The 144,179-nt window shown below is 34.9% G+C and overlaps 1 protein-coding gene and 1 long non-coding RNA gene across 3 annotated transcripts; one reads left to right on the top strand and one right to left on the bottom strand.

The window, feature by feature from the left end:
- The first annotated feature begins 33,428 nt into the window (after positions 1 to 33,428).
- On the top strand, positions 33,429 to 70,350 carry TXNDC8 (thioredoxin domain containing 8). Its single transcript, XM_031944081.1, has 7 exons — positions 33,429 to 33,563; positions 36,680 to 36,784; positions 48,774 to 48,833; positions 52,068 to 52,133; positions 66,083 to 66,141; positions 66,228 to 68,987; positions 69,930 to 70,350. Exons 1-6 carry the CDS (start codon positions 33,543 to 33,545, stop codon positions 66,229 to 66,231), a joined length of 315 nt encoding a protein of 104 aa, XP_031799941.1. The 5' UTR covers positions 33,429 to 33,542; the 3' UTR covers positions 66,232 to 68,987; positions 69,930 to 70,350.
- On the bottom strand, positions 41,140 to 112,686 carry LOC116420151. 2 transcript variants are annotated; one of them, XR_004230427.1, is made up of 5 exons: positions 112,549 to 112,686; positions 74,695 to 74,769; positions 72,783 to 72,920; positions 54,571 to 54,661; positions 41,140 to 41,335 (listed from the first exon to the last, which is right to left on the bottom strand). It is a non-coding gene; the product is annotated as an uncharacterized LOC116420151 (long non-coding RNA). The 2 variants fall into 2 exon arrangements; XR_004230426.1 differs by lacking the exons at positions 41,140 to 41,335; positions 54,571 to 54,661 and adding an exon at positions 72,449 to 72,600.
- Positions 112,687 to 144,179: the final 31,493 nt, after the last annotated feature.

Here is a 144,179-nt window from a genome sequence, read left to right as displayed (position 1 = left end):
TATAGAGGAGCCACAATAAGGATCACCCAGGATCTAGCAGCATCTACATTAAAAGATCAAAGGGCCTGGAATATGATATTCCGAAAGGCTAAGGAACTAAGCAACCAAAAATAACTTACCCAGCCAGAATGAGCATCTTTTTCCAGGGAAGAAGATGGTCATTCAACGAAATAAGTGAATTTCACCTATTTTTGTTGAAAAAATCAGAACTTAACAAGAAATTTGATCTACAAATATAGAACTCAAGAGAAACCTAAAAAGGTAAAAAGAAATCTTGGGGACTATATTTCTGCTGTAAAGATGTATAAAGAATACATGTATACCCTGTTCTAGAAATTAGAGGTGGAAAGGACATTGTACCAGAAAAAGGGTAATGTGGGGGTACTACATCTCACAAAGAGGCAAAGGAAACCTATTATGTCTGAGAGAAAGAATGAAGGGGGATGGATATAATAGTGGGTATTTTACTGCCATCAGAATTTGCCTTAAGAGAAAAAATCTTAGACATATTCAATTTATGTTGAAACTTCTCCCATCTCATTGAAAAGTGAGAAGGGAAAAGGGAAAAGGGAAGGAATAAGCTAAGCAGAAGGGAATACGGAAACTGTGAGGGAAAGGAGTAAGATAGGGGGAGGAACTCTAAGGAGGGGAGGAAGGTTACTAAAAAGGGAGGGCTGTGAGAAACAAGTGGTGCTCACAAGTTTAAAACTGGGAAGGGGGCTAAGGGGGAAAGAAGAGAGAAAAGCATAAACAGGGGTCAACAAGATGGCAAGTAATACAGAATTGGTAATTTTAACCATAAATGTGAACGGGGTAAACTCCCCCATAAAGAGGAAGCAGTTAGCAGAATGGATTAAAAGCCAGAATCCTACAATATGTTGTTTACAGGAAACACACCTGAAGCAGGGAGATACATGCAGAATAAAGGTAAAAGGTTGGAGCAAAATATACTATGCTTCAGATGAAGTCAAAAAAGCAAGGGTAGCCATTCTGCTCTCAGATCAAGGAAAAACAAAAATTGATTTAATTAAAAGAGATAAGGAAGGGCACTATATCTTGCTAAAGGGTCGCATAGATAATGAAGCAATATCAATATTAAAAATATATGCACGAAGTGGTGTAGCATCTAAATTCTTAAAAGAGAAATTAAGAGAGTTGCAAGAAGAAATAGACAGCAAAACTATAATAGTGAGAGATCTCAACCTTGCACTCTCAGAATTAGATAAATCAAATGACAACATAAATAAGAAAGAAGTCAAAGAGGTAAATAGAATACTAGAAAAGTTAGATATGATAGATCTCTGGAGAAAATGAAATGGAGTCAGAAAAGAGTACACTTTCTTTTCAGCAGTTCATGGAACCTATACAAAAACAGACCATATATTAGGACATAAAAACCTCAAACTCAAATGCAGTAAGGCAGAAATAGTAAATGCATCCTTTTCAGACTACAATGCAATAAAAATTACACTCAATAAAAAGCCAGGGGAAAGTAGAACAAAAAATAATTGGAAACTAAATAATCTCATACTAAAGAATGATTGGGTGAAACAGCAAATCATAGACATAATTAATAACTTCACCCAAGAAAATGACAATAATGAGAAATCATACCAAAATGTGTGGGATGCAGCCAAAGCGGTAATAAGGGGAAATTTCATATCTCTAGAGGCCTACTTGCAGAAAATAGAGAAAGAGAAGGTCAACAAATTGGGCTTGCAACTAAAAATGCTAGAAAAGGAACAAATTAAAAACCCCCAGTCAAACACTAAACTTGAAATTCTAAAAATAAAAGGAGAGATCAATAAAATTGAAAGTAAAAAAACTATTGAATTAATTAATAAACTAAGAGTTGGTTCTATGAAAAAACCAACAAAATAGACAAACCCTTAGTAAATGTGATTAAAAAAAGGAAAGAGGAAAATCAAATTGTTAATCTTAAAAATGGAAAGGGAGAACTCGCCACTAACGAAGAGGAAATTAGAGCAATAATTAGGAATTATTTTGCCCAACTTTAGGGCAATAAATTTGACAACCTAAATGAAATGGAAGAATACCTTCAAAAATATAGCTTGCCCAGACTAACAGAGGAAGAAGTAAATATCCTAAACAGTCCCATCTTAGAAAAAGAAATAGAACAAACTATTAACCAACTCCCTAAGAAAAAATCCCCAGGACCAGATGGATTTACATGTGAATTCTACCAAACATTTAAAGAACAATTAACTCCAATGCTATGTAAACTATTTGAAAAAACAGGGATTGAAGGAGTCCTACCAAACTCCTTTTACGACACAGACATGGTACTGATACCTAAACCAGGTAGGCTGAAAACAGAGAAAGAAAATTATAGAACAATCTCCCTAATGAATTTCGATGCTAAAATCTTAAATAAAATATTAGCAAAAAGAATACAGAAAATCATCCCCAGGATAATACACTATGACCAAGTAGGATTTATACTAGGAATGCAGGGCTGGTTCAATATTAGGAAAACTAGCATAATTGACTATATCAATAACCAAACTAACAAAAACCATACGATCATCTCAATAGATGTAGAAAAAGCATTTGACAAAATCCAACATCCATTCCTAATAAAAACACTTGATAGTATAGGAATAAATGGACTTTTTCTTAAAATAGTCAGGAGCATATATTTAAAACCATCAGTAAGCATCATATGCAATGGGGAAAAATTCCAGTAAGATCTGGAGTGAAGCAAGGCTGCCCACTGTCACCATTATTATTCAATATTGTATTAGAAACACTTGCCTTGGCAATAAGGTGAAAAGATTAAAGGAATCAGAATAGGCAATGAGGAAACCAAACTATCACTCTTTGCAGATGATATGATGGTATACTTAGAGAACCCCAGAGATTCTACTAAAAAGCTATTAGAAATAATTCATAACTTTAGCAAAGTTGCAGGTTATAAAATAAATCCCCATAAATCCTCAGCATTTTTATACATCACCAACAAAATCCAACAGCAAGAGATACAAAGAGAAATTCCATTCAAAATAACTGTCAACAGCATAAAATATTTGGGGATCTATCTACCAAAGGAAAGTCAGGAATTATATGAGCAAAATTACAAAAAACTTTCCATACAAATAAAATCAGACTTAAATAATTGGAAAAATATTAAATGCTCCTGGATAGGCCGAGCAAATATAATAAAGACAACAATACTCCCTAAACTAATCTATTTAGTTAGTGCTATACCAATCAGACTTCCAAGAAAATATTTTAATGATCTAGAAAAAATAACAACAAAATTCATATGGAATAATAAAAGGTCGAGAATCTCAAAAGAATTAATGAAAAAAAAATCAAATGAATGTGGCCTAGCTGTACCTGATCTAAAACTATATTATAAAGTAGCAGTCACCAAAACCATTTGGTATTGGCTAAGAAATAGATTAGTTGATCAGTGGAACAGGTTAGGTTCACAAGACAGAATAGTCAACTATAGCAATCTAGTGTTTGACAAACACAAAGATCCTAACTTTTGGCATAAGAATTCATTATTTGACAAAAACTGCTGGGATAACTGGAAATTAGTATGGCAGAAGTTAGGCATGGACCCACACTTAACACTGAATGATTTAGACATAAAGAACGAGATTATAAAAAATTTGGAGGAACATAGGATAGTTTATCTCTCAGACTTGTGGAGGGGGAAGAAATTTGTGACCAAAGGCGAACTAGAGACCATTATTGATCACAAAATGGAAAATTTTGATTACATCAAATTAAAAAGCTTCTGTACGAACAAAACTAATGCAAACAAGATTAGAAGGGAAGCAACAAACTGGGAAAACATCTTCACAGTTAAAGGTTCTGATAAAGGCCTCATTTCCAAAATACATAGAGAACTGACTCTAATTTATAAGAAACCAAACCATTCTCCAATTGACAAATGGTCAAAGGATATGAACAGACAATTTTCAGATGACGAAATTGAAACTATTACAATTCCTATGAAAGAGTGTTCCAAATCATTATTAATCAGAGAAATGCAAATTAAGACAACTCGGAGATACCACTACACACCTGTCAGATTGGCTAAGATGACAGGAAAAAATAATGATGATTGTAGGAGGGGATGCGGGAAAACTGGGACACTGATACATTGTTGGTGGAGTTGTGAATGAATCCAACCATTCTGGAGAGCAATCTGGAATTATGCCCAGTTATCATAACTGTGCATACCCTTTGACCCAGCAGTGTTTCTACTGGGCTTATACCCCAAGGAGATACTAAAGAAGGGAAAGGGACCTGTATGTGCCAAAATGTTTGTGGCAGCCCTGTTTGTAGTGGCTAGAAACTGGAAAATGAATGGATGCCCATCAATTGGAGAATGGTTGGGTAAATTGTTGTATATGAATGTTATCGAATATTATTGTTCTGTAAGAAATGACCAGCAGGATGAATACAGAGAGGCTTGGAGAGACTTACATGAACTGATGCTAAGTGAAATGAGCAGAACCAAGAGATAATTATATACGTTCACAATGATACTGTATGAAGATGTAATCTGATGGAAGTGGATTTCTTTGACAAAGAGACCTAATTCAGTTTCAGTTGATCAGTGATGGACAGAAGCAGCTACACCCAAAGAAAAAACACTGGGAAATGAATGTAAACTGTTTGCATTTTTGATTTTCTTCCTGGGTTATTTTTACCTTCTGAATCCAATTCTCCCTGTGCAACAAGAGAACTGTTTGGTTCTGCACACGTACATTGTATCTAGGATATACTACAATATATTCAACATATATAGGACTGCTTGCTATCTAGGGGAGGGGGTGGAGGGAAAAATCGGAACAGAAGTGAGTGCAAGAGATAATGTTGTAAAAAAATTACCCTGGCATGGGTTCTGTCAATAAAAAGTTATTATAATAAAAAAAAAAAAAAAACAGAAGGTAGAAAATTTTTAATAAAACAGTGGTTACTTTCATAAAATGGAATGGTGAGAAGTAAGTAACCAGAAAGTTACTAGATAATAGTGACACAGACTGAAAGAGGATGATGTAATGATACTTTGGTTAACAATATGCTCAATATATCTGTGGGAACTTAAAACAAATTCAGGTAATATAGAGAACCTGTTACAAAACATCCCTTGCAAATATATGCAAAGTAAATATGAGGCAACATGTTTCTGTTTGTTCAATCTAAGTTAGGTTCTCATGTTGATTCCATATCATTAAATTGTCATCCACCCACCTCTGATCATGCTACATGTAATTGTTTGGGTTTGACTTGCTTGTTACCCTTATGTTACAGATATAGCAGGGTGAAAAGAGAATGCAAAAGAAATAATATAGCATAATGTAAAGAACATCAGCTCTAGGCTTTGGATAAGTTATTTAATTCCTTGAGCCATAATTTCTTCCTACATAAAAGGAGAGAATTGGACTAGATGATTCTAAGATCCACTTTGGTTTTAAATCTGTAAATTCTATAAGTAAGTAGACTATAAGTAAGTGAGCGAGGAAATAAATTTGGCAAGAGCTGGTTTCCACCGAGAACATATAAAAGAAGCTTTAGGTCAGACCTCTAACAGCAGTATGACATACTGAAAAAAAGTACTATACTTAAAACTGAGTGCCTGGATCAGAGTCCTAACTGTGTCACTTCCTAGTCTTTAGTCTTTGCCAAGGGAATACAAAGATGGCACATAACTTGGTACTACTATCCCCATTCCCACTTGAACTGAAGGTCCTCAGTGCATGACTATTGCATCTCTTATGCCTCTGAGCTTATCCTTTGAGAAGGAAAGAGTTGCCTAATTGTTCACAAGTTTCCATCAGTGGGGCAGCTAGCTGATACAGTAGATTCAGCAAGTAGAGTGAAATCAAGTTCAAATTCAGTCTCAGACACTTATTAGCCATATGATCTTGAATAAATTACTTAACCTCTGTCTGCCTCAGTACCTCATCTATAAAATGGAGATAATAATATCACCTATTTCACAGTATTGTGAGGATCAAATGAGAGAGAAAGCCCTAGCACATAGTGGTTAATAAAAGCTTATTCTGTTTGCATCCAGTGTACTTCCCATTATGATTTTCAACTGATACCAATTAGTTATTATTTTTAACTTTTTATCTTTTTATTATCTTTTAGATAATCTCCATTATTATTATTTTTTAGATTTTTTTGTCTTTTAGAAAAGCATAATGATTAAGATGGTATAGCTATTTTAATTGATATAAACATTTCCCGTCTCATCCCACCCCCAAAAGGTCTATTGATATACTCTCCCTCCAGTTTATTCAAAGTTCAGGTTTACAGAATATTATAGTTTTTATGCTTTTGTAAATTGGATGCCTTAAAGCTAAGTGTAGTTTAGAAGATCCTTTCTAATTCCAGGAAAATACTGCTTTCTCAACATTGTCATCTGATCTGTGACAAATCTGTACTATATACTTTGTAAGTAATTAACAAGTCAATTACAAACAAACTGAAGGTGTAAATCAAAGAATACTGAAGACTCATAATCAGTATCACAGAAGACTTATCAACTATGCTTTGCAAAAATAGAAAAAAATGGAATAAGACATTCCAAAAAGCAAAGTTCTACACCAAGAGTAATTTATCCAGCAAAATAGAGTTTTCTTATGTTTGCCAAAGTTCCCTTTTGATGTCCTGACCTAGTTTCCCCATTGTCCTATTTAGTTATTCTGCCTCAGGTTATAACCTTTCCCTCTTAATGTTTGATAAAGGTCTACCTCAGTTGCTCTGCCCCAAAACCCCAGGCTATAAAAATTCCTTCTTAAATGGTTGATGAGATAAAGGTTTTATGTCTTTAGGTTATAGACTTTCCTTCTTAATGTTTGACAGGATAAAGGTTTATCCATTTTAGATGTTATTAGAATATCAGTAGCCTCTCCAGTACCTCCTTCCATTGTATCATCCCAGGTACCTCCCCCATTATGTCATTGTTCTTGTTATCCTATAAAAAAGCTTGTTCTGTGATACTTAGTGCTGGACTCTGAGTTGATAGTCTCATCCAACCCTGGGACCAAACATGGATCCATTGGTTCCAGTATCTCTCACCATTTAATAAACTATTGAATTGGTCTCTATTCTCTGTCTTGCTCAGTTTCTCTGGCATTACAATACAAAAGAGTGAAAAAATAGAAAACTATGTGAAATATCTCATTTGTAACTATGTTCTTATAGTTCTTGTGTGTGTCTTGAAAGACTTTCAAGTTTTTTGTAGTTTTAATTACTTTAAATGTTTTGGTTTTTTTTCTATCTTTTTTGAATGGGTTAGATGTTTCCCCAATTCATTGATCTGTTTTTTTTCTTTTTTTGTTAATAAAGAGATTTAGATATACATTTTACCCAAAGAATTGCTTTAGCTATATTCCCAAAATTTTATATTATTTCATTATCTTTAATGAAACTATATATATTCTTTTTTTATTTCCATTCAGTACTTCCTGGATGCAGTTCATCATATCTAATTTTTCCAAACTTCTATTTATGTCTTTAGCTTTTTTCTTATTTTGGGGTTAGATTTATCTAAGACTGATAAAAGCAAACCACTGTCTCCCCATTATTATAGTTTTATTGTCTATTTCTTCTTTATTTAATTTTTCCTTTAAATGTTTGTGAGGTATATGCCTTTAAGTGCATATATGTTAAGTATGAAAATCATTTCATGTCAAATGTTATCATATAGCAAAATCTAGTTTTTTCTTTTTATTTCTTTTAATTATTTTTTGTTATTTCTCTCCCTCCCTCTCCCTCTCCCCCCCCCCCCCCCCCCCCCCCCCCCCCCCCCCCCCCCCCCCCCCCCCCCCCCCCCCCCCCCCCCTGAAATTGTAATTGCTACTTCTGCTTTTTTGTTTGTGTTCAGCTATGGCATAAGAGATTTTGCTCAAATTTCTTATTTTAAGAATCTGAACCTTCAGGTATCAAGTATGTTTCTTGTAAACAACATCTTTGGATTTTACTTTCTATTTTATTTTACCAACTGTTTTATAGGCGAGTTCTTATTCACATTCACAATTATGATGATGATTATTTGATTCTCTTATATTTTTCCTCTCTATATTCCCTCCTCTGTTTATATTAAATTATTATTTTTTTCTTTTAACATTTTCTCATTATCCCCTCTCCAAGTTAAAGACCCTCCTTGTTCTGTGGTATACCTGTTGAGTAAAATATATTTCTATGCTAAACTCTTCTGTGTATTTTTCCTTCCTTTGACTGTATTAGATAAAAAAGAGGTTTATGTGTTGCTTGCTCCTCCCATTTCTTCCATGTTGACATATAGTTCTATTTGCATAATGCAATGTTTTAAGAAATCCCCCCTTCAATTCTTCCATTTTCTCTTCATATATCCAATTTGTTCTCCTTTTTGTTTTTCCTTATTGTGTCTTCAAAACATTATAAAACCTTTATAGGCCTTTGTTCTTAACCTTGTGTGATATTAAGATTCTAGAAGACTCTTTTTGATATCTACCCTCTCTGTTAGAATGTAAATAGTTAATCTTTATAATTTTCCTTATGATTATTTATCATATATGTTTTTCCTTGACTTCTCTATATTTCAGAATTTCTTTTCAGCTCCATTTTTTAAAAATCAGAAATATTCAAAAATCTTCTAATTTATTGAAGACCCCTATTTTTTCCTTGTAAGTGCAATGCCAGAGAAACTGAGCAAGACAGAGATTAGAGACCAATTCAATAGTTTATTAAATGTAGAGATATACTGGGACCAATGGACCCATGTTTGGTCCCAGGGCTGCAGGAGACTATTGTCTCCAAGAGTCCAGTCCTTAAGTATCAGAGGGCAAGCTTTTTATAGGATAACAAGAACAATGAAATAATGGGGGAGGTACCTGGATGAGGATAACCTAATGGGAGAAGAGGCCCCTAGGATAACACAATGGAGGGAAGTTACTGTATTCTAATGACATCTAAAATGGATAAACCTTTATCCTGTTAAACATTAAGAAGGAATGTCTATAATCTAAAGATATAAAACCTTTATCTCATCAACCATTTAAGAGGGAATGATTATAGCCTGGGGTTTTGGGGCAGAGCAACTGAGGTAGACCTTTATCTCATCAAATATTAAGAGGGAAAGGTTGTAACCTGAAGCAGAATAACTAAATAGGACAATGGGGAAACTAGGTCAGGACATCAAAAGGGAACTTTGGCACAACATTCCATACTCTCTCTTTGAACTATTCAAATCTTTGAATTACCTTCCTCTAGAAGGTCTTAGCACCATAATTTTGAACAACCCTATGGGAAGTAAATAAACCAAATAAAAATCAAAATAAAGCTAGCACAATGCAAGGACTTATGGCAAGGTCAAGTCTCTCCCTGATAACCCCAGAATTAATCAGTAATACACAAAGTTACTTATTTCAATCATGTCAGATCCTCTAAAGTTGGGGAGTATATGGATAATTCACTGTGAGTTAGGTCTGTGGTCATTTGTGCATGACTAGGCCTCTGCTTACAGAGCAGCAGGCTCAAGACAGTTGTGCTGCCCTTTTAGAGGGCCAACCTGCTCCAGGGGAGAAGGGTGAGGCTTGGAGTAGCTCCACCTACCCCCCCCCCCCCCCCCCCCCCAGAGGAACAAACAAGGCTGCAGAAAGCATCAGATTTCTGAGCAGATTATGCACAGTTTTCACTAAGGCAGACAAACCCCAAACTTTTAGAGGCCCAATATCAACTACAAGGTCTTTTTAAGTATGCTGAAATACTAATTAAGGACTTGGGGTAACAGGAGTGGAGAAGCAGATCAGAGAGACTTCCAGTTCCAACACAGGTATCTAATTTCTGGTTGTTTCTAAAAAATAATCCCCCAAACTGAGTCTGCCAGGGCAATTCCAACAGAATAAGGGATTTCAAAGTTAAAGCACAACCAGGAAATCATAGTCTAGTAAATTTAAGCAAGGAGTAAAAAATGAAAAGGACTTTTTAAAGGACTTCCAATCAAATCTGAACTAGTAAGATAGGGGGTAGGGCAGAAGTGGCTAAGAAAATACACCAGTTTCCCCAATTTCCTATTTCTTTCTCTCTCTCTCTCTTTTTTTTTTTTTTTTTTTTTGAAAGGAATTATCAAATAACCATCCCACGTATAAATCATATATATATATATATATATATATATATATATATATATATATATACATACATATACATAACAGACTAAAAGTCCCTCAAACATAACAGCATAGTTACACAAGTTTAACAATTCCCATCCCAAGTCTTAAATACACAGTAATACAGTTAAAATTCTAACAAGTCAACTACTTTCCCACTCCCCCATATCAGTGCAAATTACATCAGGAAAAGGGGCGATGGTTCTCAAAAGCTGCTTCCTGCCAAAAATGGGTGAAAAATGTTCAGTCCAGGGAGAGGGATGGGTGTATGTAGTGTGGCATGCTGACAATCAAAGCTTGATCTAAGTCCCAGAAGCAAGTCAATATATCCCAAATATAGAAATAAAAACAAATCTAATGAAGATAATCTGAGATAGAAAGACTGGTCCACAAGGACTGCTACAAGATGTGGCCTCTCATTAGTTATAAACTTTAAAAAATTTGAATATCCAGACACAATATATAGTAACCAACAGATGACCAGACCAAATACTTATTTGCTTAATTTAGGATATAATGATTACAGATAACGAGATTGAAAACAGCAGCGTATGACATAATTGCATTAACAATTTCTTATAGACCATTGCTCTGATTATAGAAATCAGTTACAGGAGGAAAAAAAAATGCATAGACATATTAACTACAAACCCAAGAAATTTTACCTACAATAACAAATCCTAAGTAGGTATTTACCATTACCTAATAATTATACAAATCAGTTTGCTGCTTTTAGCCAAGAACCAGGTAGCTACAACTTGATTAAAAAATGTCTGGAACAGTTTAGAGGGAGTCGAACTAAACTTCACTCTAGCCTAACTAAATACTCCAATAGCAGAAGTAACATTGGGGGGGGGGGGGGGGGGGGGGGGGGGGGGGGAGAAAGAGGAGTTTAAATCTTTAGAAAAGATCCCTACCCCACCCAACATTTAAAGTAGCAGAAATCAGTGGGTGGGTGGGTGGGGAAATTCCATAAAACCCACATGTCCAGCAGAGCTGGATTTAAAGCATAATTTACAATGTTATAATATATGTAACAAACAGCTTTAAATTCCCAATAATATAAAACTGCTTTTCCTATCTCATTTCAAATAATGAAACAGCATAGTTTCTTTCTCTCCTTCTGGCCCCATGTGGCCATTATTCCCAATGGACTCCTCCTAAGCGCCAACTTGGCCAAAGTTGAAGCTTTCAGAAAAGTCAGATCCTTTTTTTTACATATTTTACCTAAGTAGAGGCACATGACTCCTTTCAGGCAAGTTAACAGAAATTCTTTAACAAGTTATTGTTCTTTTAAGATCTTATACTTAAAGATAACTAATTCTAGCCTGCATAGGCAACAGTAAAATTCCCCAAATTTAGAATCATCTTTAAATTCTTAATCAAATGTTTTCTCCAATGGGAGTTCAGTATTTAAATAATCAATTCCCAAATTTGATCATTGTTTTTAAATTTAACAGAGCTCTTAACAAAACAGACAAACAAATCACACAGAACACAAAACACAACTAGACTATCTAGCAGTCATTTAACATTTAACACAGACCAGGGGCTATCTGGAAAGAATAGCCCTTAGGGAAGTTGTCTGCTTCAGTGTTCCCTCCCATAATCCAAACCTTAAGCCACAAAACAGGCAATAACATACAAGACATACAGAACACTGATCACAATTAGACTGCACAATTACAACATTTAGTAGGACACTAACATTAAAACCAAGACAATGGTGTCTTGAAAGGACACGGTGACAACCGCATCCAATTAGACACTAATCAAGAATCAAGCCAAATGGTGCTTTAAAAAGGACATCCCAATAGTGACAACCATGTCCGGTTAGACACTTAATCAAGGCTAAGCCAAATGGTGTCTTTAAAAGACACCCAGATTTATTCTCTGGAATGCGCAGTTGTGCTAACTGGCACACCAGATGTGTCTTAGGAGACTCGCAGGTAGGGTCCCCTGCTTCTAGAAGACCCTACTCCCAGAATCTATGACTGTCAGCATTTCATAATTCTGGGAATCCAGATGCTAACATACCAAACAAAACAGGTCTTAAGACATAACCAGATGGTACCCCAAAAGATACCTGAACAGACTTAATCTCCTGTGGCCAAAATGGGGATGTCTACAATCAGGCTGTTGTGGCTGGAAACTTCTCTCTTTCCCGGAGGCTCTGGAAAAAAAATCCAGGAGGGCCCGACCTCTCTAGGCCAAGAATTCAGATTCGCAGCCCCCCAAGGCAGAGACTGGAAAGTCCCTTATCTCTAATCCTGCTCATTTTCTAAATATCTCACTGGGGAGCCTCCAAAATGTAATGCCGGAGAAACTGAGCAAGACAGAGATTAGAGACCAATTCAATAGTTTATTAAATGGGGAGATATACTGGGACCAATGGATCCATGTTTGGTCCCAGGGCTGGAAGAGACTATCAACTCAAAGAGTCCAGCACTAAGTATCACAGAGCAAGCTTTTTTATAGGATAACAAGAAAAATGACATAATGGGGGAGATACCTGGGATGATACAATGGAAGGAGGTACTGGAGAGGCTACTGATATTCTAATGACATCTAAAATGGATAAACCTTTATCCTGTCAAACATTAAGAAGGAAAGTCTATAATCTAAAGATATAAAACCTTTATCTCATCAACCATTTAAGAAGGAATTTTTATAGCCTGGGGTTTTAGGGCAGAGCAACTGAGGTAGACCTTTATCTCACCAAACATTAAGAGGGAAAGGTTATATAACCTGAGGCAGAATAACTAAATAGGACAATGGGGAAACTAGGTCAAGACATCAAAAGGGACCTTTGGCACAAAAGTATCATTTTGTTTCTTGATTTATCATAAAGTCATTAGTTTCCATTTGTGCAATTCTTTTTTTCCCCTGAGGCAATTGAGGTTAAGTGACTGCCCAGGATCACACAGCTAGGAAGTGTTAAGTGTCTGAGACCAGATTTAAACTCAGGTCTTCCTGACCTCAGGACTGGTGCTCCACTTCACCACCTAGCTGCCCCACCATTTGCTCAATTCTAATTTTCAACAAGTCATTTTTCTCATTGAACTTTTGAACAACAACAACAACATTTAGATAGTTTTGCTTTTTAAGGCATCTTTCTCCTCAATACCTTTTTGGATTTCCTTTTGTACCACTCTCAATTCTCTTCTCAATTTTTTCTCTCTCTCTAATTTGATTTTCAAAAGTTCCCATTGAACTCTTCCAGAATCTGAGATCAATTCTTATTCTTTTCAAAAGCTTTGGATGTAGGAGCTTTGACTTGGTTATTTTCTGTGTGTTTTGATCTTCCTTGTCAACATAACTTTCTATGGTCAGAATCTTTTTCTGTTGTCTGCTCATTTCCCAGCCTGTTACTCAGCTTTCAACATTTCATTAAAGTTGGGCTCTAAACAATTTTATATAAAACAAGCTATATATAGAATAAATAAGAAATATTTAATGATAGAAAGGCACTAGAATTAAGGGGGAATTGAAAATGGCTTCAAGTAAAAGGTGATATTTTAGTTGGGACTCAAAGGAAGTAGGGAGGTCAGTAAACAAAGTAGAGAAGGGAGAGCATTCTAAGCCTGAGGAACAACTCACAAAGATACCATTTTCCAGAAATAAAGTGTCTTATTTAAGGAATATTCAGAAGCAAGTGTCACTGGATCCAAGAGTGTGTATTGGAAGTAAAGATAAGACTGGCATCAAAGAAGGGGCCTAAGTTATGAAGTGCCTTAATTGGCAAACAGAATATTTGATTCTAGAGATAATAGTGAACCAATGAATTTTGTTAAATAGGAGGGGTGACATGATTGGACCCATGTTTTAGCCATTTTAGTGGATGAATAGAAGGATGGATTGGAATGAGGAGAGACATGAAACAGTGAGACCTATCAGCAGGTTAATGTAATAATTCAGATGTGAAGTGATAATGGCTACACTAGAGTAGTGGCAGTGTTGAAAAAGAGAAGATGGCATATTTGGAAATGTTACAAAAGTGAAATCAACAGGTTTTGCATATGGGGAAAAGGAAATCAATGAAAAGAAATGGGAAGGAATTGAGCCTAGAAGTAGCAGATCTCAAACCAAAGATGTAATCATCAAAACAATTTAAGATGGATAATAAATAGCGTAGTTGAACAATGAAATGGATTAGTTATACAATATATAGAATCAAATGGGCACAATAACAGTGTTTGGCACACCAATAGATCCTAGATTTTTTAGAAAATGAGTAGAGGAAGGAAGAAATTACCTATCAGATATATAGATGGGGAAAAATTCATGGTCAAACAAGACACAGAGAGGTTCATTGGTGTTAAAATGGATAATTTTACTTACATAAAAAATTTAAAAAGTTTTGACACAAACAAAACTAAAATTAGAAGAAAAGCAGTAAACTGGGGGAAATACAGCATTCAGTTTTTCTTTAAAATATCTCATCTCTTAAACATATAGAGAACTGAACCAAATTTATGAGAATAAGAGCCATGGTTCTAAATGGATAAATGGTTGAGAAATATGAATGAACAATTTTCAGAAGAAATAAAAAAGCTCCCAATAGTCATATGAAAAAATGATCTACATCACTAATAACAAGAGAAATTTTAAATAAGATAACTCTGGGATGCCATCTCATACCCCTTAGACTGACTAAAAAAAGAGAGAAGGAAAATGATAACTATTGGTGGATATGTGGGAAAATAGGTATATTTTCAACTGATTGTGGAGCTAAGAAGTACTTCAACCATTATGTAAAGTAATTTGAAACTATACCTCCAAACTATTAAATTGTCATTTTGATTCAGCAATTTTGCTATTAGGTTAATACCTTAAATAGATGAAAGGAAAAGGAAAAGGATCTATACATACAAAAAATATTTATGGCAGCTCTTTTTGTGGCAATAAAAAATAAGAAACTTGGGGGATGCCATTAGTTGGGGAATGGTTAAACAAATTATAGCTTATGAATGCAATAGAATATTGTTATACTATAAGAAATGTTGGAGACATTTCAGAAAAACTGGGAAAATTTATTGAATTCATGCAAAATGAAGTGAACCTAACTAGGAAAATATAACAAAAAAATACTTGAAAATATAGTAACAACAATGCTATAAAACCATGTAAGACTTAGTAACTCTAATCAGCACAATGATCTATCACATTTCCAAAGTTTTCTTGATGAAAAGTCCTATCTATTTGAGCCAAAGAACTGATGGACACAGAATAAAAATTGAAGTATATTTTCCCCTCTTTCTTTTCTTTTTTTTTTTCAGAACAAGGGAAATACAAATTTGTTTTATGTGATTTTGCATTTGTAAAGAATTTTGTATTTCTTGTCTTTTAAATGGGTGAGGGAGGAAGGAAAGAATCTGGAACTAAAAATAAAACAAAATTGAATGGGAATGCAACTAAAATATTAGAAAATTAATAAATTTTAAAAAATTTAAATATCAAAATAGTAATCTTGAAAACTAAAGAAAAATTAATAAAACTGAAAAAATCATTGAATGATAAACAAAACTAGCAGCTTGTTAATGAGAAAAAACCAAAATGAACTATTAGCTTGTTTGATTAAAAAGATAAAAAAGAAAACTAAATAACCAGCAGCAAAAATAAAAAAGGAGAGTTAACAACAAATGAAGAAGCATCATTAGAAACTATTTTACCTCACTAATATGCCAATGAAACAAATAACTTAAATAAAATAAATGAATTTTTATAAAAATGTAAATTATTCTAATTATCAGAACCAGAAGTAGAGAATTTAAACAACTCAATTTTGGAAGAAGAAATTAAACCACTCATAAATGAATTTAAAAATGAAAAATCTCCAACACCAGTGGATTCATAAATGAATTCTATCAAACATTCAAAGAACAATTAATTCCAATATTACATAATTTGTTTGCAAAAAGAAAAATAAATGACTATACTAATATTCCTTCTAAGACATGCGTGTGCGCGCGCACACACACACACACAGAGTCTTCATATATAAACCAGGTAGAATCAAAATGGAAAAAGAAAGCCATAAACTAATATCCCTATTGGACATTTATAAAAAACAAAATATTAGTAAAGAGGCTAAAATAACATATCACAAAAATTATACATTGTGATGAAATTGGATTTATTATACCAAGAATATAAAACATCTTCGGAATGTATAAACTATGTGGGAGTGTACCTTCCATAATACATACAAGAACTATATAACAAACAATTGCAAGCAAGTAAATAAGTAATGTCAGATCTTAATAATTGATTAAATATTAATTTTTCCTAGATAAGGAAAACTAATATCACAAGACTGATAATACTATAGAAATTAATTTACTTATTCAATATCTTAGCAAATCCCCAAGGAAATTACTTTATTGAGAAAGAAAAATTAATGACAAAATTCACATGGATGAAAAGTTCAAGAATCTTAAGAGAAATAATGAAAGGATATAGGAATGAAGGGAACTTAGCAGGGCCACATCTGAACTATTCTACAAAGTAGTAATTATTAAAACAGTTTGGTATTAAGAAACAGAAATATCAGTCAGAGGAACAGATTAAAAATATAACATATGGAAGAAATTCATCCAATATCCTAGTATTCAATAAACACAAGTCCTACATAGTGTACATAATGTACATAATATTCTATTGTGTATCATTGAGGGATTTTGTTTTGCTTCACTTTGTATTTGTTAAATGAATGTTTTATTTCCTTTTTTACCCCAGTAATGAAAGATACAAGGGGAAGAGGTGAGAAAAATAGATATCTGTTCTTTTTGTTAAATGGAGGGGGAGTTGTGGGAGAAGGATGGGGGGGTAAGGAACTGTTAGATGTGAAATGCTAATAAACTGGGAAAATATTTTTACAGTCAAAGGTTCTGATAAAGGCCTCATTTCCAAAATATATGGAGAATTGACTCTAATTTATAAGAAATCAAGCCATTCTCCAATTGATAAATGGTCAAAGGATATGAACAGACAATTCTCAGATGAAGAAATTAAAACTATTTATAGCTATATGAAAAGATGCTCCAAGTCATTATTAATAAGAGAAATGCAAATTAAGACAACTCTGAGATACCACTACACACCTGTCAGATTGGCTAGAATGACAGGGAAAGATAATGTGGAATGTTGGAGGGGATGTGGGAAAACAGGAACACTAATACATTGTTGGTGGAATTGTGAACGAATCCAACCATTCTGGAGAGCAATTTGGAACTATGCTTAAAAAGTTATCAAACTGTTTATACCCTTTGATCCAGCAGTGTTTCTACTGGGCTTATTATACCTCAAAGAAATACTAAAGAAGGGAAAGGGACCTGTATGTGCCAAAATGTTTGTGGCAGCCCTGTTTGTAGTGGCTAGAAGCTGGAAAATGAATGGATGCCCATCAATTAGAGAATGGTTGAGTAAATTGTGGTATATGAATGTTATGGAATATTATTGTTCTGTAAGAAACGACCAGCAGGATGAATACAGAGAGGATTGGCAAGACTTACATGAACTGATGCGGAGTGAAATGAGCAGGACCAGGAGATCATTATATACTTCAACAACAATACTATATGATGATCAATTCTGATGGATGTGGCCATCTTCAGCAATGAGATGAACCAAATCAGTTCCAATAGAGCAGTAATGAATTGAACCAGCTACACCCAGAGAAAGAACTCTGGGAGATGACTATGAATAATTACATAGAATTCCCAATCCCTATATGTTTTTCTGCCTGCATTTTTGATTTCCTTCACATACTATTGTACTAGTGTACTAGTGCACTATTTCAAAGTCCAATTCTTTTTGTACAGCAAAATAACTGTTAGGACATGTGTACTTATATTGCATTTAATTTATACTTTAACATATTTAACATGTATTGGTCAACCTGCCATCTAGGGGAGGGGATGGGGGGAAGAAGGGGAAAAATTGGAACAAAAGGTTTGGCAATTATCAAAGCTGTAAAATTACCCATACATATAACTTATAAATAAAAAGGTATTAAAAAAAAAAAAAAGATGTGAAATGCTATCTGCACTTTCAGATGAGGTTACTGTACTAATACTTTTACCTATTTGTATTTTGTTCCAAGAGACTTTTCACAAAATGGGAGTAATCTATAAAAGTTTGTAACATAAAAACAAAACATCAATAAAATTAAAAGTATAAAAGTAAAAATAAAAAAGAAACGGAGGAGTAGGAGGAGAAAAATTTAATGATTATACTTTTGCAAGCCATCTGCCCTAAAAGCCAATTTTTCTGAGCATGATTTCCCACCAAAGAAGTAATGAATTTTAAAATCTGAAGTTGGAGAACATTAATAGCTTCAATGACCCTTTTAAAGGATCACAGTACAGTATTTTGATAAGATCCATCCTGATATACAAAAGCATCAAATCTCTGAATTGGCAGAATCCTAGGAAACCATAAATCTAAAATAAGAAGAGGTCATCCAATTCAGATCCCTCACTTTGGAGAGGAGGAAGTTAAGGTCCAGCAAGGCTAAGTTTAAGTCACTGTGACCCTGTCAAAGGTCAGATGTGAAACCAAGTGTCCTAGTTCTTCAACCAATGCATTACACTCTATGACTCACTCTATACTATTGCCCATTATATTTGTACAGAAATCTATGAAGAATGGCTATCTGACATTTACATAAAGACCTCTAATGAGGAGGAACTCACTACCTCCACAATGAGCAATTCTAAAAATTAGCTTGAGTAACCTTAATAATATAGTTGGAATACATTTGTCAACTTAACATAATTGATAAAGTAATGAGAATAATTTCTATTATGTTAATAAGATAGTTCATCTATACCCAAAGGGCTATCAAACTGCATATCCTTTGATCCAGCAGTTTCTCTACTGGGTCTGTATCCCAAGGAAATCATAAAGAAGGAAAAAGGACCCACAAGTGCAAAAATGTTTGTAACAGTCCTTTTTGTTGTGGCAGGGAACTGGAAACTGAGTTGATGCCCATCACTTGAAGAATGGCTAAGTAAATTATGCTATATGAATGTTATGGAATATTATTGTTCTATAAGAAATGATCAGCAGGTTGATTTCAGAAAGTCCTGGAGAGACTTACATGAACTGATGCTAAGTGAAGTGAATAGAACCAAGAGAACATTGTACATAGCAACACAAGATTATGCGATCATCAGTTCTGAAGGATTTGGATCTTTTTTTAAACAATGATATGATTCAAATCAATTCCAATAATTGTGATTTGTGATGGAGAGAGTCATCTGCATCCAAAAAAAGGACTATGGAGACTGAATGTGGATCATAACATAGTATTTCCATCTTTTTTTGTTGCTGTTTTCTTTTTTTTCTTTGTTTTTTTTCTTTTCTTTCTTATTTTTTCCCCTTTGATATGATTTTTCTTGTGCAGCATGATAATCATCGAAATATGTATTAAAAATTGCACGTCTAAAAAAAAATAGTTCATTGCTCTACAATAATGGATTCTGATTTTAAGTCTCCATTTTGGCAGAGAACAATTTTGAATACGTTGTTTATAAATAATAAAAAAAGGTAGGTGGAGCAAAGATGGCAGAGTGGACACAGATTTCTTTCTGAGCTCTTCTACTACCCTCACATTAATTATGAAATTCAGCCTCTGAAATAGTGCTTGACTGGTAGAATCCATGAATATTGGGAGTGCAGGAAAATACCAGCAGAAGATAATTTAGAAGAAAGCCAGAAAAGGTCTGTTTTGATTGGGCGCGAGTACAGGAGGAGGTCAGGCACAGAAAGGGAGGCAGAGCATGGGGGCCAGCACACGCTGAGCAAACCTGGAGTGGGGGTGCAATCTCTGTAGGGTGCAGAGTCTATGGGGAGGACTCTGCCACAGTGTTGGCTACCCTGCCCTGTTTGGAAGCCAGTAGATCATCAGAGAAGTTATAAAATATCCAACACAAATGCAAAAGGTAAAGAGTGCACCCCAAAACGCTAGAGTCTCACAGGACCTGGCTACACACATCTAGCACTGGGACTGATTCAGCCCAATCCCAGCACAGCCACTGTTACTTCCTTGTCTGTAGAGGAAGCTTGGAACCTCTTTGCCCTAAAAACAGATCTCATTTAAAAAAAAAAAAAATAAGTAAAAAGGCAAAGCAAGCTTTAACTATAGACAACTCCTATAGTGAAAGAGAATAGATTTCAAACCCTGAGGAGACTAAAACCAGTTTTTCTTCAGATGAAGCCCCAAATGATGATATAATCTGGTCCTCACCACACAAAGCTCTCCTAGAAGAAATTAAAAGGGATCTTAAAAGAGAGCTAGGAATATACTAGGAATATACCAAATCATTTCCAATGGAGCAGTAATGAACTGAACCAGCTACGCCCAGAGAAAGAACTCTGGGTGATGACTAAAAACCATTACATTGAATTCCTAATCCCTATATTTATGCCCACCTGCATTTTTGATTTCCTTCACAAGCTAATTGTACAGTATTTCAGAGTCTGATTCTTTTTGTACAGCAAAATAACGGTTTGATCATTTATACTTATTGTGTATCTAATTTATATTTCAATATATTTAACATCTACTGGTCATCCTGACATCTGGGGGAGGGGGTGGGGGGTAAGAGGTGAAAAATTGGAACAAGAGGTTTGGCAATTGTTAATGCTGTAAAGTTACCCATACATATAAAATGTAAATAAAAGGCTATTAAATAAAAAAAATAATAAGCATGAGTATATAAAGTATACTACAAAGCTATTAGAAATAATCCACAACTTTAGCAAAATTTCAGAATACAAAATAAATCCGCATAAATCTTCAGCATTTTCATACATCACTAACAAAATTCAACAGAAGAGATACAAAGAGAAATTCCATTTAAAATATCAATATATTTTAATCGTATAAAATATCAATATTATAAAATACTTGGGACTCTATCTACCAAGGGAAAGTCAGGAACTATATGAGCAAAACTACAAAACACTTTCCACACAAATAAAGTCAGATCTAATCAGTTAGAAAAATATCAAATGCTCATGGGTAGGCCAAGCAAATATTATAAAGATGACAATACTACCTAAATTAATCTATTTATTTAATGCTATACCAATCAAACTCCTAGGAAACTATCTTACTGACCTAGAAAAAATAACAAAATTCATCTGGAAGAACAAAAAGTCAAGAATTTCAAGGGAACTAATGAAAAAAAAATCAAAGTTAGGTGGCCTAGCTGTACTTGATCTAAAGCTATATTATAAAGCAGTGGTCACCAAAACCATTTGGTACTGGCTAAGAAATAGACTAGTTGATCAGTGAAATAGATTAGGTTCACAGGGCAAAATAGTCAATAACTCTAGCAATCTATTATTTGACAAACTCAAAGACCCCAGGTTTTGGGATAAGAATTCAAAATTTGACAAAAACTGCTGGGAAAATTCGAAACTAGTATGGCAGAAACTAAGCACTGACCCACACTTAACACCATATACCAAGATAAGGTCGAAATGGGTTTATGCTCTAGACATAAAAAATGAGAGTATAAATAAATTAGAAAAACACAGGATAGTTTATCTCTCATACCTGTGGAGGAGGAAGGAATTTGTGACCAAAGAAGAACTAGAAATCATTATTGATCACAAAACAGAAAATTTTGATTATATTAAGTTAAAAAGTTTTTGTACAAACAAAACTAATGCAGACAAGATTTGAATCAATGAACTGGGAAAACATTTTTATAGTTAAAAGTTCTGATAAAGGCTTCATTTCCAAAATATATAGAGAACTGACTCAAATTTATAAGAAATCAAGCCATTCTTTTTTTTTTTTTTTTTTTTTTGTGTTGCAATTATTTAAAAAATTTTTTTTTTTCTAATTTTTTTTTTTTTTTATTTAATAGCCTTTTATTTACAGGATATATACATGGGTAACTTTACAGGATTAACAATTGCCAAACCTCTTGTTCCAATTTTTCACCTTCTTACTCCCCCACCCTCCCCTAGATGGCAGGATGACTAGTAGATGTTAAATATATTAAAATATAACTTAGATACACAATAAGTATACATGACTAAAACATTATTTTTGCTGTACAAAAAGAATCAGACTCTGAATTATTGTACAATTAGCTTGTGAAGGAAATCAAAAATGCAGTGTGATAAATATAGGGATTGGGAATTCAATGTAATGGTTTTAGTCATTTCCCAGAGTTCTTTGCTGGACGGCTGGTTCAGTTCATTACTGCTCCATTGGAAATGATTTGTTGATCTCATGCTGAGGATGGCTCTGGTCCATCAGAACCGGTCATCATATAGCATTGTTGTTGAAGAGTACGATCTCCTGGTCCTGCTCATTTCATTCAGCATCAGCTCGTAAGTCTCTCCAGGCCTTCTGAAATCCTTCCTGCTGGTCATTTCACAGAACAGAATATTCCTGATACCTATATATTACTACCAGCCATTTCTTCATCTGATGGACATCCATTCAGTTTCCAGTTTCTACTAAGCTGCCACAAACATTCGGCATTATAGGAACCTTTCCTTTCTTTATATTCTTTGGGATATAAGCCGTAGTAACACTGCTGGATCAAAGGTATGACAAGCTTGATAACTTTTGAGCATAGTTCCAAACTACTCTCCAAAATGGTTGGATTGTTCAAACTCCATCAACAATGCATCAATGTCCTAGTTTTCCTCAAGATCCCTCCAACAATCATCATTATTTTTCCTGTCATCTTAGTTAATCTGACAGGGTGTGTAGTGGTATCTTAGAGAACTTTAGCATTCTCTGATTAATACGACTTGAGCATCTTTCATATGACTAGAAATAGTTTCAATTTCTTCATCTGAGAATTGTCTGTTCATATCCTTTGATCATTTTTCAATTGGAGAATAATCAAGCCATTCTTCAATTGATAAATGGTCAAAGGATATGAACAGATAATTTTCAGATGAAGAAACTGAAACTATTTCTTTTCATATGAAGAGGTGCTCCAAATAATTATTGATCAGAGAAATGCAAATTAAGACAATTCTGAGATACCACTATACACCTGTCAGATTGGCTAGAATGACAGGGAAAGATAACGCCGAATGTTGGAGGAAATGTGGGAAAACCAGAACACTGATACGTTGTTGGTGGAATTGTAAATGAATCCAACTACTCTGGAGAGCAATTTGGCAGTATGCTCAAAAAGTTATCAAACTATGCATACTCTTTGATCCAGTAGTGTTACTACTGGGCTTATATCCCAAAGAGATACTAAAGAAGGGAAAGGGACCCACATATGCAAAAAAATGTTTGTGGCAGCCCTTTTTGTAGTGGCTAGAAACTGGAAATTAAATGGATGCCCATCAATTGGAGAATGATTGAATAAATTGTGGTATATGAACGTTAAGGAATATTATTATTCTATAAAAAACGACCAGCAGGATGATTTCAGAGAGGCCTAGAGAGACTTACATGAACTGATACTAAGTGAAATAAACAGAACCAGGAGATCATTATATATGACAACAACAAGATTATACAATGATCAACTCTGATGCATGTGGCTCTCTTCAACAATGAACCAGTTTCTATTATTCAGTAAAGAAGAGAATCAATTACTTCTAGAGAAAGAGCTATGGGAAATGAATGTGGACCACAATATAGTATTTCCACTCTTTCTGTTATTGTTTGCTTGCATTTTTGTTTACCTTTTCAGGTTTTTTTCTTTCTTTCTAGATCTGATTTTTCTTGTGAAGCAAGATAACTATATAAATATATATACATATATTGGATTTGATATATACTTTAACATATTTAATATGTATTGGACTACCTGCCATCTAGGAGAGGGGGTGAGAGGAAGGAGAGGAAAAGTTGGAACAGAAGGTTTTGCAAGGGTCAACATTGAAAAATTACCCATGCAGGGGCAGCTAGGTGGATAGTGTGCCAGCCCTGAAGTCAGGAGGACCCGAATTCAAATCTGGTCTCAGACACTTAACACTTCCTAGCTTTGTGACCCTGGGCAAGTCACTTAACCCCAATGGCCTCAGCAAATTAAAAAAAAAATTTACCCATGCATATGTTTTATATATAAGAAGTTATAATAACAAAAACAATTTTTAAAAATAACAAAATAAGCACTTTGTGGTATGAAATTCTAATCTCCATGTGCATGTTCTTACACAACTGATAACACATGTTAAACTTATGACAAAACTACCATTGAAATAATATTATAAATAATTTTATCAGTGATTTTGAGAAAAGTTTAGGAATATCCATAGCAAAAATAGAAAAATCTACCTGAGAGACAAGCTAGCCATCTGTTCCTACGCATGATGAGGGCTGGCTCCTGTATTCCATACACTTGAATGTTGATGTAACCTCAAGGGCATTGATGATTGATTGACTGAAATTTACCAGTGGGCCATTCCAAAAGGACAACATTGATCTCTGACATCTAGCTGGGAAAACTTGTCTAGATCCATATGAAGTATATTTAAAAGGAGTTCTAAGGGAACAGGTTTTTTCTTATCTGGTATTTGCATGCTTTGATTTACCAAGTTTTTTTGCATACATTGAGAAGTTCAATTATAAAGTGGTTTTGTCAATATATTGTATAATTGGCTATAACCCTGTAGCAGTTTAAATTAAAGCATCCCATTTCTAGTCTTGTTATTTTTGTGGTCATTCAGACATTTCAGTCATATACCCCATTTCATGACCCCATTTTGGGTTTTCTTGGTAAAGATACTGGAATAGTTTGCTATTTTCTTCTCTAGCTCATTTTACAGTTATAAAACTAAGGCAAATAGGGTTAAGTGACCTAGAGAACTCTAATGACTAGAGGGGTTTTCCTTATTCTGAATTTGAAGCTGCCTCTTTTCTATTTCTATGCATTTGTTTCTAGTTTCTTGATTAGCTACCAAGCTGAATATATTTCTTCTGAAGTTAACTTTGCCTTTGGGTCTGCCTGTTCTCCTTCCTGTTGATTCTTTGACTGAATGCCCAGCTGAGGATCTCATTTTGTTCTGCAAGTCTTGGAACCTACATCATTTTGATCCTAGGAACATTTTTCATCTTTCCTAAACTTGCCAAGATAACCTAATCTCCCTTCAAGATCAAATGTTCTCTGTTCCAACCCTCCCTTATTTCTTCCAAGCCTGAGTAAATCCTGTTATTAATCACCAACTTCACTTAAAGCCTATCATTGTTTCAGGTCTGTTGCTAACAAGTGGATCTGGCTTAACTGGGACTTGGTTAAGGCCTAGCTGGTACCTACCCTGGCCTACCTAAAGCAACAACACTTAGAAAATCGTCATTGAAACAACTACAGGATAGGTAAGTTTGGCAGCCAAGGGAAGAAAATATCACATGGGCTTACTAGAAGTATGAGCTAATCATCCTATGGTCAAATGAATCTGAATGCTCAAAATACTAGCTTTCAACCAAATGTAATAATGATAAAGCCCAAAATACACTGTGAATCATTATGAGCAATAGTGGAATATATAATTCTGAGTCCTGGATTCATGTATCAGCATCAAAAAAAAAAAAAAAAAAAAAAAAAAAAAAGAAGCAGAAGCAGAAGCAGAAGCAGAAGCAGAAGAACAACAACAACCACAACCACAACCACCACCACCACAACAACAGCAACAGCAACAGCAACAGCAACAGCAACAACAAACAAACAACAACCACAACCACAACCACAACCACAATAACAAGCAGCAAAAAATCTACTTAAGGTTCCCTCATAGTTGAACTATAAATTAACTTTTCTTCTGACTTACTATAATACATAAGCTTCTTAAGAGTTTTTGGTGAGTATATTTTTTAAAAATTATAACTTTTTATTGACAGAACATATGCATGGGTAATTTTTACAACATTGTCCCTTGCACTCATTTCTGTTCCGACTTTTCCCTTCCCTCCCTCCACTCTCTCCTCTAGATATCAGGCACTCTTATACATGTTAAACATGTTAAAGTATATCCTAGATACAATATATGTGTGCAGATCTGTACAGTTCTCTTGTTGCACAAGAAAAATTGGATTCAGAAGGTAAAAATAACTTGGGAAGTAAAACAAAAATTCAAGTAGTCCATATTCATTTCCCAGTGTTCCTTCTCTGGGTGTAGCTGATTCTGCTCATCATTGATCAATTGGAACTGAATTAGATCTTCTCTTTGTCAAAGATATCCACTTCCATCAGCATACATGATCACTTTGTTGAGTAGTATTGTTGAAGTGTATAATGATCTCCTGGTTCTGCTCATTTCACTTAGCATCAGTTAATGTAAGTCTCTCCAAGCCTCTTTGTATTCATCTTGCTGGTCATTTTTTACAGAACAATAATATTTCATAACATTTATATACCATAATTTACCCAACCATTCTCCAATTGATGGACATCCATTCATTTTCCAGTTTCTAGACACTACAAAAAGGTCTGCCACAAACATTTTGACATATACACGTCCCTTTCCTTTCTTTAATATCTCTTTGGGTTATTACTACTGGGGATATACGCCCAATAGCAACACTGCTAGATTAAAGGGTATGCACAGTTTGATAACTTTTTGAGCATAATTCCAAATTGCTCTCCAGAATGGCTGGATCCATTCACAACTTCACTAAGAATGCATCAGTGTCCCAGTTTTCCCACATCCCCTCCAACATTCGTCACTCTTTTTTCCTGTCATCTTAGCCAATTTGACAGGTGTGTAGTGATATCTCAGAGTTGTCTTAATTTGCATTTCTCTGATCAATAGTGATGTGGAACACCCTTTCATATGAATAGAAATAGTTTCAATTTCATCATCTGAAAATTGTCTGTTCATATCCTTTGACCATTTATCAATTGGAGAATGGCTTGGTTTCTTATAAATTAGAGTCAATTCTCTATATATTTTGTAAATGAGGCCTTTATCAGAACCTTTAACTGTGAAAATGGTTTCCCAGTTCATTGCTTCCCTTTTAATCTTCTTTGCATTAGTTTTGTTTGTATAAAAGCCTTTTAATTTGATATAATCAAAATTTTCTATTTTGTGATCAATAATGATCTCTAGTTCTTCTTTGGTAACAAATTCCTTCCTCCTCCACAAGTCTGAGAGGTAAATTATCCTATGTTCCTCTAATTTATTTATAATCTCATTCTTTATGTCTAAATTATGAACCCATTTTGATCTTATCTTGATGTACAGTGTTAAGTGTGGGTCCATGCCTAGTTTCTGCCATACTAATTTCCAGTTTTCCCAATAGTTTTTGTCAAATAGTAAATTCTTATCCCAAAAGTTGGGATCTTTGGGTTTGTCAAACACTTGATTGCTATAGTTACTGATTATTTTGTCCTGTGGACCTAACTTATTCCACTCATCAACTAGTCTATTTCTTAGCCAATATCAAATGGTTTTGTTGACCGCTGCTTTATAATATAGTTTTCGATCTGGTACAGTGAGGCTGCCTTCATTTGATTTTTTTTTTCATTAGTTCCCTTGAAATTCTTAACCTTTTGTTCTTCCAGATGAATTTTGTTGTTATTTTTTTCTAGGTCATTAAAATAGTTTTTTGGGAGTCTGATTGGTATAGCATTAAACAAATAGATTAGGTAGTATTTTCATCTTTATTATATTCCCTCGGCCTATCCAAAAGTACTTAATATTTTTCCAGTTGTTTAAATCTGACTTTATTTGTGTGGAAAGTGTTTTGTAATTTTGCGCATATAATTCCTGACTTTCCTTTGGTAGATAGATACCCAAATATTTTATATTATCAACAGTTATTCTGAATGGAATTTCTCTTTGTATCTCTTGCTGTTGGAGGTGATATATAAAAATGCTGAGGATTTATGTGGATTTATTTTGTATTCTGCAACTTTGCTAAAGTTATGAATTATTTCTAATAGCTTTTTAGTAGAATTTCTGGGATTCTCTAAGCATATCATCATATCATCTCCAAAGAGTGATAATTTGATTTCCTCATTACCTACTCTAATTCCTTTCATCTTTTTTTCAACTCTTATTGCCAAAGCTGGCATTTCTAATACAATATTGAATAGTAATGGTGATAGTGGACAATCTTGTTTCACTCCTGATCTTACTGGGAATGGTTCCAGTTTATCCCCATTACATATGATGCTTACTGACAGTTTTAAATATATGCTACTGACTATTTTAAGGAAAAGTCCATTTATTCCTATACTCTCAAGTGTTTTTATTAGGAATGGATGTTGGATTTTATCAAAAGCTTTTTCTGCATCTATTGAGATGATCATATGGCTTTTGTTAATTTGGTTATTGATGTAATCAATTATGCTAATAGTTTTCCTAATATTGAACCAGCCCTACATTCCTGGTATAAATCCTCCTTGATTGTGGAGTATTATCCTGGAGATGATTTTGTGTAATCTCTTTGCTAATATTTAATTTAAGTTTTTGCATCAATATTCAGTAGAGAGATTGGTCTATAATTTTCTTTCTCTGTTTTCAACCTACCTGGTTTAGGTATCAATACCATGTCTGTGTTATAAAAGGAATTTGGTACAACTCCTTCAATATCTATTTTTTCAAATAGTTTATATAGCATTGGAGTTAATTGTTCTTGAAATGTTTGGTAAAATTCACATGTAAATCCATCTATGCCTGGGGATTTTTTTCTTAGAGAGTTGATTAATAGCTTTTTCTATTTCTTTTTCTAAGATGGGACTGTGTAGCCAATTTACTTCTTACTCTGTTAATCTGGGCAAGCTATATTTTGAAGGTATTCTACCATTTCATTTAAGTTATAAAATTTATTTGCATAAAGTTGTGCAAAGTGACTCCTAATTATTGTTCTAATTTCTTCTTTATTAGTGGACAGTTCTCCCTCTCCCTTTTCATTTTTAATAATAACACTTTGATTCTCCTCTTTCTTTTTTCTAAACAGATTTACCAAAGGCTTATCTATTTTGTTGTTTTTTCCATAAAACCAACTCTTAGTTATATTCATTAATTCAAAAGTTTTTTTTTTTACTTTCAATTTTATTAATCTCTTCTTTTATTTTTAAAATTTCAAGTTTAGTGTTTGACTGGGGGTTTTTAATTTATTCCTTTTCTAGCTTTTTTAGTTGCAAGCCCAATTCAATATCCTTCCCTTTCTCTATTTTATGCAAGTAGACCTCTGGAGATATAAAATTTCCCTTTATTACCACTTTGGCTACATCCCACACATTTTGGTATGATATCTCATTATTGTCTTTTTCTTGGGTGAAGTTATTAATTATGTGTATGATTTGATGTTTCATCCAATCATTCTTTAGCATGAGATTATTTACTTTCCAATTATTTTTTGGTCTATTTTCCCCTGGCTTTTTGTTGAATGTAATTTTCATTGCATCGTGGTCTGAAAAGGATGAATTTACTATTTCTGCCTTATTGCATTTGAGTTTGAGGTTTTTATGTACTAATATATGGTCAATTTTTGTATAGGTTCCATGAACTGATGAGAAGAAAGTGTACTCCTTTCTATCTCCATTTAATTTTCTCCAAAGATCTATTATACTTAACTTTTCTCATATTCTGTTTACCTCTTTGACTTTTTTTTTTTTTTTAACTTATTTTGTGGTTTGATTTATCTAATTCTGAGAGTGCAAGGTTGAGGTCTCCCACTATTATAGTTTTGCTGTCTGTTTCTTCTTGCAGCTCTCTTAATTTCTCTTTTAAGAATTTAGATGCTATACCACTTGTATATATGTTTAAAATTGATATTGCTTCATTGTCTATGAAGCATTGTCTATGCTACCCTTTAGCATGATATAGTGTTCTTTCTTATCTCTTTTAATTAGATCAATTTTTTCTTTTGCTTGATCTGAGATCAAGATGGTTACTCCTGCTTTTTTTCTTCACCTGAAGCATAGTAGATTCTGCTCCAACCTTTTACCTTTACTCTGTATGTATCTCCCTGCTTCAAGTATATTCCCTGTAAACCATATAATGTAGGATTCTGGCCTTTAATCCGGTCTGCTATCTGCTTCTGCTTTATGGGGGAGTTTGCCCCTTGATGAGTATTTTTCAATGGGTATTTATCGAGTGCCTACTATGTGCCAGGCACTATGTTAGGTGCTAGTACGGAGTATTAAGTACAAAGATTGAATCAATCCCTATTTGCAATAACTTTTATTTTAGGTAAATATAAAAAAATTATTAGCATAAACATAAAATGAATAAATGCTAATCTACAAAAAATCATAAAATACAATGTGGCTTGAGAGGAAGAGTATTAGTATGTGGGATAATCTCATGCAAAAAAAAAAAAAAATCTTAAAGGAAGAGAAAGGCTCTGTGAGGTTAGGATTTCAAGCATGGCAAAATTAATTCCAAAGTATAGCGATGATTATCCTGTATAGAGAATGGAGAAAAGGCCAGTTTGTTTCATAAGTTGCCAGAAGAAATGTAATAAGGCTGGGAAGATCATTTGGAACTAGGTTGTCTAATATATAAAAACTAAACAGAAGAGTTTATAATTTATCTTATTGGTTATTTTCTGTTCTTTTTGACAAGGCAATTGGGGTAAAGTGACTTACTTGCCTAGAGTCACACAGCTAGTAATTATTGTGTCTGAAATTCAGATTTAAACTCAGGTCTTCCTGACCTCAGGGCTAGTGCTTTATCTCTGTGCTATAGAACATATAGATATCTACCCCATTTATAATTCATCCTAAAGGCAAAAGAATGACCATGGAATTGACTGAATGGGGAATTACATGGTCAAATACATCCTTGAGGAAAATTTCTGTAGTAGCATTATGTAGGATGGATTGAAATGAGAGGCTTCAGACAAAGAGATAAATTAGAAAAGTGTTGCAATGATCTAGGAAAAAAGGTGATGAAAGTTTAAATAAAGTTAGTAGTTATGTGAGTGGAGAGAAGAGAAGGGGTCTTCTGTGACTAGTAGTCTGAAGCTGCAAAGGGTGAACTACTGTTTAGAAATATGTGAACAATAGAAAACTAATTATTTTCCCTCAAGAGAACCAATTATTTTCCCTCAAAACTCATCCACTTTCAAAGTTCCCTATTTCTGTTGAGGGTACACCATTTTCCCCATTACTAAGATCTGCAGCCTCATCTCATTCACAACTTCTCACTTTCCCTCATTTACATCTAAGATTGATTGCCAAGACCTATCAATTCTACATGAACAATATCTTTCACATTCCTTCCCCTTCTCTGCATTTACAGGGCACTACCCTAATTCAACCCATCACCACCCCTCATTGGGTCCATTGCAACAGTTTTTTAATTGGCCTCTCTGCTTTAAATCTCTGTCCTTTCTAATGTGTTCTCCACCCAGAGGACAAAGAGTCTTAAAATCCAGATCACTCCCTTGCTCCATGTTTCCTAGCATCCAATACAAACTCCTCTTTGGCATTTAAAGCCCTTTACAATTTGGCTAAAGAGTTTGGGGATTCTGTTTGATTTCCAAAAACAACAACAACAACAACAAAAAAAAACAACTGATGTTCAATAATGAGGGAAGAGGGCACAACTTTGAAGTCATTTAGTTGACAGGTACTGTCCCAGAAGTAGGAAGAACCTCCTATATTGTAAATCAGTGGCATCAAAGCCAAATAGAAATAAAGGCCACTAAATTACATAAGGATCCCTAAGGGTCATCTATTGACTTAGAAAACCATATAGTTAACTATGTTTTGTTGTATTGATATTTATTTTGTCAAATATTTCCCAATTACATTTTAATCCCAATATAACAGACTGGAGTATTCTGGGTCAGGTGTTTGATACCTTTGCTCTAAAAATATGTTTTATATATATTTTACATGGCTGTACATATATAACTTCTATCAGGTTGCTATCCATCTTGGAGAGTGGGAACAGGAAGGAGAGGAAAAAAATTGAAACTCGAAATCTTTTTTAAAATGAATGTCAAAAATGTAATCGAAAAAGTAAAACATTTTTTAAAAGAAGAAAAGAAATCTGCTTCATCTGAGAACTAATCTTGACCAGTCTCAGTTGATTTGGAAGTATCAAGATTCATTTCTTAGTATCTCCTAAACAGAAACAGGTGTCAGAGAAGGCCAGGCTGAATAGGGAAGGATGATTTTGGAGTTATGGCTACATTTTAGGTTAAAAGTAGCTTGATATAGTTTCTCAGGGGAGAAAATCTCCAGTCGTGGAAATGAAAATAGGAGGTTTTAGTTTGAATAGAAAAGGCTATTCTCTCAAGGTTATGAACAAAGTGTGAGGGATAGAAATCCTATCCAAAAATGATTACTCAGAGACCTCTCAAAGTAAAAAGCAGAAAAGTTGTTTATTTAATTAATTCTCATGAGAATGAGCAGTTCCACCACGAGGAGGGAAAGAGAGCTCACGGTAGAAGGGCTAAAGAAGGGGATAAGGTATACAGTCTTTATAGGGTCTTTTAGATTACATCATATGTTTGAGGAACATTAAGAGGTAGGTGCCCCCCCCCCCCTTTTTTATGGGATGTTATTCATACCAAAAACATCAGACTCTTAGTTCCGGGAGGAACCACACATCAAGCAACCATTTGTTTAAACATCAATGGTTTGAACAGCAATAAACGCCATCATTCTAGGTTGGATACATCCTTTGAAATTCTTCACTTATCTTTACTGCAGGAAGCTGCTGGAAATTCTTTACCTTATCTTTACTATAGGCTGCTGCTGGAAGTTCTTCAATTATACACACACACAAAAGCATTCAAAAGACATTACTAAAATTGTCATCAAGGGCAAAGAAGTTCCTTCTGGGCATTCACATCTTTTAAAAATACTTTCAAATTCAGAAGAAGGTTTACATTTTAATAATTTTGAGCCAGATTTCAACTACATTGTCTAATGTCTGTGGAAATAATAATAAGGTTCACTTCCTTTCATGTTTTTCTAACATTCAATGGCTTCTGAGAAATTAAAAGCTCTATCAGAGCAGTTCTCTTTTTAGTTAAGCAACTGAGTAAAATAATGAGATTTCTTCTACAGAAGATCTATGTTTGAGTCATAATACCATGGAAATCGTATTACATACTATAATTATGACTTTGGGTGTATTTCTCAATTGCACAAAGAATCCCTTGACATATGAACCACTTTCTCACTTTTATTTATTCACTTCCCCAGGATATAGAAAGGTTTTAGGAAAATTGGTCAGGCAAATTAGTTAGGCTCCCCCTGGGGGCCTTTAGAAAGCCTAAAATAGAAAGACCCTCTTTGAGCCCCTATTAGCTAAGTCACAACAAAACAGTAAAATGGATCCAAAGTCCGCTGAAGTTCTAGATTCTAAGATGACGTATGTGGTGATGTCACAGAAACCTCAAGCCTGACTATTTAACAAGGAGCATACAATTGCCAGTGTTGGAAGCAGTGAGCAAACTTAGCCTGCAGTTTATTTCCCTTAGCAATCATTATGCAGAGTATTAAGAACATGGTAAGTATTTGGTTTGAGCAGCTGTTTCTTAAAGACCTTTACTTTGGGTGCCTTGCAGAAGAGAAAAGAGAAAGACAATTTGATAGACTTAAAGATGGTTTCCTACTGCAGCAGTTGGTGATTCTCATGGAAAAATATGACACAGAGCCTTTCACATAATAGACTCTCAAATAATTTTTATATTGAATTAAATGTTTTTTCAAAGTTATTGGTTATGTAGCAGACATCATAGAATTATAGAAATTAGAGCAGGCAGGAACCTTGGAAATCATGCAGTCCAGTAGTCTCCTTTAGTCTATAAGGAAACTGAGGCAGGGGATATTTAAAGGATTTACCCAAGGATCACATAGGTAGAATCAAAGGCAGCATTCAAATAGGGGTCCTAATCCCAGAGCCTATATTTTTTCCACTATATGTTTATTTTTGAAAGATTGTACAGAAGAAATGGTTCCTCCAAAAAGTATCCAAAAGGGAAGTTATCAGATAGTAATTTTCTATTTTCTAATTTTTCTACTTTCTAATTTTTACCCAGGTTCCTTCTGTGTGAAATATATAACCCACTGACCATTAGCTCAAGGGTTAAGCAATCATATATATATATATATATATATATATATATATATATATATAAACAATCTCAATAAATTAAATCTTGCTTTTGTTTCCCCCAGCTAAAAGTGATTCCTTTATCTTCAAATTTCTCAAAGCACTTTTCCTGGATTAGTCTTTCATATTATAGTTATTGGTGTATATCTTTTTTCCTTCATCACCACAATCACAACCACTACCCTCAACTTCCCAATTCCTATCTCTAATTAATTGTAAACACTTTGTGACAGTATGTATTTAATAGCTAATTTTTTGTTTGTGATTTCAGTGCCTAGAACATTAAAAAAATTTTTTTTTTAATCTGGATTTGTGATTTTATTGGTCTATGAGAACTCCTAGTTTGGAAAATCCATTTATTTGTGCAGATTAGAATTCATCTGTATACTATGGTCTTAGAGAGTTGCCTGAACCACTGAGAGGTTACATGACTAGCTTTTGCCTACAGAGCTAGTATTTATTATGTTATTTTAAGTATGATAGTAGACTTGGTGTCAAAAAAACCTGAGTTCAAATATAGACTAAAGTACTTAATTAACTGTATGACACTTGAAAAGTCAATTACTTTTCTTAGTCTCAGTTTCAAATGGCAACAATAATATGTATTGTACTTACTTGGAAGGGCTGTTGTGAGAACCAGCTGAGATAATGCATATAAAGTGCTTTATAATTAGTCACATAGGTCTTCACAACTCCAAGGTTGGTCCTTTAGCCATTATTATAAATTATCTCTCCTAATCACCCATAATAAATAAATTTTTTTTTCAAATTTAATTGACAGAACTCAACAACTTTTGTTGCAAATATTAAAGATCTATTTTCAAAATCCTAGTCCCAATTGTTGATTAGTCTTGGAACTCTAAAAATTATCTTCTTATGGTAACGTTGAATACAACTATTTTGCCACTGACCTCTACCTCTTCCACTTCAAGGGATACTTGCTGTTATTTTTCAGTTGTTTCATTCATGTTAAACTCTTCATAATCCCATCTTAGTTTTTCTTAGGAAAAAAAATGCTAAAGTGGTTGGCCATTTCTTTCTCTAGTTCATTTTACAGATGAAGAATTTGAGGCAAAAATGGTTAAGTGACTTGCCTAAACCAGTAAGTGTCTGAGTTCAGATTTGAAATCAGAGAAATGAGTCTTTCTGACTTTAGGCCTTGTACACTGTCTACCCACTGTGCCACCAATTTGCCAGTAACTATCATGTTCCATTCCTTTGCAAAAGTGAATCATGAACATTTTGAATACTATCTCTGAAAGATCACTGGCTTCTGTCCTAGGAAATAAGAAATAGAGGGTCAATGCTTCTATTTTTTTTTTTAACTTCTGTTTCTTCAGTTTCACATTTTACTGATTTCCTTGGGAAATTGCATAGATGATTTAACTTATTATAAGTCTAGGAACCATTGTTAGGCTGGGTCAGCATCCAAAAGACCAGATCCAAAAGATATATGGATCTATGCAAATAGATCTTTTGGATCTGGATCTATGCAAAACTTATCAAAGTTAAAGAAACCTGATTAATACTGTAGCAAAGGGCATTTATTTAGTAGGAATGCCAGTCAGGAGAAGTTCATTAGGCTTTAGTAAATGTTTTTTAAAATGCCTCTTCTCCAAGTTCATATATTCAGTTAAAACATATATGATTCCTGGGAAAATGCTCAAGTCCATGGTTTTTATCAACTTCCATTTATATGATAATACATAAATAACTTAAAGCATTAGCTCTGTTCTTTTTTTTTCTTTTTTCTTTTTTTGCTGAGGCCATTTGGGTTAAGTGACTTGCCCAGGGTCACACAGCTAGGAAGTGTTAAGTGTCTGAGACTAGATTTGAACTCAGGTCCTCCTGACTTCAGGGCTGATGCTCTATCCATTGCACCACCTAGCTCCCCCACCTCTGTTCTTTTTTAGACTTTGTTGGTACATTTGACAAGCATGGGGAAATCGGTGAAAATTTTAGAAAGGAAGAATTTTGTTATTAATTCTCTCTTGCAAAATTATGGCAGAGTTATACATTTGATAGAAATTAGGAGGCAGCTTTTAAGCCCTGTTCTGCTACCAAAAAGCATTTATTAAGCATCCACTATGTGCCAGACACAACATCCTATTGAAGTAGACAACAGGTACAAAAATAATGAGTTTATTACCTGTGTGATGTTAGGCAAGTCATATTATCTTGTTGCCCTCACAAAATGATGATCTCTAAGATTCTTTCCCTAGTGGCACCTGGGTAGTACAGTGATTAGAGCACCTACTTCAAATCTGGCCTCAAAACATTTATTTACTAATTCTATGACCCTGGGCAAATCACCTAATACTGTTTGCCTCAGTTTCCTCATCTCCCAAATGAGCAATAGAAAAAAACCACAAACTATTCCAGTGTCTTTGCTAAGAGAAAGCCAAATGGGCACTACAAAGAGTCTTAGGCAACTGAAACTGCTGAGAACAACAAAGTTCCCTTCCTCTGGACTTACTAAACACATTTTCTCATTTGTATGCTTGTTTCAGCATGAATTTGAGAACTTTCTGAAGAGTGCTGGTTCCAAACTTGTTGTCGTTGATTTTTCAGCAAAATGGTGTGGTCCATGCAAAAGAATTGGCCCTGTTGTTCATGTAAGTATCATAAATCTCTCTCCTAAATTCTTAGAGTATTTAAAGACTTTTGATATATTTCCTTGCCACACAAATTTGAAAAATTCATATTATTGTTATGAACTTGGTTTCCTATATTAATTGAAATATAAGGTGCTCAAGGGCAGAGACTTTCATTTTTGTCTTTGCATACTCAGCATCTAGCACTGTATCTGTCACTTAGAACAATGCTTGACAAACACTTGTTACTTTTCTGATTGATTAATTAGAACTGAATAAAATATACCATGTTCCAAATTAAAATATGAAATCATTAACCTTTTTAAAAATCTTTATTTCTTTTAAAAAAACTATTATTTGTATTGATGTTTTTTGTTTTTATTTCACATTTCCTTACAAATATATCTCTCTTACTCAACAAATCATCTCTTAAAAAAATGAAAGAGGAAAAGAAAACCAACAAAATTTTTATCAATGTAAGTTTTTGCTTTTACTTTTGTTTTTTTTTTTAAAAACCAGCTGAATCTGATAGCAAAGCCAATATTCCATAGTCATGGTTGCCCATTTCTGCAAAGAAGGAAAAGAGATGTATTTTGTAAATTATACTGTGCGGTAAAGTTTGATTGTAACTACACAGCATTTAATTTTTTTGTTTTTCTTTTCTATTATTTTGTTATAGCCTTTGTGTATATTGTTTTCATGGGTCTACTTACTTTACATTAATTCATATGTCTTCCTATATACCTTTGAATTAATTTTTGATATTATTATGGATTTCCAATATATTAATGAGCCACAATTTGTTTAGCCATTCCCCAATACAGAGGCATATATTTTGTTTCCAGGTCTTTATTATCACAAAAAGAGCTGCTAGAAATATTTTGAGGTTTGGGATTTTTTTCTTGGCTTGAACTCCTTCAGAGAGCAAGTTAGATAGCTGGGTCAAAGGCCATGTCACTTTGAAGTATCTTAGCCATTTTGATGATGGGCAGGGGCAAATAATTCCAAATTTAATGTTTTTTAATGAAAACTTCTGCAAAGAAATCTAAGACGTAAAGGTACTACATGAACTTCCCTTCAGATTAGAACAACAAGCCTTTAGCAAAGCCACAAAAGAAATGCTATAAAATAACAAATTAGACTGTAGAGAAAGGTTGTAAAGAATATAATTTATTTCCCTGGAGATTGTTAAAACTTCAGCTTCATATCCTTCTCTTGAGAAAAATATGAGTAATCTTCCCTGAATATATCAGAATAGACCAGATAAGTTTTTTTTTTAATTATTGAAATCTTTAATTTTTTTATGCCCTTCATCTCCAAATATATCCCTCCACACCATCGCCACTCAAAAGCCATCCCTTATAACAAAGATTACAACTGAAAAAAGTAGAGTGAAATTCAGCAACACATTGAACAAGCTGGATATTAAAGTGGTGGGGTCTCACATTTATGATATTGAAAGCCCAACCAATCCTAAAACCTTACCCTAGCAAAGAAAAGTGGGAGGTAAATCCTCATATTTCTTTTTATGAGCCAGTCTTTAACTCCAAAGTAGGGTGCATGTTTACCAGGGAGTAATAAATGGGTGTGTGGAGGCATCTAGGTCACCCAGTGAATAGAGCACCAGCCCTGACACTTAACACTTCCTAGCTGTGTAACCTTGAGCAAGTCACTTAACCCCAATTGCCTCAGCAGGAAAAAAAAAAAAAAGAAAAGAAAAAAAAGAAGTGGGTGTGAAAGAAGAAAATATTAGAACTGAGGAGAGCAACATAGCTGTTTCAGTCAGCTTACAACTGATACTTGCCTGTTGCTCTCCTTTACAAAGCTGCCTGTCTGATGAAAGGTCAGCAAGTTATGGGCATTTCTCCCCAAGACAAGAGGCAGAAAGAAAAGCACTTAGAAAAATCCTCATCTATATCCTCCCTTTCTGCCTCCACTGAATTAGCCACACAGACCTTGTATGCTCCCTGGCCAGAGTTCTGCACACCATCCTCATCCCAGTAACCATGAAATGTAACAGACACAGATGGGCCCTGCTTCTCTTGGAATTGAATTCCTTCTAGGGCCTCACCCTCAGGAGAAGACAAGGTATAACATCTCCCCTACCCTTGGACAGCTGGGAAACAAACTGCTAGAATTTCTGGTAAGGCCTAGAGAGTAAAGGAAATTGTGAAATACTGTTTTCCTGGGAGAAATTAGCTGGGACAGTCAGGAGTTAAAAGTTATTTTCCATTTTTTGTTTGCTTTTTTCCTTCTTTTCCTATGCCTCACACTCAGGGAAGGATGAAGGTGCTTCACCTTATGGTATAAAATGGGAAAAGAGCCCTTAATGGGCTTCCAAAGCCAGGGTGGATCAGAAGAGGACATGCTTCCTGATAATACAAATTCCTTGCTGCACCTCCCCCACCTACAGAGTAAGGGAGCCTGCTGGCAGCTGACCACACCAGGAGAGGTTGAACAGAACAGATACTGATAACAGCAGGCCACCAGAGCTGGAGCATCTAGCATTTTGAGAGGAATAAGTGTAGCTACTGCTACTGCTGCTGTTGCCACTGCCACTACCAACAGTGCCACTGGAGAACTTGTGGCTTATGTAATCAACCACAGAACTCTCTCAAAGCTACAATCCTGCTTCCAAGATCCAAAAAATACATCACACAGTTTGGAGAGAAACAAAGCCTATCCACCTTCAGGAAACTAGGGCATCCAGCCATCTCCCTGAGGGGATCTCCCTTCTCTGTACCTGAAAAAGTCACCCTCCAGACCAGCCTCAATCCTTCCATATCTCTTCCCCATAAATACATACACAGACACACACACACACACACACACAGAAGATGGAAATTCACAAGTAGGATATCAACAAAAATCTTTATAAATTGAGTGGGTGGAATTGAAAAATGACTATCATGATTTAGTAAACGCTCTTTAATGATAGACTTCTTCCAGCTGGATCTTCATTTTATATGGTTCCTGGAACAGCCATTAAAACCAAGCATCAAAATAAAATGCTTTTAAAACCACATCTTTGGGAATCAGTGTATCACAAAGTATTAAATCATGATACAAAAAAAAAAACAACAATGAAGTATATTCATTCACAGAGCTTTTTTTTTTACTCTTTTTTTTAAACACACATTTTTAGTGAGAACAAAATATTGTATAACAATATTTTAAAATTTTAAATGTTTATGTTCTCTTTATCTCATCCTTTTAAATATCTACTTTGTGTTGTATGTTTTTTTAGGGATAGAGGTTAGATTTATAATTTCACTGCAAACTCCCAAGTGAGGAAATTCCCTCAACAATGTATATTTGCACTCTCTTTGAAACATATAATCTTAAGAGAATTACTTAGAGTACTGAGAGGTTGTGACTTGTGAAAGGTCACACAACAACTACCTAAAAATGTCAGAGGCAGGAACTGAACCTAAATCTTTTTTGGCTCTCTCTATCCAAACCATTTTGTATTTTTAATATAATGTACATAACATATTGGCATAATTGTTCATATATATATATTATAGCTTATAAATACATATGTATATTGGGGAGTGCATGCCCCCAATTTTTTTTGCTGATAAAGGTACAGAATATTTTTAAATATATAATTTCTTAAATGATTTTTCAAGAGGCTTACTTGTCCTAAAATTCTGTCATATCAGGGAGATATACTAATGTACTGATTGCCACAGGCAGTTATTCTCTACTTTCATCTATGGGTTATTTGGTTACAGAACCAGCTTATAAGAGGCAGCTGCAAGGTAACTTGCTTCCTAGAACACAAAGTATCTCCAAAGGGCCAGGTGCACTGCAACTTCAGTGAAAAAACCAAGCTCTGAAATATTTCCCTACAGAGTATTCAGATTGCTAAAAGAACTGCTCCTCCCCATTAGGAACCAATCAATGTGCTTTGTGGTATGTTAATTGGGAAAGCTGATACAGATAGACAAGTTCCTGTCTCTGGGGAAATTTGTGTTTCACAGTCCCTCTTTGGACAGGATGCCATTTTAGAGAAATGGTCCATATGGTCCACACGTCTCTGTACTTCTTCATTAAAAAGACCACCCTTGATCTTTATAAATAGAGTAATGAAAAAGAAGCTAGGCCTGGGAGGACAAGGAAAAGAGTAATTGATTTGGAATGCAACAGTATCAACAGTATTCTTCCCAATAGTCCCAGGAGAAAGCTTTGGAGTAAGAGTTCTTAACCATTTTTGTCTCATAGGACCCTTTCAGCAGTCTGATGAAACCTGCGAACTCCTCAGAGTAATGTTTTTAAATATATAAAATGGAATATAGTCTGTTACAAAGGGAACTGATTATACTGAAATAGTTATCAAAATACATTTTTTTTTAAAAGATTAAAAGGTGTTGATTTGGAGAAAAGAATGTAAAAACTTAGGATCCACACGCTATAAAGAATTATAAGAATTTAGAAGAAAAAAGAATTATAAACTAATCTGTGCTAGGATAGATTTGGAATTGAGAAGAACTCAAATGCAAACTCTGTACTTACTGGTTATATGGCCCTAGCCAATCACTTAATGTTTCCTGACTTCGGTTTCTTCACCTGTAAAGTAAGGATATTTTTAGCACCCACTTCACAAGATTATTTTTAATAGCTTTTTATTTTTCCAAATAAATGAAAAGAAAATATTCAACATTCACCTTTGCAAAACCATGTGTTTCAAATTTTTCATCCCCCCCCCATAGCAAGTAATCTGATATAGGTTAAACATGTGCAATTCTTCTAAACATACTTCCATATTCATGCTATGCAAGAAAAATCTGATCAAAAGGAAAAAAAAGTATGAGAAAGAAAAAAAACCATAACAACAAAAGGTGAAAATACTATGTTTTGATCCACATTCATTCTCCATAAGTTTTTCTTTCTGGATGCATATAGTACTTTCCATCATAAGTCTATTGGAATTGCCTTGAATCACCTCATTGTTGAAAAGAACAAAGTCCATCACAGTTGATCATTACATAATCTCATAAGATTATTGTAAGAGTTAAATGAGATAGCATAGATAAAGTGTTTTGCAAACTTGAAAATGTAATATAAATGTATATGACTTTTTTTTTGGCTGAGGTAATTGGGGTCAAGTGACTTGCTCAAGGTCATACGGCTAGAAGTGTTAAGTGTCTAATACAGATTTGAACTCAGGTCCTCCTGACTTCAGGGCTAGTGCTCTATCCACTTCACCATCTAACTGTCTCTGTATATGATTTTTATAGGACCATAGATTTAAAGATAAAGGGACCTTGGAGTCATATAGTTGAGACCCCTCATTTTACAAATGAGAAACCTGAGTCCCAGAGAGAATTTATCCATGTATTAGAGGGAGTATATATGAACCTAGGTTTTTTTGCATTTTAATGATAGCATTTGATCATGACTACCTTACTGCTTTTTTATTGACCACCTGTTTCAAATTACTCTTCATAATGGTTGGATTAATTCACAACTCTTCCAAGACTGCATTGTCTCAATTTTTCCACATCCCTTCCAACATTTGTTGTTTCCAATGATCTTTTAATTGCCAAATTGAATAATATCATTTTATTCTTATTGTCTTGTCTGCTGATCACCTTTCCTTCTCTATACATTCTCCTCTCCAGATTGTAGTGCCACTTACTCTCTTCTGATTTCCCTCTTAGCTACCTGACTATATCTTCTAAGTCTTCTTTTCTGAGCACTATCATCCAGATCACACCCATTAACTGTAAGCATACCCTAAATCTTGTCCTAGGTTCTGTTCTCTTCAATTAAAATCTCTATGTAGAATAGTCACAGATTGATATAACTAGCCTTGCCTAGTCCTTTTTTCCCCCAAGCTCTAGTTCTAATCTAATTGCCTACTGAATATTTCACATTGATTGTGTCATAGGTAATTTGGGGTCATGTGATCATAAAGATAGGGTAGTATATATTTTCTCCTGTCTTCATGACCCTTTAAATCTCTCCAATATAAAAAATTATGTATGAGACAAATCTCAGCTGTCTTCAGAGATTAGCATACCAAGAATTGCAATGTGATAAAAATCCAGTGAACTAACAGAGAAGACTAATTCCTTACTTCTAACATGCTCACTTAGCAGCATCTCGCCCACTGCCCAACAAAAAGTTACAGCTACCAGAGCCAATTTAAGCAGTCTACTCTCTCTCCTAATCCCAGAAAATCAAAAGGTAAAAGCTTGGTCTGAATGAGAAACTAACATGGCACCACTGTGAACTCAATATAGCTCTGCCCGAGAACTAAACAAGAGAGAGATAAGTGGGGCAAGAAATGTTTGTGGCTGTGTGACATTTCATTAATCCTTAAGGGGAAAATCTAGCACTCATCTGGAGATAATTGTGTCATTCTAGAAGTAACCTGGGGCAGACTGAAGCTGGTGAAATGTAAATTTCACAGCAAAGGAAGAAAATACAATGGTTTTGATGTCAAGCCCCCAGGGAAATCTTAATCAAAGAGGAAGGAATTAGAAAGTGAGAAACAGGAGAAAAACAAGTTTAAAAAGACTGAAACTACCTACAATAGAAATGAATGAGCCAGTTCAGTTAACCTTTGCATTTCAATACCTACATTTCTTTACCAAAGCCACTCTACTTTCTTTTACAGTAACGCTTAGTATGTCTGCAGATATACCACTTGTTGTAGAGTATAAAATTGCAGATATGGGACACCTAAAATATTACCTGGCTCCCAATGAGGCTCTTAGGATGAATGAAGGAGGATCTTAAACATCCTTCATTTTTAAGAAGATAAGGGAGAAAAAGATCTTTTAAAGAGAATTACTTTTGAGATATTCAGCAAATATGTTTAATTGTTAAGTCTTTTCAGTCTTAACTTTTCTGTTTGTACTTCTAGGTACATAAATATGTGGATAACTTTCTGTAAATATAGTACTTCTCTTCACATAATTTGTTTAAAAAAATCCAAAGTTGAATCTTAATACTATTATCATATTTAAAATTCTATTTTAGATGTTTTTAAACCAAACGACTCTTTTTGTAATTTTAACAAATAAAGGAGATGTACTCAATTTAAATAAAGTTGTATGGGAATTGAACTCTTCACAGAGAAGTGTCTTCAAACAGGAAGACACTTCATACTGCAAAAATCTTCATGAATTCTCAACTATAGCTATTGTAAAAATTACTTGCCAATATTTTTATTTTTCACCCTGAAACTGTTGAATATGAAGCATTGTGGAAATAGCAATAAAAGGACATGATTTCAAAAATAATTTCAGAAAATTCTGGAAAAACTTACATGAACTGATGCTGAGTGAAATGAGCAGAATCAGGAGAACATTGTACACAGTAACAACAGTATTGTGTAATGACCAACTTTAATAGACTTGTTTCTTTTCAGCAATTCAGTGATCCAGGACAATTCCAATAGACTTGGAATAGAAAATACCATAAATATCCAAAAAGAGAACTATAGAAACCAAATCCATACCATTTTACTTTGCTTTTTGTTTTTTTTTCTTGTGTTTTTTTCCCTTTTGTTCTGATTTTTCTTTCCTAACATGATTAATATGGAAATATGTTAAAAAGGATTGTGCATGTATAACTTATATCAGATTGCTTGCTGTCATAGGGAGGGGAGAGATAAGGAAAAGAGGAAGAAAAAAGTTTGGAACTAAAAATCTTATAAAAATAAATTTTGAAAACTCTCCTTAATTGGAAAAATAAATTACTATTGAAATTTTTTTAAATTTAAAAGAAAAAAAATAAATTGTGATTTGTGACCCCATATGGAGTCTCATAACTGAAGGTGGGAGTTACCAAATTATAATTTCTTATCAATAAATGTTTGATTTATGTACTTATTTTATATACCTATTTATCACGAGAAGCATAAAAATTTCTTGGGCAAAAAGGGATCACAAATGGGAAATGTTTAAAAAGTCTTAGTCTAGACCAGTCTCTGCTCTATAGATTCTTGCTAAGCCTTCATGATACCTTTCCCTAACCAGACTAACACTCTACTGGAAGTAGAGTATGTAAACATATAATTAGATTCAAACTATATGCAAATAAATAATAATTTAGAAGGGAGACACTAACATCAGGTAAAATTAGGAAAGACTTCTTATAGGTCCTATTTTCAGGGCTTCTTAAACTTTAAGACAATTTGACTGGAATATATGGAATGGAAGAGAAATGTGTTGATCTGCCTGAAAGGATAGGCTGGAGCTTAACTGTGAAGAGCTTTAAATGCCAAAGAGAAACAATAAATAAGAAACCACTTGAAAGACCGATTAAAAGAATATTGTTCCTATGCTCAAAGGGCTGTCAAAATGTGCATTACCCTTGATCCAGCAGTGTTTCTATTGGGCTTATATCCCAAAGAGATTTTAAAAGGAGGGAAAGGAACCCACATGAGCAAAAATGTTTGTGGCAGCCCTTTCTGTAGTGGAAACTGAGTGGATGCCCATCAGTTGGAGAATGGCTGAATAAGTTATGGTATATGAATATACTGGAATATTATTGCTCTCTAAGAAATGATCAGCAGGATGATTTCAGAGAAACCTGGAAAGACTTACATGAACTGATGCTAAGAGAAATGAGCAGAACAAGATCATTGTACATAGCAACAAGATTATACAATGATGAATTCGGATGGACATGGCTCTTTTCAACAATGAGATGATACAGGCTAGTTTCAATGATCTTGTGATGAAGAAAGTCATTTATACCCAGAGAGAAGACTGTGGGAACTGAGGGTGGATCACAACATGGAATTTTTACTCTTTTCCTCATTGTTTGCTTTTCTTTCTCATTTTTTCCCTTTTTGATCTGATTTTTCTTATATAGCAAGATGATTGTATAAATATGTATGCATATATTGGATTTAATATCTATTTTAACATGTTTAACATATATTGGATTGTTTACTATCTAGGGGAGGCTGGAGGGGGGAAGGGGAGAAAATTTGGAACACAAGGTTTTGCAAGGATCAATGTTGAAAAATTATCCATGCATATGTTTTGAAAATAAAAAGCTTTAATAATAATAATAAAAAATATTGTTCTTAACCTACCCTTTAATGAAAGTGGGAAGTCTGTAGTTGTTATGCGTTGTACATTTTCAGGTTTTTTCAATGTATCAATCAACTGACTTTTTTCCCCTCTAAAACATTATTATGTGAGATGATCTTCCAGGAGGGAAAGGAATAATTGTGATAATTATGGTAATATAAGAAACAAAAAATATCAATTAACTTCAGTCTAATATTCAGTTCAGCCTGAATTAGGCTGGTGGTGGCCAGAAAAAACTGAAGGGAGATAAAGTGGTTTATATGAATGTATAAAGCAGGACATTGTAAAACAATTATGATTTTTAAAAACAAAACACAATATCCTCTGATCTACTTTGGACTCTGTAGACAGGTGCCACAGCTGTCCTTACTAGGTTGCTGGGCAACCATCCATTTTAAATAGAAGACACTCCTGAGGCTCTTGCTGTGACTACTAAGAGACTGAAAAAGAGCAATGCTACAAGCCTTGATGTTGGTCAAAAGAAGAAAAGTTTAATGGACAATATTTCCTTTATGACACATGAATTTTCTAGATGATTTGTCAAGGGGGAAAAAATCTATGTTGGCTAGGTCCCAGGCCCTTAAGTGCTTGCTGATTCAATTTGACTTTTTTTAATTGAACTTAGTAGGAGCTAAATGTTCCCTTTCAGAAAGCCAGCCTCCTCTGTTTAATTTTTTAAAAAGCTTTTCCCATCCATCTCATTGACCATGAAGTAAAATCTATTCCCCTAAATATGATGCAACCCTATTATTCAAGATCCTTAAGGCATGGGAGATTGGATGGTGCAATTTCCCTGATTTTCTGTGAATTTTTTAACAGATGATGTCAACCTTAATATTGTATTTGCTTTCTCAGTAGTAATTTGTCAACAATGGAATTATTTTAAAGTATTTTTAAGGATAATACCATTTATAGTATAATTAACATGGTATTTGACAAGGAAGAGAAAGTTAATATTTGGGAAAGCTAACACCATTAAATTGGAATTTTAACCCATATTGATCACATGGGATAATTCTTATCTTATTATTTCAGATTCTCCCTCCCCATAGTATTCTCTACCCATCAGCAGCCACTTAGAGATCTGTTTTCGAGAATTGCTTCAGAAGATCAGAACCTCATTACAAGCACAGTTCTCATTAAGTTGGGAGAGGCTTGTTTTTGCTTTTGTTTTTAAATTACAAGGTCAATGTATATACTAAAATCTATCATAAACCAAAAAACCTATTATCCCTGAGACTTGAAAATCTTTGAACAACGTGAGATGTTTTTGTGTTAGCAAAAAAGCTATTAGCACATCAGCTATCCATTGATTGGGGACTGATTGAAATAAATGTGTATGAATAGAATATCATTGTACCCTAAGAAATAATGAATATGAGTAGTTCATATAAATTTGGAAATATTTGTATAAACTAATGCAAACTGAAGTAAATCAAACTTAGAGAATCATATATGAAATATATGGAATGCACAATTCAGATTCATGATAGAATTCATTGTTTTAGAGGACTAACAATGAAATATAGTCCCCTTCCCTCAATAGAGAGGTGGTAGGCTCTAGAAGTAGAGCACGATTAATATGGTCATGGTCTGTTTTATTTAACTTTGTTACAAGGTTAGCTTCTGGGTCTGTGTGTTGGAAGAAGGAGGGGAGAATATTGGGAAGTAACAACAGTGTGGGAAAAGACAATATTAAAACATAAAAAGAAGAAAATACATGTCAATATTATACCAATTTATTTATCAAGGAAACAGGACTCCATCATTCAATTCAACACACATTGATTTAGCACCTACTGTGCCTAGTGGAGAGAAGGGGTGGGCAAGAAATTAGGGTTTTGTCCTACTGATTAGGGCAGTTGTTGAGGTCTTAGAAATCCTCTACTAGAAAAAGAAGTACAGCGTCTGAAACTTAACCAGTATAAATCAAAAGTCAAGCTGTGTCAGAATCAAAGCTTCTCAAATGCACCAAAATCCAAGGGGCTAAATGGCAAATATAAAAGTGGGTACAAAAATGGCTATTTAAACTGAAGGAATTAATATAAGATAGGAAATGTGTGGATAAGCTGACTACTTCCTGATTAAGTCTATCTGTCTCTTTCTTCTCAGTGGTAAGGGTGGGGTTCCCTCCTTGGCATGCTGCACTAGAGCAGCTGTAGGATTGGACACCTAGTGCTACAACAGATACCACAAGATATACAAAATCTCTCTAACATATAGTATGGCAAATGCAACCTTATAATCTCATTAGAGAAGCAAGACATCCTAATATATCACAATGCAAGATTTATGGCAAAAATTTTTAATATGACAAATGGTTTTATATGGCAAATCATCAAAAGGAATAGTAGAGACAATAGTGTCAAAGGACACTATTATACCTTTTCCCCTCTGAGGCAATTGGGGTTCAGTGACTTGCCCAGGGTCACACAGCTAGGAAGTGTTAAGACCAGATTTGAACTCAGGTCCTCCTTACTTCAGGGATGACACTCTATAGGATACCATTTGTAAAGAGAGATTCATGTAGGTTCAAGTTAGCTAACTGGTAGTGCTGTCAGAACTTTTATCCAGATTCCTTGATATCCACTCTAGACCTTGAGCACATACTTGAATGACACTTTGGTTTAGAAGTTCAGTGTATCTTAATAGTGCCCTGTGAGAGCTATGTTATTCCTAGGAAATCTGTCCAACTAGATAGCACTAAAATATCAGTTATGCATAGTAGATTGTAAGCTCTTTAAGGGCAAGAACCATCTTTTGCCTGTTTTTATATCTCTAGAGCTTGGTACAGTACATGGCATATATAGGGACTTAATAAATGCTTATTGACTATTGATTAAATCTAAGATCATTTGATTGATGCTAAAAAGTTCCTCTTAACACCTCTGATATTTGTTACTATAAATATACAGTGTACTAATTATGGATTCTTCCATTTCATTTTTAAGGAAATGGCTATGAGATATGAAAATGTAATATTTGCCAATGTGGATGTGGATGCTGCAGCGGTAAGACATTTAATCCCTGCCCCTCTTCTAAAATAAGGTCCATTTATAAAGTATGCTGAATGCCTTGCCTTATATATTATAAATCCACAGAATTTTAGAATTGGGAGGATCACAGGTGTGGTCCAATCCAAAGGTAAAAAAGCATCTCTTCTATATACCCATCCAGTAGTCATTCATCTTTTTCTTAAAGACCTCCACTGGGGGAAAAGATCAATTATACTTCGGGATTTTTAAAAAGTTTTGTTAAGAAATGATTTCCCTTGCTAAGCCTGAATTGCATCTTTGCAACTTGTACTTTTTCCTCACAGTTCTGCCCAATAACCCTTCAGATACTTGAAGACAGTTCTTATGTTTTACCACCTCCGCCTATTCATTTTCTCCTAAACACCTAACTGCTTGTTATAGTCTAACTAGATTAAACACATTTACCTGTAAGAAGTGAGTTCAGTTAGTAATTTAATTGCAAGGAAATGTTTTAGTTCATTCTTTATCAAACTATAATGAAAACTTCTTATAGTGCTTGCATATATGCTATACTATATAAGGATAACCGCCTTCCTTACCAATGTGATTTCATAGATGAGGATCCTCCCTCTATCAAGGAAGATTGGCATCTTCTCCAAAACATCTAGTCCTACTGAGTTGCTTGGAGCATTAAGTTATTTGCCCAGAGTTACATAGTTGGCTTTATGTATCAGAGGCAGGTCTTTAAATCTGATCTTCTGGATTCTAATACTAGCTCTCTATCTGCAAGACTATGCTGCCTCATATTTTACTATATATTATATACTTCTATACATCCTAAGACATTTCAACAAAGACAAAAATTTTTTTTACTACTTCCTGCCCTATGGGGAACAGTGAAATGGAAGGAAAGAAAGGGAAAGGGACATTTGCTAATTGTATTTTATACAATTTTGAAGATTTTTTCAAAATTCCTTAACTCTTTTTTTAATTCTTGTCCATGAAAAAAAGCTACTGTTATCTTCTCACCAAAAATATAATATTAGAGAACCATGGGAAAATCTCAATGTTATACAATTTCTTTACAAAATATCCTACTTAATATTCATTAATTTTAGCTAGAAAAAAATTTTGATCAGTTATTTACAGTAGATTATTCTCTCAAAACAAAAGAATCAAGTACGTTTTGTGAAAGTATGTTGACTCATCATCTGTGATTCATTAATTGAGATTGTGAAACAATTTGAAGTCTCTCAAAGTCACTAACATAAGATGCAGAAAGATGACCATATTTCAAGCTTCTTCCAACAATGCCAACAATTCATTGGAAATATCTTATTTCTCTTCAAGTCAGCCAAATCAAATACTATCAGTCAGACTGAGGTTCTAGCAGCATTCTCTCTTAGCCATTTGAAATGAAATATAAAATATTCTCTTCTGATGACTTTATTTGGTTTAATGTCTCCAGTTGCTAACATGATGAAATTTCAGTTCATTTCAACAATATTTTGTATTAGGCACAAAAGTTACAAATACAAACCAAAAAAAGCATCCCTGCCCTCAAGGATCATTTTGCTGTAATATCCTACAATCTATAAGAAGCCTTTCTTAATCTAATTTTAGTGCCTTTCCTCTGTTTATAATTCCCAATTTATCCTTCACATAATTTGTTCTTTGGTTGTCTTCATATTGTCTTACTAGTTAGAGTCCAGGAGAACATGAAACATGTTTTTTTGTACTTTGCTTTTTAGTTTAGTTTTTTTTTTTTGGGGGGGGGGGGGGGGTTGCCCTTTTTCTATCCCTAAAGCTTAGAATAGTGTTTGGCATTTGTTAAGTATTAATATTTATATTTCCTCTAGGATAGAATACCTGAATTTAAAGCCCTACACAATCTGGGTCCCACTTAACATTTCAGTTTCATTTTATGACCCCCCCTACTTCATATACTCTCATTCCAGTCAAAGCTTCCTGATAGCTGTGATGGGTATTCCATCTTCTGCATCAAGCCTGTCCTGCAACCTTGGATTATACTCCCATCTCTTTATCTTTTCCACTTCTTAAAATCCCTGGCTTCTTTCCAAGTCTCAGGTCAAGAGTTGTCTTTTAATACCTACAATTGTTAGTATCCAGTTCTTTCTCTTCAAATTCTCATGCATGTACATGTCAATTTGGATGTTATACCATATATCCCCATACACCACAAGTAGACTATCTTCTTGCCTTTGAGGCCAATTTTCTCTTTTACCTCACTGAGCATTCCTGATAATTTTCCATTATTTATTTATTTACTTACTTATTTTTGTTTTGTTTTGTTTTGTTTTTTGGAGGCTTGCCCAGGGTTACAGTTAGTAAATATCTGAGCTGGCATTAGAACTCAAGTTCTCCTGACTCTATCTACAATGATCTATCTGCTGTACCACCTCAATGCCCGTTTTTTGTGATTTTTTTAAAAACTCTGCTGAACATAAACTTAGGTTTGTTTTTTGTAGAAGAGAATTAAGTTTGTAATTAGAGTAAGATATAATTTTTTTAAATGTCCCACATTCCAAATTCAATTTTTGAACCAACATAAATCCACAAATTTGAATGGGATTTGTCTTGCTTTTTTGAAGTAAACAAGTTTGTCATTCTTATATAAAATGTTGAATCTGTTTTTCACCCATCAAAACTGCTCAGTGTTGGCTCAATAGAAACTCTGAGTCTCAATTTCGTATAACTATAAAATGGGAAGGAACAATAACAGTTGTGCTACCTACTTCAGAGAGGGGCTGTAAAGATCAAATGAGAAAAAATATATATCTTCTATGAATTTTTACTATTATCAAATTTGAATGCACTCTAGAGCTATCTTAATTGTTTCTTATCTCTTACTAATTTCAAGGCTATGTGAGGTATATCCCAGAAAACAAGGTTGGATAGAATGGAACTCTCTGTCTCTCCTCCTAATTGCTTCTCCCATTATTAACCCTATCATGTGGAAAGAGTTTGCTGAATGCCTGAAGCATTCATATGGGACTGGCACAATTTCTTGGTTGTCAAGCTGCAAGGAATTATTGGAGGGTAGGAAAATTTGTCACAGGGCCCTGCTTCTTGTCAAAAGAAATAAGTTTAAGCCCACCAATAGAATACACTCCTATAGGCAGTAATTCATGATTACTTCAGGGCATTCAGTATGATATAGTAAAGAGTAATCTGAAAGATAGGATACTCTGTTATAGAGGAGATATACATTATTGATTGACATCCACCATTTTTTTTTCTCTTTCGTAGGAGGTGGCCACTTCTTGTCAAGTCAAATCCATGCCCACGTTTCAGATGTATAAAGAATCCCAAAAGGTATCAGCAGTAACTGATAGTAATTATATTATGATCATGGCAGGATAATAAGTAAGCCAATCATTTTTCTTTAATAACAGTCTAAAAATGATTTAGTGTATGCTGGTTGTTGATGAAACAATCTTCACTATTTTGATAAATTAACTGATCAGTAGAGAAAAGTCATTCAAATATGGAGTGGTTTATTCTGACACTTGGGAATTACTTGAATTTATATTGTCATGGGACTTCTCTAAGTCTCAGTTTTCTTAATTGTAAACCTGGAATAATAGTGATTATACTACTATTTTTCAGAGTTATTATGAGGTTGTTTAAACTTTGCAAAGCTTAAAACACCATGTAAATGTGAACTGTTAAGTGGTAATTGGTAACTTACTGAACAAAACTTAGTTTAACCTTATTGTATTACAGAAGTGTTATTCAAACCTGCAAATGACACAAAACTGAATTCATTATTGATATAACCTGCCAATCACTTTGCATAGATTGTACATTTGCTTATCAGAATACCAGTTGCTTTCCTAAAATAGGATGTAAACTCAAGGGAAGGGAATGCTTACTTTCCTACTTCAGTGTCATCAGCCACCTAGCATATTGCTGAGAAGGTTTTGCTTTTGTTTTTTGACTGGACCTGAAGTAGAGATAGGGAGCTCCCTATTAAAAAATACCTTCTACCAATGAAAATTCTCAAATTTTTTGCAATTTATACCATGCCATTGTATATTACTATTTTCTTTTCTAGCTTACTTATAAGTGAGGAAATTGAGGCAAAAAAAGTTAAGTGATCTGCCCAGGGCCACACATACAACAGATTTTAGAGACAAGATTTGAATGTAAATTCTTCTGGTAACAATGCCAGTTCTCTATACCCCAGGCTATGCTTTTTAGTATTTAGTAGATGGTTAATAACAATTTGTTGAACTGATTTGAAATTGATTCACTACTAACAGGTGAATTAAATACTTCTCTTATCAATCTGAATATCTTCCATAATTTCTACATCATTTCACAGTTTCACTCTTAAGTGACATTATGGAAAATCAAGAAATAGATGGGATAATTGTACCTGCTGAAGAAATAGAAATTAGAAGATGCCTAGTTTCAGTGGTTATAGTAGAAGACGTTACAAGCTGATTTGGGGGGTAGAAGGCATAGTGCCCAAAGGGTGTTTTGGCCCTGGTTTACTATAGCAAAGGGATAGTTTTAGTCATGTTTACTTTTCAGGATACAATTCTCCTCTTTGCAAGACCAGTCTTGTGGATATATTTAGTTGGGTAGGCTGCCACTGCCTAAGTATTCACTGCCTAGCTCAAATATAACTCTACCCAAAAATATTTCCTTATATTGCCTGCTACTTTGTCCTAGAAGCAATAAGGAAACATTTGGGTTGTTTTGTTTTGTTTTTTTTTAAGCAGAGTTTGGCCTCTGTCTCGAAGATAGACTAGGATGGAATGGAACAGAGTACAGAGAGACTAATTACAACAATAATCCAAGTAAGAGATTATGAAAGCCCTATCTCAATAGGACACTGTGGGTGTAAAGAGAGTTCTGATATTCAAAAGCCCAGATATTCATTATCCTCCAGATGTTCTGGAGGAAAAACATTTACAGGTGGCAATTAATTGAATATAGGTCAGGGAAGTGAGGGAATATGAGGCTGTAGGATTGGATGACCAGAAATTAGTATGGTAGCACCATAAAGAGGGAAAGTGGAAGGAAAGACAAGCCATAGGAAGATAACAAGTTTGATTTCACACATACTTATTTTGAAATGTCAGCAGTACATCTTGGTAGCACTTTACTATAGAAGACATTAGGGTCAAAGATGTAGACTTTAGAATCAATCACAGGGAGGTCATCAGTGAGCAGATAGGAAGATCTCTAAAGGGCAGCAAGCATGGCATTATGACACCTAAGTGACAACAATGGAGAGAGTGCTAATCTTGGAATCTGGGGGACCTGGGTTCTAGTATTCATATGACCCTGCGTAAGCCACAACTACTCTGAGTCACAATTTCCTCTTCTGCAAAAAAGGTACAGGACTACTGGCCTTGAAAGCCCAATCCAGTTCTAAATATGAAACATAGCAAGAAAAGAGAAGAGAGCTGGGTACACAACCCAGAGTGGTTTAAAGGACTAGGAGAAGAATTACACTAGGAGAAGAATCTTAAGTAGTTTTGTGTTTGTACTTCTTACAGAGAGATTTGTTTTATGTATCATACTATGAGAACAACTCTTCATTCATCCAACAAACATTTAATGACTGCCTCTGCTATGTATAAAACACTGTGCTACATGTCATAAGAGATATAAAATGGTGGCATGGGGAACTTGGGTTCCAAGGGAGAATTTAGGAATAACCTAGGAAAATATGGGTCACAGATGCTTAATAACAAAATTATTCAAAATTTTCCTTTTCTCCTCACAATCCACTTACCAATAGCTATCTTCCTCCTCTCCATATCTGTTCTCACATGTGTTCTCATAACTTGGTGCTCCTAGGAGCCAATTTAGGTTTGGGGATCTTCCTGAGTATAAATAAGAAGAGAGGAAAAGATTAGATGGGGATGTATCACAGACCAAGCATATTTCCACAAACCATTGGTATGAGGAATCAGTGACTGGAGATAATGTCATGGTGAACTGAAAATGTAGTAGTGCAGTAATGGAATCCATATGTTCAATTTCAATGGTATTGGGGAAAATTTCCTATCAATACAGATAAGCAATTCTTACTCATTTATGGTTTTAGAGCTTTGACTGAAGTTAAGTGACTTGCCTAATATCACATATTCAATATGTGTCACAAGTTAGACCTAAACTTAGGTCTTTCTGACTCCAAAGCTAACCATGCTATCTTGTCTACTATTGATAATCATGTGAAATTATTAGTACTTCTGAAGAAATCAGGAAATAGTTCTAAGTCCTCCAGATGGTTGTTTCTCCCTTCAACTTAGACCTCATACTCCCTGCCTTTGTGGTGTGGTGCCTATAAACCCCTATAGTGGGATGTTTAAATCCTACTTCAGACACTTTGTGAAATCTGTAGTAGTGGACATATCCTTTATTCTCTGGGCTTCAGAGACTTCTCATCTGTAAATATGAGGATTGGATTTCATGGTTCTAAGAACACTTCCAACTCTAAATCTAGGATCATGAGATTCCTCGCAATCTCTGTATTATTTTAGTGTTAAGAGGAATGGAAAATAGACCCAGCTCTATGCCCATCTTCTTCCCATGTGCATCATGATAGTAATGGGTTTCTTCCTATCTTTTGCCCAAGTAGGAAAAAAAAATTGGGAAGCTTTCTTCACAACCCAAGGATAGTTTTGATGAGCAGAATTTAGGAAAAATGAGAAACAATGATAGTTCCAGCATCTCTTCCATATTGCTGGGCAAAATAATCCCACAAAAAGTGATAGGTTTTTATTTATTTTTGAGGTTGTAGTTAAGTCAAAAGAATCTAGTTTAACTTAATCTTCTGAGAGTGTAATAGCCATGCTTTTTATAAGCCTATTGTCCAATTTCTCAAGAATAGTTTCCTGGTTGGGGCAACAAGAATGCAGCTCATTGTCAAAATAAAAAGTGAAATATAATCAAGATGGCATTATAATTATGGGACTGACTTACAAGACACTCAAAGGATGAAACTGAGAGTGGAAGATGAGGTATTCAGAATGGCTCTCTATATTGCCCATGCAGTTGGTCTTTGTAGAAGGTGGCTATAGTGCTTAGTTATTCAGTATTTTCACAGACACATATTTATATAATAAAAGCAAATATGTTCATAGAACTTTTAAGGCTTGCAATATGCTTTACAAATATTTCATTTAATCTTCACAACAATCTGGGAGCAAGGTACTATTATGATCTTCATTTTACAAATGAGGGAACTGACAGAGGTTAAATGATTTACCTACAGTGAAACTGCTAGTGTCTGAGGCAACATTTGAACTTAGGTCTTCCTGACTCCACCTAGCACTTTATCCAAGATACCACCCAGCTTCCCAAGATGCATAGCATCATATATTTAGAGTTGGTAAGAACTTAAAGGATATGTAATCCAACCTCTGCATTGAACAAACAGAGAATCTAAGACTTAGAGCACATAATTTATCCAAGCTCAAGATAATACACAAGTCCTAAGGGACAGAGTTGAGATTTAAACTCAAATCTTCTGATTCCAAATAAAGCACTCATTTTTTTTTCTTCTCCCCTCCCCCCCCCCCCCCACTGTATCACATTGTTTTTCTAAGGTAGTTAAGTGGCTAATCTGAATTTCCCCCTATCCCATCATTTGGCCCAGATGGATAAAGTTCATCTTCTAGCTTCCTAGATCATCATTCAACAAAACAGTTTCCTCCAAAGCTATCAATGATCTCACATTGCCAAATCTAATGGTGTTTTATCAGTCCTCATCCTTCTTGACCTCTTTGTGGCTTTTGAAGCTTTCAATCACCCTTGGCTTTGCTCCTCTCTGGTTATCCTGACCACTTATTTACAGTTTCTTTTGTTGGATCTTCATCTAGGTTGTGCCTACTAACTATGCATGCCCCTCAATGCTCTGTTCCTTCTCTTCTCTTCTACCTCAACTATTTTACTTAGTAATTTCATCAAGATTCATTGATTTAATTATCTCTATGTTTATTATTCTCAAATGTACCTGTTGAACTCTAACTTCTCTCTTAAACCTCAGTATGAAATTTCCAACTGTCTATTTGACATCTTAAGCTGGATGTCCTATATCTATATGTAGATAGATAGATAGATATAGATATAGATATTGATAGACATAGATATCTTAAATTAAACACATTAAAACAACTCATTTTCTTTTACCTGAAATACTTCCCTGTGGGTGGAGCCAAGATGGCAGAGAGTAGGCAGGACATTGCCTACACTATCCCAAGATTCCCTCAGAATTAACATTAGATCAAGCATCTGAACAGATTTTTGGATCGACAGAAGCCACAAATATTCGGAGTGCAATAATTTTTCAGCTTAAGATATCTTGGAAGGACTTCAGGAAAGCTCTGTCTTAAATGGTCAGGGGAGAAATATAGCCCAGCACAGACACAGAGTGGAGAGGTCTAGCAAAGGGAGATGGGGAATCTAACTGAAAGCTCTTAGCCAAAATACAGCAGCATTGGCTATTCTGTCTTGATTAAAAAGGCCCATAGTTAGAAGGCCAGCTGTGAGAACTCCAAGACAAATATAGAAGGCAAATTGTGAGTCCCTGAACCTTAGCATAATTGGCAGGACTTGGCCAAGCTCACCCAGGGCAAAGTGAAAGCCTACAACATGACCAGCCCTAGTGCAGTCAGTGAGAAGCCCCTGTCCTTCTGTAAAAGAAGCTTGGGACAATCTCCCCTGTGTCCTAGGAGCAAAGCTCAACTTTTAAAAATGAGCAAAAAGCAAAAAGAGCTCTAACACAAAGCTACTATGGAAACAGGGAGGATCAGAACACAAACCCAGAAGAGGACAGAAAAGGCAAAATACTTTCAGATGAAGCCACATAGGGAGATATGAACTAGTCTTTAGCTCAAAAGCCTCTCTTGAAAGAGTTCAAAAGTGATCCTAAAAGAGAGATAGAAGAAAAATGGGGAAAAGAAATGAGAGCTATATTATATAGGAAAATTATGAAAGTTTGGTGGGGGTGGGGTGTAAGCCAACAGTTTGGAAAAAGAAGCACAGAAATTGACTGAAGAAAACAACTTTTTAAAAAATAAAATTGGTGAAATGGAAAAAGAAAACAATTCCTTAAAAAATAGAATTGGTGAAATAGAAAAAAAAAATCCTCTGAACAAAACAACTCCTTTGAAAGTATAATTGGCCATGGATGCCCATTAATTGGAGAATGGCTGAATAAATTGTGGTATATGAATATTATGGAATATTATTGTTTGGTAAGAAATAACCAGCTGGATGATTTCAGAAAGGCCTGGAGAGACTTAGATGAACTGATGCTGAGTGAAATGAACAGGACCAGGAGATCATTATATACTTGAACAACAATACTATATGATGATCAATTCTGATGGGCATGGCCCTCTTCAACAATGAGATGAGAACCAAATCAGTTCCAATAGAGCAGTAATGAATTGAACCAGCTACACCCAGAGAAAGAACTCTGGGAGATGACTATGAACCATTATATAGAATTCCCAATCCTTATATTTTTGTCCACCTGCATTTTGGATTTCCTTCACAGGCTAATAGTACACTATTTAAAAGTCCAATTCTTTTTGTACAGCAAAATAATTGTTTGGACATGTATACTTATATTGTATTTAATTTGTACTTTAACATATTTAACATGTATTGGTCAACCTGTCATCTGGGGGAGGGGATGGGGAGAAGGAGGGGAAAAATTGAAACAAAAGGTTTGGCAATTGTCAATGCTGTAAAATTATCCATGCATATAACTTGTAAATAAAAAGCTATAATAAAAAAAGAAAGAAAGTATAATTGGCCAAATGGAAAAGAAGTAAAAAAAAAAAAAAAAAACTAATTGAAGAAAATAATTCACTAATAATTAGCATTGGACAAATGAGAGTGAATGACTCAATGAGACATCAAGAGTCAGTCAAACAAAGCCCAAAAATGAAAAAAAGAAGAGAAAATATAAAATACCTTATTGGAAAAGCAATTTACCTGGAAAATAGATCCAGGGGAGTCAATCTAAGAATAATTGGACTACCTGAAAGATCCTGGACAACATCTTTCAAGAAATCATCAAGGAAAATTCCCTTGTTAATCTAGAATCAAAGGATAAAATACTCATTGAAAGAATCTATCAATCACTTCCTGAAAGAGATCCCAAAATGAAAACTCCAAGGAATATTGTAGTTAGATTCCAGAATTATCAAATCAAAGAGAAAATTCTGTAAGCATCCACAAAGAAACAATTCAAATATCAAGAAGTCACAATCAAAATTATCCAGGACGTAGCAGCTTTCACATTAATGGATTGGAGGGCTTGGGATATGATATTCCAGAGGGCAGAGGAACTTGGACCTCAACCAAGAATCATCTACTCAGCAAAATTAAACATTATCTTTTAGGGGAAAATATGGACATTCAATGAAATAGGGAGTTTTTCAATCATTTCTAATGAAAAAACCAGAGCTGAACAGAAAATCTGGTCTTCAAATATAAGACTTAAGAGTGTTAAAGAATATTATTGTTTTATAAAGACATGATCAGCAGGATGATTTAGAAAGGCCTGAAGAGACTTAACATGAATTGATAAGTAAAAATGAGCAGAACCAGGAGATCATTGTACACAACAAGATTATACAATGATCAATTCTGATGAATATGACTCTGCAACAATGAGATGATTGAGGCCAGTTCCAATGATCTTGTGCTGAAGAGAGCCATCTACACCCAGAGAGAGGACTGTCGGAACTGAGTATAGATGACAACACAGCATTTTCACTCTTTTTGTTGTTGTTGCATTTTGTTTTCTTTCTCATTTTTTCCCTTTTGATATGATTTTTATTATGCAGCAAAATTATTGTATAAATATGGATTTAACATATATTTTGGATTTAACATATATTTTAACATGTTTAACATATTGGATTACTTGCCATCTCTAGGGGAGGGAGAAGGGGAAGGAGGGGAAAATTTGGAACACAAGGTTTTGTAAGAGCCAACATTGAAAAAATTATCCATGCATATGTTTTAGAAATAAAAAGCTTTAATAAAAAAAAGAAACACATTTAAAGCAGAGAGATGCATACAGAATAAAAGAGTAAAAGTCTGAAGCAAAATCTATTCTTCAGCTGAAGTTAAAAAAAAAAAATCAGCGGTAATGATGCTAATCTCTGATCAACCAAAAGCAAAAATTAAAAGAGATAAGGAGGGAAACTACATCTTGATAAAGAATACCATAGATAATGAAGTAATATCAATATTAAACATATATGCACGAAGTGGTATAATATTCAAATTTTTAGAGAAGTGAAGTGAGTTGAAAGAAAAAATAAACAGCAACCTTGATCTTAGATAAATGTAACTGTAAAATAAACAAAAAAAAAGTTAAGGAGGTGAATAGAATTTTAGAAAAGTATAGACCTTTGGAGAAAATTGAAAGGGCATAGAAAGGAATATACCTTTTTTCTCGGCAGTACATGGCATAGACTCAAAAATTGACCATTTAGTAGAGCATAAAAACCTCACAATCAAATGCAAAAAGGCAGGAATAGTAAATGCATCCTTTTCAGATCATGATGCATTAAAATTACATGTAATAAAAGGCCATGGAAAAATAGATCAAAAATTAATTGGAAACTAAATAATTAAATCCTAAAGAACGAGTGAGTCAAACAACAACTCATTGAAACAATAATTTCATCCAAGAGAGTGACAATAATGAAAAATATACCAAAACTTAGGGGATGCAGACAAAGCAGTTCTTAGGGGAAATTTTATATCTTTCAATGCTTACATAAATAAAATAAGAATGAGAAGATCAGTGAACTGAACATGCAACTAAAAAGCTAGGAAAAGAACAAAATAACCCTCTCTAATGAAATATCAGATTAGAAATTTTGAAAATAAAAGGAGAGATTAATAAAATTGAAAGTAGAAAAATTATTGAACTAATAAAAAAAACTTAGTTGTCTTTATGAAAAAAATAGATTAAAATTTGGTTAATTTGTTAGAAAAAGAAAAAAAGAAAATCAAATTACTGGTATCAAAAATGAAAAGGATGAACTTGTTACCAGTGAAGAAGAAATTAAAGCTCATTTGGAGCTATTTTGCCCAATTGTGTACCAATAAATCTGATTATCTAAGTGAAATGGATGAATACTTACAAAAATATAGATTGCTCAGATTAATAGATGAGGAAACAAAATGCTTGAATAGTTCCATTTTAGAAAAAAGAAATTGAATAAGCCATTAATGACCTCCCTAAGAAAAAATATTTAGGGCTAGAAGGATTTATGTGTGAATTCTACCAAACATTAAAAAAACAATTAATTCCAATACTATATAAAATATTAGCCTATGAAGAAGGAAGGAATTTATGGCCAAAGAAGAACTTTTATACATTCTGAAATGCAAAATGGATAATTTTGATTACATTGAATTAAAAAGGTGTGGCATAAACAAAACCAAAATTAGAAGGCAAGTAGAAAGCTGAAAAAAAAATTATAGCCAGTATTTCTGATAAAGATCTCATTTCTAAAATACACAGAGAATTCACTCATATTTATAAGAATTCAAGACATTCCCCAATTGATTAAAGGATATGTGCAGACAAATTTTCAGACAAAGAAATTAAAACCATTTCTAGTCATATAAAAAAAATGCTCTAAACCACTGTTGATTAGAAAAATAAAAATTAAGACATCTCTGAGATGCCATGTCATATTTCTCAGATTGGCTAAGATGAAAGAAAAAGATAATGATAAATTTTGGAGGGGATGTGGTAAAAGTGGTGCAATGTTGCTGGAGTTATGAGTTGATCCAGCTATTCTGAAGAACAATTAGGAACTATACCCAAAAGGCTATCAAATTCTGCATACCCTTTGATCTAGCAGTATCATTTCTGAGTCTGTATCCCAAAGAGATCATAAAATAGGGGAAAGAACCCATATGTGCAAAAAATTTGTAATAGCTCTTTTTTGTAGTGACAAATGACTGAATAAGTTATGGTATGTGAACATAATGGAATATGATTGTTCTGTAAGAAATGTTGAGTAGGCCGATTTTAGAAAAGCTGAGAAAGACTTACATAAACTGATGCTAAATGAAGTGAGTAAAACCAATAGAACATTGTACACAGCAACAAGATTATGTAAGAATCAACTGTAATAGACTTGGCTCTTTTTAACAATGAGGTGATTCAAGGCAATTACAGTGGTGTGATAGAAAGTGCCATCTACATCTAGAGAGAAAACTATGAAGACTGAGTATGGATCAAAGCATAGTATTTTCATTTGTGTTGTTTGTTTGCTTGGTTTTTTTTTCTTGTGTTTTTTTCCCCTTTGATCTTATTTTTCTTGCACAGCATGATGAATATGGAAATATGTTTAGAAGAATTACACATATTTAACCTATATCGGATTGCTTGCTGTCTTGGGAAAGGAGGATGGAGAGGGAGAAAAATTTGGAACACAAGGTTTTGCAAAACTGAATATTGAAAACCATCTTTGCATGTATTTGGAAAAATAAAATACTATTTTAAAAAATACTCTCCTCTTATGAATTTCTTTACTGCTGAGCAACTACTACCCACATACCAAGTCACCTGGGTGTCATTCTCAACTCTTCTCTCTCTCTCTCTCTCTCTCTCTCTCTCTCTCTCTCTATATATATATATATATATATATATATATATCCCTTTCTTTCTCCCTCCTCCTGACTCTCCCTCTTTCTGTCTTTCCTGTCTTTGCCTCTCCTTCTGTCTGTCTCTCTCTTTTTCTCTCTCTCATCTTTGCCACCCCTCTCAAAATATCCAATCAAGTTGCCAAGTTACATTATTTCTGATTTTATAACATGGCTTCTATACCCTGGTTCAGGCTCTCAATCCCTGAGACCTGTAATCCTGCAATAACCTTAAATCTTTCTCCAATTTAGTCCATCCTTCTCTTAGCCATCAAATAGATGATACTAAAATGCAGAACTGACCATGTCACTTTTTTCTTCTCCCCACACCCTACTTCAATAAAACTACAGCAACTATATCACTTCCAGAATCAAATATATATTCCTATATTTGGTTTTAAGTGACTTTAAATTTGAATTTTATTGAATTTTAAATTAATGTTCTAGTCTTCTTCCATCTTATACCCCTTCCCATATTTCATGATCTATCAATACTGACTGACCTGTTTGGTGTTCTCACACAAAATGCTCCATTTTCTGACTGTATTTATCCATGTGCAGAACTCTCACCTTTCTTAGCACTGTCTCCAGGCTTCCCTGACTTATTCAAATCTCATCTAAAACTCCACCTTCTCCAAGAAACTTTTCCTAGACATCTTTAATCTTAATGTCTTCATTTAAAATTTTTTTTCTCTAATTTATCCTGTATATATCTTGTTTGTACCTAATTATTTATAAGCTGTCTCAGTCTAATGACCGTGAGCTTCTTGAGAAAATGGACTGGTTTTAGTCTTTCTTGTAGTCCCAACACTTACCATAGTTCCTGACACCTAGTAAGCACTTAATGAATGCTTCTTAACTTGATTTGACTTGTGGTCCAGAAGACCCTGAGGCAAGAGCAAGGAAACCAGAGTCTTTCCTTACAACTTAAAACACCATGAAAAGACAACTAACCATTATAGGCTTATAGAGTAGACTTAAGAGGGGTAGATAAAATCTCCATGATGCTCACAAAATCCAGGGCTAGAAGAGAAATGATACAGAAGTTCAGTCAGTAACATTTTTCTTTGTTTTCCATGAAACATTTCTGGTAACTTCCTAAGAATGAGGGAGAATGTTACCTTACTAGTCCTACAAAGTACTTGATTAAGTTTTGAAGAGGAACAAAAAAGGGGGGAGGAAATAGATTCTTGATGATTATAGGGCCAAAGAAGGCTCACTGGCTGCTCTTGAATGATATCTGTCCAAAATATAGCATTTTTACTTTAACTTTTTTACTTTTTCCTTAAACACAAACAATTTTTTAAATGGAGAATTTTTAAATTAAAGCTTTTTATTTTCAAAACATATGCATGGATAATTTTTCAACATTAACCCTTGCAAAACCTTGTGTTTCAAATATTCCCCCTTCTCCCCACCCCTTCCTCTAGATGGCAAGTAATCCTATATGTGTTAAACATGTTAAAAGTATATGCTAAATATACATATTTATACAATTATCTTGCTGCCCAAGAAAAATCAGAAATGAGAAGGAAAATAAAATGCAAGCAAACAACAACAAAAAGAGTGAAAATGCTATGTTGTGATACACACTCAGTTCCCACAGTCCTCTCTCTTCATCATAAGACTATTGGAATTGACCTGAATCATCTCATTATTAAAGTCATGTCCAGAATTGATCATCATATAATCTTATTGTGGCCATGTACAATGTTTTCTTGGTTCTGTTCATTTCACTTAGCATTAGTTCATGTCTCCAGGCCTCTCTGAAATCATCCTGTTTATCGTTTCTTTCAGAACAATAATATTCCATAACATTCATATACCATAAGTTATTCAGCATATACCATAAATTATTCTCCAAATGATGGACATTCACTCAGTTTCCAGTTTCTTGCCACTGCAAAAAGGGCTGCCACAAACATTTTTGCACTTGTGGATCCCTTTCTCTCCTTTATTGTCTCTTTGGGATATAGACTCAGTAATGATACTGCTGGATCAAAGGATATGTAATACTAAATATATACATTTTGCACATTTTGATAGCCTTTTAGGCATAGTTCCAAATTGCTCTCTAGAATGGTTGGATCACTTTACAACTCCACCAACAATGTATTAGTGTTCCAGTTTTCCCACATCCCCTTCAACATTCATCCTTATTTTTCCTGTCATCTTAGCCAATCTGAGACATGTATAGTGGTATCTCAGAGTTGTCTTAATTTGCATTTCTCTGATCAGTAATAATTTAGAGCACTTTTTCACATGACTAGAAATGGTTTCAATTTCTTCATCTAAAAATTGTCTGTTCATATCCTTTGATCACTTATCAACTGAAGAAAGCTTTAATTAAATGGAGAATTTTTTAAATGATAAAAGTCAGTCAAGCCTATACCTTCTCCTAGGAATCCCTCCACCTCTGATGAGGCAGCTCAATAGTATGGTGATTGGATAGAGTGTGGACTTGGAGTCACAAAGGCCTGAGTTTTATTTCAGCTGTGGATACTTTGTGTAACCCTGGGCAAGTTATTTAACCTGTGTCAGTTTGTTTTGTTATATGTAAATTAGGAATAAAAACTCTCAATTCTCAGGGTTATACATAAAATGAGGTCGTATTTTAATGCTCTTTACAAATCTTATATAGATGCTGGGTTGCTATTAATTAATGTTATTTTTTTTAAATGTTTTTATTATTTCTGCTGCTGCTGCTGCTGCTCTTCCTCTTCCTCTTCTTCTCATATATCCTGACAAGGTTCTTCATTGATCTATGCTATTGGGTTAGGGGCCTTTCCTTCAGTATTTTTGCCTGCATTCTATTCAAAATGGTCTTCTAATTTTCCTCTTCACCTGGAATGCATTTCCTCTTCACTTCAACCTCTGAGAATTCTATGATCATAGATTTAGAGCTGGAAGGAACCTCAAAGGTGATCTGAGCCAACCCTTTCATTAATATATGAAGAAACTGAGTCCCAGGTAAATAGTGATTTACACAAGCAGTAAACAGCAGAAGTAGGATTAAAATCCAAATCCCATGATTCCAAATCCAGAACTCTCCCTTATCTTTCTAAGACTCAGAGAAATTGCCCTCTCCTTTGGGAAACACTTCCTATTATTACCTCATATTTGTTTATACAGGTGGTTCTCCTAGGTCTACATTCTCCCATATTAAATAGAAGGTAAGTTCCTTGAGAGTAGGGTATATTTCATTTTTATATCCCTCAGAATAGCATAGTACCTAGCACACCGTAGGCATTTTAAAAATTTTATTCAATTAGAGTTCATTTATTTCCAAATACTTTATACATAGTTCTTATTAGATTAGAGAAGCATTATGGGAAAATACTCAAATACAGGAAAAATGAGAAGAGATAAGTATTCTTTAAAAAGCTATCAACTGAACATTATATTCTAGATCATCTTTTATCATTTTCAGTTATTAAAATTCAATTTGTGAGATGGTGAGGAAAAAGAGAACATCATTGGGATCTATCAATCAATTATACAATTTAGAAGGAAACTGGTAACACCAAATAGAGCCTGAAAAAGACCTTACATTATATATCATGCAAAAATTGAACTTTTTTTTCCATTTTTAAAAAATTTGTGAACAGATATTTGAATTCAGTGGTGCCGACGCCAAAAAACTGGAAGAAAAGATTCAGGAACTAATGTAAGTTGATCTACAAGTAAAATTACAACTTCTTAGTTTAAAAAAAAAATAATTAAAAATTTTGATTATGTTTTATTTCCTTGCAGATAACTGAATGCTCCATTAATTACATCTTCATCATCACTTAGAGCTTTACTTGTATGTTATCAGCTCATTTAAAAATATTCCAAAACTGCTCAGAAATACTGACTCACTTTCATTTTCTAATCTGATTATACCATTCCCCTTCAGTGCTTTCATCAAGAAATAGTAAGATGATTTCCACAACAAAAATTATAAGTGCATATTTATATAATGCTTTACTATTACAAAATACTTTCACATATATCATTTCATCTGAACCGCAAAATACTCCAGGGCATAACTAGCATTGTTACCTCCATTTTATAGATAAGGAAACTGAGATTTAAATCAGTAAAGACTTGTTTAAAGACATATGATTAAGAAGTGACACAACTAGAATTTAAATCTATAATTATTGATTACCAGTCCAATGTCTTTTCCACTATTGGACATTGCTTCCATAACATTAGCCTATTTTATTCCCATTATTCTAAGTAGGATTCTATTGAACCTGAAGCCATGTTATTTTCCATCAATCCATCAACAAACAATTATTAAGATCCTACTGTATACTAAGAATTCTGTTAAACTTTTAATATACAAAGACAAAAATGAAACAATCCCTGATCTAAACAAATTAAAATTCTAGCAGAGGAAGAAATAAAACAAATCTATAGAAGTTCTATAACAGAATATGTGCAATGTTAACACAAAGTAATTTTGAAGTTCTGGTAACTCAAAGCTAAGGGGATCAAGAAAGATTTAAAATAAAAGGTAGAGTCTAACTTTAGTCTCTTTGGAAATCAAGGAGCCTAATAAACAGAGGTAAGAACAAAATATATTTTTCCCTTGAGAGAAGCAATGAAATACATGAGAGAAATATCAACTATATTAGTATGGCTGATCCAGTGAACAAATGTAAATAAATAAAAAAGGGAACTGGAAAGATAGGAAAGGTCCAGATTGTTAAGAGCTTTAGATATAAAACAGAAGGGTTTATATTTGACCTTTGAGGTAATAGGGAGTCATTGGAGTTTATTGACTAGGAAATAGACATGACCAGACCTGCAATTTAGGAAAATCTTTTTGACAGCTATGTGGATTAAAGTGAGCAAAGTCTCAAGGCAAAAAGACAAATTAAGTTGCTATTGCAATAGTCCAGCAAGAGATTATGAGATCCAAATCAGGACAGCTGTTATGTGATTGGAGAGAAGGAAATGCATGTCAGAAACACTACTGAGAGAAAAATAAGACTAGAGAACTGACTAGATACATAGAGAGAAGGAGAAAGAGAAGTCAAGAATATTTTGTCCTAGGAACATGTAAAGAGTATATGTCTTGAAGTCAGGAGATCTGAAATTGGGCTCTATTTTTATATATGGCCATCAGCAAATCACTTCATTTTTGTTATTTTATTTCCTCATTTGTAAAATGAGCATAATAATACTTGCACTATGGACCTCACAGGATTGTTGTGAAGATAGTGTTTTGTCAACTTTTAAACATTATATGAGCATCTTGTTGTGATAATTATGATCATTCTTACTACTATCATTTATCCCTTCACAGGCTAAGGAGCAAATCTTGTGGTACAAGATCTTTTCCCATAATCAAGTCTCTACTGATCAGGTTTTTTCCAGTGCAGTAATAGTATATATAGCAATATTGTATAAATTCAACTAATTTTCTTCAATCTTTTAAAAATAATTCCTGGAAAAAGAAGGATCTTAGTGACCATGATGTTAGTCATCATCAAAGAAACTGTATTGGCATAGGTTACAGTTTAAAGGATGGTTCCCCTCCTGAGCCAAGTAATGGAAATGATTGGCTTTATTCATCAGATGTTTTAAGTTAAGGCATATTGCTTTCATGGTTCAGGTATGTCCCAAGCACCAAAGACTGAGAAAAATAATAAAAGCTCTTGATCCAGGGATTTTATCACATTAGTTTTGCTTTTTCATTTAAAAATTTACCATCATAAATCATTAAAATACTGAAGGGATAAATTAACTATATTTGATGCTTTGCTTTGGTAGATGTGCAATGTTACATTTAGTTACTTTCCTTATCATGAGATCAACATTTAAAGCCTGGAAGAACCTTAAAAACTATATGATCTATTTCACATATGAGGATCCAACCTCATTATTTCACAGATAAGGCAATCAAGACCCAGAGAGACCATACAGATAGTTAAAAGATAAAGATAAGATTTAAACCCAGGTCTCCATATTCCTAAATCAGTGTCCTTAATGAACAATAGTGAATATTTATTATGAACTGACTGTACAGGCACACTAAAATACTGTTGGTAGGATTATAAACTGGTCTAGATATTCTAGAAAGGAATTAAGAACTATTAAAAAAATTTTTACTATACCTTTGACCCAGCAATCTTTGACCATCATTAGGAAGGAATATACCTAAAGATAGCAAAGAAGAGAAGAATCCAAAACAAAAAAAATGTACAGCAGCACTTTATTGTAAGTAAGAATTGGAAATGAAGGGGTACCTATCAGATAATGACTGAGTATTAGTATGTGAGTAAAATGGAATATTATTGTAGTATAAGAAATAATGAAAAAATGGATTCAGAGAAACCTGGGAAGATGTGAATTAATACAGAGTAAAGTCAACAGAACCAGGAAAACAATAGATAATACTACAAAATTATAACTTTGAAAGATGTAAGAACTCCAATCAATATAATGACCAACCACAACTCCAGAGGATAGATGATGAAGCATGTTACTCAAGTCTGACAGAGAAGTCTGGGAGTCAAGGTCAGTTAAGATACACATTTTCAGGCATTGTCAATATTTAATTGGATTTATTCTTCTTGATTATACTTATTTGTTATAGTAGTGGTTTCTTTTTGTTGTTGTTTTTGTTCTTAAAGGGAGAAAGGAGATTTGGAAGGGAGAGAAGACTATCAATATTGATGCCAAAATTTTTTAAAAAAGGAATAGAGATCAATGTAACACTTAAAAATGCATAACAAGGAACAATAAAGGATTCAGAAGGAGATAAACAAACCCCTTGTTTGATAGCTTTGAAACTAATAGTGGATTTTTTAAAACAAGTGTTATGTAATATTCATGGTTCATGTATAGTCAACCCCTCTTTTCCTGCTTATTCTATTTATGTAGAAATAATTATGTATCAAGTTCAGAATGACAAAAAATTTAAGATATATTAAGTATCTATGTTTAGAATATCATGCCAAATGTATAAGATAAAAAGTATAGATAAGATATAGTACTTACCAAAATCAATAACTATGATGCACAGATTATGAAAGTGCATTACAAATGTATAGAATTCTAAGTCCTTAGAACATATACTATATATTTTGCCTGATTTGAATCCATATGGAAGCTTTGTGAGTCTATTTTTGGGCAGGCTCATTCTCTAATGAAGTCTACTACTTCAGACCATGGATATCTTTTTGACTATTCCCTATTCACATACTGCATAGTGATTAAGCCCTTTAATTGGTTGTTGTGCTAGAATTAAGCATACATACAAAAACCTGGAGAGATGATTTCTCACTGTCTTCTCTGGTAACTTCCTGGTAAGGAGGTTTGCTAAGTGCCACTGGGCAGATTACAGACAGACTGTTCAACCTCTGCCCCTCAATCTTACCTTACCCATTGCTAAACATCTAAGAATACAACCTGTTTGTTTCTTTTGTCTGTTTTATATTTATCCTTTCATATTCACAGGTAAATGAATGTATTGAGATGGGAGTAGTCAAGTGGTTACTAGAAGACTGATCAAAATTAATCAAGACTACTCCAATAATTGAAATCCTAGATCCAGCAGCAGAAGTAGCTGTGCCTGTTCAGGAGTTATGTAGGATTCCATTCCTTGAAGAATGTTCCTGCTTGATCCAACCTGGCAGTGAATCAATCTAATAACTAATAACTAAACAAAGGAATGATTTACCGATTGGTTATGCCAATTTAATTTAAAAGTGAACTTGATAGGTACTCAGAGACGGGGAAAAAAGTTTATAGGGCCAGGAAGTAGAAGATGTTTTGTAATCACTATCTTGAGTATGAACCCACATTCCCCAGTGTCTTCTAGTACCAGATCATGCTTTTTAACCTCTGTTTTTGTTATACTTTCTCAATAAATACACTTTTAAAAAAGTTAATTGATGTCAATTGGTTAATTGTGAGTTTTGAGAAACTCACAAAATGGGGATTTACAAACAAATGTCCTAAAAAAATTTGAAAACCCCTAAACTCATAGCCCTAGTATCCAACCCAGGAGAAAGTGACTTAAGAGAACATGTTAACCAAATTGAACTGAAAATCATTGGAGTTAATGAATTTTAGGAATTATGTGGTGATGTTGCTGAAAAGGTAATCAATATGAATATTCCAATCCCTAAGGGAGGATGGATTCAGAAAAAGATTCCCTAAGACTCTATTTTTGACCCTCTTCCTATGGTTGATTTTTCTTGATCCTTTACATTCTCTCCCTTGAAATCCTATCCTCTCACTCTAGAAGGAAATCTAAAGCATCAAATACACATATAGGAAAAATCTTTTCTGCAGTTGATTTGAGGCAAGTCCAACTTTCTGCCCAATTCATCAAAGATCAGTGGAAGGAAAATCTATTATTGCCTTTGAGGGAAAGCAAGATTTGTATATCTTCACATCAAATTTCTCAGAGGTTCCACTACTGGTGGTACTACTCACTTGTACTAGCTAGCCCATTGTCATAGCTAGAGATCAAAAAATGGACTCCTTACCATTAAGGGGAACTGGAGAACCATTCTGGAGAGCAATCTGGCACTATGCCCAAATAGTTATAAAACTGTGCATGCCCTTTAATCCAACAATGTCATTACTGAGTCTGTATCCCAAAGAGATCATAAAAGAGTAAAAAGGGTCCACACATGCAAAAAAAAAAAATAAATTAAAAAAAAAAAAAGAGTCACCTGTGGTGTTCTTTTTCCAAAACACAGCCAGGTGATAAAAGTTCAGATCTTTTATTGTGTCCTTCAATATAGAGACCTATCTCTCTGCTTGGTTCCAAGAGCTCCCTCCAAATGTCTCAAAATCCAAAGGTTTGTCCTTCAGCCTCCAGCCAGCACCAAGGTGGAAGATGCAATGAATCTCTCTTGCCTTTGAGAGAAGGCTTGTAGGCTTCCTCCCAGAGTGCTCCTCTCCGACCCCTGGGAATGTTCCCAAGTAACTCTCTGGAGTGGTTCACTGGAGCTGTATTTATGCTGCTTCTCCGAGAGTGGGATTGTGGGATATCTCCCAGCATGCTCTCTGGCCCTAAGAGCTTCAAGGGAAGTGTGAATTCAGATATCTCTTTCTAAACCCTGAAATCTCCCAAACATGTGAACTCCAATGAGTACTTAAATATTTCTTGCTTCTATGAGCTCTCTAAAGGTGTGAACACAAGCATCGTTTCTATCAGTTGTACTTAGTACCTTGTTTCAAGTTCTGGCCCAAAATATCTCCTTCTAAGATCAAATCAATCATATTGAACCATGCTAAATTAGATAATTATTGTCTCTATCAACTCTAATGGCTTAACAGTTTGTAAAGATTCCAACAGTCACCTTTTTTTGTTATTATTGTTTGTTTTCTTAGGTTTTTTTTTTTCTTCTTTTTTGTGCTTTTCCCCCCTTTTTTATCTGGTATGTGTGTGTGTGTGTGTGTGTGTGTGTGTGTGCAGCATGATGAATATGGGAATGTGTTTAGATGAATTCCATATGTTTAATCTGTATCAGATTGCTTTCTGTCTTGGGTGCAGGGAAAGGAAGAGAGAGGGAAAAAAAAATTTGAAACACAAGGTTTTGCAAAGATGAATGTTGAAAACTATCTTTGCATGTACTTGGAAAAATAATGTACTAATTAAATAAAAAATAAAATATCATGTTTCATAATCTCATCTAGATAGATATTAACTGCTATTTACTAATCCTTCTACTTCTGTTCTAATGGAGTATCTCACTTTCCACAATTCCCATTCTCTTGTCTCCTCTCCTTTGTGAGCTTCTTTGAGAGCAAGAACCAGTTTGCTTTTTATTTGGATCATCAGCATTTACTTAGCTCAGTAATTATTTATATAATAAGTATTTAATAGATAGTTTTTTTCATTCATTCATTCTTTTACTCTCCTTATGCAAAAAAATCTGGCCTCCTACTTCACAGAAAAGTGTTGTGACTGACTTAAGAACTCAAAGTATATAAGCCCTTTGATCTCAGAGGTGAGATGAATGAGGCAGGAGACTCATAGAGTATGAAAAGAGCTCCACTTTATTATGCCATACAATATACATTTTTGCAAGTGTAATTAGCACGTGAATAGTAGGCAATTCCCAATCACCATTCAGAGAAGCAGCTTGTGGGCTTTGTATATGTATGGTATCTGCAATGGAAGGAGAACAAAATCAGCAATTTAGCAATTCACTCACCAATGAGAGGTCCTTTTAAGGCATTCCTGCTCACAAGCAACAACACTGTGACCATTAGGCTGAAACCTGTTCCCATGACACGCATCACTGCTCCTTGCTCAATAAGGGCATTTCTGTAACATGGCAGAAAACTTACTGTGCACCAAAGGTTGAGGTGGCCTTGGTACTCTCTCTCAACTGGGTCCCATACTCTAGCAGAAAAGGTGGCCATCCAATGATCTCCTCTTTCATGTTTTGAACCTTCACAACACCAAACCATTATCTCTTCCTTCACCTTAAATGTAAGGGGAAAAAAAATCACTACTCCTCATTAAGGCAAATCATTCTACCTCAATCTTTCTATCTACTTTTTTTTTGATCTTGCTTCAGCATTCAACTCCTATCTTTCATGTAACTTCAATCTCTTCATTTCCATTTTCCTACAAATATCCTCTCTATGATATTAAAAAAAAAAATCCTTCCTTGATCCATCTAAGTTCATTTCTCTCTTCTCTTTCTCTATTCAACTTCTTGAAAACATTGACTGAACCTGGTGCCTCCACTTCCCTATTACTCACTGTTTCCTCAGTCTTCGCAATCCAGCTTCTACCTCAACAATTCTAGTGAATTTTTTTTTACCCCAAAGGTCACCAGTGAACTCATAATAATCAAACTTAATGACTGTTTTTCAGATGTAAATTTCAAGTTGAAAAATGTTGTTTGATATCTGTTCAGTTTTTGACACTACTGGCACCTACTTCCTACTCAGTATTCTTTTCTTCCTTTTCTCCTTGTTTTTCTATAACATATCTGACCACTCCTTTTTCAGTGCTATCTTCTTTCTAACCTTTCGACATCTATTTCTCAACATGTATTGTTGGTCTTTTTTATCTCTGTACCCTCTTTGTCATCAGGCTCATTTCTCATAGGATTTCATTTAACATCTCTATGAAGATGATTTACCTTCTTTTTTCCCCTCTAGGTCTAACTTTCTTTTCTAGGATCCAGATAGGTAACTACAACTGTCTGGTGCATCATGATGTCCCAGTAGTACTTCAAACTCATTTTATCCAAAGCCAAATTCATTAGTCTTTCCCTAAACTTAATATATTTTCTAACTGCAATATTTCTTTATTCACCCAATTTCCCATGTTTGCAATCTTGGGGTTATTTTAACTCTTCCTTTTGTGCTCCAGTTTAAATAAGTTAATTCTACTAACACATCTCTCTTATCTGTAACTTCTTTTTTTTCACTACCATCTAATATCAATCACATTTTAATTATCACCTTCTTGGACTACTGCAATAGATTCTTAATATGTTTTCTGTTCCACTTTTTTCTGCTTCCCTTCCACTCTTTATATTACAGACAGAATCATCTTTCTTAGGCATATCTCTGGCCAAGTCATTCAGTTTTGTTTCCAAAGTGAAGTTCAATTCTTTTTCCTGGCTTTCAAGGCTCTCCATAATGTTGATCCATCCCAACTTTTCAGCCTTACGTCACATTACTTACACTTTCATTTCAAGATAAACAGATATAGGCCTTTCCCCTTCTGTTTCCCAGGTACAGGCCTTTCCCCTTCTGTTTCTTACAAGTATAGGCCTTTCCCCTTCTATTTCTTCTGTCATATGATTCTCTATGATTGGAAAGTTCATTTTCTAGTGAATTCTTTCACATCTTTCACATCACATCATTTTCACATCATTTAAAAAACCTAACTCTAATGTTAACTCCTCCACAAAACCATCCATAATCCCCCCAAATCTAGGTCCCTTCTTCTTAGACCTCAGAAATCACTGTTTTTGAAGAAAAATAATATGGCCTAGTAGATATAGAAAAGCCTTGGAAGTCTTTCAGGTTTCCTGAAAGACCTAAATTCAAAAACTATTTCTGACACAATTGACGAATTATATAACCTCTCAGTATTCTAGCAACTCTCTAAGACTTTAAGTGACACAGAGAGTGTAGAATTGCATTAATCTAAAGAGTTTCATAGGACAAAGTTAGAAGAGATTTTAGGGGCCTTACAGAGGAAGAAATTGAGGCTTATTTAAGCTTAGTGTCTTACCTGCCCAAGGTGATACCAGTAAAAAGATTGGAAGTTGGAATCCCCATTTCCTTAGGAGTTCCTTGTGGTCCAGCCCTAGTAGCACCATGAAGAGAGTGTTGCAATTAGAGGCTGGAGGACCTGGCTTCAATCCTGCCTAAAGTCATTTAACTTCTCTCACTTTCTTCATCTATGGAATCCAGATAATGGTAGCACCAGCCTCACAGGGTTAGAGTGGTGATTAAATGTAATTTGTATAAAGTGTTTTGAAAACTCTTTACACCTTACAAATGCCAGCTACACTAAAATCACTATTACCCTCTTCATAGGATGAACTTTTGTGTCCTTGGCACTGATTTTATCAGTGATGTTATCAAGGATATTCATCCTCAGCTGGCCAGTGCCATTGAGGATGAGATGTGGCTGAATTTGTCCTCCCAATTACAGACATTTCAGCATTCTGGGATCTAATTCTCCTGAATTCATATACTGGCGCCAATACAAAATACAAATGATGCAAAGCAGAGCAGTGCCAAGACTGGCTCGGTCTCCAGGGATGTTTATATCTGAAGTCCCCACCTCTGCTCCTTCTGAGATTGTGAAGCATTATCTCTATTTCTTAAATACATGATCTATACCTCAGGTTTGTTTAGATGTTTTGGAACCAACATTGAATATAGGAATATAAGGAGACTGGCTTGACATATAGTTACTCTTACAAGTTATGACATACAGCACACATTTGTGACTTTTGTGAGGGTTTTTCAGGTTTTGATCATACACTCACATGAAGTAGTAAGAGTGGGCAAAATTTATGTGTCTACACATATACAATAAATAATATATGCAAATTAAGTGTTACAATATAACTACTATTCTTCATACTACAAATCCCTTCCCTCTCCATTCCTTCATCCACACAATTGTCAGTGATATTTCTAAAGCAGAGGTCTGATCATGTCATTCCAATCTAACAGTTCCAATCTACCTTCTCAGCTAACAGAAAATTCTATCTCCCACCTCCACATATTTGCATAGAATGTCACCTAGGCCTGGGATGTACTCCCTCCTCATCTCCCTCTCTTGGAATCATTAGTTTTCTTCAGTATTCAGCTGGCCTCTCCTGATCCTTCCAGCTTCTAGCCTTCCTTCTCCTATATCCTAACTTACATCATATTAATAGCATACATGTTTTTAGGCACATGTATGCTCATGAGGACCGGGTCCATTTTGTGTTTTGTCTTCAATGCTTGGTATAGTATGTAATGGTTGTTTGTTTAATATGGAATGATTGTTTTGTAATGTTACTCGATGCTCAGTCCCCTTCAAGGGTCTTCTGGAAGAAAGTTCTCATGCTATGTGAGCATGAGAGTTCTGTAAAGTCCACAAGATTTTTTTCATTCTTATTTCCAGATCATGAACTACATTTTCTAGTAGTTCTTTTAAAATCTTATTTGCCTTTAAGTTTCAGTGTATTATGGTCAAATTGAATTACTTTGGAGGATTCCACCAAGTTCTTTATAGAATCTCTGTTTTCTTCATGCTCTGTTACAGATGTTGGCTCAGAAGCTATTATTCTCTTCCTGGTGGTTTTCTTCCTTATGTTCATGATCAGTATTGTGAAGAGAAATGACCAAGTGATCCAGACTAGTTAAATTAAGTCCCTTTCTCCAGAAGGATATGTAGACATATAGACAAAAAGAGCTTGACTGATTTAGGAGCTTACAAGTATAGCCTCTGAACCAAAAAAAAAAATTTATACCTTGCCTTGTGTTCATACTTATCTAGCTAATTCATAATTGATGAATTCATAAGGACCTGGGGCCCATTTATCTTAGATTTGTATTTGTATAAGGGGCTCCATCTCCCTTTGTCCTCCTAGGTAGCGACAGGACTAACCCAAACTGATGACCACCACTGATGCAATATCCAGTTGTGAGAATTAGTTTTTTCTGAAGTTTATGTTATATCATCTCTTAAAACCAAAATCCAACGAACTGAAATCTGGGAAGATGCCAAGAAAGTCAAGGACCATAAATTCTTTTTCTGTCAGTTCTAGCAACTTCAGGAGAGGATGGAACAGAGATCTGGAAAGGTCTCATAGAAAGCAACACTTGAGCTGAACTTTGAAGAAAATGAGATAGAAAAGAGTCTATGATTATGGGAGGAAGGAACAGCCTATGCAAATGCACAGAGACAACACATGTAATGTGTGAAGAAGAGCAAAAAGGCCAGTTTGATTGACCTGAAGACCCTATAGGCAAGAGTATTATATAATAAGACTGGAAAAATGAGTCAGAAGCAATCAATGAACAAATATTTGTTAAGTACCTCATATGTGCCAAGTATTGTGCTAAGTTCTAAGATATAAAAAGAGATGAAAGACAGTTCCTCAAAGAGTTCACAATCTAATAATGCCCTAAATGCCAACAGAGGATTTTGTATTTTATCCTAGAAAGAATAGAGATCTATTGGACTTTTAAGCAAGGACGTGAAATGATCAGATTATAATTAGGAATATCACTTTGGTGCTATGTGGATAATACACTAGAAAGAAGAGAGACTTGAAAAGATAAAATGAATTAGTAGATTCATGGAAAGATGGCTCACAAGTTCTACTTGGAGAACAAATAAAGGCATTTTGTTATTAGTTTTATCATGCCTCCAAAGGCAATAAGAAGCATCATTTCATGGAACATTTGGTCATCTGTATCACAGAGATTCATTAAAAGAATTTTAAAAAGACTCCATGAAAATTGTTACAGCTCATCTATTACCATCTGTTACAGAGGACAAAAAGATAGAGAAATTGTCAAAAAGACTTGATAACATTCCCTAAACTAAAGAATTATCTATTTTAATATTCAATGACTTCAAAGTTGGAAAGTTGGAAATATGTAAACACAATTAAAATAACACATGTTGGAAATAAGGAAAAAAAGAATCTAAAAATTTATATGCTACACAGAAAACTCATACTCATATTCATTCTATTAATTCTCTTCAAGAAAAGAAGGACAAAGCACTAAATGTATTGGGTATTTAATAGCATCCCCTCCTCAAATGAAATCTATTATATTTTAATAGATGGAATATGACAAAGCCATTCCCAAATCAGGTGTTTGTGTCTTGTCAAAGATTATTGTTATAATAATAACAAAGATTACAATTAATTCAAAGGAAAAAAAGACTATAAATTAGAAAAGACATGTTATTAAGTTAAAATTAAAACAACTCCAACCAAACATATTTAAAAGAGTTGCTGATGTAAAAAAAAAAAAAAGTGAGAAAATGAGTGGAAGAAAATACATTACACTGATTACAATCATTTCATTCAAAAATAGGACTGATATAAATCAGTTGTTCTAATGTGCACACTTAAAGAATCTAAAAAGAATCAGTCATCAAACAACTGACTTCCTTGTCAAACAGAGTAATGTTGCAGCCAAAGGCTGATAATTTTAGAATGTAAACATGGAATTTTACATGTGGAGAAGTATAGTGGAATACTGTGAGCACTATTGCCTCATAAAACAGAGAGAAGCTATGGAGGGTAAAACCAGTTTAAAGAAAGCTTGTTGAGAGTCCCAGCAGAGCAAAATCATTCCAAGAGCATTTAAGAACAAAAATGAAACAAGTATAACAAACAGATCAAACATGGGAAATACTTATTATGATCTTTACAACAAACTTCTTCATAACAAGCTCCCTTTACTATCGAAGACAGTTGAACTATTGCATTTGGACTCTAACATCACAGTCCCAGGTATACTTAAAAAGGAAATAGAAATGGGACTGAAAAAAAACAAAGATGGGAAATTTAGTTGGACTGAACCAAGCATACATATACTAAGAATGTACATTTTAGAGGTAAAACAGTTGTGAAAGTATTGAGGTATTAATTCTCAAAGCCTTTGGTATAAAAAATTTCAGACTGAGAAAAATTACTATTTCTCTCTTGTATTAATAATTAATTATTGAACCAAGATCAAGATTTTTTCCCCTTTTTTACTATCTCATCCAGAAATCAACCAATGTGGAAAACTTTCTCAAAGATAGTAAAAGAAATTCTAAGATCAGGTTAATAGATGGATTCCTGCTCATTGTGCTTACTCAAGACGTTTGGGAAAATGTTGATTCTCTCCTCTGTCAGACAGTTGATATAAAAATTGATAAATTTTTTTGATCAAGACTTGGGTGACTGGGCAGGGTGGAGCCAAATGGTGGAGAGGACACACACACGGTTTTCTGAGCTCTCCTCTACCCTCAAACTATTTTTACAAAACTCAGCCTCTGAGTTACTACTTGACTGTCAGAATGCACGAATATTGGGAGTACAACACATTACCAACATAAGATAATCTCGAAACTTGCTAGAAAAGGTCTGTTTTTGCCCACTGTGGGGACAGAAAGGGACTAGGCTGTTTCGGGCTAGAACTTCGAACTTAAAACAAGGTGTTAAGTCAATGGAATTGATAAAGACAATAGTAGTTCAGTACATGTTCTTAGTACTTAATATAGTTCTACAAGATTCACACTTATAATAAGAGAGCATATAAGCTTGGCCAAAATCAACCAGAATCAGAACTAAGGAAGATAGAGACCTTGGTGGTGGTCCTCCTGCCTCCCCTACAGAAACCAAGACACATTCAGGAGGACCTCAAGAAAGCTGGCCTGGGCCCCAGGAAAGAAGAAGACAAGACTTTGAAGAAGACAATAAAGGATTTGGACTTTAAACACTGACTTGTGGTGATTACTGAACTGAAACAAAGGCTGCTCCCAGAAAACCAAAACAAAGAACATTACACTAGGCCAGGCATAGACTCAGGCAGATAGGCAATGAGAGCACATAAAACAGCTCACACTGAGCAGACTAGAATGGGGCAGGGTGTGGTCTCCATGGAAAATCTGTGGAGAGAACTCTACCAATAGTGTCAAGCTACTCTGCCTTGGGAGCAAGTCAGTAGATTAGCAGCGAAGCTATAAACACAGACGATAAAGACTATAACCCCAAAGCGCTAGAGCCTCTCAGGACCTGACTACACCCACTCAGCATGCTCTCAGAGTAACCATTAATCCCAGTGCAACCACTGCTATCCCACTGCTGCTTCACTGCTACTTCCTGTTGTCTATAGAGGCAGCTTGGAAATACCCCATTACTCCAAAAGCAGACTGCAGAGGTTTTTGTTGTTGTTGTTGTTTTAATGAGTAAAAAGGCAAAGCAGGCTCTAACTATAGATAGCTTCTATACTGAAAGAGAGCAGATTTCAAGCGCTGAGGAGACTAAAAACAGTCTGTCTCTAGATGAAAACCCAAAGATGGATATGATTTAGTGCCCACCACATAAGGCTCTCATAGAAGAAATTAAAAAGGATCTTAAAAGAGAGCTAGAAGAAAAATAGGAAAAGGAAAGGGAAGCTTTGCAAGAAGATGTGGATAAGGCATATAACTCATTAAAAGATAGAGAGGTAAAAGAAAACAACTCCCTAAAAAAACAGAATTTGTGAATGGGAAAAAGAAATAACTTCTTTAAAACAATTTGTGAAATGGAAAAAAATTCCATAAAACAAAACAACTCATTTAAAAACTCAATTGGACAATTACAAAAAGAAATAAAAAAATAAGTGAAGAAAATAATTCATTAAAAATCAGGATTGAATAAATGGAAATGAATGATTCAATGAGACACCAAGAATAAGTTAAGGAAAAACAAAAACAAAAACAAACAAAAAAAAATAGAAAAAATGTTAAATACCTACTTGAGAAAACAACAGAACTGGAAAATAGATCTAGTCTAAGGATTACTGGACTCCTTGAAAATCATAATGAAAAAAAGAGCCTAGACACTATTTTTGAGGAAATCATCAAAGAGAACTGCCCAGATGTCATAGAATCAGAAGGTAAAATAGACATTGAAAGAATTCATCAATCACCTACTGAAAGAAATCCCAAAATTAAAACTCCAAGAAATATTGTGGCTCAATTCCAGAATTATCAGATTTTTTCCTAAAAAATACTACAAGCAGCCAGAAAAAAAATTCAAATACCGAGGAGCCACAATAAAGATTATTCAGGATCTAGCAGCATCCACATTAAAGGATCAAAGGGCCTGGAATCTGGTATTCCAAAGGGCAAAGGAACTTGGTATGCAGCCAAAAATACTTACCCAGCCAAACTGAGCATTTTCTTCCAGAGAAGAAGATGGATATTAGATGAAATAGGTGAAATCCATTTATTTCTGATGAAAAAACCAGAGCTAAACAAAAAGTTTGACCTCCAAATATAGGACTCAAGAGAAGCATATAAAGGTAAAAAGAACTCTTGAGATCTGTATTTCTGTTATGGATATACATAAAGAGTACATGTATAATTTGGTTTTATTGTTATAATATAAAAAAGGATCTAGAGGTGGAAAGGAAATTGTACCAGAAAAAGGGAAAAGTGAAGATACTACATCTCATGAAGAGGCAAAGGAAATCTATTATATCTGAGGGAAAGAAGGGAGGGGGATGAACACTCTCATCAGAATTGGCTCAGAGAAAATATTAGACATTCGATTTACAAAGAAACTTCTTCCACCTCATTGAAAGGTGAGAGGGGAAAAGTGAAAAGGGAAGGGGTAGGATAAATAGAAGGGAATATAGAAATTGTAAGGGAAATAATTTGAGAAAAGGGAGAAACTCTAAGGAGTGGGAGGGATTCTAAAGAGGGAGGATTGTGTGAGGCAAGTGATGCTCATAAATTTAATACTGGGAAGGGGAGTAAGAGGGAAAGGAAAGAGAAAAGCATGATCTGGGGAAAACAAGATGGCAGGAAATACAGAATTAGTAGTTTTAACCATAAATGTGAATGGGGTAAACTCCCCCATAAAGCAGAAGGAGATAGCAGACAGGATTAAAAGCCAGAATCCAACAATATGTTATTTACACACTTGAAGCAGGGTGATATATACAGAGTAAAAGTAAAAGACTGGAGTAGAATCTACTATGTTTCAGATGAAATAAAAAAAAAAGCAGGGGTAGCCATCCTGATCTCAGATAAAGGAAAAGCAAAAACTGATATAATTAAAAGAGATAAGGAAGGGCACTATATCTTGCTAAAGGGTACCATAGATAATGAAGCAATATTAATACTAAACATATATGCACCAAATAGTATAGCATCTAAATTTCTAAAGGAGAAATTAAGAGAGCTGCAAGAAGAAATAGACAGAAAAACTATAATAGTGGGAGATCGTAACCTTGCACTCTCAGAATTAGGTAAATCAAACCACAAAATAAATTAAAAAGCAGTTAAAGGGGTTAACACAACACTAGAAAAGTTAGGTTTGAGAGATGTTTAGAGAAAATTAAATGGAGGCAGAAAGGAGTATACTTTCTTCTCAGCAGTTCATGGAACCTATATAAAAATTGATCATATATTAAGACATAAACACCTCAAATGCAAATGCAGAAAGGCAGAAATAGTAAGTGCATCCTTTTCACATCATGATTCAATAAAACTTATATTCAATAAAGACCAGGGGAAAAAAGATCAAAAGGTAATTGAAAATTAAATAATCTCATCCTAAAGAATGAATGGGTGAAATAGCAAATCCTAGACACAAGAATTTCACCCAAGAGAATGACAATAACGAGACTACATACCAAATTTGTGGGATGTAGTCAAAGTGGTAATAAGGGGAAATTTTATCTTTTTAGAGGTCTACTTGCATAAAAGAGAGAAAGAGAAAATCAATGAATTTGGCTTGCAACTAAAAAACCTAGAAAAAGAGCAAATTAAAATCCCCTAATAAAACACTAAGCCTGAAATTCTAAAAATAAAAGGAGAGGTTAATAAAATTGAAAGGAAAAAAATTGAATTAATAAACAAAACTAAGAGTTGTTTCTATGAAAAAAAAAAACAACAAAATAGATAAACCCTTGGTAAATTTAATTAGAAAAAGGAAAGAGGAAAATCAAATTGTTAATCTTAAAAATGAAGAGGAAGAACTTTCCACTAATGAAGAGGAAATTAGAGAGATAATTAGGAGTTACTTTGCCCAACTTTATGCCAATAAATTTGATAACTTAAATGAAATGGATGAATACCTTCAAAAATATAGGGAAACATAACAAGCTATTAATCAACTCCTTAAGAAAAAATCCCCAGGACCAGATGGATTTATATGTGAATTCTACTAAACATTTAAAGAACAATTAACTCCAATGCTATATAAACTATTTGAAAAAATAGAGATTGAGGGAGTCCTTTCCAATTCCTTTTGTGACACATTCATGGTACCGATACCTAAACCAGGTAGGATGAAAACAGAGAAAAAAAATTATAGACTAATCTCCTTAATGAATATTGATGCAAAAATCTTAAATAAAATATTAGCAAAGACATTACAGAAAATCATCCCCAGGATAATACACTATGACCAAGTAGGATTTATACCAGGAATGCAGGGCTAGTTCAATATTAGGAAAACTATTAGCATAATTGATTATATTAATAACCAAATTAACAAAAACCAAATGATCATCTCAATAGATGCAGAAAAAGCATTTGATAAAATCCAACATCCATTCCTATTAAAAAAACACTAGAAGGTATAGGAATAAATGGACTTTTCCTAAAAATAGTAGCATCTATTTAAAACCATCTGTAAGCATCATATGTAATGGGGATAAACTAGAACCATTCCCAATGAAATCAGGAGTGAAACAAGGTTGCCCACTATCACCATTACTATATACTATATTGTATTATATATTGTATTAAAAATGCTAGTTTTGGCAATAAGAGATGAAAAAGCTATTAAAGGAATTAGAGTAGGTAATGAGGAAACCACCACTCTCTGCAGATGATATGATGGTATACTTAGAGAACTCCAGAGATTCTATTAAAAAGCTATTTTTATTATATTTATTAATCCACAAATTTAGCAAAGTTGCAGAATACGAAATAAATCCACATAAATCATCAGCATTTTTATACATCACTAACAAAATCCAACAGCAAGAGATACAAAGAGAAATTCCATTTAAAATAACTGTTGATAGCATAAAATATTTGGGAATCTATCTGCCAAAGGAAAGTCAGGAACTATATTAGCAAAACTACAAAACACTTTCCACACAAATAAAGTCAGATCTAAACAATTGGAAAAATATTAAGTGCTCTTGGATAGGCTGAGTGAATATAATAAAGATGAGAATACTCCCTAAACTAATCTATTTATTTAGTGCTATACCAATCAGACACCCAAGAAACTATTTTAATGACCTAGAAAAAATAACAACAAAATTTATCTGGAAGAACAAAAGGTCAAGAATTTCAAGGGAACTAATAAAATAAAAATCAAATGAAGGTGGCCTCGCTGTACCTGATCTAAAATTATATTATAAAGAGTGGTCACCAAAACCATTTGTGACTGGCTAAGAAATAGACTAGTTGATCAGTGGAATAGGTTAGGTTCACAAGACAAAATAGTCAATAACTATAGCAATCTAGTGTTTGACAAACCCAAAGACCCCCAACTTTTGGGATAAAAATTCACTATTTGATCAAAACTGCTGCAAAAATTGGAAATTAGTATGGCAGAAACTAGGCATAGACCCATATTTAACACCATACACCAAGATAAGATCAAAATGGGTTCATTATCTAGGCATAAAGAATGAGATTATAAATAAATTAGAAAAACATAAGATAATTTACCTCTCAGACCAAAAAAAAGTTTACCTTTGTGACCAAAGAAGAATTAGAGATCATTATTGATCACAAAATAGAAAATTTTGATTATATCAAGTTATAAAGCTTTTGTACAAACAAAACTAATGCAAACCAGATTAGAAGGGAAGCAATAAACTGGGGAAATATTTTTTAAATTAAAGGTTCTGATAAAGGTCTCATTTTCAAAATATATAGAGAATTAACTCTAATTTATAAGAAATCAAACCATTCTCCAAGTGATAAATGGTCAAAGGATATGAACAGACAATTTTCAGATGATGAAATTGAAACTATTTCTACTCATATGAAAATGTGTTCCAAATCATTATTGATCAGAGAAATGCAAATTAAGACAACTCTGATATATCACTACATACCTCTCAGATTGGCTAAGATGACAGGAAAAGATAATGACAAATGTTGGAGGGGATGTGGAAAAACTGGGACACTGATACATTGGTGGTGGTGTTGTGAATGGATCCAACCATTCTGAAAAGCAATTTGGAACTATACTCAAAATGTTATCAAATTGTACATAGCCTTTGATACAACAATGTTACTACTGGGCTTATATCCCAAAGAGATATTAAAGAAGGGAAAGGGACCTGTATGTGCAAAAATGTTTGTGGCAACCCTCTTTGTAGTGGCTAGAAACTAGAAATTGAATGGATGCCCATCAATTGGAGAATGGCTGAGTAAATTATGGTATATGAATGCTATGGAATATTATTGTTCTGTAAGAAATGACCGGCAGGATGAATACAGAGAGGCTTGCAGAGACTTACATGAACTGATGCTAAGTGAAATAAGCAGAATCAGGAGATCATTATACACTTCAACAACAATAATATATGAGGATCAATTCTGATGGAAGTGGCTATCTTCAACAATGAGAAGATCCAAATCAGTTCCAGTTGATTAGTAATGAATGAACCAGCTACACCCAGTGAAAGAACACTGGGAAATGAGTGTGGACCACAACACAGCATTTCCGTTCTTTCTGTTATTGTTTGCTTGCATTTTTGTTTTACTTCTCAGGTTATTTTTACCTTCTTTCTAAATCTGATTTTTCTTGTGCAGCAAGACAATTGTATAAGTATGTATATTTATATTGTATTTAACATATACTTTAACATATTTAACCTGCTATCTAGTGGAGGGATGGAGGGAAGGTGGGGAAAAATTGGTGGGGAACAGAAGTTTTTACAAGGGTCAATGTGGAAAAATTACCCATGCATATGTTTTGTCAATAAAAATCTATTAAAAAAAAAAAAAAAAGACTTGGGTGATCCAAGTTGTATACCCCCAGACCCTTCATTTGAATGAGCCTCTCATTCATTTTCTTATTAATTGTTAACCAATCAGAGTTGATTGTCACTCTCAGGAATACTTTCTTACAAGGGTAATATCAAGTGGGTTTTAGGCATTCAAGAGTGCCACTGACTTATTTTTATTAAAAAACATGCTAGCTTTTTCAATAAAATTATTTATATTCCAGAAATTATGTCTCTCAAACTTTTAAAATATCATAAGATGTGGTTATTACCAGGAAAAGAAAGAGAAAATCCTAAGTATTCTATGTTATTGTGTGTTTGTTTGTTTGTATATATGTGTATGTGTGTGTGAAAGAAAGAGAGAAATCTGGACACAGAGAGCATTCTTATGAATATATTAACAGACGTTCACAAATGATATTCCACAATACATAATATCTTTTCTCTCATAAAACTGACAGAATACAAGATTCATATTTGTACTACAGTATAATTTCAAATTTCAAAAATAAAGGACGGGGGAGGCATGGATAGCAGTTGTCTTTAAAAGAATTTTAGGGTTTTAGTGGACTCTGTACAAGCTCAATAAAAGTCAGAGGTGTAATTTGGCTGCCCCCCCCCAAAAAAAATCTATCTTTGTAATATTAATATTTAATGATGGTGATTTTGGTAAGCTAAATTTTGACTATTGCTCTGACTATTCTGTCCACAGATATATTGCTTTCATATTTTGTATTAATTTCCAAGCTTAAGAATTTTATCATTATCTTGTCCCAAAATTCCTTTGCTGCACTCAACTTATTTTCTCTCATTTTTTCAGACTTCATTTCTTTTTGCCATAATGTGAACAGCCCTACTATATATCTGTGGGTGTTCTTTTTCCAAAACACAGCCAGGTGATAAAAAAGTTCAGATCTTTTATTGTGTTCTTTAATATAGCCCGGTTAACTCAGAGGCCTATCTCTCTGCTTGGGTCTAAGAGCTCTGCCCAAATGTCTCCAAATCCAAAGGTTTGTCCTTCTGACTCCAGCCAGCACCAAGGTAGAAGATACAATGAATCTCTCTTGCCTGGAAAATAGAGCTTGTAGGCTTTCTTCCAGAGTACTCCTCTCCAACTCCTGGGAATGCTCCCAAGAAAAACTCTCTCAAGCTCTAAGAGCTTCCTGTATATATATGATCTCCCAAAGGTTAACTGTGCCTTCTGGAGAAAGAGGGATTCTGGGTTTTCTCCCAGAGTACTCTCTGGCCCTAAGGGAGGTGTGAATTCGGATATCTCTTTGTAAACCCTGAACTCTCCCAAACATGTGAACTCCATTGAGTACTTAGATACTTATGAGCTCTCTAAAGGTGTGAACACAAGCATTATTTCCATCAGTTGTACTTAGTACCTTGTTTCAAGTTCTGGCCCAAAATATCTCCTTCAAATCAATCATATTGAATCATGCCAAATTAGATAATTATTGTCTCTATCAACTCCAATGGCTTAACACTTTGTAAAGATTCCAACATATATCTAAGAATTGTTTCTCATTTATTTTTGTTGCTATTTTAGAATCTTTTTGTCTGATGTTCTTACCTTTGTGTGTTCTATTATGAATGAATGAATAAATGAATGGCATTTATTAGACACTTATGAGTCAAGCACTATATTAAGGGTTGAGGATATATATATGTATATATGTATGTGTGTGTGTACAAATACACATACACACTCACACACTTCTAGATATGACCCCTGGTAACCTGATTTGACCAGTGGATGAAAAGCAGAAACTAGATCAGTAGAGACAAAAATAGCAGGATAAAGATGGGACTGATGAGGGGAACCCTGAAGCTATCCTCTGCCTTGGGGGGGAAAGCTTGAGAAACTCTCCTTAAACTCTGGAGAAACTCTCCTGGGAGAGGCCTGTCTCAGGGAATGAAGATAAAGTGGTTTCATTCTGTTATATTGGTACTAGCTACATCCTCTAGTGAGTTGAGTCCATGACCGCTGCTACTTAGCTCAAATTTAAGTGGTCTCATTTAGCTGGAGATCTAGATTTCTATTGACCTCTATTGAGCTGAAAATTGGCTCCTCAAGACCACTCCCAGTAAATGTTCTAGTTCAACTGGAAATTTACACCTGGGAGCAGTAATCTCATTCAATTGAAACTTCAGTCTCAAATCTCTTTTAAAAGAGCAACTTTATGGCTCCTTTCTTTGCCGAGGCCCAAAGCAGAAACATGTGGGCCAAGAGACCTCCCTTTGGCATAGCTGCTTACAAAGACCCCCTGCCCACTGAGAAGACACCCTTTTCTCAGCATTAAGCTTTCTTTATCTTTCTGCCAGGACTCCTCTGCTAGACCTTTACTTTTCTGTGGGGACCTTGCCACTGAGGAAGTTAGCCTCCTAGCAAAAGCTGACTTCTCAGTGCCAATAAACTTTTTGCCAGTCTAACTTTTTGGGTTTGCATATTCTTTTATGAAAGACCTGCACCGACCAGAAGGAGTTCCCACAACTCTTTGCACTTTGCCAAACCTCATCAGGATCACAGATCTTCCAGAAATCCAGAGTCATTATTACACTAACTAGCACTTTAAAGTTTATGAAGCACTTTCCACGTGTCATATTTTTTGATCCTTACAATTCTGGGAAATAGATGCTATTATTATCTCTATTTTACAGATGAAGAAAAAGAAGATGAAAAAGATTTGCCAATTTTCATACACCTGATGAGAGTACAAGAATAAGTTAATGAAAAGATAATGGAAAGAACAATAGTGGGTGTAATTAGGGTGTAACATATTATTAACACAACTTAGATGCAGAAAGTAGTAGAAAATACATTCATGACCAGAAAAAGAAATGAATTATGCATGAAGTGAACATGGGAATGAAAGCATGGAGAGTCCATATACTGTACTAGGGGTTATATAATGTTGAAATACCTATATGAAGGTTCTGGAATGGTGCGTGGATAGTTCATGGAGGATATTTGGGGAAAAAATAGCTAAGAATCCCACAGAATAATAAAATGGGTTTATGGTCTGCTCCTATAGAAGTGGTATTTCTATAGATGTCATCACAGATAGCTTGAAGTAGGGAGGAGGTAGGTGCCCTTCTGGCTTTTCCATTCCATGGAACTGCAGATTCTTAAGTTTAAATGCCCACTAAATAAACAATACTTTTAGATTAAAGTCAGAGTTCTCAGGCTCTCAGCTCATACTCTTCAGAAAAGGACTTTTTAGTCACTCCCCCCACCCCCCAAAAAAAGAACTGTTCTCAGCACTTCACAGTTCCCAGACTCAGCTGCCACTCTTTAGCAGATTAAGAAATTAAAATGATTTAAAGAGAAAGTAGATTTTTCTAAAGAAATTTATTTCTCAAAGATGATTAAAGTAAAATTGGGAGAATTTCTTTAACCTCAGATCACTCAAACTGTTTTTGTGTTGAGGCTGATTTTTTAAATTAATTTGTTGTTGTTTTAGAGGTCTTCTGTGGCATTTTTGTTTTCTTCTATGTTTCTTGAGAATAACTGGACTTCTTTTCCACAGGCACTGTTTTGCTAGGTGTCAGTAAGTCAGTCTCAATTGAGACATTCCTGAGGAAAAAATTACTACATGAAACTAGTGAAAGGACAGATTCAAATCTCAAACAAGACAGCTGACATTTTTTAGTTAAAAATATGATGATAGGTTTCTGAAGATTTCTAAAAGAATGAAAGGTGGTGGGAAACCTCTGAATTTCCCATACACTGAAACATATGAGTCATTTTGGTTTATTCAAGCTTCTACTTTCTATAAGTGTTTTGCATGTTGGGACAGATTTATTGTATTTTTCTTCATTGCTAATTGAGTCATGGATTTCTGAACTAACTAAACAAAACACAGCAAAACAGCTAGGAGCTGAGATACAATTCTAGTACTACTATAAATCACCTGACTTGGGTGTGGCCATTCTCTGAAGAGCAGAAATGTGTCTTCAAATTCTTACAAAGAAAAAATGTTTCTTCAAAAGAAAGATGTTTCTCTATTGACCCTAAAAGTGTATCTGTGGCCTGATGAGGCCACAAATAATAATAAATAATTAACTAATAATGGCATTAGCTACAAGGTTGTGAGAAAAGCTCTTTGTCAACCTTAAGTACCTTATCAATGTAAAATAATAATAATAAATTCCTCCTTTATAGCAATCTAGTGTCTATTTCATTAGGAGGTATTAGTCTTTTGTAAGAGGATGTCAGCCTAGCAAGGAGAATGATTAAAGAATTATGTGGAACTCTGTTTAAAAAAAGAAGAACAAAAACAACAAGAAGAAAAAAATGTTGACAATATGCTTTTAACCAGAAATGGTCGCTCACTGGAGAATGGTCTAGTCAGGAATTCACTCTTTTTAAAGTCATGAACCCCTTTGGCAATCTTGTGAAGACTACTAGCCCCTTCTAAAAATAATGGTTTTAAAATAGAATTTTAAAGGAAACCAATTATACTATAGGTTAATTGTCAAAATATTTTTTAAAACTTCATGAATCTGATGATATCAATCCATGATTATCTGGAGAGGGTGGAGCAAGGAAAAAAGAATATCTATGAATCTATGAGTTAGTTGTTAGAGTTGACCTCAAGAATCAGATTCTACTTCTGACATATATTAACTGTAATAAATCTGGGGAAGTAATTTAGCTTTCTAAGACTATAGGTTGTAAAGAAAGTCCTGGATTGCTTTGGTACAGGGAGTTCCCCATAACAATGAAACCACTACTCTGCTTTAAAAAAAATTACTCAAAAGAATTAACCTAAATATCCACAACAACAACAAAAAAACGAGAAATTGATGAATGCTGATTTGCAGTCTCTGCTATACAGTCAGATGAAGAAATCATACATACCACATAGTCCATAACTTCATACAACTAGTACAGACACAAGATGGATAACAAACTTAGCCCAGAACAGAAAAGAAGAAGTGGGCTAGAATACCTTTGGGAAATTTGATAGGAAATTTAATGGCTTTAAATTCTCTCTCTTTAACAACAATATTCTTCTAGCAATGGTGAATTAAATGATAAACATGAGTAGACTGAAGAATTATGCAGAAGATGCACAAGGATGTCATCAAAAAAATATCTCACTAGAAAAGAGGATAGGCCAACTCATATACTTCATTGGTGTCCACATAATGTCAAGAAATCTAGAAGAAGGCTCTCAGAATAGTTAGTCACTAAACATTAAACTCCTACTTTGTTCTTGGTACTATACTAACAGTTAGGCATACAAATAATGTTAAAAGCCAGTTTCTGCCCTTGAGGAGCTCATAATTAATAAGGGAGAAAATATGTTTAAAAAAACTATTTCCAAGCAAATTGTATAAAAATGATACCAGAATTAAGAGGGATCAGAAAAAAGGTTCTTTTAAGAGTTGGAGTTTTAAGTGGAACTTAAAGGAAACCAGAAGACAGAGATGAAGGAAAATCTTCCAGGCATGAGGGACAGACAATAAAAATGCCGACTATCAGAACACAGAAGTGGCTGGGTGGTCCTGTGAATAGACTTCTGGGTCTAGCCTCAGGAAGAGCTACGTTCTAATTAGGTCTCAGACATTTATTAGCTGTATGATTCTGGGCAAGTCACTTACCCTCTGTTTACTTTAATTTCTTCATCTGCAAAATGAGAATAATCATAGCACCTACTTCTAGGATAGTTGTGAGGTTAAAATGAGATACTTGTAAAGCACTTTGCAAACCTTTTGTCTTCTCTTTCTCCTGACATCCTTGACTTCCTTCAAGTCCCAGGGCATGGAGGTATGACCTGAGAGAGAGTTAAGAAGGTCATAATATGGACAAAGAACAGGGTTTGGTTTTGGGAGATATGATAAAGACAATAGTTGTCCCAAAATGAGATTGTGGAGAAGAGCAGTACATGATAGGTTTGGATAGTTGCAAGCAATAATAAAAAATAATGAATAGCTCAATGGCTCTCAGCTGTTAGCAATGGGCCTCTGGAGGTTGGACTATTATATGGATTCATTTCTCCTCATAAAAACAAGGGGATCATGGATCCATATGCTAATCTAAAAATAATCAAACATAGCTTCCATATATGGAATAATTACATCTCAAAAGTATATGTAACTGTTTCAAATATATGTAGATGTCATGTAGAATTACATGAAATATAAATTAATTTTGAGGCATTACTGAATTCATAGTACCTTTTTGTCACCATATATTTTCTCAATTGCCTATGATCTATGATCTTATTGGTATATGAAACTTCCAGTGAGGGAGTTTGCCAAAGAAGGTTGGCACTTTCTCTGCAGTTTAAAATCTTAGTCGAGCTGTCTGGACTATGGAAAAATTCAGTGATTACTGAGAGTCCCACAGCCAGTGAGTATCAGAGCGTAGGCCTTTCTATTCTAAGGGCAACCCTCCATGCACTATACTACATCATACTCTCTGTTAATTTCCTTGATTAACAAATAGTAATATTACAGATATTATGATGAAGATGCTTGTAAAGCTTATCAGTTTTTTTATACACAAAAGGTGTCCTCATCCTCAAAAAGGTTAGAAATCCCTGGAGTAGATAACCTCTATGGTCCCTTTCAGGGTTAAAATTCTTTCATTCATATAAAACTTTATCAAAGTATCTTTTGTCCTCACACTTCTCATATAATCAAAGGTGAATATTTCTGAAAATCATTTAATTATAAACATTAATAATAGTTTTATTTATGTAACTCATTATGGCATGGAAATTATTTCCCTCCCACAATAATCCCATAAAAAATAAAAAAGTACACTCATTCAATAAATGAAGAAAATTAAGTTAGAAGAGATTAAGTGACTTTCTCTTGGTCCTGTACTAGTGTGCACATTACACAAACCATTAAATTCATCTTTCTACCAAAGCAATAGAAATTAATTAGATTGAGACCTTACCTCCTTCCTTCATAGCCTCAGCTTTCTTGTCCCAAAATCAGACTGAAAGTACTTGCAGTACCAATTTTCACATGCTTACAAAATGAAATTTTGCAAATTCTAAAGTGCTAGAAAAATGTCCATTGTCATCATCATTACAGGTAAATATTTAAACCTGATAAGAGATGAGCTTGATTGTTGGCTTTTATTCCAAAGAATATACATTCCCACAAGATAAATATGAGTATCATTCCAGAGATGGAGCCCAAATGGAAGAGTAAAGCCAAGAAGTTCTTGAGCTCTTCCAGTGTCCCTCAAAAACCACATGAAACCAATCCTCTGCTCAGAAGCTGATGGAATGAAATCACTCTCAAGCTCAAGCTAGATTGGAAGGTCTTCAAGCAAAGTTCATCTCATTGAGTGAATTCAGCCCAGCTTAGATAGATTGTGGGAAAGCCAATGAGAGGGTTATTACAGCAAATCAACAACTAAGACCCTCAATTCTGGCTCAGTAGAGAAGCAAATCACTGGGGCAGCTTCCAGTCGCAGCTCAGAAGTCAAACTCTGGGAAACCAAACTGTTTCCTGAAAAGAGCAGACAAAAGCTGCCCCCTAAAAACACAAGGGCCCCTGTGCTCAAAGCCAAGGCTCAAAGCTTCATAGAAAGCTTGGGACAACATCCCCTTTACCCCAGGAGCAGAACCATAAAAGTAAAAAAAGAGGAAATGCCAAAAGAAAAGGAAAAAAAAATGAGCAAGAAACAGAAAAGTACCTTGACCATAGAAAGCTATTATGGTGACAGGACAGAACAAAATACAAACTCAGACAAAGATAAAATATCCACAGAAGACATCTCAAAGAATGAAATGAATTGGTCTCAAGCCCAAAGAAGCTTCTTGGAAGTGCTCATAAAGATTTTAAAAGGCAAATAAGAGAGGTACAAAAAAAATGAGAAAGGTAATCAGAGATATGCATAAGAGAGTCAGCAGCTTGGAAAAGGAAGGGGAAAAATATCTCAAGAAAACAAGTCCATAAAAAGTAGAATTAACCAAATGGAAAAAGAGATACAAAAGCTAACTGAAGAAAATCACACAGTAAAAACTAGAACAGGATAAATGGAAGCTAATGATTCTGTGAGATAGCAAGAATCATTCGATCAAAATAAAAAGAATGAAAAAATGGAAGAAAATGTGAAATACCTCATTGGCAAAATAGCTGACCTGGAAAAAAGATCCATGACCAAAAGAAGGGCCTGTTTAGCATTCTACAAGACATCATTAAGGAAAATTGCCCCGACATTTTAGAAACAGAGGGAGAAATTCTCACTGAAAGAATTCATTGATCACCTTTGAAAAGAAATTGTACAAGAAATAGCCCAAGAAACATTGTTGCAAAACTCCAAAACTACAACCTCAAGGAAAAAATACTGTAAGCTGCCAGACAAAAACAATTCAAATATCAAGGTGCAATAGTCAGGATTACCCAGAATCTACAATAAAATCAGAAGGGATGGAATACCATATTCTGAAAGGCAAAGGACTTAAGATTACATCGAGAATTAACTATTCAGCAAAACTCAGTATCATCTTTCAGGGGAGGCAATGGAATTTCAATGAAGTAAAATACTTTCAATCACTTCTATTGAAAAAAATCAGAACTAAATATAAAATTTAATCTACACAGGACTCAAAAGAAGCAGAGAAAGATAAACAGGGGCAAAATATTTATTAAAGGTTAAACTGTTTACATTTCTAGCTGGGAAAATGATCTGTATAATTCTTGAGAACTGTATCTGTCACTGGGACAGACAGAGGGGGGCATCACATAGACAAAGATATAATTGTGAATAGTCTCTGATATGATGAGACCAAAGAAAAAGGCACTGATAAATGAGAAAAGGTCTATACTGGAAAAAGAGAAAAGGGGAGGCATAATGGGACAATTAGTTCACATGAAAAGGTGTAATAGAGGGAAAGAAGGGAGGGGGACGATGAGCATTGTCTGAAGCTTGAGCTCATCAGTTTTGGCTCTAAGAGAGAATAACTTAATCATTCAGTTGGATATAGAAAATTTTCTAACCCTATAAAGAAGTAGGAGAAGAAAGAAGAAAAGAAAAAGGGAGGGATATTATAGAAAGGAAGGCAGAAACACTAGGGGAAAAAGTAAGAGAAAGGGGGAGGGTTACAGGACATAAGATATTGACAGGAGATAAAGTAGTAGTGGGATGCGTGAAAAAAAAAAGAGGACAAAAGGGAAAGAGAGAACCTAAGTATATATAGGAGAGAAAATAGGGTGGAGGGAAATACAGAACTGGCAGTCATAACTGTAAATGTGAATGGGATGACCTCTCCTATAAAATGGAAGCAAATACAGAGTAGATTTTAAAATAGAATCCTACAATATGTTGTTTACAAGAAACACATTTGACATAAAGAGACACATACAGAGTAAAAGTAAAGGGCAGGGACAGAATTTACTATGCTTCAGTTGAAGTACAAAAAAAAAAAAAAAAGCAAGGGTAGCAAATCTAATCTCAGATAAAGCAAAATAAAAATAGATATTAAAAGAGATAAGGAAGAAATGTACATGTTAATAAAGTAGTAATGATACTAAATGTGTATGCACCAAGTGGTAGACCAGGCAAATTCCTAAAGAAGATTTTAAGCTAGTTACAGGAAAAAATAGACAGCAAAATTATTCTAGTGGGGGACCTCAACCTTCCACTCTCAGAATCAGATAAATTAACCTTAAAATAAACAAGAAAGAAACTAGGTAAGTTATTAGGATCTTAGAAAACCTAGATAGGATAGAGCTCTGGAGAAAACTGAATAGGGACAGAAAGGAATACACCTTTTCCTTAGCAGTACATGACACCTACACAAAAATTGACCATATATTAAGGCATAAAAACCTCATCAATGCAGAACCAGATCAAATGCAGAAAAGCAGGAATAGTAAATGTTTCCTTTTCAGACCATAATGCAATAAAAATTATATTCAATAAAGGGCCAGGGAAAGATAGAAGAAAAAAAACAACTGGAAATTAAATAATATAATTCTAAAGAATGAGTTGGTCAAACAACAACAAATCACAGAGACATTCCATAATTTCATTCAAGAGAATGACAATAATGAGACAACATACTAAAACCTATGGAATGCAGCCAAAGCAGTTCTTAGAGGAAATTTTATATCTCTAAATACCTACATGAATAAAATAAAGAAGAGATCAATGAATTAGGCATGCAACTTAAAAAACTAGAAAAAGAACACATTTAAAACTCCCGATTAAATATCAGATTAGAAATTCTAAAGCTCAAGGGAGAGATTAGTAAAAGAGAAACTAAGAAAACTATTGAATAAATAATACTGAGTTGGTTTTATGAAAAAACCAACAAAATAGATAAAAAGGAAAGAAAAAAACCAAATCACCAATATTAAAAATGAAACAGTGAACTTACTGAAAATTAAAAAGAAATTAAGGGGGACTTCCGGCCAAGATAGCAGAGAGGACATACACATCTACTTAATCTCCGTCTTTGCTCTCAGAATTTATTTCATGACAAGGCCTCAGAATTAGTGCTTGATTGAAAAAAAAAACACACACACAAATAATTACCAACAGAAGACATGCTTGAAATTCACCAGGAAAGGTCTGTTTTTGTTTGTGGGTGGGGGCAATTAGACTGGATGCAGACCAAAGGGAGCTGCAGCACAGCAGACAGAATATGGAGCTGACTAAAGCGGGTGTAGGATGATCTCAGCTGTGTCTGCAGGGAGATGTTTAACACAGTGTTAGCTACTTTGCCCTCGCAGCAAGCCAATAGACCAGCAAAGGATCTGTAAACACAGGAGATAAAGACTATAATCCTGGAAAGCTATGATCTCTCAGGATCTGGCCATACCCACCCTGAGTGTCTCAGCATGCTCTCAGAGTCTTAGTATCAAAACCCTGAGGAGACTAAAAAGACTGTCTCCAGATGAATCCCAAAAAGGGGATATGATTTGGTCCTCAATACACAAGACTCTCATAGAAGAAATTAAAAAGGCTCTTACATGAGAGCTAGAAGAAAAATAAGAAAAGGAAAGAGAAACTTGGCAAGAGAGTCTAGATAAGTCATCCCACTCATTTAAAAATGGAGTGGATAAAGAAATCAAATCCTTGAAAAATAGAATTAGTGAATTGGAAAAAGAAAATAGCTCTCTAAAAAATAAAACTGACAAAATGGAAAAAATTCCATAGAACAAAACAACTCACTTAAAAGCTCAAGTGGACAACTAGAAAATGATTTAAAAAGTGAGTGAAGAAAATAATTAATTGAAAATCAGAATTGAACAAATGGAATTGAATGACTCAAGGAGACACCAAGAATCAGTCAAGCAAAACCAAAAAGAAAAAAGAAAAAAGAAACAATGGGAAAAAAATGTCAAATACCTTCTTGGTAAAACAACAGATCTGGAAAATAGATCTAGGAGAGACAATCTGAGAATTATTGGACTCCCTGAAAAATATGATGAAAAAAAAAGCCTGGGCACTATTTTCCAAAAAATTATCAAAGAGAACTGCCCAGAAATTATAGAAACAGAGGATAAAAGAGACAATGAAAGAATTCATCAATCACCTACTGAAAGGGACCCTAAAATCAAAACTCCAAGAAATATAGTGGCCCAATGCCAGAATTATCAGGTAAGGGAAAAAATACTGCAAGCTGCTAGAAAAAAATCAATTCAAATATAGAGGAGCCACAATAAGGATTACTAAGCTAGCAGCGTCCACATTAAAGGATTAAAGAGCCTGGAATATGATAGTCCAAAAGGCTAAGGAACTTGGTATGCAGTCAAAAATAACTTACACAGTCAAAATGAGCATTTTCTAGGGAAGAAGATGGACATTCAACAAAATAAGTGTATTTCATCTATTTCTGATGAAGAAACCAGAACTAAACAAAAAGTTTGATCTCCAAATATAGAACTCAAGAGTAATCGAAAAAGATAAAAAGAAATCTTGGGAACTATATTTCTGTTATAAAGATATATAAAGAACACATGTATAATTTGTTCTTGAAACTAGAGGTAGAAAGGAAATTGTACCACAAAAAGGCTAAGGTGGGGGTACTACATCTCATGAAGAGGCAAAGGAAACCCATTACATCTGAAAGAAAGAATGGAGGGGGATGAACATAGTGTGTATCATACTCTCATCAGAATTGGCTTAAAGAGAAAAATATTAGACATATTTGATTTATGGTGAAACTTCTTCCACCTCATTGAAAAGTGGGAGGGGAAAAGTGAAAAGGGAAGGAGTAAGCTAAGCAAAAGGGAATACAGAAATTGTGAGGAAAGGGGGGAAACATACTTGAAGCAGGGTGATACATACAGAGTAAAGGTAAAAGGTTGGTGCAGAATCTACTATGCTTCAGGTGAAGTCAAAAAAGCAGGAGTAGCCATCCTGATCTCAGATCAAGCAAAAGCAAAAACTGATCTAATTAAAAGAGATAAGGAAAGGTACTATATCTTGCTAAAGGGTAGCATAGACAATGAAGCAATATCAATATTAAACATATATACAACAAGTGGTGTGGCATCTAAATTCTTAAAAGAGAAATTAAGAGAGCTACAAGAAGAAATAGACAGCAAAACTATAATAGTGAGAGATCTCAACCTTGCACTCTCAGAATTAGAGAAATCAAACCACAAAATAAATAAGAAAGAAGTCAGAGGTAAATAGAACACTAGAAAAGTTAGATATGATAGATCTTTGGAGAAAATGAAATGGAGACAGAAAGGAGTACACTTTCTTCTCAGTAGTTCATGGAATCTATACAAAAATTGACCATATATTAGGACATAAAAACCTCAAACTCAAATGCAGTAAGGCAGAAATCGTAAATGCATCATTTTCAGACCGCGATGCAATGAAAATCATATTCAATAAAAGGTCAGGGGGAAATAGACAAAAAAGTAATTGGAAACTAAATAATCTCATATTAAAGCATGATTGGGTGAAACAGCAAATCATACACATAATTAATAACTTCACCCAAGAAAATGACAATAATGAGATATCATACCAAAATGTGTGGGATGCAAAGTGGTAAGAAGGGGAAAATTTATATCTCTAGAGGTCTAAAAATAAAATAGAGAAAGAGAAGGACATTGAATTAGGTTTGCAACTAAAAAAGCTAGAAAAGGAACAAATTAAAAAACCCCTAGTCAAACATTGAACTTGAAACACTAAAATAAAAGGAGACATTAATAAAATTGAAAGTAAAAAAACTATTGAATTAATTAATAAGACTAAGAGTTGGTTCTATGAAAAAAACAACAAAATAGACAAACCCTTAGTAAATCTGATTTAAAAAAAGAAAGAGGAAAATCAAATTGTTAGTCTTAAAAATGAAAAGGGAGAACTTGCCACTAATGAAGAGGAAATTAGAGCAATAATTAGGAGTTACTTTGCCCAATTTTATGCAAACAAATTTGATAACTTAAATGAAATGGAAGAATACCTTCAAAAATATAGCTTGCCCAGATTAACAGAGCAAGAAGTAAATTGGTTAAACAGTCCCATCTTAGAAAAAGAAATAGAACAAGCTATTAATCAACTCCCTAAGAAAAAATCCTCAGGACCTAATAGATTTACATGTGAATTCTACCAAACATTTAAAGAACAATTAATTCCAATGCTATATAAACTATTTGAAAAAATAGGGATTGAAGAAGTCCTACCAAATTCCTTTTATGACACAGACATGGTACTGATATCTAAACCAGGTAGATTGAAAACAGAGAAAGAAAATTATAGACCAATCTCCCTAATGAATATTGATGCTAAAATCTTAAATAAAATATTAGCAAAAAGATTACAGAAAATCATCCCCAGAATAATACACTATGACCAAGTAGGATTTATTCCAGGAATGCAAGGCTGGTTCAATATTGGGAAAACTATTAGCATAATTGACTATATTAATAAACAAATGAACAAAACCTATATGATCATCTCAATCAATGCAGAAAAAGCATTTGATAAAACCCAACATCCATTCATAATAAAAACACTTGAGAGGATAAGAATAAATGAACTTTTTCTTAAAATAGTCAGAAGCATGTATTTAAAACCATCAGTGAAAATCATATGTAAAGGGGATAAGCTGGAACCTTACCCAAGGTTGCCCACTATCACCATTATTATTCAATATTGTATTAGAAATGCTAGCCTCAGCAATAAAAGTCAAGAAAGAGATTAAAGGAATTAGAGTAGATAATGAGGAAACCAAGTTATCACTCTTTGCAGATGATAGGATACTTAGAGAACCCCAGAGATTCTACTAAAAAGCTATTAGAAATAATTCATAACTTTAGCAAAGTTACAGGATACAAAATAAATCCACATAAATCCTCAGCATTTTAATACATCACCAACAAAATCTAACGGCAAGAGATACAAAGAGAAATTCCATTCAAAATAACTGTTGATAGCATAAAATATTTGGGAATCTATCTATCAAAGGAAAGTCAGGAATTACATGAGCAAAATTACAAAACATTTTCCACATAAAGTCAGATTTAAATAACTGGAAAAATATTAAGTGCTGTTGGATAGGCTGAGTGAATATAATAAAGATGACAATACTCCCTAATCTATTTATTTTGTGCTATACCAGACTCCCAAGAAACTATTTTAATGATCTAGAAAAAATAACAACAAAATTCATATGGAAGAACAAAAGGTCGAGAATTTCAAGGGAATTAATGAAAAAAAAATCAAATGAAGGTGGCCTAGCTGTACCTGATTTAAAACTATATTATAAAGCAGCAGTCACCAAAATTATTTGGTATTGGCTAAGAAATAGATTAGTTGATCAGTGGAATAGGTTAGGTTCACAGGACAAAGTAGTCAATAACTATAGCAATCTAGTGTTTGACAAACTCAAAGATCCCACCTTTTGGGATAAGAATTCATTATTTGACAAAAATTGCTGGGAAAAATGGAAATTAGTATGGCAGAAATTACATGGACCCACACTTAACATTATATACCAAGATAAGGTCAAAATAGGTCCATGATTTAGGCATAAAGAACAAGATCATAAATAAATTAGAGGAACATAGGATATTTTACCTCTCAGACTTGTGGAGGAGGAAGGAATTCGTAACCAAAGAAGAACTGGAGATCATTATTAATCACAAAATAGAAAATTTTGATTACATCAAATTAAAAAGTTTTTGTACAAACAAAACTAATAAACAAAATCAGAAGGGAAGCAAAAAACTGGGAAAATATTTTTATAGTTAAAGGTTCTGATAAAGGCCTCATTTCCAAAATATATAATTGACTCTAATTTATGAGAAATCAAGCCATTCTCCAGTTGATAAATAGTCAAAGGACATGAACAGATGATGAAATTGAAACTATTTCCACTCATATAAAAAAGTGTTCCAAATCACTATTGATCAGAGAAATGCAAATTAAGACAATTCTGAGATACTTGTCAGATTGGCTAAGATGACAGCAAAAAATAATGATGAATGTTGGAGGGCATGTGGGAAAACAGGGACACTGATACATTGTTGGTGGAGTTGTGAAGATTGAATTCCTAGGAATATTACTGTTAGGCATTAAAATAACAACATGACAATACCTGGATTGATTTTCAGATCCACTCTAGTCCTTTGAAAGTCTACCTACCAAATATCCACACTGCTCTTGTAATACTTTTTTTTTTAACTACTCACAGGAAAGTGAATAAAACCTGTTGCAAATAAGCCCTAAATCAAGGTCAGACCATAAAAGCAAAAGCCACCTAGTTTTTACAGAAGAAAAAGTGAACCCATACAAAAGCTTTCATTTGCTTTAGATTGATTTCTTTATTATATGTGATAGTTGGTTCTATGAAACACCTACCTATATTCAATGAGTTATGAATTTAATGGATTGCTACAATGGCTTTTTTACAATTCCTAGAGATCACTTAATTCAAGAGGAGAAAACCAGATGTGTTGTGACTTGCCATCCGTAGTCACAGTTAGTCCGTAGCAGAGCCAAGATCAAAATCTGTCTTTTGCCACTTTCCACTATGCTACACAGTCCTTGGGCTTGGTTAGGATTGTGAGGCTGCTTTGTTCTTTGAGATTAAGATAGACCTAAACTTTATGGGTGGGACAAGTTATTTAGCCTCTTGGCTCTACTTCCTTGCTCAATGTTAGGAGGGAAACCTGGGAATAATAATGATGGCAACACAGAGCTTAGATTTCCCCTTAAAATGACCTCTTCTAATTTTCCCATTTCTTTCCCAGTATTCTTTCCTAGCATCTAATAGGTGGTGCAGGAGATAGATTTCTGGACTTAAAGTCTTAAATACAAATCCTCCCTTAGGTACTTAGACTAGTTATGATTCTGGGCAAGTCACAAAGTTCTGTTCGCCTCAATCCCCACATCAGTAAAAGGACATAAATCCTTCCCCATAGAATTGTTATGAGAATTAAATGAGTTAATGTGTGAAAAGTGCTTTGCAAACTTTAAAATACTAAAGAAATACTTGTTTCTCCATTTATCTGGTGGTATAATCCAGGCAACCCCTTTATGTCTTGGAAGACAATTTCCATTTCATACATTTTATGATCTGGTCAAACTGGTCTACTTGCTGTACTTCATGTGTGACATTTCATCTCCCATAACCATGCCTTCACAAAGGCTGTCCTAAACTGATTTTTGCTCCTTCTTTCTTAAAAATTCCTGATTTTCTTTCAAAGCTCAGCTCAAACACCATCTACCACCTGAGGACTTTACTGCTCTCCCCTCTCCTCATTTGAGAGGGTCTTTCTTTATCCAAATTAGTATATATTTTCTTTATATAAGATTATGTGTCTATTTATATATTCACATGTTGTTTCCTCAGATGGAATGTGAACTCCTTGAGGGAAGGGACTGATTCTCTCTCTCTTTTTTTTTTTTATGTATCCAGCATCTAGCACAGTGTCTGAAATATAAGGATTTATTAAGTGCTCACTATAATCCCTGTGTGGGTTTATAATAATGTATACATTTGGTAGTGAAAGGAAGAGGGATGTTCTTTCAATACTCTTCTTCCTTATGTTATTTCACTTCATCCCTTTTCTTTTAACTAATTATGTTCTGTGGCTGACTAGTAAAAAATAGCACGAGAGAGACTCCCGGATTGTGGTTTTATGAAAACTGCAGACTCATGGAATTTTGTCAAACTAGGGTAACTTACCTGGGGGACTCACACCCTGTCCCTAGGTGTTACATTAAAAAAACAAACAAATAAACAAACAAACAAACTTCACAAAGGATTCTACTCTAGCCAACTATCTTCACTTCTCCCCAGACAAATGACCTTTTAAAACTCAAAGATTCCCCTTCTTTCCTGTCCTATAGACACTACCTTCCTTTTGATGATCATCTCTAATTTATCCTGTTGATATCGTGTTTGTTTGCTTGTGGTTTCCCCATTAGACCATGAGATCTCAGAAACCAAAGACTATCTTTTGCCTTTCTTGTTTCTCCAATGCTTAGCATGGTGCCTGACACATTATAAGCCCTTAATGGATGTTGGGTGCTTGACTGCTGGTATTGCTTCAGCAAAAGCAGCACCTATCTCTGAAACTGACCTTTCTTTTTCCTTCTTCTTCTTCAAGCACCACAAACTTATCATGCCAATACTTTCACATTTCCTTGAGCTTCTAAGTAAATTCCCTATTGTGGTTTCCTCTAGCTTATAACTCTTTTGTTTGCTTTTCTCTGGTTAATCAAGGGAAGTTCTCTAGTGTCAGTCATTCTTGTTGTTAACAATGAAAATAAATCATGACAAGGAGGATCTCCTTGGATAAGTAAGCTCCATTCTAATTTAACTAATGTTTATGGGTTATGGAGAGTCAGGAAAGATATCTGTCCAGTTCCAAGCAGTATCTCAGCTCTCTATAAGGGCTTTAAAAAGCCCTTTCATTTTAGATGGTTAACAAAAATATCATATTTCTCTTTAAATGTTACACTGACTTAATGTCTAACTTCCCAGGTTAAGCTATAAACTCTTTAAAAGGATGGCTACATGTTTAGTTTTAGAATCAGATTTAGAATGTTAGAGTTTAAAAAATTAAGCTGGTACAGTTTTTTACTCATATGCAGAGAAAATAAATATTCCTGATTGCCAGGCTAGTGCTTTTTTTTTTTTTTTAATCTTCCCAAAAAGCCTAATAAAGGACTATGCACATAGTATGGATTCAATAATACTTTTAAAAGGAAGATTGTTTTTAATCTGGGGTTTTAACATTCTTCAAAAACTTTATAATATTGAATTAAAAAATACATGTAAAGAAGACATTCCCTGGAAGCTAGTAATTAAATTGATTCAATTTCACAAGGATTCAGTAAGCATCTACTATGTATGATTAATAATAATGATAAGCTAACACACATATAGCTCTTTAAAGTTTATAAAGCACTTTATAAAATTTCATTCAAGCCTCACAATAATCCTATCAGTTTTGTGATATTATTTTTCTTCATGGGGAAAAGTAAATACAAGATGCTGAGATTTAACACAGAGACTATTTTTTAAAGAAGACCACAAAAGCCAGGAATAAAGATAGCATGTGAACACTGTCAAACTTTTTCCAGAGTTTGGTCTAAGAAAGACAGAGTTAGGTTGTATCTATGGGTTTATTCCTTCTAAGAAGGAATACATGGAATATGTATATATGGATACATGGAAGGTCCGGGAGGGTTTGGCAGCAGAGCTTATAATGAGGTAGAATCACATATTGGTCTTCTCAGGTTATCTCTGGGCTGGGCTATTTTTCAGAAGGCATATCCATAACCAGATCAAGTGTCCATGAGTCAGTCTGTATTACTTCTATAGCATAACAGCAAGAGTTCCAGGTTCAGCAAAAGAATACTGTAAGGAATTTCTGGTATGCCCCACTTAAGGAATGCTCAATTTGTCTCTTGCTTGACTGATTCTGAGTCCCAGGGTAGTTTGCTCTCCTCTGGATAATGGGGGAGTTTGAACAAATCAAAGTGTTAATAAAAATTATTAACTGCTTCAGTTTCAGAACACCAAACTATTATCAAGAATTTTAGTAACTATGGCAATATAAAAGAAGAAAGCCCCCAAACCCGAGGTCCATGAACTTGCTAACTGCATTTTAATATAATGGATTTCCTTTACAAGTCTAAATGTTTTATTTTATGTATTTAAAAGCTTTATTCTAAGATGTCAATAGACTTCACCAGAAAATCAGAGGGGCCTATGATTCATAAAAAGATTAGAAACCATGCTTTAAACTTTGTACATAATGAATGAATTACTCATTACCACTTATGAATTATTCTGACTACACTAAATTCTGTAGATAAAGAAAGAAGAGGAAGTCACATCTATCTTCAAAAAGAAAGCTATTAAAGTAATCTTGGACTATAAGTGACCCTTATAGTTGGAAATCCTTCTATTAACATGGCTTTCTTACTCAAGGTTTCTTCTGAAATGTCCTACCAGGTTTAGTTTCCCTAAACTCCCTGTCCTTCTATTGTTATGGGCCAGAACTTGAAACAAGGTGATAACTCAAGGGAGATGTTAGAATCCTAGTGTTAACTCAATGGAATTGATACAATGCTTATTGGTTCACACCTTAGAGCGAATCCTTACAAAGTGATAAGTCAGTTGCCTAATTTAGCATGGTATTTAGCAAATCCTCTAGCTCACTAATGTATTTAAGTACTCATTGGAGTTCACACTTTTGGGAGATTCACAAAGTTAACTTTGTAACTTTGTGAATTCATACCTCCCTTAATCCCTCCCTCAGAGGAGGAGTCAACATTTAAGAGATCATATATAAGAAGCTGACAGAGGCTCAGTCAGAAGTCAGTTCGGAACATTGCCAGGAGTTGGAGAGGAACACTCTGGGACAGACACAGAGGCACTCTCTCAGAGGCAAGACAGATTCATTCCATCTTCTACCTTTGTGCTGGCTGGAGGCTGAAGAAAGCAGAGACAGAAGCAAAGGACAAAGCTGCAAGAGCTTTTAGAGCCAAAGAGAGAGAGAGGTCTCTAAGAAAGCTAACCGGGCTTGGGAAGAGATAAGAAATAAACATTTGGATTTTATCAGCTGGCTATATTTGAAGTGATTATTACTCAGAACTGAAACTAAGGCTGCCTCCAGAAAACCTTCCCGAGAAACCTGCTCCCAGAGAGAACCATTATATTATAAAAAAGAAGAGAACACCACATTCTGTGATCATCCATCTAGAGTAAGGATTCTTAGGAGAGCAGGATCTGGTTTTTTGCCTTTCTTTGTATCTCCAATACATTGTACAATACATAGCACAGAGTAGGCCCTTGTAAGTGCTTACAGATTGACTGACTTAATCTGGGGACCACAAATGTGAGACTATGACTTTGGATAGGGGGAAAAAAAATGATATATATATATATATATATATATATATATATATATATATTTTTTTTTTTCACTCATCTCTACCTGAAATTGTATTTTTTTTTTCAAATACAAACATAAATCACAAACATTTTTCTGAGATGGATTTATGATTCTGATGGATCTATGTAAATCTGAGATTTACAAAAGGATCTATGTCACAAAAAAAGGTTAAGAACTCTGGGTGGAGAGTTCTTTATTAATTAGTTACTCTTTATTAATCAGAACCAGAAGATAACAGATTTAGAAACTGAAGAAACATCAAAGATCATATGTCCCAATCTTCTCATGATTTACACAATAGAAAACTGAAGCTGAGAGAGGTCACATAACTTCTTCAGGATCACACAACTACTAAGTGTCAAAGACAGGATTTGAACCCAGGTCTTTCTGACTTTCCAAGTACAGTATTACTCTATCCACTATATCACATTGCCTTTAATCCCCCATCCAGGTTCCATTTGCTTTTGGTTTAAGGAATCTTTCACCTTTTACTGATTTCTAAACTTGTATGATTACAGAACTTCAATTCAAGGCAGTAAGCCTTTTGAACCTTGCTAGTGACTGAGGCTACCTAACACTGAGTTCAGACCAGAAGTACATTGCATCCACTTCTAATTACTTTCCCCCATATCTTGCCATTGCCAACATAACTGAATGCCCCTCTGCTCTTTCTTTCCCTTCTTCCCTTTACTATTAGATCTATGAGTATACTGCTGTAGTTCAGTAAGTGACTCCCTGGGTGATCTCATTCTGAAATAGAAATTAAGAAGGATTCAGAGATACTGTCCTAGATCTTGCAACTTTTCATCATCAGTCTTGCAACCTATTGCAGTATGTTGTATTAGAAGAATTGGGAAAAGGGAATATAAATGATATGCTCATACCATAGCCCCCAAGTATAATGTCAATTTCTCATTCCATTCATCTGGCTCAGACTGAAAATGTATCTCAAATACTCTAGCTCTTAGACACACTCTCATCCTCAGGAACTCTTAAAGAGTTATATTATATTATTATATAGTTATATAGAAGTTATATTAATATAACCACCAATTTTCCATACATGCCACAGTGATAACTGCTCTCAAGTTAGCCTCCAAGTTTAGATACATTAACCCTGAGGCATTTCTAAATATTCCTCCCAGCCCCCATCAACTTTCCAGTGGCAGGAAAATGGGCAGGGAATCTTCCCATAAAAAGTTGGTCTACTTCTCTCTTTTCCATCAGTTCTGTAGCATCCCCAGCTCCTGAAAATTGGAGAACAAACTTATTCTAGATAATAACTATATTTGTAAGAGAAAAAGCATGTACAAAAATGTTGTGGCTGTCTTTTAAGAGCTCAAAGCATATGAGCCCTTTGATGAGGCAAGATGAGTGAGGCAGGAGATTCATAGAGTGTGAAAAGAGCTCCAGTTTATTATGTTGTACAGCCTTGTTGATATACATTTTTGCAAGCGTGAGCAGTACGTGAACAGTGGGCAATCCACAATCACCATTCAGAGAAGCAGCTTGTGGGCTTTGAGTATGCATGGTATCTGCCAATGGGAGAAGAGCCAATCCAGCAATTCAGCAACTCGCTCACAGGCAAGGGGCCCTATTCAGGCATCCCTGTTTATGTAGCCACTGGTTGTGACCCCCAGCTTACTCATTCCCATGATCACAAGTCATTGCTCTTTGCTCAACAAGGGCGTTTAGTGGCAGAAAACTTATTGTACACCAAAGGTCGAGGTGGGTTCAGTACTTCCTCTTGGGAGGGTCCCATAACTCAGCAATTCACCCTTTTTATCTTTTTGATAAAAGTCCTTTCTTGAGCTGCAACTTCTGAAAGGATGGTGGAGAAAGATCTATAAAATCATTCTATATTACATGACAACAACAAAGCAGTATCAACATAACAACACAAAGTGATTCTAGTTTTAACCATCATGAAACCGATGTTTGATTTTTTCAGCAGTTTTACCTGGATTCAAATCTTTATGGGAAGCTTTCTCTATATCAGATGCTAATTTATATATACTTTCTGTCACCTTCAATTGTGTTATTGAGAAATAAGGCATTCAAATGCCTTTTGAAATTGTCCCAATCATAATCTTGAGCTGTACAATTATACAGAAAAAGGGTTATACAAACCTTTGTACATCTGTAATCACATTGTAATTAAGCCTGGTGTTTAAGTATCTCTACTTCTGCTCTTATTTCCAATGATACTTCCCTTAAATGTTTTATCCTCTGATACAATTGTTCATCTATCTTAGACTGTTGGGCAAAACCCACTAAGACAGTCCTAACTAGTTCCTCTATACATCTAGCTTGTACTATACTGTTTTGTCCCCTGCATATGCCATAGTATGTGTCACATGATACCTCATTCCCATAAGCCATGGTAGGTCCATCGTGATAGCCCACCTTTTGGGCTCTGTTGCCAATCCTGAGTGTATGTAACACAAACCCATATATTTAGAAAGCATCTTGGGGACACATCTTCTCCTCCTTTTTGGATGGTCACCTTTTCTTCCTTCTTTTTCTTTTCTGTTTTATGGACAACTCTGAGATGTCCAGTGGGAATCCACTGCTGAAGCATATCTTGCTCTCACATTAGAACCCTATAGGGTCCCTCCCATCCTTCAGGGCCCTTTTTCATTACCATAGTCTCGTTCTTTGGGGGTCTTCTTAATGAAAATGGGATATTATCTTTTAATGATTCTCTGTCTATGTTCACCAAAGAATATTTCATAGCTGGACTTAAATCATTTGAATCAAATTTTAAGTAATTTATTGTGTACACTGTTTTATCTATATCTTTCTGAGTGACCCTACCTCCACCTCCCTCATTTTGTTTTTTGATAAATCTCTTGAGGATCTGATAAGTCCTGTCTACCATGGCCTCTCCTGTAGGGTTGTAAGGAATCCCCAAAATATGATGTATGGAGAATTTCTGTAAGAACTGTTTTAATATTTTTGAGGTATATGAGAGTCCACTATCAGTCTTAATCATAGAGGCAAACAGTGAAATAGGTGATTTATAACATGTGAAGCAGCTTCCCCTCGTTGAGAGGATGCAGATACAAAGCCTGAGTAAGTGTCAACTGTTAACATGAATGCATGTTTTTCCCATATGTGTAACATCAATTTGCCATATATCATTTGGCCTGTCACCTCTGGGGTTAGTCCAGCCCTACAGGTCTTTGAGAATATGGTACACAAGCTACACATCTTTTTACTATGCTTGCTGCTTCTTGCTGGGACACCCCATACAATCTCTGAAGATATCTGGCAGACAGATGCAAATGTTCATGAACTTTTATTGCTTGTTCTAGAAAGCAGAGAAGAATACATTGAGTAAGCAGACCATCCACTATTTTATTCCCTTCAAATATAGGTCTCAGCCCATCCATATGAGAGCATTATATGAAAAGGGTGCATTATATGACTCTCATTAAAATCACCTCTTGTACCTCCTGAAACAATAAAAAGATGGCCTTTATATATGTCGTTTCTATTCTCTGGATCACCCAAACTGCATAGTGACTATCTGAAATAATATTGATGGGTTTGTCTATTTTCAATGCTTGTATAATGGCATACAACTCATTTTGCTGTGTAGAGGTGTAAGGTGTAGTAAATACATTAGAAATGCCCAATTGTGGGAATATATGGCTGGTTTATTTTGCTTGGTGGAATCAGTGAACACATTAGGGCCTTTAAGTGGATGTATTTTTGTTTTTATGGGAAATATCCATTGCCACTGTTCATCTCCTAATCCTAACAAAATAGTCAAGGTTTCCTGAGTAGCTATTAAACAATCTAACCTATCCTTGTCTATGTTAATCCATATAATTCCTTTTTCTCCTGTTAATTGGATCATTCTGAGCAATGTTTTCCTTGCTATTTCAATTGTCATGTCTTTTCTGTAAAACAAATACAGGAGCATTCCATGGGCTATTTGTTTCCTCATTATTTCCTAATTCTAATTGTTCTTATACTAACTGATGTAAAGCTACTGTTTTTCCTTCAGTCAGGGGCCATTACTTCACCCATACTGGTGTGTCAATAGTCCAAGTCATTTTTAGAGTGGTGGAAGCCGCAGCAGCAATGACCCCTCCTAAAAATCTGTGGTGTTTTCCACCCCTAATTGGTGTAATATATCCCTAGCCCATAAGTTAATATGTAAGCCTTCCATTATTAAAGGAAAAATAGTTCCTGTCTTTCCTGTCTTTTTGCCAATTTACTGATTCAGTGGACATCAAAGCCTCCTTATTGCCTCCTATCCCTGTCACTCTATTGTTAGCTAAAGTCATAGGACACCAAAAGGGCCATTGAGAAGCAGCCACCACAGTTCTGTGAGCTCCAGTGTCTATTAATTCTTTAAACTGTTGGTTATTCAAACTAAGGGTCAGTATCAGCCAAGTGAGTTTAATAGCCTTTGTAAAATATGTTTGTATAATGGCCTCTGAATTTGGACCCATCTGTGGGGCTAATACACATTTATTATCTTCTGTTTTCACTATAAGTTCAGATGGAATGACTATTCCTTGAGCTATATACATTGTCCCTTGTTAAGATATGTTTCAATATGGTCAGTGTTAATCATAGTTACAGACACAGGCATTTCTTCATATATTTGTATGACTGGGGTAGCTAATGAATACTGGGATAGTGGAGGATTTATAACAAGGATTTTAAATTGTTTTCCTCTTTGATACTGTTGAATGGGCACTTCACAAACAGCATGAGGGGGTAGGTGGTAAATAATCATTGCTCTGCAACAATCTGCATTACAATTCTAACATAACAAAGCCTTTAATGTCCTATTTACACCTCCTACATTTCCCAGGGCCTTAGCTACAGCATCCTGTAATTGAGCAACAAAACCAGTGAAGGGCTCCACAGTTTTTTGTCTTATTTGGGTAAAGCTTTCCTTTTTACCCTTTTCTACAGGAAAAAACTCCATGTTGTTCTGGCACATTGGGATATTGAATTTGATCTCCATTGTCTGCATGAGCCCCAGTGCTGCTAAATTGTTCAAAGTATAACTTCATGCTTGCTTCTGGAGCAACCTGAGTGACAGTCAATCAAGTCTGTTCTAAAAATTCCGTCATCCAGAAGCCTGGCCTGGAGTCAACACTGCACATGTGAGTGCTTTCCAATCATTGGGGGACAAAATTGCCCATGACGTTGTTTCAAATTGTAACATAACAAAAGGTGCTATGGGTTCATATTTATGAACTAAGTCCTTAAGTGGGGTTAGAACTTTAAAGGGAAGTGGTTCATGTCTGCTCTAACCCTGTTCAGGCATCCCTGTTTATGTAGCCACTGGCTGTGAACCTCCAGCTTACCGTTCTCATGATCACAAATCATTGCTTCTTGCTCAACAAGGGCATTTCTGCAATGTGACAGAAAACTTATTGTGCGCCAAAGGTCGAAGTGGCTTCGGTAGGGTCTTGGCAGGGTCCCATAACTCAGCACAAAAGAGCAAATTAATTTTATATCTATCTACATCACTCATTTACTTAAAAATCTCTTTACTCTTTCTCCAAAGGAGGGCAATAGGTCAAAGAAAAAGAAAATCAACAAATTCATTTAGCTTTTCTTATCACCTCAAAAAAGTAGAACATACCATCAGGGGTCCAGGATCATTTTGGTCAGAGGCAAATGGTAGCAAAGGGAGGAATACTTGAAAACTACTCTAGTGCCATTAGAGAAGTGCCCAACAAGAAGATGAGCCTTGAACCTGGACCATTTTGCCAAAAGACAAGGATTTTCAGAGACAGTGCAGAGCTTAAATGAAATAAGTAGAGAATATTTCTTCAGCAGCCCTGAAAACTGCTTCAGGTTTATATAGTTTTAAATATCCACCTTGTGGTAGAATATAAACAGTTGTTAGTACTTCCTTTGTTTGTTTTTCTCAAATGAATGTTTTGGGGTGTTCAGCTATTAACATTCCTTTTGGAAGTAAGAAATAAAGGTCTGTACCATATCTAATTCATGCTGTATAATATGTACTCTTTATTTTTCCCTCGCCAATCACTTTTGGGGAAAACCAAAATATGAAGCTAATGAACAGAAAAATTCAGTAGAGGTCAAATAACTAGACTGAACCCAATTTGGACCAGAAGCCTGAAACCAGAACAAATGAGGCCCTCAGTGATGCCTTAACATTAGATTACCTCATCATATCTCAGAGCTATCTATATTCTCTGAATTAGGAACAGATTCATTTCTTTTTTTTTTTTTCCCTGTAAAATTCAATTCTGCAGTCCTTTTCCCAAGATCTACTCCCTTCCTGTTCTTCACCATATACAGACTGAACAGTCTTGACAAAGCAAATTTGGAACCAGATTCCCTTCCTACTAAGACAAATTCCCTTTCCTCCCACTCACTCTCCAAAATAGATATGCATTTCCCTTTCCTCAATGGCACATATTTCTACAGAAGACTGAGTGAAAACTGCCTTTGAGTTCACAGATAGAAGTTTTCTCAATTTCTCAGACAGGTAATTTCTGCAGTGAATAATATGACTTACAGTCAACAGATTTCCCATTTGCCAGATGTCCCATTCACAGATGCAAATTTAAAAGATTAATTGGGCTACCATGTTCTGAAAGCTGTAGCACTCATTTCTTTCAACTTTCAGGTGTATTTTTAGGTCCTTGAAGCATCTGTTTTAAAACAAGAAAGATATAAAATAATTAATTCATCGAATTTGAATCCTATGAGGTATGGCTACCATAGAGATTCATTACTTTCAAGCTTCTACAAAATAGGCTGACAGGTCACTGTCCTTCCAGAGTAAACTATACTTATTTAAGGGTGTACCAGTTTGGGTTGTCCAAAACATTAGTTAGTACCAGGTTATATGACTTTCACCACAGAACTCTACAATTCCTGTGCCTAGTAAACTGCTCAAATGAAAAATGACTGCAAAATCAAACAATAACTTTTTCAAAGGTGACACACTGAAGTGATCACTAGGTTAATTAATTGCTTCCTCATATATGGTAATCTACTTCCCTATCCCTATGCCTTTCCTTTGGTTGACCCACATCCTTACATGTCTCTTGAAATGCCTAATCTCCAGGATTTAGGCCAAATGTCACCTTCTACATGATTCCTTTCCTAATCCCCCTAACTATTAGTGCTCCCCATCTCCCTTCCCCAAAAGCCAACTTGGTATGCATGTGTGCATAAAATCATCTATATAAAGATAGAAAATAACATACAAAATATATAATAGCTAATTTTATATATTCACAATTATGATCTCATTTGAACCGCACAACAATCCTTGAGGATAGATTCTGTTATTATCACTATTTTACAGATGAGAAAACTGAGGCAAAGAAATTAAGTGATTTATCCAGGGTCTGAGGCTGGATTTGAACTCAGGTCTTCCTGACTTTAGATCCAAAACTCTATCCTCTGTGCTACCTAGCTGCCAATATGTATAATATATATATGTATACATACATACATATATACATAGTTTCCTCAACAGAATGCGCGCTGTTAGAGGACAGATCCTATTTTGTTCATTTAGCTCCTAGCTGGACACATATGAAAACAATTAATGTTAATAAGTTGCTTGATTAACTGATAAGTGGTTAACTGTGGTTCATTTTTCAAGCAACTCACCACTTGACCAGAATTAATATAATATTAATTATAATTAATATAATTAATATTAATTGCTTCCTTTTATTAATTAATATATTTAATTAATATAAAGAACCCTTTTTAATATAAAAATGTTCATGGCTCCCTGTATCAATAAGTTGTAAAATTAATAATTTTTGATTAAGAAACTATCTGATGAAGAAATCCATTATGAGTTCTATAACATTTAAAATTAATTTATATATTTTAAAATTATACCGACATATACATATGTTTTAGCTCTTTTAGTTTTGGACTCAAAGGTAAACTTTCTTTCTTTACTATGGTTTATTATATGATAAGACATTACACTATTAAAATCTTCTTTTCATAGAATTATAGGTTTGGAGTTAAAAGGATCCAAGTTGGACCACAGTCATTAATTCAATCTCTCTTGTTTTATAAGTGAAAAAACTGAAACTCAGAGGGGTTAAGGAGTTTGAGCAGTTACAATAGGAGTAGAGGATAGAGATGGTGTTTGAACCTACATTTTCAGAGTCTAAATTTATTGTTCCTTCCAGTATTTTACACTGGGTCCTCTATGGGATAAGATGAGTGAAGACAGTCTCATGGGACTATAACCTTAATTGTGACTTGAGAATTTATAATAACAAGTAGAGCTATAGCTAAAAAAAAAAAAAGTTACAGTTGTTCCTTCCCCCTATTTCCCACCACTTTTTAATTAGCATTTAGGTACCTCTTTTTTTTTTTTTCAAAACATATGCAAGGATAATTTTTCACCACTGATCCTTGCAAAATGTTATGTTCTAATTTCCCTCCCTTCCTCCCACTCCCTCTCCTAGATGGCAAGTAATCCAATATATGTTAAACATGGTAAATATATATGTAAATCCAACATAGACATATGTATTTCTATAATTATTTTGCTGTACAAAAAGAAAAAAAATGAGAAAGAAAATAAAATTCAAGCATACAACAACAAAAGAAGTGAAAATGCTATGTTGTGAGCCATACTCAGTTCCCATAGTCCTCTCTCTGGGTGTAAATAGTTCTCATCATCACAAGATTATTAGAACTGCTCTGACTCATCTCATTGTTGAGAAGAGCCATATCCATCAGAATTGATCATTGTATAATCTTATTATTGCTGTATACAATGAAATCCTGATTCTGTTCATTTCACTTAACATCAGTTCATGTAACTATCCAGGCCTCTCTAAAATCATCCTCCTGATTGTTTCTTATAGAACAATAGCATACCATAACATTTATATACCATAATTTATTCAGCCATTCTCCAAGTGATGGGCATCCACTCAGTTTCCAGTTTCTTGATGCTACAAAAAGGGCTGCCTTAAGTACCTCTTTTAAAGGCAATTTATTCTTTCATTTCTGAGATAGATTTCCTAGATTAGAATGTAAGTGTAACCTTTCTCAAACAAAGGGAGAAAAGGCCAGATGAGAGGAAAGGAGGTTTCTGTGTTCAGGTTATGTAATCTTATGTTTTATAGTTTTTACTTTGCACTCCTTTTACACAGACACCTTGTCAGATGGGAGATGCCCTTTCTCTCAAGATTGTAATAACCACCCTTTTGTTTTATCTTATTCTCAAAGTCTCTGATTGTTTTTTTGGTCACTACTGTCCCACATATTTTGGGGGTTCATCTGGGATATTTCTTGTTTGTGAGGGGTCTCTCCTATACCAAATCCTTGGGCAGAGTTCTCTGGTGGTCCTTGGACATGGCTCAGGAATTTACACTCCAAAGAGAGAAACTTGAAGAATGCAAAAGTGGAAGTAGGCTAGTAAAGATAGAGGATTAATTCAGCCCAGTAGATAAGCCAGCTGAGAAAAGTATGAAATCCGTCAGGAAAGTTTTGCAGCACAGCCCGGATGAGCAAGAACTGATGAGGAGATGAGAAACTATCTTTAAAAGGTCTTTCCTTTGCCAAGCAACTGGTGAACCATCTAGGTGCTGGTGCCCCAACATCTTTGACAATCCCCCTCCCAATTTCTGTCATGAACAGTGGGCTAGTCTTTGGGCCACAGATCTGCAGCCATACACCTGAGTCCAAATTTCTTTGATCCTTTTGTCCCATGGTCTTAAAGCCCACAAATTTCTTAAAACTCAATGGATGGACGTGAAAGGACAGTTTTCTACCACCTTAAATTTTAGGGCTGTGTGTGTTTAAATTGGAATTCTGATTCTGAAATTTTATGAGATTGTTACTATTAACTAGTGTGTGCCAAATTGTGAACTTGTTTATTCTGGTATAAGATTTTAGAAATATGCGTGCATTAATACTGAAGCATTGTTACTAGAAATTTAAATCTGTATTTGATTTGATTTTAAGTTAAAAACTTTGGGTTCTCTGGTAACTTACCTAAAGAGGTCACATATTTACATCTCCTAATTAGATGAAATATATTTAAGCTACTATGTTGCTTGCTAAATTGTATATTGGGCAATTTGTAAAAACTGTATGAACTATCTTTACCATTTTGTCAGCCCAACTGGATATGTGGTATAAATTTTGTGAAATTTAACTATTTAGAATATTAATCATAAAGTTTGTCTTGCTATCTCCCTTTTACAAAGAAGTAAAAGCAAGGAAACTTGGTGTATAGGGATGTGTGTAATTGCGGAACAAATTTTATCTGAAAGGCGTGTACTATGTTTAAAGACACATAAAAAGGTATTGAGGAAGTACTCCTCCAGAGGGAGGAAGCCTGGCTCCAAAATGACACCAATAGGGAAAAAGTAAAAGCTTTCCCCTGGGCTCTGTTGCATTAAGAGGGGTTAGTGGAATAACGATGGAACAATTTATACCTAAGTAAGGACTATTGATTATGATAATAGAACATATTTTACTTCTAAGGTTATTTAAGAAATAATGGGGAGGGATTGCAAATTAAATGGCAATTCCATACACCTGGACATGTGCCCTCATCAGAGAATGTGGAAAGAATGAATTGCAATCGTAAGAAATGAATTAGTAAATTAACGGTAGAGACGAAATTGCCTTGGACCAAATGTTTGCCTATTGCTTAGTTAGAAGAATTAAGACTTTTCCCAGAAGTGATCAGGGACTTTCCCTGTATGAGATTCTGTTTGGTTCATTTTTATTTTGAAGGGGAAAAAAAAAAGGAAAGACCTTCTTTTGACACAAAAGATAAATTTTTTATATAAAGAATTGACTCTAATTTATAAATCAAACCATTCTCCAGTTGATAAATGGTCAAAGGATACGAACAGACAATTCTCAGATGAAGAAATGGAAACTATTTCTAGCCATATGAAAAGATGCTCCAAGTCATTATTAAACAGAGAAATGCAAATTAAGACAACTCTGAGATACCACTACACACCTGTCAGATTGGTTAAAATGACAGGGAAAGATAATGTGCAATGTTGGAGGGGATGTGGGAAAATAGGGACACTGATACATTGATGGTGGAAATGTGAATACATCCAGCCATTCTGGAGAGCAATTTGGAACTATGCTCAAAAAGTTATCAAACTGTGCATACCCTTTGATCCAGCAGTGTTTCTACTGGGCTTATATCCCAAAGAAATCTTAAAGAAGGGAAAGGGACCTGTATGTTTACAAATGTTTGTGGCAGGTCTCTTTGTAGTAGGCAGAAACTGGAAAATGAGTAGAAGCCCATCAATTGGAGAATGGCTGAATAAATTGTGGTATGTGAATATTATGAAATATTATTGTTCGGTAAGAAATGACCAGCAGGATAATTTCAGAAAGGCCTGGAGAGATTTGCATGAACTGATGCTGAGTGAAATGAGCAGGACCAGGAGATCATTATATACTTCAACAACAATTCTATATGATAAGTTCTGATGGACGTGGCCCTTCTCAACAATATGATGAACCAAATCCATTCCAACAGAGCAGTAATGAATTGAACCAGCTACACTGAGCAAAAGAACTCTGGGAGATGACTATGAACCACTACATAGAATTCCCAATCCCTCTATTTTTGTCTGCCTGCATTTTTTATTTCCTTCACAGGCTAATTGTACACTATTTCAAAGTCTGATTCTTTTTGTACAGCAAAATAACTGTATGGACATGTATACATATATTGTATTTAATTTATACTTTAACATATTTAACATGTATTGATCAACCTGCCATCTATGGGAAGGGGTGGGGGGAAGGAGGGGAAAAACTGGAACAAATGGTTTGGCAATTTCAACGCTGTAAAATTACCCATGAATATAACTTGTAAATAAAAAGCTACAAAAAATTTTTTTAAAAAAAGATAAATTTTTAAGAAATTATATAGTTCAGCCCTGAAGTCAGGAGGACCTGAGTTCAAATCTGATCTCTCAGACATTTAACACTTCCTAGCTGTGTGACCCTGGGCAAATCACTTAATTTGCCCCCAGTTGCCTCAGCAAAAAAATAAAAAATTATATAGTGGAAGTGTCCTCATTCCTTTTTAACCCTTAGGAAACAAAGATTGCTGATCCAGACAATATCTTTGGAGTTTGCAGTTTATAGGAGAGTAGGTGTTTACTAAGTCCTGGAAGAAGCAGAATGGAAGGACCTTACCAGACATTACAGAAGAATGAGACTGCAGTCTGGAGGCTGAGAACATCAGGCATAAATGACCTATGGAGGAGCCTCAGGAATGGATTGTTAAGGACAATTTATAACCTCTAAAATTGACTTTGAACTTAGGAATGTTTTGGTGGGAGGGGTGATTAATTGTGCTTAGAGGAATTTTAACAATATTGATGTTGTACCTGTTACTTATATTTTCAGAAAATATAGGGTCTCCTCAATTGGAGGAAGTTGAATTAAATTTTTTTTGGCTGAGGTAATTGGGGTTAAGTGACTTGCCCAGGGTCACATAGCTAGGACATTTAAGTGTCTGAGACCATATTTGAATGCAGCTCCTCCTGACTTCAGGGCTAGTGCTGTATCCACTATGCCATCTAGCTGCCCCTGAATTAATATTTTTTAGGATGAAGAAATTATTGTTTTTTTATTATAGCTTTTTATTGACAGAACATATGCATGGGTAATTTTTACAATATTGTTCCTTGCACTCACTTCTGTTCCAACTTTTCACTTCCCTCCCTCTACCCTCTCCCCTAAATGGCAGATAGTTTCATACATGTTAGACATGTTAAAGTATATTTTAGATACAATATATGTGTGCAGATCCATAGAGTTCTCTTGCTTCACAAGAAAAATTGGCTACAGAAGATCAAAATAACCTGGGAAGAAAAACAAAAATGCAAGTAGTCCACATTCATTTCCCAGTGTTCTTTCTCTGGGTGTAGCTGATTCTGTCCATCATTGATCAATTGGAACTGAATTGGATCTTCTCTTTGTCAAAGATACCCACTTCCAACAGAATACATCCTCATACAGTATTGTTGTTAAAGTGTATAATGATCTCCTGGTTCTGCTCATTTCACTCAGCATCAGTTCATGTAAGTCTCTCCAAGCCTCTCTGTATTCATCCTGCTGGTCATTTCTTACAGAGCAATAATATTCCATAACATTCATGTGCCACAATTTACCCAATCATTCTTCAATTGATAGGCATCCATTCAATTTCCATTTTTCTAATCACTACAAAAAGGGCTGCCACAAACATTTTGGCACATACAGGTCCCTTTCCCTTCTTTAATATCTGTTTGAGTTATAAACCCAGTAGTAACATGGCTGGATCAAAGGGTATGCACAGTTTGATAACTTTTTGAGCATAGTTCCAAATTGCTCTCCAGAATGGCTGGATCCATTCACAGCTCCACCAACAATGCATCAGTGTCCCAGTTTTTCCGTGTCCCCTCCAACATTTGTCACTGTCTTTTCCTGTCATCTTAGCCAATCTGATAGGTTTGTAGTGGTATCTCAGAGTTGTCTTAATTTGCATTTCTCTGATCAATAGTAATTTGGAACACCCTTTCATATGAGTAGAAATAGTTTCAATTTCATCATCTGAAAATTATCTGTTCATATCCTTTGACCATTTATCAATTGGAGAATGGCTTGATTTCTTATAAATTAGAGTCAATTCTCTATATATTTTGAAATGAGGTCTTTATTAGAATCTTTAACTATAAAAATGTTTTCCCAGTTTATTGCTTCCCTTCTAATCTTGTTTGCATTAGTTTTATTTGTACTAAAGCTTTTTAATTTGATATAATTGAAATTTTCTATTTTGTGATCAATAATGATCTCTAGTTCTTTGGTCACAAATTCCTTCCTCCTCCACAGGTCTGAGAGGTAAACTATCCTATGTTCCTCTAATTTATTTATAATCTCATTGTTTATGCCTAAATCCTGAACCCATTTTGATCTTATCTTGGTGTATGGTGTTAAATATGAGTCCATGCCTAATTTCTGCCATACTAATTTCCAATTTTCCCAACAGTTTTTGTCAAATAGTGAATTATAATCTCAAAAGTTGGGATCTCTGGGTCTGTCAAACACTAGATTGCTATAGTTATTGACTATTTTGTCCTGTGAACCTAACCTATTCCATTGATCAATTAGTCTATTTCTTAGCCAATACCAAATGGTTTTGGTGACCGCTGCTTTATAATATAGTATTAGATTAGATACAACTAAGCCGCTTTCATTTGATTTGTTTTTCATTAGTTCCCTTGAAATTCTTGACCTTTTGTTCTTCCACATGAATTTTGTTGTTATTTTTTCTAGGTCATTAAAATAATTGGGAGTCTGATTGGTATAGCACTAAATAAATAGAAGGATGAAGAAATTATTAATGTTAATTCTGATAGGGTTCTTTAATGTGAAATTAGACTATTCTATGAGATTTAATTGATTGTATTAAGTCATTTTAAAACTGTTCACATTGTTTATACGGAGATGCTGACAACAGTGGTCTATATCTTTGTCCCTTTGAAAATGGTTTAATAACATGTTTTAGATATAGATTGGTTATTGAGCGTCTTAAAGTAAAATGATTTGTGCAATGTTGAATTTAAGACCCATACACTTAGATATGAAGATAAGCTGTGAATTTTCTAGAATGAATCTCTTAATGTTATTAATATAAGTAGAATTAGTCAATACTTATTTAAGATATGTGATCCTTGAGAGCTAAATTCACCTGATTCTTTGATAATGAGACTTGCTATTTGAGAAAATCTCTTGGGACTGTAGCTGATATTATTTGGAGTTTTGAATTCGATATGATTCAAGCCAGTAATACACTACCTGAAAAGAATATGCCACAAGCTACTTAAAGGAATGTGATCCTAAAAAAGTTACAGGTAGAGGTTAGTATCTGGGCAAGAGTAAGGAAGACAACCTTAACCTCCAGTTAAGGTGGAATCTTTCTGACTCAGTTTCATAATTATTCTTGAGTCTGACCATAAGGTGAAATTGTTAAACTGAACTAAGAATGCTTTATCCTATCAAGTGTGTGTTCTCAGTCTGAGGCCTGAAGGATCATTTTATATGATTATATATATATATATATATATGCATATGTACATATGATTATAATCACGTCTCTACTTTTTCCTCTTATAGCAAATTTCTATAACCAGAGCAAGTGTTCAGTATATGTAAGATCTTGCAGTTTCCTATTTAAAAATATGTGGTGATTAAATGAATTTGGTCTAGTCATCTATCTGTTGCTAAATATATATATATATATATATATCTGATTGTTTCTTTTAGTAATGATAAACTGATAACTGATAAACATTTTTGCCTGTGAAAGGTTATTTACTCTAATTACTGGGGACACAAAAGGTTGGGGTGATACTTAGTCCCAGATAGGAATTGGGAGTACAGGACCCTAATTTGTATGCTGAATAGGTTCATTAGACTTCAGGCCATGGTCGAAATAATTACTAACCAGATGACAAAGGCACTGGATTTGTTATAAAATTGAGAGAGCATATAGTTAGCAAGGAAAGGGCTTTTATAAGTCCCCTGGTGGAATTGACAGTTTCCCAGTAGAAAGGGAGTAGTACCCCATGAGATTGGGGCATGCCCTTAGTTGGCAGGCTAAATCCTGAAAGGGACTTAATCACCCTAAAAGAGTTAGTTAGTTGTAAGGAGAAGTGGGGTCAGAAAGCACAGTGCAGTTAGGAGAGATACCACATGGTATGGAGGAAGGAAAAAGACACCAGAAGGCAGAATGCTATGATAAGAAGACCTAGAGAAGAGTGGCAACCATGAGATGGCCCATAAGTTGATTTTATAGGGAAAATTTAACCTCTGGTACATGACTGGGATTTCTACAGAAAGATTGAGCATCCTAGAGAGAGAAATCTAATTAGACAATGATGGACCCCAGCAGAGAAAAAGGACAAGCCAGGTTCAGAAGGATTGGAGACTGAGAACATGATGATTGAAGAAATGTATCAAGAATGGTGTGAGAGGTCTTTAAAGGATAATACATAAAGAGGAGGTAATGTATGGAATAAATTGAGTGAAGATACTATACCTTAATTGTGATGTGAGAATTTATATTAACAAGAAGAGATATAGCTAAAAAAAAAAAAAAAGTTGTTCCTCCCTTCCTGTTTCCCACTACCTCTTAATTAGCATTTAAGTACCTCATTTAAAGGCAATTTATTCTTTTATTTCTGGGATAATTTCTGAGATTAGAATTTAATTCTAATGGGAGAAAAGGTTAGGCTGGGAGGTAAAGGTTTCTGCCTTCAGGCTGTTTAATCTTAGATTTTGCAATTTACTTTGCACTCTACTAACAAATAGAGTTTGTCTATTTGTCTAAATACTAAATAAAGGGAGTCTAAAAACTGCCCTTGTCAGATGGGAAATGCTCTTTCCCAGAGATCTATAATAACCCCCTTTTTGTTTTTTTTTTTTTTGTTTGTTTGTTTTTTAACTCAGAGAGTCTCTGTTTTTATAGTCACTACTGTTCCACACACTCCCATTTAGGATTTACTGTGAGATTCTAATGTTAAAAAAAAGTAAGGCATAAGAGGGAGCTTTCTGTTGGTCACCTAGTATCCATCAAATTAATCAACAAAGGACAGGAAAATGGACTTAACGTGCACAGTGTCAACCTAATTTAAATGAAAACAGTCAATATAACAAAATTGACCTGTTTAAGCAAAAAAAAGTGACTTGGCAGATCAAAGTATCAAACAGGAAGTGCTGGGGTACCCCAGGAAGGGACTGGGAACAATGTTTTTATAGAGTGCTAAATTGGTGGATTGTTGTCCTTTGTTCTCTAAGGACAACACTGTGTTAGAGTCGAGTTACAGTGCATCTGACTGTGACTGATCAGACCAATATGATCTCAGAATGTTCTGCCATAGGTCAGACACAAATAGTGCCTATGAACATTGGGAGTGGCTTCTCTAACTGTGCATCTGATGCTTCTTCTGAGCTAATTCAATTCTGCTTTATTTTTAGAACACAGTAGGTCCTGTGCCAATGTCTCCCCTGTCATGCAATATATTGAGTTGAGTGTGTATTTATATCACTTTTTTGGATCATCTTGTGAGCTCTAGCTCACTATATTAAAAAATAATTTTGTTTTGCATGCCTACATTGGGCATTCCAACAGAGAATAATTAAGCTACAGGTGGGAGGAGTTAGTCTTCTCTCATTGTCACCAGTTAAGATGTTTTGCATAACAAGCAAAAGTCTGAAAAGACAGCTTGGGAATTTTTGGAGAAGAGAGTTTGGGAAATTTACAAAATAATTAGAGATTGGAAATGATCAGTCTGGTTAGCCTCAGAGAATTTATTGGCCTAGCAACTAAGACCAGAGCTGCTTCAACAACTTTTTAATTAACTTTGTCAATTACATATGGTTTCTGTACTTACATATGTATCATTTTCACTATTTGGAAGAATTTGTACATAATGGCAAAAAAAGTAGTTAAGTTAATATAAAGTGCTATCATCTATTAAAGGGATGAAAAGGGATGAGCACATAAAAAGTAATATGTTATATTTATTACTCAGTTTATAGAAAATATGCTTGATTATTATAGTATGCTTACTAATGTGAGAGCAATTTCTAGTTCCAAATGATGTGTTTGGGGTTTAGCACCAAATAATGTGTTTATGAGCATCAAATGTTGGGGTTCAGTCATGTGAAGAATTCATAATGGTCATTCTCTTTGGCAAAAGATTTATTTAGGGGAAAATGTTACAGACAAAATGAAGTGATACAATAGGTACCAGGAGTGGTAAAATCAAAATAGAGCTGGGAGAGCATATGGTTAGCAAGGAAAGGGGTTCTAACAATTAAAACCAATTAATGATGAAAAAGACAAGTTCCCTAGTGGAACTCAACAATTAACTACGAGAAAGGGAACATTTCATAAGTTTAAGAAATTGTCACAGTCATCCCAACCTTCTGCAGTCACCAGTCTTTTTTTTTTTTTTTTTAATAGCTTTTTATTTACAAGATATATGCATGGGTAATTTTTTCAGCATTGATAATTGCAAAACCATTTGTTCCCATTTTTCCTCTCCTTCCCCTCACTCCCTCCCCCAGATGGCAGGTTGACCAATACATGTAAAATGTGGTAAAGTATAAATTAAATACAACATGTCCATACAGTTATTTTGTTGTACAAAAAGAATTGGACTTTGAAATAGTGTACAATTAACATGTGAATAAAATCAAAAATGCAGGGGGACAAAAATAGAGGGATTGGGAATTCTATGTAGTGGTTCATAGCCACTATTGCAGCCATCAGTCTTGAGGCAAAACCTTCTACCAACAAAAAAGATTACGATCTAACAGCTCAAATGAGGGTTAATGTTTTTTGGTTTGTTTTTTTTTTTAAAGCAATAAAGTCTTTTATAATTAAAAGATGCGCTTTTTAAAAATAGAAAATGCTCTTGTATCGGCTACAATATAGCATAAATATAATTTTTCTATGCACTGGGAAACCGAATAATTCATGTGACTCATTTTATTGCAATATTCTCTTTATTGCTGCAGTCTAGAACCAAACTCCCACTATTTCTGAGGTATCCCTATAGATTTCTTAAACCATTGCAAGGCTCTTTGGCTCCCCAAGGATGTGTGAGCCACAAGTTAGAAGTGCTAATTTAAAATGCTTTCACAGAAAGCCTGGAAAAAAAAGTTATTTTGACCTTTGATTGCAGTATTTTCCCATCATTATATTCTTTCCAATCCCAGACAGAAAAAAGGACATACAGATCACCAACAGATCACACAGTCAGGGAATGACATCACATTTGTAGACCTCAAATGACTGAGGCCTACATAGCCAGAAGAAAGCAGGATGAGGATGGCTAACTACATAAGGGACTAGAAAGAAGCCTGTATCGAAGGGCACTATAAAAGGGCACCGAATCCAAATACTTTCTAGAATGAGAGAGACTGATAGAAAAAAACAAAAAGGGGGATAGGAATTTGATGAAAAAGATGATAACATGTCCTTTTTTATTATGAAAGCTTTTTGTTTTCAAGACATATGCATTGATAATTTTTCAACATTGACTTTTGTAAAAACTTGTGTTCCAAATTTCCCCCCCTTACCTCCTACCCCCTCTCCTAGATGGAAAGTAATCCAATATATGTTAAACATGTTAAGAAAATCTATGTTAAAAACAATATATATATATATATATATATATATATATATATATATATATATATATATAGTATATATATACAGTTATCTTGCTGCATAAGAAAAATCAGATCAAAAAGGGCAAAAAATGAGAAAGAATACAAAATGCAAGCAAACAAAAACAAAAAGAGCAAAAATGCTATGTTGTGATCCACACTCAGTTCCCATAGTCCTCTCTCTGGTTATAGATAGCTCTCTTTATCACAAGATAATTGGAACTGGCCTGAATCGTAACATTTGAAAACACATCTTTAATGAGAGTTTCTTAACGGTTGAATACCTATGTCAAGTCCTGAAATAAGTCAAAATCATGAGTGGAGCAATAAATCATCTGTATTGACAACTTCAGATATGGTTCAGCTCAACCTAATGGAGATTAAATATTTTGAAAGTAGGAATGCAAGGACATTATTGAAATTCTGACATTAGTAGAATCATTTGTGGGAGTGTCAGGTTAATATTACATTTGGTATTCACAGTTTTCTGTTATTAACAGTTTTTCTAACAACTATTTGTTTTGGCCCCCCCTTTTTTGTATTAAATAAAATGTGTTTAAAATTTAATGTTTTCTTAGGCTACTAAGTACTTGCATGGGATCTGAGATCCTTTATAACAGAGAGATTTTTTAACTGAAATTTTCAGGATTTTCCCTGGTTGTTGCAGACATATGCCAGAGAAATTTTGTGAGAGGCAGCCCCTACCAAATAAGTACATTGGTTTTCATGTCAAGAATGCTCTAACAACAAAGTTACATTGAAGAATAAAGAGGTTCATTCAAGAAATTGGAGGGTTTCTTTCTACACTAATAATGGCCAAGTCTAGATAGCACTTTTGAAACATGAAGGCAGAAAGTAAGCATAGTTAGCAAAACTGGCTCACAAAACATTAATCTAAAAGCTAGATAATCCCCTTTCTGTTGCATCCAATTTAGTGTTAATGCTTAGAATTATTGTTATCATTACTCATTACTGAATGTGCTTGAGAGTGAGTGACCACTATGGCTGCCCAGTTATTAGAGAAAAAAGTATATATGCATCTGAATTCTCTCCAAGTATGATTGATTTGAGGAGAGCCTCTGACATGACAAGAACACTGAAAAGAAGTCCCATACTACTATGACTTCTTTGTGGGTGTGTGTTCACACACACTCATATACTTGTATATATGTATAAAGTCTGAGGAAGGAAGGACACTATAGACATTGTGCTGTGATAACAACCTAAAATTAGAACCTTCCTAGTTTTCTAAAGAGGTAGCTAGAAAAAGAGGTAGTTGGAAAGTGGTAACTAATTCCTCTTCTTCTAGAAAGGAAATAAGTAAATTTATGTTTTTCATACAGAGGGGATTTACTCTAAAGACATGAAAGAATGTAAAGTGAGTGAAATATCTCCTCTGTCCAGAAAACTGCTATCAACAGAAGCATGGGCATAGGTTGTAGTGTAAACCATCTATCAAGCAATAGAGCTTGAAAGCAATCATTATAGAGGAATATAATTATTTGCAGAAGGATTATCCCTTCTTAAGTAGTCTATGAACTATGGTTTGAACATGAAAGGAGAGAATACTGGAATCGAAGGTGACAAACACAGATTGCTAAAAAATTTAATAAATAAATAAAAAACAAACAAACAAACAAAAAGAACACCTCGAGGTACCTACTTTTGATATTATTTGTACTTTGAAGATGGAATGGCAGCAATGGAATATAGCATTAAATGTTTGCAGGTATAGGTTATTCAACTTAGTGTCACTGAAAGCAGAGAAGATTTCAGTCAATTTTCTAGCTATCTCCTAAGTAGTGAGGAAAGAAACCCTTCATCTTTTTGCAAAGGCTGGAGATACTTTCCAAAGATCAAGTATCAAAATGCTGTGAAGTTAATAATAATGACAATGATAATTAGAATAATTCTTCCTCGTATCTCTCAGACTGACAGATGATTGAAGAAGAAAGAGGAGCTAGAGGTAACAAGCACACAATATGTTGACAATGGAATTATGAATTGATCCAAATGATTCTGGAAAACAATTTGGAACTCTCCTCTTTCCTACCCCAATTCCAAATCACTGAGCTATATATATCCTTTGGATCAATGCTCTGAATTTGAATCCAGCCTGGATTCAATGATTTCTGGGGACTCAGTTTCCTCATCCATAAAGTGGGAATAATAATAGCATCTATCTTTCAAAATTGTTGTGAGTATCAAATGGGATAATATTGTAAACACTTAACATAGTGCCTGGCATATAATAGATATTGTATCAATGTTAGTTATTATTATTATTATTATTTTCCTGGGCACATACCCTAAAAGAGCCAAAGACAGAAAGGATATACATATACAAAAAATATTTAAAGCATTATTTTTTGTACCAATGAAATGGAAACAAAATGGAAGCCCATCTATTAAGTAGTAGCTGACCAAATTGTGATATGTAAAGGTAATGGAATATTACTTTTGGACCATAAGAAATAACAAGTGGGGAAGAATTCTGAGGAACTTGGGAATACTCATATGAATTATGAAGACTAAAGTAAGCAGAACCAATCTATATAATCACAATGATGTAAAGGAAGATGACTGAAAGATTTCAGATATCTGATCAATTCAGTAACCAATCATGATTTCATAAGAATGATGTTGAAATATGCCTCCTGGCAAAGAGATTTTGTACTAGAGGTACAAGATAAAATTTAAATTTTTATATATAGTGAAAGTATTGACAGTTTTTCTTGACTAAACTTACTTGTTACTTGTTACTTCTGTTTGTAGTGGGAAATATGAAGTGATAGGTAGTAAGAGAAGAAAGAAAAGAACATCAATAAAATATTTTTAGAACTTTACAAAAGATCAGAAGGGGATACAAACTGAAAGCATGATTTTATTACTACCTTGTTAAATTTAAAATATACTTCTAAAATACTAACATTAACACAGGATGGAATTCATTTTACTTTTAGGACCACTCTGAGTTTCCCATAATAGTAGAGCTCCTCCATCTTTCTACAATCCACTTTACTTGGCTATGATCATGATCCTATTACATCACTTGCAGAAATAATCCTTCCAATAAAATGGAGGAACATGGGATCTTACCATCTCCTTGCCACTATACACTAGTATTCACCAGGCATTACTTCTTCTAGAAGACCTTATCTGATCTCCTATCAGACCAACTAGATATCTAGGCATTGCTATCTGACCTTGACATTTATCCTTCAGCTGCCTCCTAAATAAAGAGTGCTGAACCTTTCTATTTGCCCTGTAGCTGAACCCTCCAATAGATGTCATTTTGACCCAGCTTAGCCCATAGAATGTACCCTTGTGGCTTGACCAAAAAAAAAAAAAAAAAGTTTTAAAAAACATTTATTTCTCTAAATAAAGATTTAATGACTTTTGTTTTTAAAAGACCAAACCATCAACAAGACCAGAAAACAAAATAGTGGACACATATTTTGTGCTGCTGGGTATTATAAGCATTTTTTTAAAAAATTCTACACTAATATCTTAAGGAAGAGAAAGATTTTATGGATTACACTCCAGATCAGATTTATTTTCCACTGCCTGGCAAATTACTAGCTCTATGATCAGGACCAAGTCATTAACCTCATTTTCCAGTTCTCCAAAATGGATTAATAATAATACTTGTGTATGTTGTAAATATGAAAAGAGCCAATATACATAAAATAGTCTTTAAATGATAAGACACTATACATGTGTCAGTTTTTTCTTTCTTTCTTTTTTTTTTAGAATGTATTCTCTAGGAATAAATGGAACTTTCCTTAAAATGATATTTATCTAAAACCATCAGCAGGCATTATCTATAATGGGGATGAACCAGAAGCGTTCTGAATATAATCAGGGGTAAAACAAGGATCCCTCCCTATTATCACCTCTATTATTTAATATTATACTAGAAATGTTAGCTATAGTAATTAGAAAATAAAAAGGATTTAAAGAAATTAGAATGGTCAATGAGGAAACAAAACTACATTCTTTAAAGATGCTATTGTAATGCCGAAGAAACTGAGCAAGACAGAGATTGGAGACCAATTCAATAGTTTATTAAATGGAGAGAAATACTGGGACCAATGGATCCATGGTTGGTCCCAGGGCTGGACGAGACTATCATCTCAAAGAGTCTAGCCTAGAGTATCAGGGCAGCAAGCTTTTTATAGAATAACAAGAACAGTGACATAGTGGAGGTACTAGGTGGGGATAACCTAATGGAGGGAGGTTACTGATATTCTAATGACATCTAAAATGTATAAACCTTTATCTTATCAAACATTAAGAAGGAATGTCTATAAAACCTTTATCGCAAACATTGAGGGAAAGGTTATAACCTAAGGCAGAATAACCAAATAGGACAATTGGAGAAACTGGGTCACAACATTAAAAGGGAACTTTGGCATAACACTATGATATTAGAAAATTCTAGAAAATCAACTAAAAAGCGACTTGAAATTATTAACAACTTTAGCAAAGTTGAAGGATAAAAATAAATCCATATAAATCATCAGTATTTCTATATATTACCAACAAAACCTAGTAGCAAGAGATAGAAAGAAAAATTCCACTTAAAATAATTGTAAATAATTTAAACTACTTGGGAATCTATCTGCCAAGCAAACTCAGGAACTATATAAACATAATTATGAAACACTTTTCACATAAATAAAATCAACTCTTATTGAACAACTGGAAAAATATTAATTGCTCATGGGTATCCCAAGAAAATATAATCAAAAGGAGAATTCTATCTAAATTAATCTATCTATTCAGTGACATACCAATCAAACTATTAAAATGTATTTTATAGGGAAAAAACGTTACAAAGATAGGAAAAAAAATAAACCCCTTTTGACAGCATTCCATGATCATATTAATTTATGTAGATATACTGAAGTACAGTGAAATGATTATAACAGATTCTGCAAAACTGTAATGAAGGTATTGAGCTCTGTCCCAGGACACAAATGGCAATTTCAGTTATGTTGCATAGAAACTAATGAGCTTAGCATTTATTTATTTATTTTTACAGAAAGAGTTTATTTATTTAATTTATTTTTTTTTAAGTTAAAACGCCTAACTTTTTTCTGTGGATTTCAGCTCTGGCCAAGCTAGGGGATACACAAAAAAGTTAGCTAATTGAAATTAAAATAACATCTTTGCAGATTCTCAAAAGTTTTGAGAGCAAAATATCTTAGCAAATTCTCAAAATTTTGAAAACAATGATTAAGAAATTTGGAAATTAGTCATTTTAAAATTGCAAGAAAAATTTCTGAAACATTGGGGATAATTCCCGGAATTTACCCCAGTCTGAAAGAAGAGATAAGGAAAAACAAACCAGATAGATAGCAACTTTTTGCTAACCCTTCCTTGACTCCTATCTTGTCTGAAGTCCCTCTTTTGCTCCTTTGAAAAGCACCCCAGAAGGTACTAGGTATTTTCTCCATTTCACTCCCATAGGGTGGGCCTGAGTATATCTCATTTGTGGGGATTGTTTACAAGATCAATATAGCCCAAGTTCCTCTGTTTGCTAACTGTTCTCATCTCAGAATTGTAGAGAAATTCAAATTCTGCCTCACCTGCAGAAAAAGGGGAAACAAAACTGTGGGGATATCCATGTAACCTTGGTCTAACACCTCTTCAATCTAGTTTTAGGGGAGTCAGGGTCAGGCTCCATGATCAGCATTTCCTGAGCTCTGGTACCTGAAAGTACCAGTTGCACAAGCTTTCAGCAGGTTCTGTCCAGAAACTGCCTGAGAAGAACTTGGGTATACCTGGCATTACCCAGAAAGCCAGTCAGAACTCTGTATTTGGTAAGACCAGCATTCTCTGTCTCAATTATGAATATGTATTAGCTATGTAATTTATGGCAAATTATTTTATCTCTGCCCAGTTTTCTGATTTGTCAAGAGAAATAATAGTTGTTGTTGTGAAGAGCACATAATTGCCAAAGTGCTCAGCATAAAACATGTTTACAAAAGACCATAGAAACACTAAAGAACTACAAATTGCAAATAGCTCCAGAAAAAATCCAAAGGCACACTCCTTTTCAATATTTAGGATATGAAATATATCCCAAGATGCTTACACTACAAAAACTTTCTTTAAGAATAGAGAGTTGAACACCTTAACTAACTTTCAAAAATTAATAGGAAATATCCAATGGATATGTCCAGTGTTAGGCTTATCTACCAATCAATTACAAGCATTATATGACATTTTAAGGGGAGACACTGCTTTAAATTCACCACATCAGTTTACAAAAGAAGCACAAGAGACTGAGAGAAGTTGAACTGGTTTTATCCAATGTGGTTGAAAGAGTTACTCAAAAACCCTTGGAAATATTAATTTTTGCTACAAAAGAGGCACCCACACCAGTCCTTCATCAAGGACACAGTGTGATAGAGTGGGTGAACTTCCTAGCACAACCAGAAGAAAGCCTTGCTCCTTACCCAGTGCTTATGGTTAGAATTTTATTAAAGGCCATTAAGCCAGTAGTACAATTATCTGGGATAAGATCTGACAAGATATACACCTTTAATGCACAAATTAATGTATGCTGCGAAACCATCCCAGAGGGGCAAATTTTATTGGCCACAGCCCCAAATTTTACACATGAGTCCCCATTAAAGATAACCTGGCTATTACATAATTGGCAATGGATTTTTGAAGAAAAGGTTTCTAAGGCTCCTCTTAAAGGACCAACTATTTTTCAGATGTGTCCAAACATAACATTTGTGCTGTATATTCTCATGACTTAACTATAAAGAGAGTAGTCAGAACTCCTTTTCAGTCCACTCAGCAGAATGAATCGTATGCAATCATTCTAGCTCTAACTTATTATCCGGATGATATAAATATAATATCTGATTCAGCCTATTCAGTAGGTATGGTACAAAGAATTGCCACAGCCTAAATAAAATTTGTAGATTCTAATATATATCAGCTCTTGAAGGAACTTCAAGAGCAAGTGAGAAAGCATCCAGGCAAGATTTACATCTTGCATATCCACTCTCATAGTGGAGTTCCAGGTCCTATTTTTCATGGGAATTCAGAGACAGAGACAGATCGCCTTTTAACCATGTTAACCAATACTCCTTTAATTCAGGCAGCCCAAGAATCTCACTCTAAATATCATCAGGCTGCTTGAGCTTTACGTCTGCAGTTTGGGATAACAAAAGAGCAAGCTAGAAGCATAGTAAAAAGCCTGTACATCTTGCCTTCCTTTCCACACTCCTATGCTACCTCCAGGAAAAAACCCTTGTGGTTTGAGACCCAATGAAATTTAGCAAATGGATATGACCCAATATAAATCATTTGGGCATCTATCTTTTAAACATGTTGTAGTAGATACATTTTCGGGATTTATTTTTGCAATACCAGCAGCAAAAGAGACAGCTCGAGTGATCACTGAATTCCTTATACAAGCATTTGCCATTATGGGTGTGTCATAAGCAATAAAAACAAATAATGGACCTGCATATACTTCTAAACATTTTGCACATTTTTGTCCACAATATCAGATTTTACACACTACTGGCATATCTTTTAATCCTCAAGGACAGGCAATAGTACAGAGGAGAAACAGAGACATCAGGAGGCTCCTCCAAAAACAAAAGAATGGGGGAGCCACAGGTAACCCTAGAGAACCTCTAAATTTAGCTCTCTATATCATTAATTTTTAAATTTTCGATAAAGATGCATTAGCTCCAGCAGACAGGTTTTATAACCCACCGGAAGGGCAGTGTCCAATGCGAGTAGCTCCACCATCTTTAAATAATCACCAGGTGATGTGGAGAGCTCCAGAAAGTGGTGAATGGAAGGGACCAGATAGGTTATCTGCTTGGGGGAAAGGGTTTGCTTCTATCTCAAAGATGGAGAATGAATCAAATGGGTGCCAATAAGCCATATTCGTCTTGTCCATTGCAGAGAGAGAAAGAAAAAGAAAAGACCCTTGAAATAAAGGAGCAGACCCAAGAAACATTGGGTGGTTTCATCTCTGACTACTAGTGCTACTGAAACAGCATGACTGTTAACCCAATGTGTATAGCAATTGACTCATGAACATGAAAAAGTGTTGATAAGACTGATACAGGATTTCAAAATCTGCAGGAATCATTGGATTCCCTGACACATGATGAGACTATTGCAGGAATCATTGAATTTCCTGACACATGAAGTAATGGACAATAGATTGGTTTTGGACTGTTTCTAGAACTTATGGACATGTATAATTCCTCATGTTGATTCATATTGTTACATCAATACTAGTCTGTGTTATATTACTGTATGTATGCTTTTGTAATACCTCCCACGCTGATGGATTTATGTATACCTGTTTCAAGTGAAACCCTTCAGAAACCTGCTAACAAAATTTGGTTTGACTCCCCATTTCCCTTTGGTGTTTTTATTTCCCTTCCTAAGACATCAGGGAGGGCGTGATCACCTATGTTCCAAAACAAAAGAAAGCTGGAGATATAAAGGGTAGGAACTCAGTATGATTGATTTAATCCTACAACAAGGTGTTAACTCAGTGGAATTGATAAGACAATGGTTATCTAGTTTAGTGTGTGAGTTCTTTAGTTCAGTATGATTGATTTAATCTTACAACAAATAATGGTATCCTAGTGATATAATGATTGGTTTATACTCACTATATTGTAATGATGTCATTGTAATAAAGCAGCATAAACTGGGGACAAACTCAGCCAGAGACAGACTTCAAGATGGAGACTGTCTGATGGCTCTCCTGCTTCTTCCACTGAAACCAAGAGCCATTCTGGAGGGCTTCCAGAAAGGTAGCCCAGCCCCAGGCAAAGGAGACAGACTGATAATAAAGATTTTGGACTTTATCCCTGACTATTCTTATGGTCTTAATTCTGCTGAAACCAAGGCTGGTCTGAGACCTCCAGAAAGCTAACCAGAACATTACATTTAAAGCTAACCAGAACATTACAATCCAGGCTCTAAGCCCTTTTTCATTTGGGATAACAAAAGAAAACTAGGACATAATAAAAGCCTGTGCAGCTTGCCTTCCTTTGCACATTCCTAGCTCCCTCCAGGAAAGAACTCTTGTGGTTTGAGACCCAATGAAATTTGGCAAATGGATGTGACCCATTATAAATCTTTTGGCCATGTGTCTTTTATCCATTTTGTAATATATACCTTTTTGGGATTTACTTTTGCAATATCAGCAGCAAAAGAGACAGCCTGAGTGGTCACTGAATTCCTTATACAAGCATTTGTAACTATGGGTGCGCCACAGGCAATAAAAACAGATAATGAACCTGCATGTACTTCTTTTTTTTTTTTTTTTATTTTTTTTTTTATTTAATAGCCTTTTATTTACAGGTTATACATGGTAACTTTAAGCATTAACAATTGCCAAACCTCTTGTTCAATTTTCCCTCTTACCCCCTCCCCTAGATGGCAGGATGACCAGTAGATTTAAATACATTAAAATATAAATTAGATACCCCAAAAATATACATAAAAATTTATTTTGCTTACAAAAAATCAGATTCAAATATTTACAATTAACTTTAGAAAATCAAAAATGCAGGTGGGCATAAATATAGGGTTAGAATTCAATGTAATGGTTTTTAGTTCCCCCAGGTTCTTTCTTGGCATTAGCTATTAATTCATTACTCCCATTGGAAATATTTGGTTGATCCATTGCTGGGATGGCCAGGTCCATCAGAACTGGTCATCATATAATTGTGGAATATATTGATCTCCTGGTCCTGCTCATTTCCCTCACATCAGTTCGTTAATCTCTCCAGGCCTTTCTGAAATCATCCTGTTGGTCATTTCTTACAGAACAGTATTCCATAATATTCTATACCCAAATTTATTCAATTCTCAACTGATGGACATCCATTCAGTTTCAGTTTCTAACCACACAAAGGGCTCCACAAACATTCGTGCACATAAAGGTCCTTTCCCTTCTTTATAATCTCTTTGGGATATAAGCCCAGTAAGTAACACTCCCCTGTACTTCTAAACATTTTGTTTTGTCACAATATCAGATTTTACACACTACGGCATCTTTTAATCCTCAAGGACAGGCAATAGTACAGAGGAGAAACAGGGAATCAAAGGGCTCCTCCAAAAAACAAAGAATGGGGGAACAAGAGAACCTCAAATTTACTCTCTAACCATTAATTTTTAAATTTGTGATAAAATACATTACTCCAGAGGGTTTATAACCCACTGGAAGGTAGTGTCCAGTCGAGCAGCTCCCCATCTTTAGATAATCACCAGGTATGTGGAAAGCTCCAAAAGTGGTAAATGGAAGGACCAGATAGGTTAACTGCTTGGGGTGAGGTTTCTTCTATCTACAGATGGAAAACAAATCAGATAGTGAACAACCGATTTCCTTGCCATCAGGAAAGACAGAAAAAAAGTCCAAAAATAAAGTTGCAGTCCAAAGATGGATGGTTCCATCTCTGACTCAGTATTGAAAAAGCATGGGTTTAACCAAATGTTATGAATTGACTCATCAACATCAAAATTGTCAATGAAACTCTGCAGGACTTCAAAATCTAGGAATTATTGATTCTGACATATGATGAGACTTTTGCAGGTTAAAATCTGCAGGAATCCTGGATTCCCCTGACACATGAAGTAATGGACAATGGGTGGTTTTTGGACTATTTCTTGGCTGCTGAAGGAGGTGTATGTGTGATTGTTATTTATATACCCCCCTTCTGGGACTTATGGACATGTATAATTCCTCATGTTGATTCATGTTGTTCTTACATCACTACTAGCTTGTATTATTTTACTATGTGCTTGTGTAATACCTCCCATGTGTAATGGGCTGAAGTTTGAGTTGATGCACTGAGGTCTCAAGTACGTGAGGCTAAATAGTAATTGGGCTATACTCTATTAATATATATGATTGGATAAAAGTGTCCCTCCCACTCTTGGGAAGTCCTGATGTTTAGAGGAAATACGATTTTGGTGGGTGGGCAGAGAAGGAACAGGAAGAGAAGCTGGGAGGATTGGGTCTGGGTTTCTTTCTCCTAGCTGCTGGTCATGTGGCTGCTGATCCAGCTAACTTTTATCAACTGCACAGATTGCCATTCTCTTCCACCTCATCCTTCTTCACTGAGAATAAAGACTGGATTTTCCCCTGAATTTGCTCCTGCTGATTTAGAAATACCCTCTACACATTTGGCTACTTGGGAACCAAGGACGAAGAAATCTCGTGACCAGGAATTTGGGTGGTATTTTAATAGACAAACAGAACTTATTTTCTTAAAAACAAACCAGTAATCTTTTTTTTTTTTTTGGCTAAAAATGGGAAAATCTATCTAAGACTCTCCCGCCCCCAACCCTTCAACCCCTTCAACCTCTTCAACCCACCCACTAGTGGTGCTAAAAACATGTAAGGTATAGAAGGACAAGGGCACTTATAACAGGAACAGGTAGCTAGACCGGGTACATTAAAATTCATCCCCTTGGTTGTAGAAGGGCAGATCTCTGGAGATCTTCAACAATGAAGGTTAATGATCTATCCCACAGGGCTGGAGACTTAAAGCGGCAAGGGTGTGGTGACTTTCCACCTCAGGGCAGCCCCCACCTCAGGGCAAGTGATTGAATGTCTCCATCAACTCCACCCTCCAGGATGGAGGGAGGCGGGGGCAGTGGGGGGGGTGACCCCAACCTCCCCCAGCATCCCAGTATCCAATTATGAATATTATAAAGGGCTTTGAACCAAAGAAAAGGGCATGGGCGTCAGGGGCTCCACTACATATCTTTCATTAATTTCCCAGTTTAAATCCTCCGTCCAACAAAGTCAAAGATATACCTCTTTTAACATAGAAATCATCAAAAGACCTGAAAACTTGCCTCTTTTAGGGGGCTACATCAGCTTATTTGTCTTTAAATACAATTTGGCTTTTGAAATCGCTCCCTAATACAAATCTATAGCAAAGAGTATCCTAGAACCTGGACAAAATTACATGTGGCTTTCTGAATATAGTGGTCTGGGATACAAGCCAACAAAATAGTCAAAATGCTGTTCATGCTGCGATCACCTTGACCTAACAGGTATAGGTCCCTATGCAGACATCCGCCAAATTTTATCCATGCAGCATATGGCAAATTGCTGCTAATGCTATCAAAACCTGGACTTGATTCCTAAAAAGCAAATGAGGCCTTCACAAAAAATAACACAAGGCAAATAACCCTTTGCTGACTTTGTGGGATTTGCAGACTTATCACAAAACTAATGGGAAAATTCATCAACAGATTTTAATAATCAACCTAAGGAAAATGCTAATAAGGGTGTGGAAAAATTATACTAGGACTCAAGGATGCTCCTTTAGAGGGTTCATAAGGCGCTTTCCACAGTGGACAAATCCTTTTAAGCCAGACTATATCGACCTCCCAAAGATCCCAACATGGGTGACAGGGTCCTTCTGGCAAGGACTTCTAGAAGACCGTCAATGCTTTCAGTGTGGTAAAAGTAGGGCATCAAGCTCAATTTGTATAGAGGCAGAGTGAGAAGGACAGGGTGGAGAACAAGCCCAGTACCCTATGTCCAAAAATCAACAGACTTCCATTGGGCCTCAGAATGTAAAGGGTTCAGGGAAACGGATGAGGGCCCAACCCCAAGCCCCAGGCAAAAAAAACTTGGGGCATGATAGCAGTGGTACCCAGAAATGCCTAGGCAGCCCAATACCCCAATAGACCAATCACCAGGAAATATGATGGGAGAAAGGGATTACACAATCAATCACCGGAAGCAACCAGGGAGAAAGGGATTACAATTAGGAAATAGAGTTGTAAGCTGAGACAACTGAGATACCCCTGGAAGGGTGAAATATGTTCCTCTCTGCCTATGGATCCCTTGCCTCCAAACAATAAAACCATTTCCTCCTGAGGGTCAAAACAGTGTCCATCCACACCCTGTCGGGGAAACTGGAATGTGTAGATAATATACCAGTCACCAATACAGGCAGACAATGGTGACTTATCCCCGGGAAAATAGTAGCATCAGATTTACTCTACAAAATCCTAATAAGCAGCTTGGTATATCCCCAATTCGTTTCAGATCACTAAATACAGCAATATATTGGACAGCACAACAACTGACCGACCTATGCTCCGATCTATATAAATGGCCTTCCATTGGAAGGTTGTAGACACTATGCAGATGGACCCGGTATTGAAATCCAATTTAAAGCATCACTAAAAAATTAAACGAACCACATGTCTGGTGGGAGGATCAATACAGCTGAAGCTAGTGCCCCTATGAAATGGACTTTTGAAAGGCAAAAGAGTTTTTCTCCTTTTAAGTAGCAAAAATCCCCATCAATCTGTGGGGAAAGTTTTAAGCAATTAGGGTTAAAAAATGAGTACTTGGTTTTTAACAGGGCTTCTATTGAAGGCCTGCCAACACTTCACCTGTTCCTATCCAATGGAAAACTGATACCCAGTGTGGATAGAACATGGCCCTTAATAAGATAAAATTCAGGCCTTATTAGATATAGTACAGGGCAGCTTAAAGGACACTTAAAACCTTCTCTAAGTCCTTGGAATTCCCCAATGTTTATCTTGAAAAAGAAATCTAAAATGGAGGATTTAATGGATTTAAGAAAAGTTGAATGAACAGATGGAAACTTGGGAACTCTTCAGCCTGGCTTCCATCTCCCTCAGTTGCCTGAAGAATGGCCTCTTTGGGTCATAGATATTAAGTTGTTTTCTATTCTATCCCTCTGGATAAGGAGGATATGAAAAGATTTGCCTTTTCAATTGCAGCGGTAACAAAGCTGACTTTATAAAAGAATGAATGAACAGTTTTACAGGGAATGAAAAACACCCCACTATGTTCAAATGTTGTTGCTGCTGCTCTTCTCCAGTAAGAAAAGCATTCCCAAAAGTTATGTTTACATTACATGGGATATCTTGGGATTACCTGAGGAACAAATGTTAGAAACATGTCTACAAAAGACCATGAAACACTAAGGTACAAATTATACATAACCGGTCTCCTTTTCAATATTTAGGATGAAGTATACCCTAAAATGCTTAAGTTCAAAAACTTCCTAAGAACAGAAAAATAAACACATTGAATGATTTTCAGAAATTATAGGAACATCCAATGGATCGACCAGTTTAGGTTTGACACCTATCATTACAACTTATATGACATTTAAGGGAACATGCTTTAAATTCACCACCACACAAAAAAAGCTCAAAAGGCTTTGAGAGAAGTTGAACGGCTTTATCAATGTGGTTGAAAAAGTCACTCAAAACCCGGAATATCATTTTGCCACAAAGAGGCACCCACACGTCCTTCATCAAGGAGACAGTGCGATAAATGGGTAAATCTCGGCACAACCAGAACAAAAACCACACCCTTCTTTGGCTAGAATTTTATTAAAGGCCCCTAAACGGCAACAATTATCTGGGACAAGACCTGACAAGATATATACCTTTTATACCAATACACAAATTAATTGTGTTGTAGACCATCCCAAGTGGCAAATTTTTAGCCATGGCTCCAAATTTTTAATGGGTCTCCATTAAAGATAACTAACTTTACATTATTGGCGATGGATTCTTGAAAAAGTTCCTTTAAAGGACCAACTATCTTCACATCCAAAATAATATTTGTGCTGTGGACTCTCAGTCTAACTATAAAGAAATGTCAAACTCCTTTTCATCCCTCAGCAGAATGAATTATGCCGATCATTCTAACTCTTACTTATTATCCAGGAGAAAAAATATCTGATTCGGCCTATTCATGGTGTGAAACAAAAATTGCCACAACCCAAATAAAATTTTACCTCTAAATATATCAGCTCTTTAAAAACTTCAAAAAAAGTAGAAAACTTTCCAGGTAAAATCTTATATTACATCCCATTCTCTGTGACTTAGGTCCCATATTTGATAGCAATTCAAAAGGCAGTAGCCTTCTAACTATTTGTCAATACCCCTTTTTCCAAAAGCCCAGGCATCTCATTCTAAATATTATCAGGCTGCTCAGTTTCGATTACAATTTGGAATAACAAGAGAAGCTAGGAGCATAGTAAAAGCCTGTTTAACTTGCCTTCCTTTCCCCCTACACTGCCTCCAGGAAGAACCCTCATTTTGAGACCCGAAATCTGGCAAATGGATGTGACCCATTATAAATCTTTTGTATCTTCTTTTATCCACTTTGTGAACACCTTTTCAGGATTCACTTTTCAATCCACAGCAAAAAGACAGCCATGGTCCTGAATTCCTCACACAAATATTTGCCATTATGGGTGTCCACAAGCAATAAAAAACAGATAATGGCCCTCTTATACTTTGAAACATTTCACATTTTTCACAGTATAAAAATTTTACATACCACGGTCCCTTTCAATCCTCAAGGACAGGCAATAGTAAGGAAAAAGATATTAAGCGCTCCTCCAAAAACAAAAGAAAGAGCCACAGGTAACCCCTAGAAACTAAATCTAGCTCTTTTATATTAACCTTATTTTGACAAAAATCCTGGCTCCCGGGTTTTATGACCCCGGAAGTCAGTGTCCATGTGGACTCCACTATCTTTAATAATCCTTAGGTGATTGGAGACCCAGAAAGTGGTGAATAAAAGGACCAGATAGACTAACTGCTTTGGGGGAAGGTTTCTTGTATTCTACAGGTGGAGGAAAATCAGATGGGTGCCCAACCATATTGCATTTCCTCCGGACAGACCCGGTAAGGAAAGACTCAAGAAATATCAGGTGGTTCTGTTGCTGAATTGCTCACCATTGAAAAGCGGGAATTAGGCTTTTATCATGGACATTTTCAAAAAAGAATTGTTTTGGACTTAAAAAGGGCTTAAAATAAATCAATTCTCTGAGACATGATAAATTTTTGGGACTTGAAAACCCTCAAGGAATATTGGATTCTCAAAGATAAGGGACTTAAAACCCTCAGGAATCATTGTTCTCTGAGCAGGACTCAAAACCCTCAGGAATCATTGGATTCTCTGAGACATGGACTCGAAAACCCTCGGAATCTTGGTTCTCAGACATAGGACTCAAAATCCCAGGAATCATTGGTTCTCTAGACATAGGACAAAACTCTCAGGAATCTTGGATTTTCTGAGAAATGATAACTTTACAGGACTTAAAATCCTGGAATTTAATTCTCTAAACATAAAAAGACTTTGCAGGACTTCAAAAACTCAGGGGATCATTGGATTCCCTGACATGGGAAAACAATGGACAATAGATTGGTTTGGACTATCTCTTGGCTGCTGAAGAAGGTGTATGTGTGACTGTTGTTTACATACCCTCCTTCTAGGACTTCTAGTGATCTTTTCCAACACCATGTTGATTTATATTGTTTGCTATGCCGCTACTTATGTACAATTCATGTTTGTTACACCACATGGAGCCTGCACTGATTGTGGGGAGAGTCATCCCTAATAGCCTCTGCGTTATTGCTTAATCTTGTGTAAACCTCCCTGCTGATGGGTTTGTATAATAAGACCCTTCAGCCCAGAAACTCCTACTAACCCCACTTCCCTTTGGTGCTTTTCATCTCCCTTCCTGGAAGTCAGGAGGCTGTGATCTCCTTTTCGGTGCTTTCACCTCCTTCCCTGAGAAGTTAGGGGAGGCTGTGATCCACCTCCCTTGGGGCTCTGACCTCCCTGAGGAGTCAGGGATGGCATGACCACCTGTGTTCTAAAATAAAAGAAAGCGGGAGATATAATGAGCTGAAGTTTGAGTTGATCCACTGAGGTCTCAAGTACGTGAGGCTAAATAGTAATTGGGTTATACTCTATTAATATACATGATTGGATAAAGAATAGTCCCTGCCCACTCTTCCGTGCAAGTCCTGATGTGTTGTAGAGGAAATGACGATTTGGTGGGTGGAGGCAGAGAGAGGAGCAGGAAGAGAAGCTGGGAGAGATTGGGCCTGGGTTTTTTTCTCCTAGCTGCTGGTCGTGTGGCTGCTGATCCAGCTAGCTTCTTGACTAAGCTGCACACATTGCTATCACCGATTCTCTTCCACCTCTGATCCTTCTTCACTGAGAATAAAGACTGACGATTTTCCCCTAATCCGAATTCCTGACTCCTGCTGATTTAGAAATACACGGTCTACACACCTATGTTGATGAATTTATGTGTACCTGTTTCAAGTAAGACCTCTTCAACACAGAGGAAACCTGCTAACAATATATGGTTTGGTGTTTTCATCTCCCTTCCTGAAAAGTCAGGAAGGGCATGACCACCTATATTCTAAAACAAAAGGAAGTAGGAGATGTAGAGGGCTGTAACTCTGGAGAAGTATACTTGAAACAAGGATACTTACAACAAGATGTTATCTCTGTTGGAATCTTTACAAATTGTTAAGCCATTAGAGTTGATAGAGACAATAATTATCTAAGTTAGCATGGTTCAATATGATTGATTTGATCTTAGAAGGAGATATTTTGGGTCAGAACTTGAAACAAAGTACTAAGTACAACTGATAGAAACGATGCTTGTGTTCACACCTTTAGAGATCTCATAGAAGCAAGAAATATTTAAGTACTCATTGGAGTTCACATGTTTGGGAGATTTCAGGGTTTATAAAGAGATATCTGAATTCACACCTCCCTTAATCCCTGCTTATTAGGAGTTAACCTTTGGAAGATTATATATATCCTCTTAGAGCTTGGGAGTCTTACTTCAGAACATTGACTGGGGTTGGAGAGGAGCACTCTGGGAGGAAGCCCACAAGCCCTCTCTCTGAGGCAAGAGAGATTCATGTTCATCTTCCACCTTGGTGCTGGCTAGAGGTTGAAGAAAGCAGAGGCAGGAGCAAAGGGCAAAGCTGCAAGAGTTCTTAGAACCAAACAGAAAGATAGGCCTCTAAGAAAAGTAACCGGGCTATATTGAAGGACACAATAAAAGATCTGAACTTTTATCAGTTGGCTGCGATTTTGGGTGATTATTTACTTGTAACTCAAACTGAAGCTGCCTCCAGAAAACCTCCCCAACAAACCTGCTCTCCCACAGAGAACTCTTATATTTTAAAGAACAAAAACACCCACAATCTCAGTGTGATTGATGAGATGATGATTTTAGTATGGTGGTGTAATGGTTCTCTAGTTCATACATATTCAGTATGCCATAATGATGTAATTGTAATAGGCAATTTAAGGACTGACATAACTGGGGATGCAGTAAGTCAGAGAAATGACTGTGAAAGAGACAGACTGTGAAAAAAGACAATAAAGACTTTAGACTCTATTCCTGACTATCTTTGCAATGACTATCCTGCTGAGACCAAGGCCTGTCTGGGGGAACCTCCAGAAAGCTAGCCCGAACATCGCAGATAATGTTAATTATTTGCCAACATTTTTATTGGGAAGAAATCTCTAGGTGAAGCGCCACAAGTCCATAATCATTGTTACTGAGGGAGGCTAAGGCTGGTATTTTGCTGAAGTATGAGTGTTCTGTGCTGCATGAGATAAGAAGATTGGGTGTCTACACTATCAGCACCAAAATAGTAAGTTCCTGGGAGTTGGAAGCCACCAGACTTTCTAAGGAAGGGAGAATTAGTCCAGAAACAATACTGGTGAAAGTCTACTGCAACTCAGTTATTGGGGTACAAGTGGACACTGCTTCCAGCCTGGATAATCCAGGATGACCCTGTCTTAAAATTAAAAAACAAAAAGAAATCATATAGATGTGTTTTCTTTATACATAAAATTTATTTCTGAATATAAGCCCAGTGAATATTCCCCTGTAACAGAGATTACAAACAAAAGCTTAGCAAAATCAATCAACACACCAACAGTATATGCATGTCCATAGTTCCATCTTTGTAATGAAGGGAGGAAGGTACCTTTTCCCAACTTCTGTCTATTTGGTACGTATGGTCAGTATAATTATACCAAGTTCAGGTTGTTTGGGTATTTTGTGGGGGAGGGGGTAATTATTTTTA

Source organism: Sarcophilus harrisii, chromosome 1, assembly GCF_902635505.1.
Source record: "Sarcophilus harrisii chromosome 1, mSarHar1.11, whole genome shotgun sequence".
In the NCBI taxonomy this organism is placed as follows: Eukaryota; Metazoa; Chordata; class Mammalia; order Dasyuromorphia; family Dasyuridae; genus Sarcophilus; species Sarcophilus harrisii.
The sequence above is the reverse complement of the archived record's forward strand: the minus strand, read 5'-3'. Positions and strand labels throughout refer to the sequence as shown.

What these genes read in the sequence shown, in the direction of transcription:
- TXNDC8 (XM_031944081.1), top strand. Translation starts at nt 33,543, where the DNA reads ATGCAGAGTATTAAGAACATG. An exon ending in TGCAGAGTATTAAGAACATG is followed by an intron (nt 33,564 to 36,679) that starts GTAAGTATTTGG and finishes TGCTTGTTTCAG; the next exon opens with CATGAATTTGAGAACTTTCT. An exon ending in TGTATAAAGAATCCCAAAAG is followed by an intron (nt 52,134 to 66,082) that starts GTATCAGCAGTA and finishes ATTTGTGAACAG; the next exon opens with ATATTTGAATTCAGTGGTGC.